The sequence below is a fragment of the Ochotona curzoniae genome, unplaced genomic scaffold (genome assembly GCF_017591425.1).
Source record: "Ochotona curzoniae isolate NIBS_2020 unplaced genomic scaffold, NIBS_Ocur_1.0 scaffold_4505, whole genome shotgun sequence".
Classification (NCBI taxonomy): Eukaryota; Metazoa; Chordata; class Mammalia; order Lagomorpha; family Ochotonidae; genus Ochotona; species Ochotona curzoniae.
The window spans coordinates 7188497-7310392 of NW_024467118.1; the positions used below are offsets into that span (position 1 = coordinate 7188497).

Below are 121896 nucleotides of genomic sequence, written 5' to 3' on the forward strand. Positions count from 1 at the left end.
GCACTCGCTTATCTCTCCTGCAATCACGAGCTCTGTTTCTTGACAGGAAAGTTGAAGTTCAAACAATTCATGAAGATTTCCCAATGCATACAGGTGCAGAAGGCAAAGGTGTGGCTCAAATCCAAAAATCTATGATTCCACTTCAATTCTTTACTTTTAACTTTTTTAATCTAAAGTATACATGCATGACAGATTTGAGTATGTAGTCAAAATAATGCAAAAGCAAGAAAATATTTTTATTAATAGTTGAGTATCTGTCCCTGGATATAGAATGATCATGCCACATGCTTAACATGGTCAAATGACTCAGAAAAGGGAGATGTTATGCTTATGGGGTAACTGGATACTTGAGTTGTTTAAACAGTTGCCACTGACCTGCTTTGCTCCGACTATTGAGCCTGCCTAAAGAAGCGTGAGGTAAAGCTGGGCACTGTCTCCTAGTGCTTGCATCACCTTCTTTGTTCCTTCAAGCACTGGCCACAAACACACCATGTTTTCTTATGTGCTGACCCCCTATTTTATCAAGTCTAAGATCTTGAAGCTGACAATTAAATTGTATCCTTATGTTCCATAAAATAACAGAAGTCGACACCTTTTTATTGTGAAACAATCAATATTTCATCCCCATTTCATACCTGTTAAAAATGTGGATAAAGTTCACATAGCAACTTACACAAGGGCTAGGAAAAGGGGCCTAGAAGTACTAAATATTTCCAGTTTCACTCATAATTAAATAAATGTAAATTGAAGTGGCACAGAGATGCCATTTCTGGCTGATCATCAGAGCATTTGACAGTATACCCGTCGGCAAGGTTATGGAGAAATAGCACTGTGGCACATTGCCTGTGGACAGCAGAAAGGCACAGCCCTCCAGAAAGGATTTTGATGATCCGTAACAAAATTACACAAAGCAGTAATTTAGCAACTCAGCAATCTCAGGTCTAGGAATTTACCACTAACAAACATTTCCAACAATAAAAAAGTATATATATACAAAGCCAGCCATTGATTTACTAATAACTGAAAATCCTGGAAGCAACCGAAATGGCCAAATACAGAATATTGGCCAAAAGGACCTGGGTGTGCACACAGAGCGGAGTACTGTGAAGCTGAGAGAAGAATGAAGAGCTCTGTGAAGTGATATGAACCGATTTACAGAAGATGGTATGAAATTTTCCAGCCAAAGCACAAAAATGTCCATAGAAGGCATGACCTTTTATGTAAAAGGGGGAAGGAAATAAGCAACAAACATAACTGCATATTTTCCAAAAACAAATGCAGGAAACACAAAGTGGAGAATATTGGAATGGAGACACAAGTGGAAGGAATGCAAAGGAGAATAGAACTCGTGTCAGTGCGGGTTTGATGCTGAGAAGTACGGTCACAGGTCCCTCATAGTTTCAGAAATTAAGTTGACAAATGATGAGAGGGATGAGTGGAGAACTCAAGCAGAGAACAGACCAAGACAAACTCAAATGGGCTTAGGATGACAGTCGCAGGAGGTGTGTAAGTAACCAAGGGATGTTCAGAGGATGTGACATCGACCTGAGCTCTGAGTGGGGTTGAGGATTAAAATGTCAGAGGAAGGTGTTTTCCCAATGGTGAAATTGAGGTGTTTGAGGAGACTTCAAAGAATGTCTGGAGATGACATTACCAGCTAAGTTTGTTTGGGTGAAAAAAAAATTGAAATTCATGCATATGGGCTCTTCAAAGAGATTATAGAAAATGTGTATTATACAGAAACTATGTGCGGATTTCAAATTTTCTTACACAAAAATAAACCTGTATTTTAGTTCCATTCTTCACAAACTTTTCAAGCACCCTTAATATGAATAATCAAGAAATAAGCAATGTGTTGTTGACACACCTAGAAGCCAGGGTTCTCTCACTGAGAAAGAAAGAACATCAAAACGTAGAAGAGGCAGGAGTTTCAGTCATCGTAAATTTCCAAAAGCCGTGTGCATTTGTGATGCCATTCAAACTGGGCCAGGAACTCATAGTAAACCATCAGTCACCAGAAACACCAGAAACAAGAGTTGATGCAGAGACATCCTCATCCAAGAGGCCACAAAGGAAGGAAGGAAGTAGACATCGTTGGTCTCAAATGTGCTCTCCTCAATTTTCAAGTGAGTAGGGGGACTTCCAGCAGTAGAAACGGAAGTTGGGGTCTAGAAAAACTTTAGGGGAGTTAATTGGTTAAATTAATCAATCATCAGGCACATTTGTTCACAGTTTGAATAACTGATTAATCAAATAATTAGGGAGAGGTTCCTTTGACATTAAGCTAATGAGCGTAAGTTCCTGACTAGGGTCAATGACAACTAGGCTTAATGGTCACAAATTTCTTACCTGTTCGTGCTCTGATCTTCTGGTATGTCCTTGTGGTCATTCTCTGAAATTGTTAAGCCAGCATCATTCATCTGAGGGCAGTTCTGACTCATCACAAGCTCATCAACCAGCTTTCATTCATTGGAATGTGAAAAGAGATAGATTACTGTGTCATTTGCAGACAAAATTATCCTTGATTAAGACAAAAGATATCACTCAGAGACCCAATCCTGAGCTGAGTACCAAAGCCAAAGCAACAATTCAAGTGATAGTCTGCATTCTGGCTAAACCATCAACTTTTTTCCATGAAAACCGATTCCATAGAGAAGGAAGTTTCATTACACCAGATGTAAGGACACAGGAGACAGAGGACTAAAAAGCAAGAACTCATTAAGAAGAACCAAATACAAACTTTGAGATAAAATATCCAATCAACGAAATAAAAAATATAATTGAGAGTTTTAAAATAGCATAATATACCAAGTGAAGGAAAGAATTTTTTATATCAAAGACAAGAATTTTGAAACAACAAAATCAAATCAAAATAAAGAGAAAAAAATCAAGAACAGTCTACACAAAATATGGGGCATCATTATGCAACCAAATATTTGTATTTTAGGGATTCCTAAAGGGTAAGAGAAGGGAAAAAGGTACTGAGAATTTGCTAACTTGCTAACTGACATAGTAGTTAAAATTTTTCCAAATCTTGAAAGCCACATGGACATCCAGATACAAGAAGCTCAAAGAATTCTGAGCAGACTCCAACAAAAAATATCTTCTCTAAGACATATTGTACTTAAATTGTCAAAGTTAAAGATAAGGAGAGAATCTTAGACATAGTAAAAGAAAAATATCAGGTTACACGTTAAGGAAAACCGATTAGATTAGCATAAGACTTCATAGCAGAAACCTTGCAGGCCAGAAGACAGTTGGATGATATACTCAAGATCTTAAAAGAAAAATCTCCAAACCAAAAATATTGTATGCGGCAAAGCTCTGCTTTAAAATTGAAGGAGAAACATTTTCCAGATGAGCAAAAGCTCAGAGAATTCAGCACAGCCAGACCAGCCTTACAAGAAATTCTCAAGTGTATCCTCCTTTAGAACTCAATGAGGCCCAGTGCGATAGTCTAGTGGCTGGAGTCCTCACCTTGGACACGCTGGGATCCCACATGGGTGCCAGTTCATGTCCCAGCAGTCCCACTTTCCTTCCATCTCCCTGCTTGTGGCCTGAGAAAGTTGTTGAGGACAGCCCAAAGTCTTGAGACCCTGCACTAGCATGGGAAACCTGGAAGACGCTCCTGGTTTTGGATCAGCTGAGCTCCGGCTGTTGTGGCCACCTGAGAGTGAATCATCGGACAGAAGATCTTCCCCTCTGTCTCTCCTCCTCTCTGTATATTTGACTTTCCAATTAAAAAATAAATAAATCTTTAAAAAAAGTCAATATGAAAGCACATGACAGCATCACATTCATAGAAAGACCAGGGAGATTAGCACCTAATCAACAAAACTGTAGGTCTTAGTTCTTATCTATCAACACTAACCTTCATTGTAAATTATTTAAATTCTCCAATCAAAAGGCTCAGATTGACCAAGTGGTTAAAAATCCATGATCTGACTATATACTACCTACATGAAATTCACTTCAAAAATAAAGATAAATATAGACTGCAACTGAAGGACTGCACAAAGATAAAACAGGGAAATGGAAACAAACACACACACAAAACAGTAGGAGCAGTTACCCTGATCGCAGATAATATAGATTTTAAATCAAAAACTGTGAAAAGGGATAAAGAAAGACATTGTATTTTGATGAAAACTTTAATTTAGGGACCAACATTGTGGCATAATTGCTAAACCACTGTTTGCAATGCCAGCATCCCATGTAGATACCAGTTTGTACCCACCTAACCTCCTTCCAATCTAACTTCCTACAAACGCTCCTGGGAAAGAAACGGGGATGGTCCAAACTGTTGGATCCCTGCACCTATATGCAAATCCTGCATGAAACTGCTGGCTCCTTGGCTTCAACCTGGCCCGTCCTGGCTGCAGAGGCCATTTGGGAGGTGAACCAGAAAATGAAAGACCACTGTATCTGTCACTCTCTTTTTCTACAGCTCTCTCTCTCTTTTTTTAGATATCAATTCAACAAGAAAACATAACTGTCATGTATTTATATATATATATATATATATATATAAGTCCATCCATGTAGACCTAAAAAGGTCTAGGTCACATATAATAAGACCACCACTACTATACCTAAAAGGATAAATTTCAGTACAATAATACAGGGAGAATTCAGCACTCTACTCTTAGTAATGGTCAAATAGGCTTACCAGACCTAACAGACCCAATATTTACCCAAACACCACAGAACACATATTCCTATCAACACGTGGAACATTTTCTAGTACATTGGAACATCTTTTACACACCAGACCATAAATGAAGTCTCAGCAAACTTGAAATCATAACATAAATACTCTCAGATCATGAAGCAATAAAACTAGAATAATAGAACACTTATAAATACTTGGAAATCAAACAACATGATACTGAATGATCATTGTATAAAAAAAAAAAAGAGAGAAACTTCCTTGAAATAAATGAACTGAAAACACAGCATAGAAAAACCTGTGGCATACAGTGAAAAAGTGTTGAGAGAGAAGTTCGTAGCATTAAGTACTTACGTTATAAAAAGAAGAGTGTCTTCCCCACATTGGGGTCTCTAAGGCATTACCAAAGGATTGTCCCCCATCCCTGGATGCTAATGTAGTTTGACAGCAAGGGGCAGTCCCCCTCCCCCTCTTCCTTTAGGGACACAGAGAAAAAAAAACAACAACAACATATGTCCCACCTGTCTTCCTCCATACTTGACCTTCCTCACTCTAATCAGAACCCCATAATAGGAATGCATCCCTCTCAACTACATACATAATATTAAAAATAAAAATTTTAAAAATTGTTAAAAAAAGGAATGTCTCAAAAATCTGATGACATGTCTCAAAAGCTTAGAAAAGCAATCAAACACAAAATTAGCAATAGGAGAGAAATAATAGCAATCCGAGGAGAAATAAATAAAACTGAAACTAAGAAAGAATACTGAAAGGCAGCATAAGTTGACTTTTCAGAAGATAAACAAGACAGATAAACTTCTAGCAAGGCTAACAAAAATAAGACCAGCACGATGACCTAGTGGTTAAATCCTTGCCTTACATGTTTCGCGATTCCATGTGGGTGCCTGTTCTCGTCCAGGCTGCTCCACTTCCCATCCAGCTCCCTGCTTGTGGCCTGGGAAAGCTCAAAGCCCTGGGACACTCAAGTAAGTTAAATTAGAGATGATAAAGGAGACATTGGCATCAACACCATCAGAATGCAAAAGATCATATAAAATAGTATGAAGAGCCACCTGAATGATTAATTGGAAAACCTTAAAGAAATGGAGTAATTCCTGGATCAACATGATCTACCAATATTAAAAAAAGAAGATATAGACAAACTATACAGACCAAAAACAAGCAATGAGATTGATGAGGTAATGAAGTCTTTCATCCAGGAAAATGTGGATTCTAAAAAACATCCAAAGAGGAAGTAACTCCAGCACTCTCCAAGCTGCTCCAAAGCATTGAACAGATGGAACCCTGCCCGACTCTTGGCAGACAGAAAAGCATTTCCTCTCAGATCTGGAACAAGAAGAGGATGTTGATATAACACTGGAAGTTTTAGCAAGACTAACTAGAGAGGAGAAAGAAATGAAAGACACCAAATTGAAAAGAGAAAGTTCAATCATCTATGTTTGCAAATGACATGATATTGTACATGGAGAAAAATCAAATAAACACACCACCAAAAAGTGGTTAGAAGTAATAAAACAAGTTAGCAAGGTTCCAAGTGAAACAATCAACATACAAAGAAAAATCAAGAAAAAATCCCATTCACAGATATCGATCAGATGAGTGGATACAGAAAATGTGTTCTAGCTGCATCATATAAAATTATTCAGCTATAGAAAGAATGAAACTCTTCCACTTGCAAAAAATGGATGCAACTAGAAGACATCATGTTCAGTGCAAGCAGCTGTGTCTTCCCACTGAAATGTGGGGGTTAACACTTGAAAAAAACAAAGAAGGAGATGGCTATGGGCATCAGCATTGCTGCTATGTGGTTTTGTGGATCATTGTTTTATACCTATATCAAATCAGTTGTTAAGAATGTTATGCTGCTATAGTTCTAATGATCTGTGATTACTTCAACGTTTATTGTGTATGCTGGAACGATCACTTTTCTGTTCCATTATTGCTTATACACTTTGTTTATAATCCCACTATTGTGTATGCTGGAATGATCACTTTTCTGTTCCATTATTGCTTATACACTTTGTTTATAATCCCACTAACCTATGGTCTTTGTTGTTGCTTTTATTTTTTATTTGCTGAGCCTTTTATTTAGTGAAGCATTAAGTTTCTTATTGTAAATTCAAAGATGTTACCTCAGAAACAAAACAAACAAAGAAAAAAGCCAGGAAAAAGAAAGGAGGGTGGAAGAGAAGTAGAGAGGGAAGGAGGAAGAGAACTAATATCATTACATGTTTAAACTTCAGTCCACAAGCCTTTTTGGATCTGTTATAACTAATTCAAAGTTAAAATTTAAATAAAGGTACATGATTGTAAAGCTAAGTACATACCTAAAGACAATCTATTCCCAAAGTTTCTAACTCCCTAAATATTTTGCTCTTGTGTGTGCTTTGAGATTATCTACGTTTAGTATGCTTGTTCCCAACTCCACATTCAGTGGCATCACATGGCACTTCAAATCTGCTAGAGAAGGAGTATGAATACCAGCAAGTGCTGTGTGTGTACACAAATGTTGCCTGATCGCTAAATATATTCCAGGATCCGTTTTGTATATGGCTAAACAGAACTATGCATGTATTTTCTAACTTATTATTGTTGCAGCTTTTCAGAAAGCTTGAAATTTTTTCCAAATTAAGAGTTTGAAAGATGCTCATCTAAGATTTCGTGAAATACGGTCTTTTTTCAATTTCCCTGTGGCTGGCACCTGTCCTCATGAACAATTCCTCTGGAGGAGTAAGCCCTTGTTTAATTCGTGCTGTTGTCTCACCTAGTGCTTAAATAGAGTGGGTGAGTGGGTGGTAACCTCGCCAAATAGCATTAAAACAAATGAATGACTAGTATTTCTCATTTAAAATCTCAAAGATGGTCCTGATTTATCATAGCTATGTCAGGCTGAGTCAAAATGCTTCTAGCCAAATCGGAGTTTAACAGCATGCTCTCTCCACCACATCAATAGACTGCCACATGCATTCATAGGCTTGAGCACCCGGCTCTGAGTTGTAACCCCTGCCCACCCTGCCAGCACGACCTAGGCAGGAGGGGCAGCTTTGAGCACTGCCAAGTCCTGAGCTCCTCGGATGGTGCTTGGCATGTAGTAGTCTCCTGATTAATGAAAATGGAATTTTTCTGGCAGTTCTTCTCCAGAGAATAAATTTGAGCCTTTTTCCTTTTTTGGATCAATACCCTCGTGTTCCTCATCAACATTTCCACTCACAGCCATCCTCCCTTCATCAGCATTCACATGACCTCATACAATTTGAGGGAAGTTATTTTCAGGGAGGAGATACTGAGGTTCCCAATATTCAGTCCTAATTAATTGCAGTTTTGAAGTTGACCCATTTTTTTTTTTCAATAAAAGTGAGAACGTACGAGAGTCCACCAGATGGGACAACACAGGGCGCTTACGCTCTGGTGCGGTGGTCCACAGTCAGCCGAAGAGTTCAGAGCTCAGCCTTCTGTAGACAAGGGCTCCTTGGCTGAGCTGTAGCTGCAATCACAGTCACTCCCACCATGCAGCCCTTACCTCAGACTTGCTCTATGCTTCCTTTGGGTATCCCTCAGCATCCCCCAAGAGAACTCACCCAGTACATGGACACAAAACTGCTTCCTGCTAGAGAGGGGCCCCTCCTACACGCTCTTTCTCCAGGAGAGAACTTCCTGGCAAAAAAAAAAAAAAAAAAGGAGGCACAAACAGAGGTTCAATGTCAGTTAGCATCAGAGCTCAGAGCAGGCCCACAGGCCCAGCAGAAACTATGCAGGGATTAATTCTTTAGTTACATCTTGGCACAGCTAGATCAGCCCTGATTTTTTTCTGTGGCAGCGGATGGGAGGAAGGAGATGGTTATTTAATAAACTCCCAGTGAAAATGTTGAATGTGTCTTGACAATAGGATGCTGGATTCTCTGCCATTGTCCATACCTACAATGTCAGGATACAGTTAAATATAGGAATGATGGACTTATGACTGATTGTGAAGGACTATACTATTGTGACAATATGGGGGAAATCAGTGTGTGGGGGGGGAGGCGGGTGTTGAATTTAAAAAAGGGGTAAGTGGAACCCCAGAGCCTATGGAATAATAAAATAAAATTAAATTAAATTAAATAATAAAATAAATACTTTTTTTAAAAAAGATAAGATCTGATGCATTGGCCTAGTGACTAAAGTCTTCGCCTTGCACACACCAGGATCTCATACTAGTGCAAGTTTGTATCCTGGCTGCTCCACTTCCCTTCCAGCTCCCTGCTTGTGGCCTGGGAAAACAGTAGAGGATGGTTCAAAGTGTTGGGTGCCAAACACTTGGGACCCTGCATCCATGTGGGAGACCTGGAAGAAGCTCCTGCCTCCTGGCTTTGGATTGACTCAGCTCCATCCTTTGCAGCCACATTGGGGGTAAACCAGCAACAGAAGATCTTTCTCTCTTTCTTTCTCTCTTAAATGTGATTTTCTAATAAAAATAAATAAATCTTGAAAATTTTTTAAATGCTTTAAAAATAATAAAAACAGTCATACATCCATTTTTATAACTGTCCACGTGAACGTCAAGTATTTACCACTTATCATCTATCTTCCATTTATCCATGTAGCTGTCTTTCATCTGAGTACTACCCAGCTATATTCTTTCTATAATCAATCAAACATCTATACCTTTGCTTTGTTCTCCAGGGAATTCCAATATACAGAGTTTTAAAAAGTGATGGCACATTAGAGGTGCCACCAAATGGTCAGTGTAATTTTTGATGAGTGTTTCCCATGCCACAGTAAAGAATGAAAGTACATGTGATAACATTTGTTAGAGATTCGATTCTCACTGTGTTTATTTGGTCACATCTGTTGATGATGTGCATAATTTCTTTTCCTATTCAAATGGAGGGGTGATGTGAATACAGTAATTATAGATGATGGAGATGATTGTCTTTGATATAAGCAGCTAAATTTGACACTGAGTTAAAATCATGCTGTATTGGGAAAAGATTGGCAGGAAGAAAGCACTGCTCCAAACTAGTAACAGACAGCATCAACATGATAATGATCCTGGACATTCCCCTTTGCAATCATTGCTTCTGATTTTCCACAGCTGACTCCCAGTAGGCTTGTTAACAGCTTTGTAAACCAAAGAAAGCAAGGGTTAGTGCGCAGACCTGGCTCTGTGAAGAAGAATCACTTCGTGTAAGAGGCAGCCGGAAATGCATAGATAGGAAAAATAACAGCAGATAGCATGTATATGTACAGTTTGAAGTGTAGAAAGTTATTTCATTTCTCTTATCTTGCCTTACTTTTTTTTTCCAAGAGTAGTGCTGCCTCCATTAATACGTAGGACATGGGGACATTGAGAATTTGGGCTTCTCTGCAAATTTATTCAGCAAGCTAAACATGGACTCTAGATTGAGCCTAGTTCTGCCTGACTTAAGAGACAGTCTCTGCTTTTCAGCAACAGCCATCTCGCTCTGGTCTGAGTACATTCCAGGTCACCAAAATCGCTGGCATCCATGGATAATGGAAATTCTCATTTGATCTCTATATCTGGGATGAGTGAGGAAACATAATGAAGTGGTACATGCTGATTACCTTCTGTGTGCCTTTGGCAAGCCACTATGCTGTAATTTCCCTCACCCCAAAAGGAGGCAATGCTAGGACCTCTGGACAGAACGGTAAGGAAAGGCCAAGCTGTGCCACAACAACTAACCCTGCGGTGAAGCTGGACACCTTATCTTAACACCTTACTAAGTTTCAATTCCTCTGTAAAGCTTAACTGATTAAGGGGCTGCATCTAAATTATACAGACTCAAATTGTCTCTATAGTTAACATAGTTGATATCTTAGTGCTAGCTTAATCTTCTGACAGCTTTGGAGAAATCACAGGCTGTGAACAAAGAAAGCTGGTCCACTCCCCTAATGGCCGCAGCAACTGGAGATGAGCTGATCTGAAGCTGTGAGCCAGGAGCTTTTCTGGATCTTCTGTGTGGGTGCAGGAGCTTGGGCCATCCTACGCTGCTTTTCCGTGGCATAAGCAGAGAGCTTTGGCCTGGGAAAGCAACAGTGGATGGCCCAAAACCTTGGGACCCTGCACCCACATGGGACACCCAGAAGAAACCCCTGGGTCCTGGCTATGGTTCAGCTCAGCTCCGGCTGTTGTGGCCACTTGGGAAGTGAACTAATAGAAGGAAAATCTTTCACTTTCTCTCTCCTTCTCTATGGAATCTGACCTTTCAATAAAATATGAATAAATCTTTAAAAAAAGAAGAAGAAAAAGAAGAAGTGAAGCTACTAGAACATGATCCCGGGACAGAAGATTAGCCTGCACAGAGACTGCCCCTATTTTTAATTATTTTTTTAAACATATATTTATTTATTTGAAAGTCAGAGTTACAGAGAGATCTTCCATCCACTGGTTCACTCTCCAGATGGCCATAGTGGCCTATGCTGGGGTAGGTCAAGACTGGGAACCAGGAACTTCTTCTGAGTCTCCTCCATGGGTAGCAGAGACCCACAAACTTGAACTATCTTCCACTGTTTTACTCAAGCCATTAGTAGGGAGCTGGATCCAAAGTGGAACATCCAGGACTTGAAATGAGGCCCATATGGGATGCCCATGTCACAGAAGTGGCCTAAGCCACTCTGCCACAGTGTTGCCCTGGGTATTGTTTATGCGAGTACGAGGTTGGAATGTCTAAGTTTTGTAAGGCAGGTAAGTAGAATAGAAACTCAGGAAAGCTTTTCCATTGCTCCAGGCTTGAGACAAAACCCTTCCTTTACTTGGAAAATCACAGCTTTTGATTTTGAGATTTTTCATTGACAGATGAGGGCCACACAAGTTAGCAAGACTGGTCTGCTTTACTTAAAGTTAAAAGTTAACTGATTGTGAATGTTAATCCCGTCTACAAAATACCTTTCCAACAACTCCAAGACCAGTGATCAAGAAACTGCCCAACATAGCTGATCAAAAATAGTACATAAAATGGAACATCAGAGCCTGGCACGATAGTGTAGCAATTAAAGTCCTCATCTTGAACACGCCGGGGTCCTGTATGGGCACCGGTTCTAATCCTGGCAGCACTGCTTCCCATAAAGCTCCCTGTTTCTGGCCTGGGAAAGCAGTTAAGGACAGCCCAAAGCTTTGGGACCCTGCACCTGTGTTGGGAGAACCAAAGAGGCTCCTGGTTCCTGGCTTCAGATTGGCTCAGCACCAGACGTTGCAACCGCTTGGGAAGTGAACCATCAGACGGAAGATCTTCCTCTCTGTCTCTTCTCTTCTCTGTATATCTGCCTTTCCAAGAAAAATAAATAAATCTTTTTTTAAAAAATGGAACATCATGCCCTAGAAAGAAGGTTTCATTGGGGGAACTGAAGTATTAGCTGATTTATCTCCCAAAGAGATAGCCAAGGCCTTTGCTATCTCCATTCCACCAATTATTGCATGAAGAAGCATTCAAATTTTTAAAATAGGAAAATTACAAAAATGTTCCTAGGAAAAAAATTGTCAAGAAAAATGTGCCTAACAATTAAGTATCACTTATTATTAAGTGGGGTACATGGTTGGCAACTTGGTTTATCACAGTACTCTGATGTTTGTATTTTTCTTTTCAGTGTCTTTTATCCAAAATTTAACTCCTGGACCATCGGCATTGCCATTACCTTGGCACTTGTAAGGAGCACAGTAACACAGACCCCCTCAGCCCTACTAACTCTTAACCTCTTAGCAAGAGTCCCAGGTGTTTGTTTTCTATTTCTGTGTAATAAATTACCATAAATCCAGCAACTGAAAACAACACTCATTCTTTATTGCACAGTGCAAAAGGTGTAGGTGGGAAGGATCATTGGTGGTTCCTTACTAATAGTCTTAGAAGCCAGAAATCAAAGTGGGCAGATTGGGCCTTTATCTGAAAGCCTAGAGGAAGAATCTGCTTCAGGCACATGGAGGTTACTGCTACAGTTCACTTCTACTATGCTCACAGATCTGAGATCTTGTTTGCTTGCGGACTGTGAGCTGGCCTCCTTCCTGATTCTTAGCAGCAACCTTCATTGCTTCCTACCTACGTTACTCCCTCAGACCTCCAAGAGCAAAGCACTCCTCACATGCCTCACATTGCTCTGACAGCCTGTGCTGCTGTTAGCTGAGGCTTCTAGGACCCACATGACCTAAGAGTAAGCCCAGATTTTCGCCTTCTCTTAAGGTCAACATCACTGCAGTAACAGCTCACAACCATCACAGGCTCCTGGGATTATGGTGGGGCACCTTTGGGAGGATGCATGGTCATCCTGAATTTTCGTGAACATGCTGGTGATTCCTATGTACAATGGTAAACTTGACAAGTATCAGTTTATACTGTTTGGGTTGTGGTTTTATCCCCAATGCTAGTTCTTATAATGTGTGGCACAAAAAAACCCTGTTAAATATCTTGCATTGTCTCATTTAATGGTTCAAACGCTCAAAGCAATAGGAAATATTCCTATTTTAGTCAAAAAGCCATGGAGAGACAAAATCAATAGTCTAAGGATATAGGTGCACGAAGCAGGATTTATTAGGATAATTGGCTTACAGCATTGTGACTCCTAATAAATCCCACGATAGAAGGGTTGCAGGCTAGGGACCCTGCCTTGCCAATAGTGTGGCTTGCATCGAGTCCAAGGGACATGGATCCAGGAAAGTTGAAGGGTTAACTCTCAGCTTGAGAATGAAAGTTTGCTTCCTATCTCACTCTCTTCCTCCAAATGACACCCTTGTATATGTCAGGAGATCAGGGGTTTTTTTCTCTTTTTTTGGTAAATTATTAGAAAACAACTGTGGTATTAAATCTATTCTGACTGAAATATGAGATTGATAGGATGACCCATGAATGGATTTGGTAATTGCTTACAGAGTGGCTTGTTGTTGTGTGCTGGGCTTGCTTATTGATAAACACTACCCATTTCAAGATTGTCTTCTCTGGAGAGGTGCATGAGCAGTCAGACAAGAGCTGGGCATTCCAAGAGAGCATGGTGTCCCATTCAAGAAGTTCAGAAACCTAGCTGTTTTTCATGTGTGAAAGTTCATCCAAACATATGGCATTCCAGTGAGATATTTAAGGAGTTGTTATTGAATTGAACGGCCCTTCCTTTCCTGAAATGTGTTGAACCCAGGGGGCAATGTAGGCAGGTGTTCGATCAGGTACACTGGGGACTCTGGGGACTGTCTGTAAGCATCAGCTTTTGGGAAAACCTCCATCCTGCATTATAGTGAAATAACTCTGTGATATTTATTTTCTAGGATTCTGTCCTAGAGATAGTATTGAGGCAGAAGAGTAACTCAAACAACCAGGGTGCAGATACCTGGAAACCATTAGTTAGAAACCATGCTCACCCCTACCGGCCCCAGGCTCTGTTGTCCATCCACAGGACTGGTTAGAGAGCTGGATCTAATGATTGAACAAAAGCCAGGAAAGTTAATGCCATTAGAGTGGCCAAGAGGAAGTGGCCTAGAGGAACTGGCTGTTGACAACTTTGTACACACATCCCTACCACATGCCCGGGGAAATTGGGCTTAGTACTGATGAGGATCCCTTCCAGACATGGGACTTGAATCCTGCTGAAAACACTGAACCAGACCTCTCAAACTCTACCATCTGCCCTTTATGCTTTGACATTTTAGCAGCTCAAATGGAAAACTCTTGAGGATTCAATTTCTGAAGTTTAGTGAGTCATGTCATCAAGTTAAGTGATGCCACCTGAATACTTTGGTGCATCTGTAAGGCTTTTAAAATCTCTTTTTAAAGACTCTGAGCAGCTGGCCACCAGATGCCAGTCTCCACCCTCTGAATTGTGTTGGCAACTCATAGTTGGGATAACTTAATGACCAATCCTCACTTATGTGAGTGATTCATTACTTGCAGGCTGGACTTTTACTGTTTTGTGACATCTAAACGAGGACAATGACAGTAGGGTGAACACGACCTAGGATTGGATGACCAGAGCCAACAATAATTTTCATAATTCTTACGTTGAAAGTTTGCACCTAGATAACTAAGCACTTACATAAATATACAAAAGGATGACTAGCCTACAGATAATAATTCAAAATAATTACAAAATTATGTACACTGCAAGACTTTCTAACATTTGTAAGACATATATTTGTAATAGTACAGAGAGCTGAGGACAACCTAAAATATGTTTGAGGATCAGCCAGTATCAATAATTTTGGCAGAATACTCCATTTTTTCCAAAGGTAATACATACCTAAAAGGAGCAGTTGAAATTCTGAAGATAATTATAAAAATAATATTCGATATTTTTTCTCTTTCTAAATCAACTTTAGGTGTAATTCACATGCATGGTGCAGCCACTTTACATGTGTTGTGATAACTGCAACTATTGTAACTACAGAATGTCCCCATAAGGTTCTCTGGGAACATTGTACTTTAATCTCCATCTCATCCATAGTTGAGGCAACCACTGATTGCTTTGCCTCCACTGATTGACCTTGAAGCGTTTCAATAAAATGGTGCGATCTTCATGTATTTGCTTTTTTATTGACTTCTTTAGCATATGACAGCTTTTTGAGGTCCATTGATGTAACATGTAGCAGTATCAACTTTTTTCTCTTTTTCATTTCTCATTCATGCTATACATTTACCACAACGTGTTTATTCATTCACCTAATCTGACTTACTTCCAATTTTTATTGCTGCAAAATATTCTATAATGCGACCATGATATGATATTATCACAAACTGTTTATTCACTTATACATGGATATTTTTACTTCCAGGATGTTTGCTATCATAAACTAGACTGCTATGAATATCTTTATTAGCTTCTTATAGACATACTCTTTCATATATCTTGGGTAAATAATCTAAGAAGCAATTTCTGGATTTCATAATAATGACTTAACTAACTTTATCTGAAAATGCCACACAGTCCTACAGAGTCATTGTACCATTTAAACTCATTCCAGCAGAGCATGAGAGCCCTAGGTGCTCCACACATTTGTCAATTTGGGGCACAGTTTTTTGCATTTTGGTCAAGATAGGTGTATATTTTCAGTTTGTATTTTCCTCATGACCTAAACATGTGTGTTGCCTTTTAAAGTAGAGAGAAAAGCTGGAGGGAAACTTAGTGGGTCATTACCACATATCCCAATGTGCCTAGGACAATCCTGATGTACACCCAGTACCCTGCTATAAAGTGTGCTATATAGTCAGCCCAGCCTACCATGCCAAAGTATCGCAGACTGGGGTCTTGAGCAGCAGAAATACATTTCTCAGGGTCCTGGAATCTGGGAAGCCCAAGATCAAGGTGATGGCGTTAGAGATTTCCCAGGAAGAGTGCTCTTCCTGGTTTGCAGGCAGATGTTTCCTATCTGTGTCCTCCTGTATCAAAAACAGTGGTGAGTCCAATAATTGATGCTTTTCATTAGGGCACCACTCCTGTCACAGGGCTCCTACCCTGCTAACTTTGTCTAAACCGAGACCTTATCTCCAAATGCCATCACGGTAGGGTTCACAGGTTTGAAGGAGACACCATTCAGTCCATAGCAGCCCTATGGTGGAAATTTCTCATTAAATATGCCTGCTTCTTATGCAACATAGCATTCACCCATCTCCTCCCCAAAGCTGTGATAAATCTACACCTCCCATCAATATGTCTGAGGATAGATTTGTGTTTATAAGTCAAATTTCAAAAGTCAAAATTTTCCAGTGAAACCACACCACATTAATATTATAATTATTACAAACTCTGATAGTATTTAAAAGCATTTACTACTAATGCTTCATGTTACTGAATCACTGACTTTGTTCCATAGTCTAGTGCTTTTGGCTTGAAGAATGAAGTTGATGCTGCAAAGTGTGATGTAAATTTAAAGAACCTCTATTATCAACAAAAATATATCATTTCAATTCTGGCTAATTCAAAGATTTATTTCCCACAAGTTTCTGTAGTATTTTCATTTTACCCCTTGGGAATTGGAAAAAATTACACTCCATAATCAGGTATAAGTTGATCCAGGAAAGTAGAATAAAAGTTCAGCCAAGAATTCTGACCATTCTGAAACTGAATCCAAGCACAAATGTTTATTTGACATCCTTCCCACTTCCTCTTTCATTCTGGCAATAAGCTACTATCACAACACAATCATTTCAGATTCTCAGTTCATATATTTCCTTGTTAGGATTCAGAATATGATAATAGCCAGTCCAAAGTTTGTATCTCAATGTTCTTCATTAAAAGTCATCCACTTCACCTGGAAGGATGAATTAAAAAGTAGACAACAGGATTTCCCAAACTGGAAGATAGACAGTTCCCCCAGTGTACCATAGAATAGGAAAACTCCACCGGGGAGAACTCAAATAGTCAACACTATGCCATATCCACTAGTCAACTATAGTCCACGAATTTCAGACTTGGAATAAGCTGATTATAACTCCTCTGGTAGGAAAAAACCAACAAGGAAAGTAGGCTGTGAGAAACATAGGTGATTGTATTATCTCTCTCTCCTCTGTCCACTAAAGGTAAAATGGAAGCTAGAAATGTATTTCTCCCTCTTAGTTTCATCGCCTTAAAGCAGTCTCTTCAATATGCTTTGCACAATATGTGTACCTAATGTGCTCATAAAATAAGCATTCTTTGAATCAGCTTTTTAAAATATACACACATACACATGAGATTTTCCCTCTTAGCAGAAGATTGAATACCCTGATGATGGCAATTTTCACACTCTTTGGTAGCCATGTTCCATGGTTTTGATAGGGTTTCCATCTATTCTCCTGTGGTCTATGTGCTGGAAACTTAATCCCCAGAATGATGGTATTGAGGTGGTGGCATCTTTCAAAGTTGGGGCCTAGTGGAAGACAATGATGCCACTGGGGAAGCACCCTCAGAAGAGATTCATGCTGCTCTCACAGAATCCTAGCTGCTTCTCACTCAAATGGTTTGGACAGGTATAACATATCCACCCAGTTAGCTCTCTATTTCTCCTCCACGTTATGAGCCATCTTGGAAGTCTCCTTTCAGGATACTGATGCCATGCTGTTTGGACATCAGGTTCATGAAACCGGCGATCCTGTTCATTTTATTATGAAATATCCAGTCTTAGATATAAAATACCTTGGAGCAACAGAAAATGGGCTGAATCATCACATATCTTGGAAGATTTTTTTGCTGTGACTATAGGCTTGAGTATGAGACTTTACTCAAGCCAGTTGGTCAATATCAAACTAAACAAAAGCAAAGGCTTGAAAAGTATTTGCCAATTTCTACCTCTTAGACTCTTGCAATTTCTGAGGTCAAGTCCAGATCACCCTACTAGATGATAAAACACATGGAACAGAGTCAGCTGCCCGAGTCAAGGCCACAATCTGAACTGGCAGTCCACAGACTACTAGACATATCTCCCTTAGCCAAGACCAGACTGTTTAGCTCAGCCCAGGCAAGACTGGCACAGCTGTCCAAATGACCCACCAATTTATAAAATATAACAAACAAGTGCTGTTTTAAGTCATTAAGTATTAGATTTTAAACCATAGAAATAAATTATTTACATACTCTCAGAAATTTTCAGATGTAACTAGTATCATCCAAACTTATTTTCCATACGCCCCTCTTTCATGGAACATTTCAGAGTCTGACTCCCCAAACAGACCTTGAGGGAAATACCAGGATTTGTTTTTTCAAGTGTAGAAATACCCCCAGGATGCCTTTTGTAGGACTATAGTAAAGAAAGAATATTCAGGATTTGATGATGGATGTGTTGATGTTTGGGGGAAGTAGTGGGGGTAAAACCAAGCCATATGTTTAAAATCCTAAGCACTGGAAAGGATTATGATATTAATGAAAGCATTAGGCAACTCAGGAAGAATGGATTTGAAGGAAAATTGTTTTGTTTGAAATATATTAAACTTGAAAGGTAAGCACTATCTGCAGGCAGTGACAGGCAGCAGGCATCAGATAAGCAAGGGTCATGGTGCAGAGATTGGATTCGTCCTTCTGACTCTCCGGAGAATGATTGACTCATGAAAGGACATCTGATAGAGGTGTGGGAGATAAGGCCTGATGAGGCACCTCAAAATGCTGGGATACTGGAGGCCACATATTCAGAATCCAAAAGAAGAAAAGTCTCACCTCAAGACATGCTTGTGACTGTAACCGAGCATGCTGACTTCTTGGTGTCCTAACCACACTGCCCATGACTTACCACACTTAGTTACTAAAGGTATGCGAGTTCACTGGAGGACAGCCACGCAACGGTAACCCGATAGAAACCATGCTGAAGGACAGAGCAGGAACCACCGAATCTGGAGAAAGGAAGAGGCAGCTGATGGGATGCGGAGAAGGAGTAAGTTGAGAATTGTCTTTGGACATATGAGAAGTATGCGTATGTGGACGAAGCAGCAGCGGTATTTATTGTTCCTCAGAAAATTCTGGCACTGCCTTGTGAAGTTGTAGTTCCCTTTCCCTGAACACAGTAGTCTAGGAATACAAATCATGAGTGAAGTTAGAGTTACTTAGAATGTGCTCAAGTCTTCTCCCTGATATAGGAAGATGTAGTAAATGCTGCATCTTTGCTAGCCTCCTTTTCTAGTTAGACTTCCCAAGCTCACCCAATACTCTAAGTCACCAAGACAGATTTGCTCGCCTGGGTCAAACTTCATGAAAAATGAGTTGAAGACTGTAAACTCCGTGAAATTCTGCCCTTCAGTGTCTACATACTCAACAAGGATGAGCACAGGATAGGCATCCGAATGACATCCAACAGCTTGCAGAAGGCTCCACCCAGCTGTGACTGGGTCATTTCCGGCCTCTCTAAATGAAGGGTGTTTCTGGTCGTCTATAACCTCCAGGCTTTAACAACATCTGCCGAGATGAAGATGGAACTTCTCAAAAAGATTCACTCCTTTGGCTTTCTTCTCAACATTTTCACGTAGAACTCAGTACAGTCTTTATACAAAATGCAGATGAATTCACCTGGGAATTAAGCTATAATGCGAAACTTGGCTGCCACTTACATGCAAAGCCAAAGAAATTAAGTGAATTGTGAGAGCACAGAGCTAACTATATGAGAAACATTCAAGCTTTATAATTACATTCAGGAAATCAATGGATTCCAAGAATAACAACCTGGTGCTTGTGGCAGCTCACGGCTTCTTTCAGAAGTAAAAAAATCTATATCACTTCAGGTATCCATCTTAGCACAAAAAAAGGCTAAGAAATGTGTGTGGATTAGGCATGCTTTAGGCATCTGATATGGAAACGTGTTTTTACCATGTTTAAGAGCTCAGATTGGGGCTGGCATGGTGTAATAGCAAGCTAATCCTCCAGCTGTGATGCTAACATCCCATACAGATGCCTGTTTGTCTTGGCTGCTCCGCTGCTGATCCAGATTCCTACAGATAGTCTGGAAAATCAAGAGATGGCCTAAGTCCTTGACCCCCTGCACCTGTGTAGGAGACCCAGAAGACGCTCCTTGCTTCCAGTTTCAGATCGGTCCATCTCCGTGGCAGCCATTTGGGGAGTGAACCAGCAGATGGAAGACCTATTTATCCTTCTCTCTGTAAAATATGCCTTTCAAATACAAATAAAGAAATATTTAAGTTTAAAAAAGAGAGAGAGAGAGAGAGCACAGATTGCTGGAAACAGACAGTCTGGATTCAAACTCCATATTTGTTCCTTGTCGGTTGTGTGACCATGAGCTACTCTGTACTTCTAATTCCTCATGTGAAAACTTGGAGTAATATAAGCAGCTACTTCACAGATTACTGAGAATGTAAAATGAGTTCTACATCTAGGGGGCATGTAAGACAATGCCTTGTTAACGTTCAGGGATGTTTGTAATTATTGTGACTATTATTTAATGTGGTAGAAATGAAAAGAGTATGGTCCTTTTGCCAGGCTGAAGGAAACCACATTCCCAGAAGTGTTCCAAATCCTGAAGTACATGCAACCAAACACAACAATGGGTTCTTTGGTACCCTTTTGTTCCAAGTAGTTCAGTGCCTACAGTAAAGATTTTAGAAAAAATTAGCCCCCAGTTAGCCTTCCCGCAATATTCACCCAGTGTCCACTGCGAAGTAGAACAAATATTTGGGCAACTGGAATTTACAATAATTAGATGCCAAAAAGAACTTAGTCTATGACTTGGAGTGAAAAAATTCCTTGATCTTTTGCTTTGGGGATTTATTAAGATATCTAACAGTAACTCATTGGATGATTTCCTTAATACATGTATATATTTTTAAAAGATGAGGATTAAGTTTTATTTTCAGAATCTACTTCATTTTTCAATCTTTTCATGTTTCAATTTATTTAGCCATTTGTACATAACTTATAAGCCCTAAAATTATTCATGTAGTCACCACTAGCATTTAATTGGATTAGTTTTGTGAGGAAAAAAAGTGGAGATTTATTGTTAATATAAAAATAGTTACCCACTAGTACAATGTTTTAATTATCCAAGAGAAATAACTCCTAGAGATGTACTCTGCAGCGTATATGATACTTAGAGCTGACAATATTTTTGGAAATATGTTGGAGCCAGCATTGTGACACAGTAGGTTAAGCCATTGATTATGACAATGGTATCCAGTATAGGCGTGGTGATTCAAATCCCAGTTACCCTGCTTCAAGTATAGCTTCTTACCAATGTGCCTGGAAAGGCAGCAGATGAAGGTTCAAGAACTTCGGTGCTTAGCACCCGTGTGGGAGACATGGATGGAGTTGTGGGATACTGTCTCAAGGCTGGACCAGCCTCTGCCCTTGTGGTCATTTGGAGGCGTGAACAGGAATAAATTCTCTCTCTCTTTCTTTGTATTTATGTGTATGAGAGACTTTCTTTTTTGAATAAATAAAAAGTAAAAAGGAGTGTAGAATCAAGCTCTCCTTTTCATTCTGTTTCTGAAAAAGAAAGCCCCAAGTTTTTAAGAGTATAATTTTATATTGAATATTTCATGTTGAAATAATAGTGATACAGATCTTAGCCACAAGACCTAGAAGTGATAAAATAATAGTGATAAATAAATGAAAAGGTCAAGAAGAAACTTTGGGAGGAGAAGGATATGGCCATGGCATAGAACACGGTGACGTTTCACAGGTATATACTCACGCAGTTGTATGCACAACTTTTGGTTCGTCAATCACACCTCAGTAAAGCAATTTTAAAGACAGCTAGTATTTATTGACCACTCAGAACTGTGTGGCTCCTGTTCTCCATTCTTTACATGCATCATCTTATTTACTCTTCCAAGAACTGTTGAAAGTAGCTGCACTAATGGGCACAGTTGATGCTGGCTAACTCTGGCAATTGCAGCACAAACTCAGTGGGAAACACATGATGAGTTGTTCACTCCTCGGTAATGTCTGAAGCAGGTCAGCTGGATTTTCTGGATAGCAGCGCACTGGCAGGACGGCTCCTTCCCCTGAGCGCTTCATCTCCTGCGATGTGGAGCAGGGCTGTGTTGTGGGCACACCAGCTCTTAGCTGCCTCCACCCAGAAGTGCCCTCATGACTCCTGCCCACAGCCTATTGACAAGAAATTGCCCACAGTCAGCCACATGGAAGGGAAGTTGGGAAACGCAGAGAGATATGCAGATTCAATAAATGTTCAGAGTATCTGCCTACTTTAACCTCTGGCCTCCGAGTGTTCATTTCCTTCCCTTCTTGCAAACAGAAAATAAGTCTCCTCCCAACCCTGTCAGAGGCAGAAGCTCAGAGTCCATTTTTCCATTTTGCTCGTCTCAAAGGGCAAGGCTTCTGGAGTTACCTGACGTTGCCTCTCTGCATGTGAGCATCTCTCAACCCAGTGACCTATCAGCTACATAGGCAATAATTGGTCTGTGACTGAAATAGGCAAGTAATTACTTATCATGCCTTTATCTGTATCCTCTTTCTCTCTCTCTAAATGCCATAACTGTACCAGAACACCCACATTAAAAAATTCTCATTAAAAAAACAATGGAGCAATGGAAAACACACAGCGGACCCTCAAGCTGTTGATAAAAACAAATCCTGCCAAGCAGACACAGTGAAGGCCCACCCCTTTTTGGGGAGAAGTTCTTGGTAAGGTTTAAGTTTCCCTTTGAGGGTGAGCAGCAACTCCCTGGTTCACCAGTTTTACAACCAGGAGTCCTTTCAAAGTGGCTGGGTTTGCCCATGCTTCTCCTTGGTGGTGTTGGAGAGCCTGTCCTCTGAGCAGACCAGCAGCCCACCTCCTGCTAGTGGAAGCAGATGTGTTCAGTCTTGAAACACATTTTTTTTTAAAGATTTATTTTTATTATTTTTTCATTGGAAAGGTGGATGTACAGAGAGGAGAGACAGAGAGGAAGATCTTCCGTCCGATGATTCACTCCCCAAGTGAGCGCAACGGGCCGATACTATGCCGATCCGAAGCCAGGAGCCTCTTCCGGGTCTCCCGCGTGGGTGCAGGTTCCCAAAGCTTTGGGCCGTCCTCGACTGCTTTCCCAGGCCACAGGCAGGGAGCTGGAAGGGAAGCGGGGCTGCCGGGATTAGAACCGGCGCCCATATGGGATCCCGGGCGTGCAAGGCAAGGACCTTTAACCACTTGCGCCACCGCGCCGGGCCCTTGAAACACATTTTTAAACATAGGCTTATAGAACTTTTAGCAATGTAAGTCCCTCAAAAAAAAAAAAATCAGTCGGCTCCTGTAAACCTTCAAATGCATGTCCTCTCTCCCCATTTCCCTTTATTTTCATTTGTAATTTAGCCACATCTTCCAAGGGCTCATCTCATCCCTGAAAGGGCTTGGTAAATGCAGCAACAATAGTGAATGCATTCAAAGCACGAGTTACAAATTACATAGCAAATACCACCTTCAACATTGTTAGGGATGTCCGTTCCAACAATTTTTTCCAATGCAACAAAGTGGGAACAACAGGCCCCTCATTGCTCACTCACTCACTACCAGGCCAGTGCCAATAAGTTTAGGTTCTTGTTTTTTAGTACAACACTCCACGTCCATGATCAGACTTGATAGGAGTCAGGAAATCCATCCTAGATGCTGTGTCAAGCACTCCTAAATCCCAACCACTCATAATCAAGCTTTGGTATTTGCCTGCAACACAGTAAGATGTTTAATTTTTATTCATGTAATAAATGCAATATTAAAGGTATATGCACAAATTGGTAGCTTTGACATATTTGTCTGCACTCTTTCACAGTTAAGGAAATTAAAGTTTGATAAAGTCAAATAAAACATCCAAGGTGGAACAGCCAAAATGGGGTAGATCCAGGTCTACAACACTGCGAGCTGGAGTGTTCATTCATGCAGCGTTTAAGGAGGGCTGTTTGCTAGTCAATAATGAGCAGGACTTGAGATACACCATAAAGTATCTTTTAACTCACTATTTTCAGCGATCACACTTTAAGTTGGCTGTCATTTAGAGTCATACATTTTTGCATGCATGTGTGTGGGCAGAGAAAGCTGGCAGAGGGATGACACTAGCAAACCTGTACCACCAGGGAAAGACTGGACCTCGGAAGTTTGTTTACACAAACAACTTTTGCCGAGCAAGTGTTCTTTTTGGAATGTACAATTCACATACAGGATAAAATTTAAGATGAGATCTCTATAAATGACATAATTTCAACCACTTTCCCCTTTTCTGGAAGCATCATGTATGACGACCTTAAATTGCCAAATAGATAAACTGGGGGCCAATTTCCTGGAAATAATTCCACGAGCAGATAGGATATTTAAATACAATTCCAGTAATGCCTCTATTCTTTGCAAAGAATTGATGGTTTTTGGTATCTGGGCATCTTCTTAAAAGGTAATCACAGCCTTTTACATTTTCACAGAAACTCCGCAGTCAGACAAGAAATGGATGAAACAGAATGGCTTCGCTCCCTGACATGCTTCCTTTCTGTTTGCTGAGCTCGGGTTTGCAGGAGGACGCCCCCACTCCCACTCATTCCTAACGAATGTATATATTAAGCCCTTTGAAATGTGAGTATTATGGGAAGGATCGCAGTTGCTTTAAATTATAGCAGTTGGCAAGTGCCTGGGAGAAAGAGTGGGAGGTGATTTAAAGTGAGAAAGACAGTTGCAAAACCTCGTAGAACAGCATGAACTCCAAGCTTCAAACACATCCTCAAGCTCGGACGGGCACTTTGCTTTTCATCAAGTTGTGTTTTTGCGTTGTTTTGGAGCAGCTTTGAGTAATAAACACCTATTTCCACTTTAACTTTTTTTTTTTTAAATGTTTTCCAAATTCATGGGACAACCAAAGCAAGCCAGCCTCATGCTTGGGGAAAAAGTTTGATCCCAACCATGGCCAGAAAAGGTAAGTGACCGTTTTCACTGCAGTTTTTCTCTTTTTCCCTCCTGCCTGGCCTTTGTCAAAATATTTACTGGAAGAACTTATGACAGCTACTTGTAAAGAAAGGAGGAACGTGTAGAAAGTATGTCAACAAATGATAAATCAGAGGGTGCAAAGCCACAGCCGTAACGCGTTCTCCTACTTTCTATTCGGCTTGACGCATGAACCTCCGTGAAATGTCTTTGACTCCACAACATTTCTCTTAGAGAATGCGTGTTGCACAGGGGTCTTCAAAATCTCCAATCTGATGAACACAGCATTTGCCAGCATGGTCATGGCCTAATTCATTGCCAAGGCCATGATATCTGAGTTCTCTTATCCCGTTATATACAACTCCACCTCCGGAGCTGCGATCCTTCTAACTTGGAAATCTGTCCCGTGGAAGATTTTAATATCATTCCCCAAATGCTCTTCGCTGTGGTTACTATGACTTCTTATAAACTTGTTTCACAGGATGTGTTTTTAAAATGTGAACTAAATCACCTGACATTCCCTTTGGAATGACATGTGAAAATGTTACAGACATTGTATATCCTGGAGAAGGAAAAACAGTTTGAGTTAAAACTAAGTTCGAGTTAACTTTCGTTTGATAGTTGTTGTCGCCTGTGTCATTATCAAAGTGGGGGTGCTTGGCCTCCTCCACCAGGCCTCCTGGACAGGTAGGGAACAGAGCGAGGGGGGTGTTTTCTTTTGTCTTCCTAAGCAGCGGTACTGTCAGAAATATCTTGTAATTTGTGGTGTGGGGGTTTGCAGACGTGTGATGCATTGTTTCCATTTCCGTAAGAAAAGTGTCTGTTAATAAAATTCCCGTCTTTTCAAGGCAGAATTCTAGGTGAAAAAGAAAAAATCCAGAGAACTGCAAATTCCTCTAGCAGGCTCAGGTTTTAACAGAGCCTCATAATCATTTCTGCAACACACACATACGCATGCGTGCTCAAGGGCAAAGGTTACAGTATCTTGTGGCTTTGATTGCGCTGAAGTAGATTTGGAACACGTTACCTAGGTAACACACATCACCTCAGTTACCTAGCTCGGGCATGGGTGGACATTGCTTGTGGACACTGCAAGGTTCTACTTCCACGCTGTGCCAGCTGTGGCTGTGTTGTTAGGCTATTTTCTTACTCTGTATCGAATTCTGGTTGTGGAGGAAGATTGCAGACACTTGCCCTGCCCATGTTTTCAGTGGAAGGAAAGCGATTAAGGTCAGAGGAAGCCCTTTATTACAGAAAAGCTGGAAGACAGCACGGTGGGCTGCTTGCAAGGTGCTGCAAAGGCTCAAGTGCCTTCCCTCCACCCAGGGCTGGAAGTGGAGTGGCTACTCGCGGCTGCCTATTCCTTGGCCTTCTTCTACAATCTTCTCCATTCCCTTCTCCCTCCGTTCTTCTCCACACTGGCCCACAGGAAGGAGGGAGCAATGGTTTGGACAGAGCTGACCATTACCTTCGCCTCTCTCCAGTCTACGCCACCCACCCCGGGCCAGTGAGGGAAGCCCCCTCCCTATTTGGAGGGGGTCTCTGGGCCCCACCCATGACCTCATAGCAGACAGCCGGCGAGCTGGGGTGGCTGGCGGTGCATGGCGCCTGAGTTGCACCCTGGGGATGGGTGCGGTCTGGAAACACGCGCTCTGTGCCATGACGCGAGTGCTGGAGCTGCAGCGCCGGGGCTTCCTGCATGGGCTCCCAGAGAGGCTGGCGGCATCTCTGGGGCCCCACCCCCGGAGCAGGACAAAAACAAAAAGGGCTAGGGTTGGTCACTCATGAAGCCTTGAGCCGGCTGACTCATCCGTGGCACGGTAATGAGACCTGGATGATGCCCCAGAAAGGAAAGGATAGGGTTGTCCCAAAAAGGCTCTGGTGACAGACGCCCAATGTGACCAAATGTACCTCCTGGCTGCAGAGAATGGGGAGAGAAAAGCAGCAGGAGGAGACTGTTAACTGCCCAACTGCCGGAGGGTGGGCTTCCACAAGCCTGATCAGCCCAGGTGGTGGGTCATGGTGGGAGGCCTCCACATGAACCTAGACTGGTCAAGCCGCAGGCTCAGGCAGAGAGCTGACAAGGCAACAGCCACGGGGTCAGTTCAACAGAGAGTAACCCAGGGTGTGGACTATACCAGATATTTAACCTAGGCTTTTCGAACTTGGTCCTGGGTGACTGTAGGACAATCATACCAAGAGATGCTTTGCAAAAATCAAAGACTTTCTGTAGAGTTGTGTTTGAATTAAACCTTGGTAGATGTGCCAGATATAGTGAGAAGCCTTGGAGGGACATGGTGTCTAAGGCCGAGGCACACAGATGGAAAGATCATGGCTGTTCCTACTACAATAACTTAGGGGTGACAAGGCTGTGTTCCTAAAGGATGCTCCAACGAACGCTAATGTCATGAATTATTCATAAAAGGAAAATCAAAAGCATTTCCAGATCAAGCAAATTTTGGAATGTGGCAGCTGTATACCACAGTAAACTGGAGTGGCAGCTCCAGGGCCACCAATGTTATACTTCAAATCGGCAATTGTGCCCCAAAGTGGCCCCGTGCCCTTGGGCCCATGCAGACATCGGCCTCCTTATCCACTGAGTGATGATAGTAATCACACCCACCGTTTAGGACATTCTGAGGATTAAGCCAAGGCCCTACTGTAAGCTGAGTGCTTGGGGATGCATAATGGGAGCTTAGTGCAGGTCAGATCTTCCTACTACATGCTGCTTTCTCTCTTGGAGGACTTCTCGCATGTTTTAGTTGGTGAATGTGTGTTCTGATTCTCCGTAAGTGCGTTGTTAGAATCTAATGCTTTCCCAGTTCATTGAACCATGGGACTGAAAGCAGAATGGTTGTGTTGGCCCCGTGAGCTGAGGTCACGTGTTCACCAAGGCCACAAAGTTTCCTGAGATTTTATTGAAAGTGACATGAACCACTTCACAAACGCCTTCCTCAACAAATGGGATGCCCACATCTAAGAAAATGCCTGTTTGCAAAACCTCTGTTCACCTTTAGAAGGGACAGAAAGTGGTAACAATTCTGGTCAGGAATTTCACAGTTAGCTTTCTTCCTCTGCCTAGAGTTTGAGGGCATGCTATGTAGAAATGAGAAGAAAGCATGATTCTACCTTCAAGGAAAATAAAATATGTACATCAGTGTCTAAACTTCAGAATCATGTATTGCAAGACAGAAGGTGAGAACAATTGAGTGAAAAGAATTTCAGAGTTGGCCATGGGTACCTGGATTGATCAGAATAACTTGCTGCTTCCTTTCACATATACTGTGTATGTGGAACTGCACAAACATTTCCCATTAGCGTTAACCCACTCACACCTCACCACAGGCCCTGGGTGGCTGTGGACCTAACCATTTCACATAAGAAGACTGAGTTCCCAGAGCAGCTCAGTCTGGAATTTCTGCCTGGAGTCCTTCAGGAACTAGTTGGCAAAACAGGGGTGTAAAACATGGTCCCCTCTGGTGTTCGCCCTTCTCACACTGGACGACTCCCAGAGGAGGGAATACGCGGTGGTCTTGGAGGATGGATATGGACTGGTCCATTCCAGTCAGAGGGAAGACTGTTAGCAAAAGCCTGGGAAAGGGCAGCACGAGGAGCAGTAACAAAGACCCTGGCAGGGCAATGTGCATCCAGAGAAAGATGAGCTAGGAAGATTTGGTTGGACCCAGATCACAGGAAGCCTTGAATGCCAAACCACAAGGTTTGGGTTTTTTTTTTTATTAGATAATCACTAAAAGTTTGTAAACAAGAAAGCAACATGCTGGGGACAATGAATCAGGGTGTTTGCTCAGTGCGCAGCAGGGGCAGCAGCTCCCCTTGCCATGAGGAGGCTATTGTGTCCAGGCAGGAGCCGGCAGCCAGGCTCGTTCTCACAGCAATGAAGGGGTGGAGACACACATTCAGCTCAGCTATGCTGAGACTTTGACCATCATGATAATCTTTCAAAATAACATCCTCGCTAAATCCACATTCCACATGGGCCTCAATGTCAGCCCTGCGACATGGGAGGGGTGGGAAGGAGGGGTGCGTCGAAGGGGCTAGTGACCTGGGAGTGTCCTGGCAGCTCTCAGCGCTTTGACAGAACTCATTAACCATGTAGTTCCCTTTGTGAACACCAAGTTCCAGCCCTCTCCTTCATATCAAGCAGGCATATTTCCAAAACAACTTGAGGCTCTACAAAAATTTTATGAGTTTACAGCTAAAGCAATTACATATTAATGGGATTGGTCTGTGACTATGAAGGCATGGTGCATTTTAATATATCATTCAAAAGAAGCCTATATCCTGGCTGGCTGCCTTTTGCAAACTTCAGCTGTCTTTCTGTCATGAGAACTCTTATTGCAGTTTGTACCATATCAGAGGCTGTAGCGCTTTGAATGATGGCACCGTTGGACCTTCTGAGGCTCCTACACAGATGGCAAGCTGCTGGAAAGCAGCACCAGTATTCTTTGATTCTCCACTGTCTTCCTACAACACATTTGAATCTTCCTTTATAGACAAAAAGGCACAACATTTATAGGATTGCAAGAGATCCCACGTTTCTGTGTTTCTTCGGTTTATTCAAACTGGAGTCCAACAGATTAAAGCAACAGGAACTTGAGTTGCAGCAAGTGCTGGTGTGCCTGCCTCCACTGTTTCCCACATGTGTCAGACAACGATCTTGGCAGGCCTTCCTTCACATCAGTCGTGCCGACTGTTATAATTTATCTGCCTTTTTAATGTCTGTGATTTCTGGTTTATACCTTCCTTGGGAATCTGGACTGACTGGCAAGGTTGGAGCCTGATGACTGGTGACTGGGCAATGCCTGCTGGCATCACTGCCCTCTTAGAGGCGGCCACGCAAAGTGAGTGCTCTGCTTCTCTCAGACACTCCTGCTCTTGCTTTGCAGGAAAATCTCCCATCAGCACCCCGCCCCTCCTCCCCAACACATGCTTGGAGTAAACTTTCAGAAAAGAAATGTTGTTTCCAAGATACCTCTGCTTCCTGCTTTGCAAATCCTCTGAAACAAAGAAATATCCTTGAAGGAGGCAACATTTCTAAAAGGATACATTGGGAGGGGAGAACAGCATGAATAATTGTTTCCATTAAGTGTTCCTGCCATGCACCTAGCAGGTCTTCGACAATCAGCAGAAAACTAAGTGTCCTAGTAGATGATCAGAGGACTTCTTGAGTCACTCCATTTGTCTCCAGAGGAAACCAACTGTGATCTGATTAAGCCTTTTTGTAAAGAGTCTAGCATGTTCTGAAATTGTATTTATCCTGTCTCCATGTGTTCATCCAAACACTTGCCACACTGCCATGGGGAACCCCATAATAGATTCCTTATTTTCTGTAGAAATCTGGAGCTCTGGTCTGGCCTTGACTAATTCTTCAATAACCACTTCCAGTTAACTTTAAGTGGATAAAATTTCCCCCATAAATGTAGCAAGGCTTCACATGCTGTGTGATAAACCCAAGCAGGAATCTCCTCATCATCGTGTCACTCATCTGCAAGGTGGTAGACAGAGGACAGCAAAGCAAAATACCTTGTGCAAACCACAGTTGAAACAGACCATAAACTTTAACATGAGGGCACTCCACAAAGTGGAAAATGGAGTGAAAAGATGGGGGTTTTGGTGCAAAAAAATCTGTTTTTTCATACACATGAACATTTTGAAGATTTTCCATGAACATTTTGAAGATCCATGAACATTTTGAAGATCCCTCACCCATGTCTGTTTCTGCCTCCAATTTAAAGGAAGAAAGTTGGCCCTACTTAATGGAGTTCTAGTTATGGAACAGTTTAAAATGGTTTTAATTTTATGGTCCTCGCATGTTGCTGATCATATAAAACCAGAGCTAATGCAGTTGCCTCAATATGCAACCTAGAGGTTGATCCCATGGCTTCGTAAGCTTCTGCCTATGGTGCCAGAATCCCATATGGGCTCTAGCCCATGTCAGGCTGCTCTGCTTCCCATCCAGCTCCCTGCTTATGGCTTGGGGAAGTAGCAGAAGAAGTTTCAAGTCTTTGGGACTTGCACCAGTGTGGGAGACCCAGAAGAAACTCCTGACTCCTGCCTTCAGATTGGTTCAGTTTTGGCCTTTGTGGCCATTTGGAGGAATAAATTAGTAAATAGATGATTCTTTCTCTCTGTTCCTTTACTTTCTCTGCAATTCTCCCTTTAAAAATGCATGCTATCAAACATACTGTGACAAGATTTAAGAGGTTTTATTGGCTATCTACAGAAAACAGCTAACTCTCTAAAACTGATGGAGTCATTTGTTTCATGGTATTTCTCATACCATTAATTTATTCAGAAAAGACATTATACAAAGGAATTTTGTCTCATTCCACTCTAAAATCTGACATCAATGGAACTTTAGTTAAGGAATCCTTGAAGTGTATCAGAGCCTGCAACCCAATTTGTCACAGGTATCTATCAACTCCCAGTGTCTCCCCTCTTCCTTCACAGGAAAAACTGCACTTGTTGGCATGATTTCAGAGGTAAGATGGTGTCACTGTATCCTGAAAAAACAGGTGGTGGAAACTTGATCCTCAGCACAGCGGTGTTGGGGAGTTTAGGTCACAAGGGCTCCACCCTCATATGTGGATTGACACTAAGAAGGGGCTTAGGACTTGAGGCTGTGAGTTTGATATTTTGCCTTCTTTCTATTTCTCCCCACCCTTCTGCACACTTCATTGCCCTCTGCCTTCCACCAAGATGTATGTAATACCCAAGCCATTTAATATTGGACTTCCCAGTTTGCAGAACTGGAAAAGCAAACATTTGTTCTTTATTAATTACCCAATGTCAAATATTCATTTTTAAGACAAAAATATTTATTTATTTATTTATTTATTTATTTATTTGAAAGGCAGAATTACAAGGGTGAGTTTAGGAAGATGGGCGTCAAGAGAGAGATTCCAACTGCTGGTTCACGCCCCAAATGCCTACCTTGTCAGGGGCTGCTCCGGGATGAAGACAGGAGACAGGAGCTCCCTCTGGGTCTCCTATTTAGATACAGGAACCCACAGGACTTGGGAAATCTGCCACTGTGTTTCCAGGCATATTATCAGGGAACTGAACCAGAAGTGGAACAGCAGGACTTGAACCGGCACTCATGTAGGATGTTGACGTTACAGGTAGCAGCTTAAACTACTGTACCACAGCGCTGGTTTCTATTCTCAAGTATTCTCTTAGCAACACACAATGTACTAAGACGGGAGCTTTTGGAAATCTGTGTCTAGACTTCCTTCTGTCCACTTCCATCTTGAGCACCTGTACACAATTTTTTGGGTGATCTCTTCACTGCTCTATGTAGATATACAGAATTTGAGTCTATTCCCCTACCTCTGTGAAGTATGTTGACGCATATAAAATTACTGACATCCAGCCATTTGTTACCAACAAAGTCATGACAGCTCCGTATGATTCTAATATAATCTGGAGGCACTAAGAAAAACTTATTTTTGGGGGAATTTTTGTATCAGGCTCTTAAATTGAACAAAAATGTTTTGAGTATCTTCCATTTGCCCCGAGGCTGAGGGAGAATGATATCCAAACAGACCTTAAGAATTTAAACTGTGCATGCCACTTTCAATTTCCATGCCAACAAAGGCAAAACTGCGCACTTCCCAAATATACTCCTTCCATTCAAACACCACCAGAAAATTCTTGCCAGACCTGATCCTTTCTAACGTCTCCCAACTGGTCCTTGTTCTGCTTGAGCAGAAGTAAAGCCTGATGCTTTCTCTGGGGTGTGAGATCCTTGCAAGCTGTCCTCCTCTGCCTTGGACCACAGGGCTCCAAACAACTTTGTCTGGTGAGGTGGAGAATGGCTATCTTACTCCCTGTACGAAGGAAGAAGCTGGGGCTGGTGCTACTGTACAGTGGGTTAAGCAGACACCCATGCTTCTGGCATCCCATATGGGCATGGGTTTGAGTCCCAGTGCTCCATTTCAGATCCAGCTGTTGGCTAATATGCCTGGGAAAGCAGCAGAAGATGGTCCAAGGGCTTGGTTCCTGCACACAGCACTGGGGAACTTGGCAACTCTGACACAACTGCTGCATTTCCTGGTGCCCATGTGCCTTGGCCTTCTTAGTAAGTCCTTCTCAATAAGAAAAGCAACTGAAGCATTCAGGTTATGTCTTAAACTTAGTTGCAGCAGAGCCAAATTTCCTACGTGATATGATGCTGTTTTTCTTCATTGTTAACTTAAAAATTGAAGATCCTGGGACTACAATCTCTTTCTGTGTCAGGTTCTGCCTTAAGTTTCCCTGGTTGTTATTTGTGGGCAAGTTACTGGACCTCTCTGAGCCGCTGTCTGTTCATCTTTGAAAATGAGCATAATGCGGACTGGGCTTTCCAGAGATATAAAGCATGACGTTCTGTAAGAAAGGTCCTTTAGCTAGAAGGTAAAATACAAATGCTGCCAAGGCCAGTGAATCTGTTTTGGTGGACAAATCAGCACCTAGTTGAGGGCGAAAAGCAAAAGCATGGCCGGAAGTATCGAACACACACTAGAAACTTAGCTGATGCATTCTCATGGAGTGTAAACATGTCGAAGAAGAGAGTTTTAGCCGAGTTGAAAGTGCTTCCCTACTGTGATCAAAGCAGCGTGAAGAGCAAACTGCAGACCAGCGCTCCCAGGCTTGCTTTGATAGCAATCGTGGGCCCTACCTGTAGTTTCCCATTCCACAATTTCACTCAGGGCAGACAGAGCAGGCAATACGCACATGTGAATGGCGATGGCAGAGGCAGTGAGCAGGACCCCATGCTCACTTGTGAGGCTGGTCAGCCCAGCTGCACTGGACAGTGGCCCTGGGCCAATGTGACTCAGCAGATCCAGGTCCTCAGATTTTTGTGAAAGTGCATATATTTTCATGCCTTCATGTGGACGTTGTTATTTCAAAATATTTGCAAGGGAATGTATTTGGCCTAGCAGTTACAATGCTGTTTGGAGCACCCATCTACCGGAGTGCCTGGGTTGGAGTCTTTTTAAACCGTGCCCTGGAAGACAGCTAGGTGATGCTCAACTAATTGGGTTTTTGACATCCATGTGGGAGCCCCAGTTGTGTTTCCAGGTCCTTGCTTTGGTCTGGTGCACCCTGATGCTACTGGCAGCTGAAGAGTCGATGGAGATCATTATGTCTCTTGCTACCTTTCAAATAAACAGGTTTAAAATATGTAAAGTAGTTTGCTATATGTATATCAAAGGGGATTTCATATGATTTAATATCATGTCATCTGGAGACACAAAAAAGAGTCACCATTTTCCTGCTGTGTGAGAAACCTCCAGAGTCTTTGCAATTTAATAATAATATTTGAAGATATTTCAAAAAGTTCATGGGGAAATGAATGAACACATTAAAAAATAATCTCTATTCAATTGCAAAAAAAATTAAAACCATGCATTAAGAGTAGGCTTTCTAAAGGTCAGGAAAAATGGGTGTCATGAAAAATCTGTGCGAGGATTTCAAAATTCTTTTACACAAAGATAAGTGTAAAAGTTCATTTCACTTTTCCACAAACTTTGCACAGGTGTGTGGGGAGGCATGTGCCCTTCCCTCTCCCTATGACATGAGATAGTAGAGCACACCTTGACTCGGGAGACAAATCCACATTGACTGGTCCCAACACTCCTGCAAAGTGGATACTATGCCTGTTCCTATTTTACAAGTAAAAGCAAAGACTCAGCCTCCACTGGAAGTGATTTGTGGTGGGTGTACACCTGCTTGCCTATGGAGCCAGGGTCCTCTTGTATCCTACCAACAGATCTGCAAGACACACTGTAAAGTTCAGGTTGCTGCTGTTTCCCAGTGGTGACAAGGGATGGATGGTGCTCATCCTGTCCCTTCTTTGCAGCATTCAGCCTCCTCACCTCCCCCTGTTCTGTGGAGGAGCCACCTGTCCTGCACTGCTTCCTCTTCCAGTCCTTACCTGGGTCCTTTGTCCAGCCCACCTTTTCCATTTTCTGCCTCTTTTCATCCATTCTCTGTGCCATGCATTTCTTCTTTCCACATGATCTCTCTGTTTCCCTACTACCCTTAACTCTCTTGTAGTCACATTCTCTATTTCTCTCTTCTCTGCATGCCCATCTTCTGTTTGATTATAACCAGCACCTTCTCCCAATTCCTTTCCTCTTGCTTCACTACTCCTCCATGTCTTTTCCACACTTTTTCCTCAAAGCCTGGATACTTTCCTAATGTTTGCATATGGGCTTTATCCCCTACGATTTATGGACCCCAGATAACTCATATACCTAGCACAGTGCCCGGTGCATAGAAGAATTTTGCAAGTGTCAGTTGGCCCCTTCCACAAATGATTTCAAGCAAATTGAAAGAAATGTGCAAAACAAAGCAGTTTAAATGGAAACAGAAAGAAAATCAAAACCATAAAGTGGAGAAGGAGCAAAATATGTGAACCACAAGGACCAAGTTGGTGACCATGATTGAGCATAAAATCCCACTTCCTGGCAGCTCTCTCAATTGCTATGACTTGGGCCCCACCTTGGAATACATTTGTCTTCCTCTTATCTAACTTTTTATTTTTAGAAATCCCTTAATTTCTCGCCAACAGCCCGTGCTGTGTTGTGTGACAAGTTCAAATCCTGTTTACAAGGTAGCTGTGTGTGCAGAATCTGAGTCTTCCAGCAAAGGTAGTTTGTGGCTGAAGTCACTGCTGCTGAAGATGATTCCTCATTAACCAGAGAGCTTATTCAATGCAGCTTCAAGCCACATCTGAGTGGTTCCTGGGCCAAAAAAGATCAGATAAAGGAAGGAAAGAAGGAAGGAAAAAGTCAGGCACAGCTTCTTCTGCCTTTCCCTACACTAGCTCATCTTGTTCACCCTTCCTTTCTGAACTCTTCATCTTCCTTCTGGACTCTGTTGGGGTTTGTGCAGCTCTCACTCCCTTCAATTGACTTTCTGAAAAAAAGGTCTCAAGATTTTGTGCTAGCACGTTGGGATTCTAATCCTGAGAGGCAGCAAAGTGTCCCGGAATGATGAGCTTCTCCTTGCTCAATTTCCTTGGGATAAACAAGAGAGGGTACTATTATCCATCTCGCTGCAGTTGTGGAGCGAATTAAGTGAGATAATGTGATGTCATCAATTGCAGCTCATATTAAGAATCCTGTTTTTATGGTAGGAATGGAAGAGATGAAAAAGTGTTAAACATGCAGAGGGCTGGTTGAGTCTCCCTCCCTTCCTTCTTTCTTTCCTTCCATCTGTCTATCCTTCTTTCCTTCCATTTCTCTTCCGGCAGAACGTACTGGCATGAACATGCATTCTGTAAGTATTCTATTTGAAGAAAAATATTTATCTTTTTAACAACCCATAACAGTGACTCCAGCTGTGAAGTGCTTTCACTGTCAGACTTATTTCCTTTATTCCAGAAAGCAAGATTCTAAATAGGATTTGAGTGAGAGCCTGAGAGATTCCGACGCATTAGTGCGTGGGCAGGGAGTATCACCAGGTCATGTAAACAGAAGAAAGCGGCCGCGTTTGCCGTGGTCTTCCACTTTGGCTGCAATATAACCATCAGTGAGGCGACTTGGAGAAAACCCAAAGCCCAGCCTGTACCTAGGACCATTATGTCAGAGTCTCCAGGGCTTGAGATCCAGGCATAAATCATTCTTTAAAGCTCCCACAGGTGATTCTGACATGCGGCCAAGGCAGAACACTGCTGTTTTAGAGAAATCAGCAGCCAGTGGGGTGGAAAGCTGCAAGGCTGATGGAACCGTTGCTCTGTGCACGGTGTGAGGACATCAGCACCTTCTTAGCTCATCAGGGATTTCAGGAGACTAGAGGAACAGGAAGTGGGGCTGTGAGAGGAAGGACCAAGCAATTAGGGAGGATCTACAGTACAAGAGGCTGATCCTGCCACGCTGTGGGGGAGGCAGCAGGCAGAACAGAGCTGCAAGGCTTGGCAAAGGCAATGTAACTTACCTGAAGGTACTGGAGCCAAAGAGGAACCAATCATATCTTGGAAGTTTGCAAGTTTTGGAAAATGTTTTCCTTGACACAATAAGGTTCATCAGAAGCTCTTGACCAAATCTTCCCTTCACTCTACACTATGCATTTCCTTTTAAAAAATGCCATTTCCTACTAACTCCCATTTTTTTCCATTTCCTACTGATATCAAGTATGTTTCTTGATTACCTCCCTTCACCCTCACACAAATCTTGTAAAGTTGCTGCCTCCCCTTCAGCAGAGTAGGAAATGAGACTTGGAGAAGCTCTAGTCACTCAGTGGCAAACCAGGATTCAAGCCTGGGTCTGCATGACCTGGAGCCCCCTGGTCTTTGTACCTTACCGCTCTCTGTTTGATGCACTAATCCAATCCTTGCAAGCCATGTGTTTCCTTCAGCCTGCAAGATAGCGTGCTTGACATCTTGGCCTCTGAATGAAAGCAAATGGAAGTGAGAAGCTGCCTGAGGCTGTGGCTTCATCTTCCAGAAGCAAAGGCCCCACCAAGGTTCCCAGAACTCTGGAGGGGGTGAGTGGGCCTGGAATCTATGGAGGACAGCCAGAGCCAGGATTGTCTGTTGGTGACACTAACTGCTAAGTGCAGCGCCCTGAGCTGCAGGCCACCTGGCTTGGCTGCCCTCAGCACTGCTGGGTGCATTATCTGCCCACTCCTTCCCTGGATGTAGGACTTGCCAACATCTGCCTGCCAGATCATTCCACATGTGCCAGCTCACGTGTCTGCTTCTCCTGTTGAAAGCGAATCTCCACACTCCTTAATTCTACTTGAAACCTAGTGCCTATTTGCAAGTATTATTTCTCTCATATATCTAGGCAAAGATGATCCTGAGGCCTACTTGGATTTCTAGAATATTAACTTAGAGAATAATAAAATTTAATAAAAATATGATATTAGCTCTAAATAGCTGCATAATCTATGTCAATGAGATGATTTCCACTTGCTCTGCAGACTGGAAATATTAAGACTCGTTATTCCTTGCACTGACACAGCAGGGGGAATAAAATAACATTTCTCTGCCAATGAAAAGACCTCCAGCCCTCGAAGTTGCTGACGCAAGGTCCGCTTGAAAGTGTCAGTGACATTTCCTGTTGGCCTTTAAGAAAATCTTAAAAACTTATATTTTAAGAGAAACTGGCCTGCAGGTTCATTCTAGGACAACTGTTAGAATCTTTGAGTGTAAAGTAGAGTAGGCCTGGTACAGAGACTGTTTAGTTTGGAGAGACAAATTGCTAATGTGTGCATAAAAGCAAGGATTGAGTGACATTTTCCTTTGGCCCGTATTTTCGTATTTTCCTCAAAGCTGATCTAACATAAATGAGAGGGAAGCCACATGGCACACTCATGAAACAAGAGCACCTCAAATAAAGCTTATTTCTCGGACCACAGCTGCTCTGGGACCTTGTTGCAGTTTACACAAGGTTGCCATCTGTGACATCCCTGATTGATGACCAAAGCCATCAGCAGGAAGGAAAGACGATCATTTCCTGAGGATCCATTCTGTCTGGCTGATGCTATTGCTCCTATTAAATGATGGATGAAGATGAGTTCATTCAGGTCTGCCAATCCCTGCTGGAGGAAAAGGAGCGGATGGAACCACAGCACATGGTTAGTGCGTGGAGCAGGATACGAGTTGTGGAATGAGACTCCTTTTATTCAAAAGCTTGTGCTTGAATCAGCCAGCAAGTGGAAAAACAGGGGTTTGAGCTGACTCTCTGGGGGTGCCTCTGTGCATGACCTCAGTATCTATGACAATTTGTAAACTGCTAGTCCCTGTTTGCAAACCGGACAACTGAATCTTAGAAGATCACAACAGAAGAAGCATGTTACACAATGGCTCCCTGGGCCTGATGTGTTCTAACCCTGGGATACCATAAGCATGTGTTTTGCTGCATCTGAAGCTTCAAACAAGATGTGTCTCAGCATCCATTCTTCCCTCCCACCTTGGATATGGAAATGAGACCTCACTGAGAGGACAGCTAGGGAGTATCCACACGCATAACAGAGGCAAAGAAGAAAGGATGCATGCACAGAGTCTGTGGTGAACGCCTAGCAGGTGAATGCCTGACTGGGAAAGAAGTTTCTGGAAAGAAAGGAAAAAAAGACAAAAGTTAGATAGGGAGATGGGAATGTCATGCACCACTTGGAATGCCAACATTCCATATCGGAATGCCTGTTCAAGTTTGTGATGTTCTGCTTCCCATCCAGTTCCTTGTTAGTGCACCTTGAAAAGCAATAGGAAGATGCCCCAAGTGCTTGGTACCCTGCCACCCATGTGGGAAAAGAGGATGGAATTAAAGGATCCTGATGTCAGCCAGAGCTGTGGCCATTTGGGAAGTGAATCAACATGGAAGATTCTCTTATCTTGCAAATGAATCAAATGAATACACTAACAAATAAAGAAAATCTTTTTTTGAAAACTTGTAAAAGGTTTCCGACTAAGGAGAAAGCCAGAGGGGGCAATTCTGACTTGATTCTGAAGGAAATAGGACATTAGGAACGATTTTCAATACGTGGATAGCAGAGTTTCAGAAGGATGGAGTGGCCATGGTGTGGCATAGGACTAGGAGCAGGAGACTGGAGGGCAATGTCGTCCAGTTGCTTGCTAGAACACTTGGAGGCTGTGGTGAGTCCTACTCTGCCTCATCCTCAAAGCTGTTTTGCCCCAGTGGCTCCATGGCTGCCCCAGCTCTGCTGCGCTGGCTCACATTGAGTCGTCTGGATTCTCCCAGCTTTTGATGTGGAGAAGCCTTCAGGACATGAAAACATTCCAGGAAATCTTCCAGTGGAGAAACAGCTCTAAAAAAGGCCCCACGTTACACACGTGCTGGCATTGAGAATCACAAACTGCAGTGAGGACAAAAATGAGATTCTTTTCTCAATTGCTGCATAATGTAAATTTGAATTATGAACCCCAGAACAGACAAGACACCACTTGAAGGCTCGCTGGAATGTTGCTAAGCCTTAAAGAATGAAGTTCCATAGGCACAAGGCCTCAGCCCATCCCTGCCCGCATATGCACATGTGGTCACCCTTGATTCCTATACTTTTATTGGCGTTATCTGCACAACCAACATATTGGGACTCTCCTAGCCAGGGTGCATGTTTGGGAATGATGGCTTCATGCTGTTCACAGATTGTAGAAATTCAAGAAGGTCAGGGAACTAGAATTGAATGTGAGTTCACGTCTTAGCATTGTGACCTGGGGTGAGTTCCATCAGCTGCAGAACTCCCAGGATCCAATGGAGCAGCAGCTATGACAGCCTCTTAAGTAAAGAATTGACACTGCAGAAAGCAAGGTCATTAATCAATGCCAGCAGTGCCAACACTGAGTAAAGACCAGAGAAACCAGACTTCATATGGCCCACCCAAAGAGGGTGCCAGCTGCACAACCCCACCCATTCATTTGTTGCCACAAGAGAAATCAGACAGTGGGATTTTTTTTTAATTGTGAAATCCCCCAGTTTTAAAATAATAGCATCTAATTCAGAACATTTGTGAAACCTCAGACTAAGCCACAAACCAAACTTGGCTGCCGGTTTGCAAACAGGGACTAGCAGTTTACAAGTTGTCATAGATATTGAAGTCGAACACAGAGGCACCCCCAGAGAGTCAGCTCAAACCCCTGTTCTTCCACTTGCTAGCTAGGCATGTTTGAACATGGTCTCTAAAGCTTGCATGTCTCACCAGAGAGTTGTGGGTTCTAAACACAGCCCTGCAGGGGATGAGTTCAAGTCCACAGGGCCTACCAATAAGAAAAAGCTGGAGCCACTGGCTGTACCAGACATTAACCCTCCATTGCTGGACTTGGAGAAGACCTGGTGGGTACTGTGTGGGAAACTTCCCCGTCTCCCTCATCTCCCAGCTCTCAATCATGGTCAGCAAATTGTAACAGCCGATTTTAAGGCTCAATCATTTTGTCCCTTTGTGCTCACTTCTCATCATCCAGGATGGTTTTCAGGCCACTTGAAAGCAGACTCTGTGTTAAAGGGGACAAACACTGAGGTGGCAGGATGTGTGACTTCTGAATGACTTGCCAAAGTGTAAGAGCCTTCCGAGAGGTACAGAAGAAACACAAGGGCACAAGACATGTGGAGGAGAAGCAAAGCTAGACTTGAGAGCTAGCAGTGGACAGGATGGGTTTGTGTACCTTCAGCCAGTGCAACCATACGAATGGCCCTAAGCTTGGTCTGTTTTCACTGCCTCGAAATTCCTTGTTAGCTGTACCTTTGTGTTTCAAACAATGGAATATCCACAGTGGACTTGGAAGCTTCTCACCCCTCAGTTCCCTGTTCCTTCCCAGTAAACACCGCTTCCCTCTGTTTCCAGTGGGAGACTTTGGCCCAGGCATAAGTAGAGGCAGGCACCCTAGTGCAGGGTCCTTGGCCAACATCTCCACACCTGAAGGGGTCCCATGGAAGAGTAAACAGCACCACAAGAAGAAAGGACGAGCTTTTGTCTGGCTTTTCAAACAGGGGGTCCTAAGTTTTGTTTGTAGGCTGAAGTTATATATTACATTTCTGGCCCTAGAACTGAGACTGCAGGTGGGAAGAATCTCTGGGTGGAGATGAAAAAAAAATTAATTCATGCTATTGGCATTTTGAGTGACACAGTTCTACCTTGTTTAGAACCATCTAGGCCACCATGGGGCACTTGGCATCCTAGTCTACTTTTTCCCCCAAACAAAATGTCAACCCCAAATCCTCCCAGGAAGTACAATATCATATCTCCAAATTCAAAGAGAGGAAGGGGGACAGAGGATCAAAACAAATGTTAGTTTAAGAGATTGGATTGTAGCATCAGAAAAGTCTTAGCATGGAAGGGATCTCCAAGGCTGACAATCCAACTTTCTCGATCCTCACTCGCCCTTGAGAAGTTCCGGAGGGAGTCTGCTTCCAGTCCAGAGAGACAGCTTGGGTGCACTTCTTTTCCTTCCGAGAATTCTCTTTGCTTGGAGACAAACCTATCTTCATAGTGCACGATAAACATAAGCAAGCATTGGTGCCTACTTCTATCCTTCCTCAACGTAGCACAAAAACCAGGGTAGACTCTCTAACCAGAGAGCGGAAACAAGGTTACAGCTCTTACTTGCCAAGACAGGATTAGCTCAGTGGCATGATTCTCATAGTCTAAGGGCTCCTGATACGTTCTGGTGACCTCACCTGTAAAGGATCTGGCAGGTGGACAGGTGTAGCAGCGGTTGTCTGACCACAGAACTTGCTATCAAGTGCCCCTGCTTGGACAGCCATCCATCCACTGTGTAGTCTGGATTCAGCAGACTGACCAGGCATTTGAGGGTGAAGCTCTATGGTAAAAGGAATTCATCAGTCTTTTAGAAAACATGTAGAGTGACTCTCATTATTTGTGGTCATAGTAGTAGTAGTATTCTATTGAAGTAATAACAGGTATTAGAAAATACTAAGTCATTACTTCTAGGGGCATTTAGGGGCAAGGTTCTTGGGAGCCTCCAATCATGACATTGTCAGCAATCAATCATTACAAAACCTTGCTTTACACATGTCTCTTTTTAAGGACACCTTATTTCACATCTGTTTTTAATTTATTATTATCAAATTTGTGGCCAATATCCCTGGAACTCATGCCTAAAGGAAGCTTATCTGCCACATATTTTCCCTGTAATGCACATCACAGCTTCTTGCACCTAGGAACACTAGAGAGAATTGCTATTCTTGGCAGATGTTCTAAAATCCCCAAGAACAAAAGCTGTAAAGCGGACACTTGCTTACAGAATGAGGCCTGAAAAGAGAAGACAGAACACGCGTCTTTGCTCTCGGCTGTGCATATCTGAAATGATCAGGAAGACGTCATGAATGTTGACTTGGGGTTACAAATACATTTTAGCAAGTAAATGAATTCACAGTTACAAGATCTGTGAATCAGGAGGACTGATTGCGTTTCAAAGTTACTTACATACATATCTACCAGAACTAACATTTGCCCTTGAACACAACCTTGCAGATCTCCAGTGAAGTTCCACTCTGAGACCTGTTAGGCTAAGCTGGAGGACAGAAAGTCCAGGGTCAAAAGAGAACAGATGGCTTTTTTTAACTGATGGGGTATAGACCCCAGATGGGATTATCCCTGGGCTGTCATTCCAGCATATTACATAATCTACTTGCATATGTTAGTCCTGAATGAAGAAAATCTTCTTCCCATAATGCTGACATCTTCTGCAGCTATGTAAGCTGATCCAAGTTGTGTCCTCGGAGCCGCACAGAACAGGGCTCTGCTCCTTCAAACAATGAGCACTCTCCCAAGTGTTTCAAGACATCCCCAGTTGCCTCTTCCAAGATGGCAGCGTCCCATTCCTGACGTCTCCTCCTCCTGACTATTCATAGTTTCCTCAATTTCATCATCTTTGTCACTTTCTTGGGACATGCTGTGATCTTTCAGAAAGTGACTGTCATAGCCTGCTTAAGCTCTAACGCAAAATGAGCAGCCTCACACTCTGCTCTTAGGAAAGTTCATCACCACAAGCTTCCTGGAAAGTAACTGAGCAATATATATGAAACTCATTAAAATAATCATCTCCTTCCTGCCTTAAAATTTCCCCTAAGGAACTATTGGTGGGGTGTGTGTGTTAAACTTTAGTCACAGGGTTTGATTCTTTATCACTCTTTATCATGTAGAAGCAATTTAAAAATCTAAAGAGGCATTATAATGGCACATGCATATAGCCATTATTAAATGCTATGTAGCTATTAAAATGACAATGTAAGAGAATCTATTTACCTCAAATGAATGAGTACAATATGATAGCAGCTTTTTGGTTGGAAACATGCATCTATAATCTATAAGGAAAACATTCCCAAAAGGTCAACAACTTATCGGTAGCTCCTGGCTTCTTTGAGCACCAAGTCCACGTCCCTGGATTGGGACACAACATTTGTCCCAATCTTGCCTCCTGAGCTTCTTCACCCAACAGTCTTCACAAGCACTTTGTACTTCAGCCTCAACGAGCACCCCAGGGTATCAGAATTTGACTTCCTATTTCCCACTTTTGGTTTGACACATGCCCCAAATTAAGGATGTGGCTTGGAGAGATTGTCCAAAATTACTCAACTGATTAAACAATAAAACCAGTCCAAACCCATCTGACTCTGAATCTGCTGCCTTCTCTCGTGAATCAGAATGTCACAGGTGGATGGACAAAGTGTTAATTTCCTAATTATCTTTGTGCTTTAATGGCACATGCATGGTAGCCAGATCCCTGGTTCCCAGTAGGACTGAAGGAAGGAAGGCCATGAACTATAGTCTCTTCCATTGCCACACACCCAAAGGGCCAAAGTCATTGCAAAAACATGCTTTCCTTTTGGAGAAACATTTCCTAGGATAGTCAGAACAATATTGCAGCCAGACATTAAGGCCCAGTGTGCAAACACATGCCCCAGGTTGTCAGATTTCTGTTTCTGACTTCTCTGTCTCTTCCATTGTAAGAATTCAATATTGAATTTCAAAGCCTAAATGCATAAATAAATTCCAGATGTCTTCTCAAATCCCTAAATCTCACAATAGGAGAGAAAAGACTTTGCTCTATGTGAATGAATGATTATGTTAGTTCCCTGGGAATCCAAAAGTATCTGCAGGCGGTTCTTCAGCCTTCTTCCACCCGCCCTATGAGCCTATTAAGCTTAAGATTCATAGTCCAACTGAAATATGTCTGACGTATTTCCTAATTTATTCCTCCCATCAAGGGGCAAAATAGCACCATAGCAAAGTTTAGGTCATAGAAACCAAGCTGTCTGGGTTCTAATTCTACAGGATGACTTTGAGCAAATTACCTAACATTTTTATTCTTCAGTTTTCTTATCTACAAAATGGAAGTAAACTTAGTACCTACACCTCAAGGGGTTGTTATGAAAATTAATGAGCTAATAGTGTATGGTTTTTAGCATAATATTAACCACATAGAAAGTGCTCACATTCATTCTCTCAGAGGGGTGTGTGTATGTGTGTGTGTGTGTATGTGTGTGTGTGAAGAGCTAACATAGAAGGTTTTCAATCGCTAGGAAAGTCTCATTTCTTTTTTTCTATCAGTAAAAAAAGGCCAATTCCCCTTTGATTTTGGTTAATAAGATTGTGGGTTTTATATATAAGAAACTAATCATCTACGCAGATCACAGATACCTCCCAAAGCCTATCCCAGGCCAGGCTTTCTCTGCCCAAATCAGCCTCGCAAAACATTGTGTCTAACTCAAGCTGTCTTACCAACCTTGCTTACAGCAGAGCTCCACTTGGGAAACTGAAATTTCTCCCCGTGGAAGAAAGTCCTGCACCTACTTTCATATTGTGAGGTGATTAGAGACCAAATCTGTGCACTTGTATCAAGGGATCAATAAAAGTTTTCTTCCCTCTTATCTTGCCCTATTAATAATTGACACCTATGTTTGCAAGAAACAATTATAGCCATGAGAGGTCTTCATTACTAATCTTCAACAGGGCATCTATAGTCCATAGATCCTCCAGCATAAAGTTTCACATGTCCAGATGGCAACTGGACAAGCTTGGCAGCATTCACACTTGGCATTATCTTCACCCTGCAATAATGAGAGAAGCTTGCTTAATGTTTTATGGTTTGTAGAGCGCATTCACAGGCCATCACATTGCTTATTCTTCACACCAACTCCACAACTAGCTCTTGTTACCATAATTGATGCTATCGTCATTACGAATTTGCAATGTGGAAACTAAAACCTGAAAAGATGAAAATATGTGTCCCAAATCACTTACCTAGCCATTCAGAGGACTTTGGAACCTGTATTCCTGAACTTTGCTCAACTTGAAATGTTGTAGTTTTCTATCAAACTGCACTGCAACTGTTATAGGATTAAGAATGCAAACCCTAAACGTTGCTTTATGTATTCATCCACTGGATCTCTTCCTTCTGATGTTATGTTTTTGCTTAAAGTGCTACACCTTCTCTGAAGCGACTTTCATGAACAAGAGCAAGCCTGCTGCACGCCCTGCTAAAATGCCTTTTGTAAAAGCTTGGTTCAGAAGCTAGGAGAGAATGTACAAACGAACATGTTTGCCTTTTACCTGGTCTTTCTGAATGTGTTTTTTTCCTTTACTATATCTTTCTGTTCTTATTCGTTCCCTTTATAAACTTTCTTTCTATCCTTTCTATCCTCCTTTGAAGTAATATCATTGGGAATTAAGCAATGTAAACCAGGGAATGCTTCTTGGTTTAAAACTATGCTTTGAAGCCAGGCCTGCATTTGAGTGTCTTCAGTCAAAATCTAAATAAAATTAGGAAGAGGGTGATTTCTAGACTTCAAAGGCAAGCGATCATTGTGGAAAGCAGTTGTTCAAAGTATTCTTGTGAGGGCTGTAAGTTTTGCTGCCTTCATTTATCTTTCTACAAGTTGTCTCTTTTTTTAATTGGACAGATGGAACTAGTGCAGCTGCCTGGGCAGGTGCATGTCAGCATTCAGTGGACCAGGCTGGTCGGTCCTCAGGCTCTGATTCCTAAAGGTCTTTTAATATTTTTTTCTAATTGATAATTTTATTATGCAATTATTGCTATGCAATTTATCATTTAAATTTTCTTTTATTATTTGCAGTTTCATTACATCAATATTGGTAACATTACCTTTTCAATCCGATATCTACACCTTTTTTGTTTCCTACTATTGGGGATGATTAAAATACATTTGAATTATAATCTATTGTGTTAAGTATGACTTTAAGGGTGAAATGACTTAAAGGAAGAGACAGGCAGCTATCTGCTGGTTCACCCCCTAATGGTTGCAGTGGCTGGGACTCAACCAGATTGAAGCCAGGAGCCAAGAACTCCAAGCCGGTCTTCCACATGGATGGTGGGATCTAAATTCTTGGACATCATCCTCTGCTTCTTCACAGACTCATTGACGGGGAGCTGGATCAGAAGGAGAGTAACCAGGACTGAAACCCCCCTCTGATACGGGATACTGATGATACAAGCTTAGTACCACAAAACCAGTCCAAAGAGACAGAACATTTAGGAGAAGATTAAGGTTACATGGAGTCATGAAGATAGGTCAGTAATGCAATAGGACTGTGGCTTTTAAAGCAGAGGAACAGCAAGTCGTCTCTCCTGTATGAGGACCCAACAGGAAGGCAGCCATCTACCATTCAAGAAGTGACCCCCACAAGAACTCCACGTGACAGCACACTGACCTCAGACTTTCAGTGTCCAGAACCATGGGAAAATAAGCTTGATTTTTTAATAGCACTGTGTCATTTTATTAGCCATTCAAGTGCAGTATCATGTGGTAATTTGGGAAACAGAATTGGGATGCAAAAGTGAACAGTCAGCATCTAACAGTTCAAAAGAATTCACTGCATACTGTGCACCAAGCATGGTTTCACAGAGCCAATCCAAACTTAGCCATTAACCTCGTATTCACAAGTACCAAAGTAGAAAAGATGAAGGGGAAAAAGCTACTTGAGAAAAACTAGCACTTTAGAAAGAGAGGAAACCACTCTTCAGTTCCCCCGCCCTTTAGTCACTAAAACATTAGCTTACACTCTGAATCTACCGCTATGGTCCTCCATTACTTCTAGAGTATTTGTCAGGAGGACAAATGAAATGACAAAGGCTAATACAGTCTGGACACTTAGGGTGGAGCGGGAGAGAAAGTTCTCAGAACAGTTAGCTTCAGCATCATCAGCAACACCTTTGAGTTTGTTTCTCATCCATACTTCTTCAGCAAGTTTATCTTTCTCTGGCGAATATTCCCATGGGGCAGCCTACTGCGCCTCTCGGTTCTCTTCATCAACTTCCCTTGGGTGCGTCAGTTTCTCTTCCACCATTTGCCAAAGCTCTCTCCTCGACTGCTTTCTGAAGCACTTGTTTCTTATGCTCTCATTTCTCAACAAGCCACTTGAAAGTGAGAGCCATGACATTCTTCTAATTGTGAATTTTCCCCAGGAAAAGAGTCTTCTCTGGTGGAGGGGAGAGAGGAAGTTGGGGACAGACTCTCTTGACTGAGGGCCGAGAATCAGCTCTAAACCCAAACCCAAGGTTCTTTTTCCTGGTTCTTTCACCTATCGGAGGAAATCAGTGAAGAGAAGGCAGGATACAGTAGTGTATTCCACCACCGTGAGGGAAATCTTATGCTGCTCTGAGCAGGCAGATTACACTGCCCAATTTCTGCTCTTTATGTCAACCCATTTACAGTATTTCCTTATGGCAGCCCAAGTCAGCTAGAACGAAGTTCAATTAGAAAATTTCTCTTGCAAAAGACAGAATGCAAATCTTAACTAAAATAACATCTGAAGAATGGATTCACGAAAGAGCAAAGCAACTGAGCAGAACGATGGAATAGGTTAAATTCTGGACTTTATTTTCAAAAGGAGATTGGTCTTGATTCATTTTGTACTTGTCAGTCACTACTTCAAGAGTGAAGACAGCCCTATTTGTGTCAAGACTCATAGATGCTTTTCAATGTAGTTGGGGAAAAAAATGTCTTTTCTTTTTGTTCCCACTGTTACTGAGAAACAGAAGGATAATCTAAAGAAGAAATACAGTAGGGATGAGCATGAGGAGACATATGAAGGTGTGGATAACAGGGGAAGGAAGGTAAAACACTCTTTTCTTTATTTTTTTTGCAGCCAGGTTCTGCAAAATCATGCTTCAACGCTATAAACTGCTAAATACTAAAATTAAAATAGACATGAGACAGCTGAATAGTAATCTATAGCCATTTTAAGGTGTATAGAACCCAGTTGTATATAAACTAATAATTGAAATGTCAATGTAGAAGTCATAGCATGTGGTTCAGAACTTGCACTCTTTTTTTTTCTCTCTTTTAACATGTTGGTTACTCAATACCATGTCAACTAATTCCATTACATTATAAATTGTTACTGATGTAATGTCGGGGCTTTTAATTGATTGGGATGATACTCTGTCGGCTCTACCTTCAGACCGAGATGGTCTCCCCAAGAAACTATTGAACTTATCTGGACAATAAGATGCTGGACTCTATGCATTGTAGATGCTTGCAATGAAAGAATCTCAACTGAATTTGAACTGTGGTAATGCAACAAGGTGGAGGAATCCACCATGGGGGGAGGGGTTTGGAAAGGGGAGGGGGGATCCCAGTGCCTACAAAACTGTGTCACATAATGCAATGTAATCAATTAAAAAAAAAGATTTTTTATTTATTTTTTATTGGAAAGTCAGATATACAGAGAGGAGGAGAGACAGAGAGGAAGATCCTCTGTCCAATGATTCACTCCCCAAGTGACCACAAAGGCCAGTGCTATGCTGATCCAAAGCCAGGATCTAGGAACTTCCTCCAGGTCTCCCACACGGGTGCAGAGTCCCAAAGCTCTGGGCTGTCCTTGACTGCTTTCCCAGGCCACAAGCTGGGAGCTGGAAGCTGGATGGGAAGTGGAGCTGCCAGGATCAGAACCGGCACCCATATGGGACCCCGGAGCATTCTAGGTGAGGACTTTTAGCCACTAGGCCACGCCACCGGGCCCATTAAACATGCTTTTCAAAGAAGAAGAAAATGGCCAGGGCAGAAGGCAGGAGCCCTGGCACAAAGGAGTGTGATGGAGTGCTCCTGAAGACATGGGGAGTGGAAGTGGTACCATCCGTGAAGTGCACTTTCTGTGCAATGCAGAGATATTGCTGTTAGTCCTTTTGTGCAGCTATAACAAAATACCCCAGCCTGAGTGATTTACAGTAGAAATTTCTCACTTTCAGAAGCTGGGATGTTCAAGATCTTGGCACTGGTAGTTCAGTGGTTGCTAAAGATCCGGTCTCTGCTCCCAAGACAGTGTCTATTGCCTTGGAGGGGTCAACCACTGTGACTTCACCTGAAGGAAAGGTAGAAAGGCCAAAGGAACCCAGTTCTCCATACTCGTTGGGGTTTAGGCTCCAATGTGACTTTCAGGAGGACATACGCATTCAAACCATACTAAGTTACTTTTTATTTGTCAGACTCTAACGCAAATTTAAGAGGTTATCTCAATAAGTAATACATTAAATATTAGAAACAAGAACATAGCAATGACCTCAGAGTGTGAAGGCACAATCTTAATGAAGACCTCGTCTGATTCTAATCAAGACAGAATGAAGTGAGCACGTGGGGCAGGGATTATGTCTCCAGTGAGGAAACCGACTCTGCAGGGTTTCCTAACCTGACAAGTATTTGAGGTTATGGCTGGATGTCAGTTTTCCATTTCCATACCCAATGTTGGTTTGTTTGTTGTTGTAATTATTTTTGGTAACTGATGCAACATACCTTATTCCTATACTGCTGTTCCTGACCTGGTTTTCCAAAGTCAAAAGTTTCCTCCAGGTATTATCTTATTCCTCACCCAATATTCTCCTTTTTCTTCCAATGTCACTCGGTGACCATAGACAACAGCACTGAATGGAAAAAACCAGAGAGGCATGTCAGTGGGATCGCAGTGGTAAAATTCCATCACAGGGTAGTACATGGTTTTCATCATTGATGAAGCTGTTGATAATAATCCCCAGTCAGTATGCTCACGCGCTAGTACCAATGTGTGCATCAGGACACAGACACCTCAGGACATGTCCAGCGGCATGTTTCCCAAAGGTTCTGAGCTAGAGCTCAACCTTGTGCTTCTACCTCGCTCTCCCTAGTCAACAGGGCACTGGTTCCACAGTTAGGAGCCCTAGGTGCTGGTTCTTCCACTAACCAGCAGTGTAATGCTAACCAAGATGTACAAACTCCAGACTCCAGTTCCTTTGTCAACAGAAGGGGCTGAACTGCCTCTCCACAACATTCTCTAAGGAGGCTAGCAAGCACCTCCCCACAGCTCACTTAGAGGTGCCCTGACTTCCCCCTGCAGGAAAGGTGACAAGGCACTCATCTTTGGGATTAGAGGTCCAGAGCAAGTGCTACCCAGACTCTTGATGCTGTCACCCAAACACTATCTGAGGAGCAAGCCAACAGATACAGGATGAAATTTACTTTTTGCAAACAAAGCCAATCATAGGTTTGATCAAACAATTAGGAGGTCCATGTAGGCCAGAGGACATTGCAGGCCCGCACACCCCCTCTTGTCCTGCCACTATTTCTGAAAACGAATCTGGAAATTACTTATCAATCCAAGATCCCAAAGAATTATAAGCACTTGTCACTGCCAATACAAAGGGGGTTTCAAGCAAAAGCTCCACATCTGCATCTCCTAGAGTTCCAACACTCCAGCTGCAGCAAGGTCTTGCAGGCAATGTAAGTAAACAGCCCTCTCTCCCACTCCAATCCCATACCTCCAGGTTTTCTCTCTTCCAGAGACGAGCATTTGGCTCACGTTGGTGTTTCTCTCCCTCTGCTCTTGTCTGATGTTTGCACCTGTTTACGGCCTGAAGCTTAGTCAATAACGCATCTCTTTAAGAGAGAAAGTGAAAGTCATCAGGACTGGCTTTGCTAGGAAAGGGTTCATTGTAGAAACGCTGGACTTGGCAGGCACACTTGTGCGCAGCTGCAGTCTTTGTTGAAGAGTCGTGGGAGGCAGGCACAGCTGCCTGTGAGAGTAAACACAAGTGGCTTTGTGGCCTCACCTTGAGAAATAGAACTGTTGTTGAGTCTGCATCACCATCATTCTGGTTTAAAATCCTGCTTGCATCTAATGTTTGTAGGACTTACATGGAGGGAAAAAAAATTAAGCCAATACTTTTTCTATAACAATTTTCTTGTGGCATAAATCCTGGGCTCAATTTATTTTGGCTTAAGGCTGCTGATTTATTTACTGTTTGTTTTGTTAAACAAATGTGTTCACCACTCTACATAGCTGTGGGAGCATAACAGAGTCATTTGCAATAGTATTGGTAAAACTGTGGGTTTGCTTGCACTAAGCTGTCTTTTTTTCAGATATTTTAAATCAGATTCAAATGCATCACTGGGAAATAGTTTTGTTTGGGTCAACATTTTTTGTGAACCTCACGACTTCATTCTTTAAATTGGTTTTTTCTTCAGGCTCTGTCCAGGTGAGCTCTGGGCTGTCAGGACACTGTGTCCCAAGCTCTTTCACTCCCTCCCATCACCTTAAATGTCCCAATTCAAGATCTGAATTGTCCCCATCCTCTGCCTATGCTGCGCTGCCTGGCTCCTGGGAGAGTTCCCAAAATAACTGGAATGATGGTTCTTAACTGTAGTTGGCAGCATCTGACGTCCTTTCTTGTCTTGGATGATTTTTGGCTCAAACTTTGACTTCTTGTGAGACTAAAACTGATCATACTGGGAGTTAAAAAGATCCCAGCGGAAAATGAATTACTGAGAATTTATCACAATAGATTTCCTATATAGCCATACAGGAATTAAATCTCTAATTAACATGAAATGTTCTCTAACCTCTACCTTTGCCTAATAAATAGATGCAATATGCCTAATGCCATAAAAGCCAAATGTGAAACCATGTTCTTCTCCCAGTATAAATGTGTTTGTACTTTTTATACAGCCTGAGTGAGTATTCATTTTCACAAGCAATAGTTAAGTAAGTTGGATAGTGACTAAAATGTGTGGTGTACTGCATCATAAAATGAAAGCTATATGTTGGAATGTGAAAGGAAATTATTCAAGGGTTGAGAAATTACTTAACATTTACCACATGCCAGGTTGCACATGCCAGGCTCTCCATTGGCCACATTGCACTTGCTCCATGCAGTACAAAGCTCACCGCCAAGGACCAGAAGTTTTGAAAACCCAGATACCTGGGAACACAAACCATATTGTGTGATCCGGGATTGACTGCTCACACCCTATGTGCTTCCGTTTCCTAACTATAAATTACAGTTAACAACAGTGGAGTTTGTGCAAGATTAAGAGTTGAAATTTTTTTTTTACTGTTTTTACCTCTTTTATATACTGGAACCCTAAGGCTAGGGAGCTTAGCTAATCACAACCAGACAGGCAATGACTGGCAAGACTGGCATTTGGAACTCAATAGCAGTACTTACCATAAAGGAGAAAGACTTTGCCTTCAACCACCACTACCTTCTGTGACATGCATTTCTTTACCCAGCCTTCATTAAGCCTTACTAAATAAATATGCACCATGGGGATTTCAGACAAGGAAACTGAACCTCAGAGAGGCAAAAGAACTCACCAATGTCATGCATCGAGAAATGAACAGGACTGGGTCTCTAATGTATGTTTTTCAATTTCAAATCCTGTGTTCAATTCATGACCCCAATTTCTTCCTTTCTCTTAGCAGCAGATGGATTAGCCAGACCCAAACCAGCCCTCTAGGGAAGTATGACATAAGTAATGACGATGCTCATCATCAGGGCCTAAATGTGCTTGGCTCAGGGCCTCATGCATTGCCGCCCTTTGCTGGTAAATCCTCCAGGTGATTCTGATGCGTGTCAGAGTTGGACAGTCAGTATCTTCAGTTGATGCTATGACCTGGGGGGAAACGAGGTTCATGGTACCACGAGGGCTACAACCTAAAGATGGCAGAAGGAGATCTGGCCTTTCCCCAATCTCAACTTTGTGGCTTATCCTGTGGTCAGAAGCAACAATACTACAGGGTCATGTTACCGTCTTGTTTATATTCTAGTTCTTTCTTCATTTTTTTTGGCACATGTCAGCTTCTAAGCCCTGTAACCATCTGAACTTTGTGTCATCAAACCCTTTGATTGCATCAGACTTCAATGGTCACCAGATGGGTGGATTTCTTCTTCTTCTAGGCTATTTTTTGGTTGAAAATTATGGCAACTCAATGGAATTTGTCAACAAAGTATAACAAAATAAGCTACAACACTTATGAGATCTACTTGATAAACTTTGTACAGAAAACCCAGCAAAAGAATAATTACTTTTCTGAATAAAATATGTTCAGATTTATTTATTTATGTGAAGACAATTGGCACAGATGATAATAACCTCAAGGATTGATGCCAAGACATTAACTTGGAGATGAGGCAAATTTAGATGCTGAGAAAGATGTCGTGGAGTTTATTGATATAGGAATTGTAGACTTTGGGAAACAATCTCCTTTAGCAGCAAGCATCAGGGTTTGAAGCAAAATATACCTGGCTTTGAATTTTGGTAGATGTTCTCACCAAGTCCTAGTGGCAGGAAGCTTTCTCGTGAGTTTATGTAACAGATGTATCTTTACACAATGCCTGGCATGATGGTGTCTAATAGACAAGAGTTCCTTTCTCCTTTACTTGTCCATTCAATCCACAAGTACTTCACGAGTCCCTGTTGTATGCACAACACTACTATGGCTAGAACAATGAATGAGAATGGGTTGTTACCATCACTGAGTGTGCTTCTTAGAGGAAGATGAAACAACATAGTCATCACGTAGAATGGTGAGAAAGTGAAGCATGGTCAGGAGGCTCAAGCACTGCTGTAAGTACCGCTAGGAAGGGGTCACTTCTTAGTGAACATCAGGCTGCAACCTCATGGAGGGAGTGACACTAACTACAGATTTGAGTGACAAGAATAATCGACTGGCACAAAGCTATGTCATTAATGATGTGACACCAGACAAGTCATTGAAATATTTTCTAGGCTTCACTTTTAACACCTACAAACTGCAGAAATTGAGTGAGTACAGCCATGAGGCTTCACTGTCCATGAAACTTTGAAATTTTTCCTTTCTTGCTGTTATACGTTATGAGTAATTGTACAAAAAAAAAGAAAGAAAGAATAATCTCTTAACTGCACTATAGGAGTTGGTCCATTCTTTCACTTCGTTATCTGAGCTTTTTCAAAATATTCTGGTTAAATGAGTAGCTTCTAAGTAAATAAAAATGCATTCATGGTTTTTTTAAGGAGCTGGACCCCTCACAATTCCTCGGGACTACAATGCTGGAGTAGGCAAGAAGTGCTGGATGGCGTATTTTTAGGGATGAATGGTACGGCTTCACAGTTACTTCATGTGTGGCTTTGAGTTTGAAATGGTGTGTCTGTGAGTGAAGCCAACACGCAGAGCTGCCAGAAGTCAGCAGTCCAGGACTCCGTGATCGGAGAACCATGTGTACAGAGTTTAAAAACAATCCGTGGCCTGAAATGTGTCTTTTCTGAAACAGTCCAGTAGACCTCCTTTGGGACTGAGACACTCTGCCCCAGTGTAACTTGGGACACAGAACCTGCCCCAGGGGAGTCTTTGTCTTTCAATTAACCACATAATTGCAGCCAGAATATGCTTGCTAGAATAATCCAGATGGCTGTTTTATTACTTCATTTTGTTTTTCACCATGGAGTAAATCTCAATTATAGAACCACAAATAAGAATGAGAATTTTGTGTGCATAGCAACATAAAATGGACAAATCAGGATTTTCCATTTTCAGTTACAGAGTTTTTGGGGCCTACTTTATAAAAACATGCTTTCCCCAAACTGCAAAGCATCTTTTAAGTTGTTACAAGCTGAAATATAAGGATTAAGAAATAAGACCAAACAGAAATCAGGACAGAGAAATTTTGTTTTTTCTCTATCTGCTCTCTCTCTCTGCCATTCAGGTTTTAAAATACAATGAATAAATAAATAAAATTGTGAATGAAATAAAAATAAGAGCAAAGATGATGATGTTTGGACATTGGTGTTAGAATGTGGTAGAGGAAGTGGTGGGCGGGGCCATGATGTTGGTTTCTTAGTGCTGTGACACAGCATTCCTAAGGATGTGCTGCCAAGCAGCTGTTCTGTTGTGGCAGAGGGGGAAGAGGTTTTGAGCACTTATCTTTATGAAAAATCATGTTCTTGCATTTTTCGGGCATTAACTTACTCAGACTCTGGAGAGCATAGGGTAGCTCTGACTGCCTGTTTTACAAACAAGAAACTGAGAGTCAGGCTGGTGCAGAAACAAGGACCCTCACCAGCTAGCACGACAACTTAATCCATGACTGCTTACTGCTGCAACCAGCAACACCAACTGTATGGAAAAGTCAGGATTCTGTTTTGTCATATGCAATGCACATTCTATTATGAGAAGAATTTACTTTGAATCTTTAAATGTGGAATGTCCTCCGGAGGAAAAGAGCTAAGGGATTGTCTTCTTTGGAGGTCTATTAAAACCAGCTCAGTTACCAAATGTGGCTGCTAGGAGTTCAGTGTGGTCTCTCCCCAAGGTGAAAAGATAGACAAACGCCTTCTCAAGTTCCTTCTTAGATTTTCTAACCAAAGGCTGAGTCTACACAGATACACAGCAAAATATTGGGGACATATACGACCCAGTAATCCTGCTCTCACTACTCTATCTCCTTATGGGCTGACGCTGTGTCCAGATTTGTCTGGAAGACCATGTTTCCTGAATCAATTCTGCCAATCGTTTTCACACGGCCGGGGTGGGGGGGACGTCTCCTCTCCCCCACAGTTCTGGTGTGCCCCACAGAATGAACATCATCCCAATGGCTCTGTTGTCTGATGGCTGACTTTCAGTGTTTTGGAACTAAAAATTATGACCAAAGCTGGCATGGAAATGAATCATCATTAGTAAATAGAAATGTCTCCCAAAAATCTGGCTCTTATGTGTATTAATTAAGTTTGAATTTGTCTGTAAATATCAGAAAACCCAGTTGTTTATGGAGGAATTTCCATTTGCCTCCTACTGGCCAAGCTGTGTATGTAACATTGTCACCTTTATCTGCGAGAGCTTCTGGAAGTCTGTATGCTCTGCCTTCCAGCACTGATACAGAAAAAGCCAAGGGAGCGTTGAACTGGAATGGAGTGAAGTCAACCCACACTGCTTATCAAAACATGCTGTACATTTCTATCTCCGAAAAGAAGAAAGTTGACATTTGAGACTCAAATAGCCTCCATTACATAAGCATCAACACTTTCATTTACCATAATGTTTAATAATTATCATGAATAAATTAAAAAACCTTTAAAAAAAAGTAAGTCATAGAAAGCAGGTAGAGATACAATTCTACCCACGGGAGGTAAAAGGAGAAGTGCCTGGTTGGGGTGTCGCACAAGGGTCTAACGTTCAACCTTTTACTTAATTAGAAGTGTGATATCTCTGCTCAGTAGTTTGTTCATGATTTTGTCTGAAAGACAGAGCAACCAGTCAGAGACAAAAGAGGGAGTGGAATAGAAAGAGCTTCCTCTTGCTGGTTCCGTCCCCACATGCCTGCAACAGCCAGGACTGGGCCACATAAAAGCCAGAAGCCAGGAACTCTACCCTGACTCCTCACATGGGTGGCAGGGACGCAGGAAGTGGTTCGTTGCTTACTCTCTGCTAGATGCATTGGTAGGAACCCAGATAAGTAGCAGAGCTGGGACTGGAACAGGCAGCCATCTATTGGATGTTGGCATCTCAAGCTGCAGCAGAGCCCATACCCACAGCACTACCTCATTTCTTTGTATTTAAAAAGGGGACAGTAATTTCTGCATAAAGAGTTGTTTTAGGACGAAGTGAGTGATGTAAGGCGCTTGTGTACTGCATAGAGTCTGGCACATAGTAGGCATCCCTTGAGATGCACCTTTTATTCAGTGAGTGTATGAAACTTCACTAACACTAACACGGAGTTGACAGTTGAAGAGTCAAGTCTTTGATTGCAGGAAATGAGAGCAAACCACGGAATGCTCTGGAGCCTTTCTGTGTCAGTACACACTAAGATGCTTTCATTTGAGGCTTCAGCACATTATCTGAGCAAACCAGACAAAAATGTCTGAGTGATTTTGTTTTCCAAGCTCCATCATATGCTTCAAAGTGCCATCTGCTTATGACTTGTTACAAAATAGCATCAACAGAGCCATTTGGTGACATATTTAAAACTGGCTTCAGTGTTTCTGATCATGGGCTATAATTCCCAGAATTTGTGCATTTTGTTCTGTGCTGTTGGGACGGGAACTAAGGTCTCCAACCAAGCTCTTGGCCTCTTCAGTTCCTTATCTTCATGCTCCACATGACGCCCGATTTTACTTTAGCTTCATTTCCATTTTAATTATCTCCCCATGTCACTCCAGCCAGTTCAGTCACATAGGTGTTTATTTATTTTTAAATTAAATCAATGCTTTATTATTGTTTACATAATTGAGAGGGATGCACAGCCATGTGGGCCTCTGATTAGAGTGAGAAGAGTCGAGGTATGGAGGAAGGTCAGTGAGACAAATGTTTCATTTTTTCCCTCCTTTATCCACATGAGTGGAAGGGAAGGGGGCCACTCCTTGCTGTCAAACTACTTCGGCACCTGGGGATGGGGGACAGTCCTTTGATGGACACCTTAGAGATCCCAGTATAGGGAAGAGTGTTTCGGATATGTTACTTGAATGCTTTTCACAGTTGAGACATCATCCGCTTTTTTGCTCCAGGGTTAAGAACATTTTTCCGAGGTCTATTTGCTGAAAAGTTCTACCTAAGTGCATCCCCAGGCCCAGGAGCATGTTGCAAAGTTTGGCCAGGAGAGTGGTCTGACTTGTCCTGCTTTCTATCCTCTGATGAGGCTCTTAACATATAGGCTCTCATCCTAGATAAGCTGGCAGTCATGTCCCCATGTAATCTAGGCGTGCTGACCACTGCATAGGCATAAGCAACTCAGGAAGCCAAGTCCCAATCCAGGCACTCTAAGATTGTACCACATATACTGTGATTTTTTTCCCCTGTAGCTAAGGTTTGAGTCCAGTCATCTACTTGTGGAGTCTCCCAAGAAACCAGGCTGGGGTGACCTCAGATTTGACCTTTATGTGTACCAGCCAGTGCAGCCTCAGGTTTACTCTGTCACCTGTACCAACCAATGCACACACTGGTGGGTGCAGCCGCCTGGTCAGTTCTGCCCCAGCCCCATTTCTCATGGTGAGTGCTGCAGCCTAGCTCAGCCCAGCCCACCATAGGCCCAGCATTCACGCAAACCAGCAGGTGACCTGGCCTATTCGGGGTGACTCCCAATAGTCCCTAACAGGCCCACCCTCCGCCCTGGTTTTTGCATGTGCTGACATGTTCAGCAGCCTAGCCAGCTCTGTCCCACATCCCATCTGGCTCTCATACACACGCATCAGCTTTGCAGCTTAGCTCAGCCTGACCTGCCCTCAGACTCAGCCCTGGGCCCACAGGCATGCCTGAAAGTACTGCAGCCTTGCCCAGCCTGGTTCCTCTCCTTCTCACCCGTGCCCCTTTGTTGCAACTCTCATACCCAGCAGTGGGAGCTGTAGCCCAGCAACGGATTCCCCCAGAAACCACCTGCCAGAACCATTCCTAGCAGAGGAGCTCCCCAGATTCCCGTACCAGATCTGCTCCCAGCCTCAAACCTCACATGTGCCAGCAGGAGTAATGGCCCTGCTTGGCATTGTATGCTCTCAGTCCCAGCCTTTGCATGCACCAGCAGGTGCTGCTCCCAGTCTCAACCCCTGCAAGCGTCAGGTGGGTTCCTATTAGGTGATAGGATGGCTCAACCCGTCACCCTCCCTGCTTTCCATATAAACCAACTGGGGCTATGGTTCTACAGATGTGAACCCACAAGACCCCTACAGAATCTGCCCCCAGATCAGGTTTTCTGGCATTCTGGTGAGTGCTGTGGCCCAGCCTGACTTGAGCCACCCCCTGCTCTGGCACTTAAGGGCAGGTACTATGCTCTAACCTTACCAGGCATGCTCCCCAGACTCAGTTTTTGCGAACATCAGTGGCAACCCAGTGACACTATCCCAGCCCAGGTCCTCTACATGGGTGGGTGGCTTGATCTGACGTAGACGTAAATGGGAAGAACCCTATTAAACACTATTAAAACACTATTAAACCCAAACACTATTAAAAATATTATTTTCTTCCCCTAATCCTCAACTTTTCCCACCCTAACCAACTGTGTAAACATCATCAAAAATAAAATTTAAAAACAAAGTAAAGATTATTTTCACTTCTTTCCCACCTTTTATTTTTGAATTTTGAGTTTTATGGTACAATTCCATAGAGTCTGGAATTCCCCTCCCCATTCCGGAAAATCATTTGGGGGTGGGAATTTCGGGGGGGGGATCTTTCCCACCTTTGACAGGTTGAAATTTACAGTAAATATTTGTCTACAAATGATCTCATATAAAAAGAGCCCATGACACTGCTCATATATTTTGCGTTTTAAATGAAACAGACAAACCTTCATGAAACTTTTGTTTCAAATCATGAACTACAGTGACCTCTCTAAACTCAGTTTTGAAAATAACTTGATTTAAGTGTACACTTCAGAGATGACACAGGTTTGGGGAGGTGTGTATGTGCGTGTGTGTGTGTGTGCAGAAAAGAAGAAAGCTCCAGAGCTTTTGTGTGCCGGAAGAAAGCTAAATTCCAGAGTTTTAAATTCCAGTGTTGTAAAAATGGTTCCAGACATGACAAACGAGAGAGAGATAATCTAAAACATGGACCATTTGTATGTCTGGCCTTTGAAGATTTTAATATGCCCGAGCTATCTGGAGTAAAATCAGGGTCTGGACTTCCAAATGTTTTGGATTTAGACCGCCTTCTTTTGGTTATTTGAAATAACAAGGGTTGGTTTGGGAAAGCTTCATGCTTAGACTCTAGGGCAGCTAGTGGACAGAGCACAGCAAATACTGACCGTCAGGGAAGTGGGAGGTTTAGGATTCTCCCTCACCTTGTACCACCACCTCTCACCCCTGCCACCATAGGAAGTAGCCGGAATGGGAATGCAGATCCTGCCAGTACTTACTTCACAGATCACAAGAGAATTCTTTTGCAGCTGCAAGGATTTGGAGCTTGGGATTTCTTTGAACACGAGTTCTGTTTATCTATCTATCTACCTATCCATCTATTGTAATTACTACAATTTGTCTCTTGGGCTTGTGTTTTAGGAATGCTAGTCACCAACAATATCAGAGCAACAGTAAAGAGACAGGATTAAATGCTGCAACACACCTTGCCTAATGCTGGCAAATGGGACAGAACTGGGGTCAACGTTCTTCCCTCCAAACCCTTAGATTCCAGTAAAGGAGCTCACAGGGAAACAAGCCACAGCGCTATGTACATCAGAACTGTGTAGAAGGCAGTCGCATCCTGTTGTAGTGGGGCAGCTGTTCTACTTTAGACAGGTGGACCAGAGAAGACTGAGAGCCACTGGAAGTCAGCCATGCTGAAGAGAGGAGGAAATTGGTTGTTGGATTTATGCAGGAAAGTGACTGGCATATTCTGACGTAAATTGTGAATGTCCAGGCTGATGGCTCTTTGGAAAATCGAATGTCAGGTGGACCAGCAAGGTGGAATACAGTATTAGTGTTCTAGCTCTTGGCAGGCCAGCCATGTGGTTTCAACGATAGCAGATGCACTTGGTGAAGAATGCTGGGGCCAAAATAAAATGAATACATAGATAAAATATTAACTAGCTTGTAGCTTAGTAACTTATATTTTACACTTCATTGTTCTTTTTGAGGACAGGAAGAAAATTAACTTGACTAAGACAATTCTGTTTGTAGTCAGATATACAGAGAGGAGGAGAGATAGAGAGGAAGATCTTCTGTCTGATGATTCGCTCCCCAAGTGAGCCACAATGGCCAGTGCTGCACCGATCAGAAGCAAGGAGCCAGGAACTTTCAGCTCTCCCACGTGGGTGCAGGGTCCCAAGGCTTTGGGCTGTCCTCAACTGCTTTCCCAGGCCACAAGCAGGGAGCTGGATGGGAAGTGGAGCTGCCGGGATTAGAACCAGCGCCCATATGGGAACCCAGTGCATTCAAGGAGAGGACTTTAACTGCTAGGCTACAACGCTGGGCCCCAGAAATGTATTCTTAAAATGTGCCAGTACTCTTCCAGATATTCAGAATTCATCAACAAAGTGCACAGATGAAAAGGCCTGCCCTTGTGTAGCTTCCAGTTTTATGTGGGAAGACAGATGATACAAAAAAAACAAAGTAAAGTGCACAGCATATTGATACAGGCATATTGATAATGAAACAGACAATGAAGAAAATAGAGAAATGTAGAATCACTGAGTTTTCCTTTTTTAAGAACAGTGGTCAGAAGAAGTTCTTTTGGAAGGTAAAATTTAACTTTATCTGAAAGAGATAGTTGATATTGATATAAGGTATAGAAACAGAAAAGGTAACCGTAGGCCTAGGCAGCTCCAGACACAGATACAAGCTCAAGCTGAGTGAAAACATTTCCAGTGAGAAAAGCACGGTGTGACAAAGTCTTGTGGCAGAAATGAACTTGGCATGATTGAGAAGCAGCACAGAGATAGTGTGCACAGAGCCAAAGAGAAAACCAGAATATTAGGTAACCTGATAGGAGGGGCAGAAGCTACATGGCCTATTCTAAGCCACCAGACGGTCTGTAGCAGGGTTGCTTGCAGCGAGGTCTCTGCTCGATGGCAGACAAGATCTGATGGGGAAGTGTGTGATATTTCAGGCAGGAGCCAATGGTGAAGAATGAGAGTGGCAGCTACAGTACAGGACATGTTGCAGATGAGAGACCTGAGGAGTTATGGGTTAGAGGGGCCCAGGGAAGAGTTTTCAGGGTTGAGAACGGGTGTGAAACACATCAGGAACATGACCATATGGATTACAGCCCCCAGGATGAGCAAAGACCTGGGAATTTTAGACATTAACTGTAGAAAAAAAGGTGTGTGTGCATGACAGGTTAAGGAACTGTCCTTCATCTGGAAGATTAAGACATCAGTCTGTGACGTGACAGAGACCAAACATAAACAGGAAGAATGCAGACTTTCGTTCATTCCCACTTAGCTCTACACATCTACCCGGGTGCAATTTCAGGAGGATTAGGATTTGCCAGTTGTATGTACTGTTGTTCAACAAGAGAGTTGGCAGTAAATATGCATTAAGAGATGCATTGCAAGGGCTGGGATTATAAGAACATGGGTTCTGGCTAGACGTCTCAAGTGTGTATGGAGGTCTCCAGCAAAAAGTAGGCTTGGCTTGGTCAGGAAGAAGTGGTTGCAACGGGCCACAGGTAGAATTTCTTTCTGAGGAAGCCTCAGCTTTTCTCAGAAGTCCTTTCTGCCACTAATCAGTCAAGTAACTCAGGAAACTTTACTCGAAAGTCAATACATTGTGGGTTTCAGTCACACCTACAAAATGTCATCACAAAAAATCCTAGATGAGTGCTTGGTGAATAGCTGAGGACTGAAATCTAGCCAAGCACATACATAAAAATGACTCCAACACCAGAATGTTCCCAACGTCTACAGATCCTCAGCTGGGGGTCCTCTGGGCAACTTGCCCCTTGTTGTCCACTAATTACAGGGAATGGAGTGAGATGTTCCACCTTGCATTTCAGAAGCACTAGCTCTTCGTGTGTAATTATTTCTTATTAAAGAATTGAACGAGCAGTACAAAAATAAAATATAAGTCTTCTGAAAATCACGTGAATTAGACAATTGATCTCAATGGAAAGTCAAGTTAGGAAGAAAGTCAGGGTAAATTTTCTCCTAATTTCACTGGACACCTTGAGAAAAGAATTATTTGTCCAACATACAGGGATTGTTAAGTAATGAATCAAAATTCCCAATAACCATCAAGTATTCCACCGAAATCATGATTAAAGAATTGGCAAGAATGTACAGGCATCTCATCAGTGCCCAGCACTCTCGTGAAAATAAGAAAAAACAATTGGTCAGAGTTCCTGCCCTTCCCCACCTCAGCATCCCCAAGAGGCAGTCTATCTCGAGACGCCATCGGTTAGCATTCTTCCAACTGAAAGTAACAGAACAAACAGCTCAAAATGTTTTAAAGAAAGTGTATAAACTAAAATTCAAATGTCAATGAAGCAGTCACAGGATGTGGTTAAGAACTTGCATTTTTTTAACATAATGATTACTCAATACCATGTCAATTAACTCCTTAATGTTGTAAGCTGTCGTTGATGTTAATTTGTGGCTTTAAATTGATTGGGATGATATTCTGCCAGCTCTGCCTTCAGACCAGAGATGGTCTCCCCGAAAAACTGTTGAATTTACCCGGACAATAAGATGCTGGACTCTATGCTTGGTATATGTTTCCAAAGAAAGAATCTTGACTGAATTTGAAATGTAATATAGCAACAAAGTGGAGGAATCCACCATGGGGGGAGGGTACGGGGAGGGATTGGGGGAATCCCAGAACCTATGAAATTGTGTCACATAATGCAACGTAATTAATAAAAAAATACATATATATTTAAAAAAAATAGTTTTGTGAGAAAACAAAAAGAAAGTGAAGCAGGAGGAGACAGTGCAAACCCTTTAGGTCTGGAGTAAGTTTGCTTTTGGGTTCTGATGAATCAAGGCGCTCTAAGAATATTGTCTTAACTCTTCATCTCTTAGTTTTGCTCTTTTCTGAGGTGCCTCCACTGTAGGTTAGATGTCTATAAGGAAAGGGAGAGGAGGCTTGGGGAAACTGTTGGGCCAGGAATTCCTTGCATGTTGGATCTGCTTTCTGTGAGCCTGTTGCCCTTATCCATATCCTAGCGATAAATAACAAGGATTCTGGTGATAAAAAGAAACCAAGGCAGGATTCTCAGGAGGATTCTGAGTGGAATGAAAGTGTAATCTAAAGAGCCCCCAGGAAAAGGTAAATTCCAAAACTTGGAATCTGCTGTCCTCTTATGAGAGACATGCTATGACAGCTGCAGTCCAACCTCAGAAACAGGACTAGAGAAGGACAAGAGCCATCCTTCTCCGCACGGACACCATGGGCCCAGCACCACTCCATGCAGGCCATTCTGCAGGACACACCCATGGCTGTTAGCTCCCACCACCACACCCTGGGCAGCTAAAGCTTAGGGGGAGGGCAGGAGCAGCTCCTGCAGGAAAACTAAATCACATTGGAGACCAGAGGTTTTCAATGACGGGAGTACATCCAAACGCAGCCCCCCGGGGCCCCAGGAAGACACAATTCTGAACATACAGATTACACGTAGGTATTTCTTCTCCTTAAAGGCCCACACAATGGCAACATATCAGGTTAAGTCTTCATGCAGTAAGGACATTTCATATGGGCACCAGGCTGAGTCCCAGATGCTCCACCAACTCTCTGCTAATGACCATGGGAAAGCAACAAAGGATGGCCCAAGCCCTCAGCTCCCTGCACCCCTGTGAGCGAACCAAAAGAAGTTCCTGGTTGATGGCTTAGCACCTGCCCCTCTCCAGCCATTGTGGCTATTTGGGGAGTGAACCAGAAGATGAAAGAACTCTGTATCTCTATATATTTAACTTTACCTTTAAACTAAGAATAGATGAATCTTTAAAGAGAAGGAAAGAGAGGAGGAAGGAGAAAGTCCCCTGGAAACTCTGAGTTCTCAAGGGTTTTCAGAGCTGCCCCTGCTGCTGGTTTCCTTGCTGTGTCATCTGGGGTTAGGGACTTCAACTCTGTGAACCTGTTTTTTCAACTGAAAATAAATGCAGAAATATAAGAAATAAGAATAATGAAGACAACAGTTCTCTTCAAAAGAAAACAAAAACTGCTCAGTTTGAAACTGTAAAGAGATTGATGAAATGCCTGAAATGAATTCAAAAGACCGTAACTTACTGAAAAACACAAAAACAAATTAATGAAAAAATTCACATACAAATGTTAGAACATAATATGTCCTATAGAAGATGCATTACCTCTGCATGGTAGCTGTGACAACTACAGGACCAAGCAGTAAGACTGGACTGTTCACTCACAGAGTGCGAAAGAGGAGGGGCAGCAGCCAGGTGAGACTCTGTCTCTTATTGGAGGTAAGGAAAGCTCACAGACACAGGATTCCAGAAGAGGATATTGAAGAAGGTGAATGAGTGAGCCTGGGGAGAGGTGGCTTACGAGTCGTTCAGGCTGACAGGAAGCCCCATACAAAGGCCCTGGAGGTGGAAGTGTGGCTGGAACCCTTGAAGAAAGCAAGAGGAGTCGTGTGGCTGGTGCAGAGGAGAAGGATCAAGCCAAGGGCAGATTGTGCAGGCCTGGTCAGTCACCATAGCCATATGGTGAGATCTCGAAAAATACCAGTCAAACAAGCACAAAATTAGGAACAACCTAGGCACAAATTAGTAGGAACTTGTCTTAATCCATTAATCTACAAAATCTGGGGCAAAGGCAGGCACCCAGTATGAACTGTCACATGTTAAAAGCATGTTATAGGAAAGACATCTGTTTAGATCTTACATTTTTAAAGAAATCAAACTTGGCATGCACATTTTAAAAATGTGGGAAAAGGTGCCAGAGAGAGCCTAACAGTGGGAGTCATCGGGACTGGATGCAAACGAGTAGTGCTGTAGATAGGGACTCTCATATTTTAGCTCATATGCTTCCAAGCTGATATAACATGGAATATACTTTACTAATTAAAAAAATATAAAAAATTATACATTGGATCGAAGTGAAACTGGACTCCACTCATCTCGTTTTGGGAATCACAGGAGAGATGAACTGCAAGACTGGCTATGGTACATTCAGTCCTAAGCGACCCCAAAGTGTCTCCCGTATGCATTCAATGGGATTTCAATATATCAACAGTGGAAGCTCCTATATCCCAACAGGATTTGGACAGGGCTTTTAAAAAGTCTACCTGTGAGATATTAATCCGTGGAGGTGACAGGACTAAATATACAGGCTAACAGTTTTTGGAATTATTTTCATTTTTATTGGAAAGGGAGATTTTACAGAGAGGAGAGACAGAAAGAAAAATCTTCTATCTCCTGGCTCATTCCCAAAGTGGCCTTAATGGCAGGAGCTAAGCCAGTCCAAAGCTAGGGGCCAGGAACGTCTGGGTTTCCCACATGGGTAGAGGGTCCCAGGCCTAGATGGAAATTGGAACAACCGGCACATGAACTGGCACCCAATGGGATCGCAGTGCTTGGAGATGGAGGATTCGTCAGTTAAGTTATCACACTGGGCCCAGTTAAATGTTTCTGAAAGAAAGTTTTTGTGACTTCCCTGTTCTAAGAGGGAAATACCATACCACACAGGGCCACTGATCAGAGCCAGAAACATCTTGTCTATTCAAAGGCCTAAGGAAAAGGAAAAAAAGCCTGGCCCAGAGTCTTTAGGGTGTTTCCAATGGGAAGATGAGACAGCATTTGGCTAGCTGAAATAACTACAGAATTTCTGGAGCCGAGGGACTTTCTCGTGGCTGGTAACTTGCCCTGGGGTCATTTAGAGCAGTGACCTGTTGTGCAAGATGATGAAGGAGGTGATTGGACTGTGAGTTCTGGATTGTTTCAGTGCACAGGGAAGGAATCTCTTAAGGTAAGCCCTTGGATGCTTCTAACAACTGCCCAGCCCTGGGAGGGGCAGACTCTCCCATCAGTTACCAGAGCATCCGGAAAACAGAAAGTAGGAAAAACCCAATTAATACAATTGGCCCTGTGATGAATGGATACCAAAAACACAGATTCAATGAAACATGGTTACTGCAGCAACTCAACTAAAAAATGCTAACATCGTTGCTCTAACTCGGTTTTTTTTTTTGCTGCCAGGAGTGTAATGGGATGCGAGCTGGGGTGAGGAACAAAACAGAGAAAGGCAGGGCCAAAATTCCAAATGAACTGAAAAAAAGAAAGTAGAAACTCATAAGACCAACTGTGGTTGAGCAAATACGGGACACCCTAAATATTATTGAAAACACACATAGCTATCACCATTGTACAGATGGGAGAAATGAGACATACAGGGGACAGCTCATCTGAGGTTATCTGGCCAGTATATAGGAAGGCTAGGATTTAAACCTCAGTTTCCTGAATTCCAAAGACTTTCAGAAATTTGGACCTGAGCCTGGGCAGATGCTGATCTATAAGGAAATTGGGGGCAATGAAGGGAGCTCTCAGCAGTAGTCATTCCTGCTTAATATTTTGCCGCATGAGAGTTCCAAGTGGAGCTACAATGCAGCTGAGACCTTCCCAAGCTGGCCAGGGCAGCAAGATTGGACACAGGAACTATGTTAGAGTGCCCAGATATGAAGACTTCACCCTTACACTGAGCCCTGGGCACTACTGGTTCAGATTCCCACTGAGTTACAAATAGAGATTGAGGTTGAGTTGGAGGTTAAGTTGGAGGTTGGCTCTGACATTGAGGTTGAAAGAGGATTGGTTGTGGATGGGAGGGGCAGGGACAGAGAGCAAGCAGTACAGAGGACCATGAACAACATGTGGTAGGGCAGGAAAATCCCCTTCTGGAAGTCAAGGAAACCAGTGTAACAGTGTGCTACTTTTTCTCACTGCGCCCAATGTTCATCAGCAATTGGGGGGATTTGAGCCAATGTCCTATCATCACCCAGGATTTAATGAGCACCAAGACACAGACTTAAAGATAGATCTTATGTGTGCAAAACCCAGGGAGATGGTAAAGTGAAACAGAAAAAGGATAATTAAGACAAAAGTGAATGCATTATTTAGTGGATCACCCTGTCACAGCTGAGATTCAATCCCTCTGGGGACCTTCTGGATCCAGGCAAAATACAGTTCAGAGTTGCTCCATCAGGGATGGGACATTCATCACTGGCTAGGGCTCCCCATCACCACCAGTTCCTGGCAGTCCTCACTCTGGCAGGACAGGTCCTCTAGTTCCAGAGAAAGATCCAGACAGGGAAGAAAGGGGACACAGGGCCACTTGTGAATTAGCAGTCACCTCCTGGGGACAGGAGGTGGGTCAAGCGCCACAGGTCAAAGCAGCCCTGAGCACCCTCGCCCACTACATTCTTCCACTGCTCATGGAACTGCTCATGGTAACCCATCTACTCTGCAGCCATCTACATCCAGAACGAGGACTTCTGTGACTAGGAGCCCCAAGTTCAAATTCAGGGTTGAATATAGGCAGCATTTTCTCTGAAAAGCCCACTATGATGACTCGAAATGAGGCAGCAGTCAGCTTCCAGCATCTGGAATGTCTCTAGAGGTTCCATAGGCAGTTGTTGAGCACATGTGCTCTGCATTGCTCTGGACTGGAGGATGAGCTCATGACTGATATCTCCAAGGACCTGTACTGTGTGAAGAGCAAGAAGGAGAGTCCCACCACCACCAACTCACCTCTTCCTAAGAGTTCATCCTCAACCAAGTCAACAGATGGCACTCCCAGAATTCTGGTCTTTCTGGTTTTTCTCATCTAGGTTATGGTCATAGATATAGTTCTTTATTAATTTGTTCACTCAGCCAACGATTTCTTCAGTGCTAGTCACAGGTCAAATGCTCAATGTGGTTCCTGCAATACAATCATGAGTGAGTTATGGCCCTAGGTAAAAGAGTTCATAGGCCCTAGAGATATTGAAATTTTATCTGTACATATTCAGCTGAGAAGGTTCAAAGCACCTGGGGTTACTAAAGGTTCTGCTGAACTCAGCTGGAATCCATTTACCAAACCCTAACAGCAAAGCTACTCATATTGTTGTATTTGTACCTAACATCTATCATTGGTGTCCCATTGGTATTCAACCTGTTACTTGACATCTAAGCATCTTGATCAGGTTCCATCCCAGACTCTGTGTTCCCATGGTGACGTGTTTGCAGTTGCATCAGACATCTGTTTAATGACCATCTGAGCCCAGGCTACGACCTCTTCCATCTGGTTGGACATCCCTCCCACCACACACACACACAAACACTAGTCAAACCTTAAAACTGAGCTCAGGCAGATCTTTCTCTGAAGTACCTTTCATGACCTGCTATCCTGAGGCATCATTCTGCATCCAGCAGCAAGGAGTATCTCTGGAGGACCACAGATAGTGGTTAAACACTTGCACTCCGAGCCAGACAGGCTACAGAATCCATCCCAACTCTACTCTCTGGGCCATTACCTTCATATCTCCAAGCCTCAGCCTCCTGCTTTCTATAATAGGGATAGTGATAGTAATGTATCTAGTGCTGTATGAATTAGCTGAAGTGGCCCATGTACAGACTTAGCACAGTATTAAACACATCACAAGCCTTCAAATATTAACTATCGTGTTCTCTGAACATAGATAGCCCTTTAATCATTGGCATAATTTGACCCTCTGCCTTATTTATCTAAATGCAGCTCTTCTAAAGGGTACTTATTGTACTGAAAGTAAGTGCATGAATCAGTGAGCTGAGACTCGTAAAATGCACAAGTTGCTTTTAGGAAGTAAGTACCAAGTGCTCACATGAGTAAGCACTGCCCCAGAGTCGTTCTTGTATGGTGGCCCTTGCCAATATCACCGTGGGCCTCACATTTTCACTTGTGAGATTGTAAGTTCATAGCACTTATGTATTTGTGCCGTTATTGAACATTGAGGAAGGACTAAGCCTGAAAACTCTGTTTCTGGGACATGACCATGGCTCCACAAGACAACTGGGTGAGGAAATGGAAATGAGACTAGAGTCAAGCTGCTCCCTTCCATTGCTGCTGATCCCCCTCAGGATTTAAAGACATTACGTTTTGCACTTCAAAAGCATCTTGGATTATACACATTTTTTTTTAATTTCAGAGACAAAAAAAAAAATAACTTGACTGAAAAAGAGGATAAAACATGTATAGACTATAATTTGCAAGAAGACCTGAAGGCAGCAGCTCCCTTGGCTCTGAGAGGGAGTTAAATGATCAGTAGAATTGATCATAAATCAGCTGAGTTTGTTCAAGGGTAGTTCATAACACTGTCAACAGCATTCAGCTCAGTGCTCGAGAAGATGCTATTAATAGAAAGGAAGCAGAGAGAAGCAGAAAAGGGTAGAGTGTTTGTTTTTTCTGGCAAATATCAGATACCTGAAACTGTAATAAAAGACCCTAACTTTAGAGAATCTATATTTCTTGTCTGAAATGTAAGAAAATTACTGTTCTGATGGTATCATTGATGCGTGATTCATGGTCTACCCTGATCTCCCCCCTCCCGTCCTGGCTTCCAGGCAGCCCTCAGGCTCTGCTCAATTGCAAGGTTTCCTAACATTTTCTACAGAAATTATTAGCTTCCTTTCTCCATACTAAAGGAGGCCAAATTGGGCAGCAGTAATCAACAAAACCCAAACCTCAGTGGCTTCAAACAACACAGGTTTATATATTCATGATTCCGTACGCTTACTGTGCACCGGCTAAAGCTTCTGGCCATCATGGGCATGCAAGCTTCACCCACCTGAGCTGTCTTCTCACGCTGTCCTTACAGCAGGAGCTCAGAGCTCCTGGGGTAGGGGTGGGACATGGAGGAGACAACGTGGGTCATTTCTGTTACTGTCCACCTCGCTCTCCTGCTCCAACAATTCGTAAGGCTATCATCTATCCTAACTTGACTGCAAGGATAGATGACTCTGCCACGTGGCTCAGAAAAGATCTAGCCAGAAATACTGATGAGCACGTGCACTAATGCTGCACACTGAAAATGAGAGAGAAAGGAAATGGCAGATAAACAAAGAGAAACTAGGAAAACACTATCTTTGTGATTAGGTTTAAGTCTCTGGTGAAGAGAATCCGCTTGGGACGAAAGGAATGAAGAAGGCGCAGGTAGGATTGGTTCTGGGTTCACTACATAATCTGTAACTTCCAGAGCTTCCTTACACGCCACGTGGAAGACAAGATCTAAGGGAGACAATAGCACCAAGGGACAAGTGGGAACCACAAACCTAACGTGGAGTCTGAACCACGTCCTCTAAGCCCCTTCTGCACTATTATTGGTCCCATTTGACTAACACTGAGGAAGAAATCAGGAAAGGTCCCCCATATGATATCAAAAGGTGGAGATACAAAAAGAAACAACACATACAGAAAGAAGGTAGTATTAAGATATTATATACATCACAGCTGATTAGTGTCTTCAGTCTTAAATGATTTCACAGCATGGTCCCTAGGACAAAAGTTCAGAGAAGAAATCAAAGTGATCAAAAAAGAAGTAAGATGAAGGGCAGTTGAAAGGAGCACAAACAAAGCTCAAGAAATCAATGTGAGATAAAATTGAAACAATTACAGAGATGAAAGACAACTGGGAAGCAATAGAAAATGGATAAATGCTGCTGAAATCACACGACAAGCTTAAGAAATCACAAAATGAAAGCGGAACTGAGATAAAATGATCAAAAACAATAAGAATGGAAGAATGAAGGAAACTGACAATGCACAAATTGGTGCTGTGAAGAGAAAACAATGAAAACAGGAAAAATTTTAAAACCAATTTTAGAAATATTTAATGTAAAGAAAGTGAGGTATTTAAAGGATGGACATGTTCCAGGAAAATAAGCAAACTAGACAACATCAAGATAATACATAGTCCTCCCAAAAAGTTCATGAAAAAACCAAATTATGAAAAAAAAATCTGTACATGGATGGTGAAATTTTACAGCCAAACAAACATTATCATTTGATTCGAGTTTTCCATGAAGTCTTGAAGCATCTTTATACTGCGAAGACACTGAAATGCAAGGGAAATATACTGTATTCATTGTTCAGACAAATGGAGTCATCATGAAAGCATGTCAGATTCTCCCAGTCTCCACTGAACCCCAATGCCAGCAAACCACAGAGCAACATCCACCGAATTCTAAGAAATACAGTGACTCAGGAGGTTGTTGCTCAGCCAAGACATGGTAAGGCTTAAAACAACAGCAAGCATTCTTAAACACACAAGAATTTAAGGACACTATTAACAAATCCCTTCTTGAAAAATATTTAATGATAAAATCTGGCATAGCAAGACATGAGTCCAGCTTAAATACTTGGCCACAGAAAGGCCTCTGTAAAAAGATGAGAATATGTGTTGGATCCATTGAGACAAAGAATCAAGACTAAACAACAATCGGAATTAGTTGACAGAACTGAACAGAAATGTTATCATCCTAGAAAATCCAAAAGTGATAATGTAGCTAGCAAAAATTGAGAGATGAGCATAAGTGAAAACAATGTGTAAGTAAATAAACATTACAGGAAGTTGAAATACACAAAGATTTTTTTAAAAATAAAAGTTGTTTTTCGAAACTCTTGCATTTTTGTTGTTCTTGTATTTTAAACCAAGAAATCTCTTTCAGGAACTAGCACCTCTTGTTTGGAATGAATTTGTATCTGAAGTTAGCAATTCCTTCAGTTTGATTCTGAAGGTTCATTTTTCTTTAGGAAAATATAAATAGACTAATGTCTAATAATTTCTATAAAAATAGAAGAAGAAGTATGCATCTATTTTTGTAAAAATTATATCCCCCAAGACTTCAGCTAAATACATGCCTACAGAGAACCTGGGATGATGTCTGTCCAATGTTGGCAAAACGATTTCTGAGAGATGGGGATTTGTTTTTGCTTTGTTTTCTTCTTTGCTGTTTTCTGAAACTGAAATTTTCCTAATCAGCAGCTACAGCCCCACATGCATAATTACGAGTCTGGTGATTACATCACAGACAGTATCAGCTCCTGAAAACGCACCTGTCTTTGACTTTCATACGACCCAGAAGCCCGGGACAAGCCGAGCAGACTTCTCTTCTTGGGGAGACTGTAACAGCTTTCTCACTTCAGTGCGTGGGACACTTCTCTAGCTGTCTCTCTCCTTTACGCTAGCTTGTAATGCTCTATTCATGCCTTAGGAGTGTGACAACGAGTGCCCACAAACTGGGTTTCTTGCAGCAGAAATCGATTCTCCGAAAGCTCCAGAGGTCTAAGGTTCAGGAGGCTGGTTCCTCCTGGAGCACTGGGAAGGACTACGTCTCTTACCTCTGTCTCAGCCCCTGGCAGTGCTAGGCAATGCCTCGGGCTCCTCAGACTTGGCTGCCTCCATCCTCATCACCTCATGTTCTGCATTGATTCCCCTTCTCTTCTAAGGACACTGCATTTGAGATTTTCTAATCTAAAGATCTTTATAGACACTTTTCTAAATACCATTGCAACATACAAATGCATTCATAGGTTTGTGGAGGGCATTTCTTGATGTGGAAGCTACCATTGAGCCCACTAAAATGCTTTCTAAAAGGTATTAAAAAAAAAAAGACTGAACTGTTCTTTCCATGCTGTTCATGGAACTGGTGAGCAAACCGCTAGATAAGGGCTTCCCCAGCACACAGGGCTCACAAATCCAAGAAAAGCACAAATAGTTTAAGAGCCAGGCATGTCTGGCTGCCTTTTCTTCCTCCTTACTTTTATAACTTGGGAACAGTTATTTGAATTTTCTTAGACTTTTGCCAGGAAATTATCTCCAGTATGCCAATCATAGAAAAGATTTAACGAAGGATGAGAGCTAATGCATACAAAGCACCTCATGAGGTGTCTGGAATGTAGTATTCATTACACTCCTGCTATAAATTATAATTCAAAAGATTATGCCAGGGTAACCCACTACAGAAAGTTCTCCACAGGGAAGGAGAAGGGCCAAAGCCAAAGGCATTTGTGAGGGTCATGGACCAAGAGCACTGAGACCCTGGATTCTTGTCTTGGATGTACATTTGGGACACATCATGGTCAGTGTAGAATCTCCTGGTGCAGGACTGGCATTCCATGCTCAGTAGATGCTGAGATCATTAAAACTAATAGCGGAGTCCCCACATGCTTGCTCCAAATCCTTCAGTGTGGCTCACCTCTCAGGTCAAGGGCAGCTGCACAAATCTATGGCAATCACTGGCATACTAAGTGGCATCCCAACAGCATATCCCCGGAACACCTAGAATAGGAACTCTAACCATGGAGCACCTGGACTTTACCATCTGGGTTTAGTGACTGCTTCATTTTAAAACACACCGAAATATCTACAACTCCACATATGAACCTAATAGGCCATACCATTACAAACAGGATCAGTTCCCACTTTTATGCAATGGGAATTACATTCATAAATAGTACTTTGTCAACAAGCCACAGAGTATCCAAGGAACAGTGGCTTAAATTAGCAGAAGCTTGTATTTCTTCACATAATGAGAAGCCATGGGGCCTCTGGCATTGATGCAGCTGCTCATCAAAGCCACGAAGGTCCTGCACTGCTACTCTCGTCTCACTGTGTTTCCGTTACCAGTTTATCTTCCATTCTCAGACTTGTCGTGGAATGAGACCAAGGTGTCTGTACTTCTGACATGACGTATGTCCGAGAGGCAGGTGGAGAGGAAGTATGGATGTGCTGACTGGGTGTTTGTCCTTTCAATGAGAAAGTAAAAGCTTTCTGGAATGGTTTACGAAGAGTCCACACATACCTCATTAGCTGGACTTGTGTCCAACACCTCCGAAGCGTCCCCTACAACAGAGGCAAGGAAGAGAGGGCACAGCTGTACAGAGGCTGCCCCCCAACAAAGTCAAGGTTCTGGTTGTAAGCATAGAGGGAGAGATGTATATCCATTTTATAACCTCTCTACTGAAGAAAAAAACTGGAAAGCACAGAAAATTCGTTTTCAGGAAACCCTGTGATTTTCTGTTAGCTGGTGCTGCTACAAGATTTTCATCTCCCCTGCTGAGTGTTTAGAATTGGGGTGATTTAGTTGACACTATCTGAGCAGAATGATCTCTGAAAATTAAAACCAGACAATGTCCCTCCCCTGCTTCCTTCAAGACTTTCCTGTTGACCTTCAAATAAGATTTCAATTTCTCCCCAGGGCGTTCAAGACCCTGCAGACCTTGGCCCCTGTCCAGAACCCTCGCCTCAGCTCTGATATGCTCCTGCTTTCTCTTTCCCCTGCTGCTTCACCCTCCCTGCTCTGATTGCCCTTGCTGTGTACCCCTCTTTTGTAAACACTCAACAGTCCCCATAATCATGGCCCTCTTAATTGCTTGTCATACATGAACACAATTGAATGTTTTTGCAAAGGTTTCTTCATCAAAACACCTCCTCTGGGCCCAGCACAGTAGTCTAGCGGTTAAGGTCAAAGCCTTACACGCTCCAGGATCTTATATGAATGCTGATTCTAATCCCTGCAGCCCCACTTCCTATCCAGCTTTCTGCTTGTAGCCTTGGAAAGCAGTTAAGGATGTGCCAAAGCCTTGGAGCCCTGCACCTGTGTGGAAGACCCAGAAGAGGCTCCAGGTTCTGACTTCAGATCGGCACAGCTCTGGCCATTGCAGCCACTTGGGGAGTGAATCAACAGACAGAAGATCTTCCTCTCTGTCTCTCCTTCTCTCTGTATATCTGACTTTACAATAAAAATAAAATAATAATAATAATAATGAACACCTTCTCTGAGCTCCTTGTAGATTAGTCACTCATCCATTGTCCAGGATTCAGCATCATCCTAAGCGCTTCATAGTCTTTGCAGTACTTAACACCACTTGAAATGATCACTGCACTTGCTCACACCACTCTGCAACCTGTTTCCAAAACCAGGAACTCTACGTTATTGGCTGCTGTTGACCCCGTGCCTTGATACGTGCCTTTCACATAAGAGATGCCGGTAACTCTCCGTTGAGGGAATAAGGGCAGGTGTTAGACTTAGAACACAGACATCAAAGATCCAAGAAGAACTACCCTTGGGAACAGAAGTTTAAGGGAACGGTCATAGGGTGGAAACAGGTGGAGGTCTCTCCCCAGTCCTGAGTCTTAGAGAGGAGAAATGGACATGACACTACACCTGATGCCCCTAAGAAGTCACACACACACCAACAGTGCAAGAGATTTGTAAATAGGAGAGGAAACAGGGGTGGAGTTGAATGTAGCAACTGCCAGCTTCATGTATCCTGACTGAAGAATGATGCACAAAGATTTCACCAGAGCAAGGTTCCTTGCCATCTTATGATGAAAACAAAACTTAAAAGCAAGCATACCATCAAACAAAGGGGAATTAGTGAGGACAGCCTCAATGTGTCCACATTGTATAATGCAAAATTACATGCGAAGTTCTCAAAATGCCCAGGAAATGTGCAAGTCACAGAAAAAAGAAAGAAAAAAACTACTTCTGGACTTCAAATGTTTTGTGTCCCTAAATAAACTTATGGCTTGATTCAATTTTCTATGGACTTTTCACGTATTCAATTGTTTTGTTATATGACAATTGATCACAAGTAGTAAGAAAAATAAGATTCACAGAATTCAATAATCTGTTTTAAAGAACCAAAGAGCTAGAAAGGCTTGGACTAGGTCTCATTCCAGATGTAAATCCAAAAATGATATCAGGGTTATTTCTGGGTGGTCTGATTACAACCGATTTCTATTCCCTTCCTTTTTTATCCATTTTCTTTAATTTTTCTGTCACTAGCTTAACTAATTGTGTAAGTTTTTGCCAATTTAGAATAACTAACTCAGAGTGCATGTTTTAAATACTATTTCAGCAGGGCAATCAAAACCCTAAATATCAGAATGTCTTCCCTTGGAGAGGATTACATGCTGATATTAACCATTACTCAAGGTATATGCAAATCTTCAGGAAACTCAGCAGGACACAGACAGAAAGTGCCAGGTGGGGTAGCGCCGATGCATTCGCCATGATGAGGCCAAGCCCGCTTGGTGACTTGAGGGACAGTAGCAACACATGGACCTTGGAAAGAGCTGCAATGGCTGACACTCACAGGTTTACCCCATGCTAGCCTCAACTTAGACTGGGGTGATATTGAGAGAAGACTAAGAGCATTAGTGGGAAACAGTGAAATCTAAGTGGTCTCATGTCAACTAATATGTGGCTGCTTCAAAATTTTATGGAAAATAGACTTAAAGGGTAAATTTATTTTGGTGCAAAAAATGTTTGAAATGCATATATAGTTTTATTCATAAAACACGTCTTCCACGAATCTTTCGAGAACTCATGATAGGCATAAATTTCTGAATTTTTGCACCAGGATAAAGTTATCTCTTTCAAAAGAAAGTTGTTTAGACACATGGAAAAAAAAATGCTCTGCATCACCAGTCATCAGAGAAACACAAATAAGGATTCATCTCACTCCCACTGGAATAGCTATCATTAGAAAATCAAAAAATAATAAATGCTGTTGAGGATATGGCGGGAAATGACACCCTCATAATGGCTGGTAGGAGTGAAAACTAGTTCAACCACATGAAACACAACATAGACTCTCAGAGATCTGAAATAAATCTAGTACTGATCTAGCCATCTTATTCCTGTGAATTTACTCAAATGAGATAAAATAAGCTTATGAAAGAGGTATGTGTTCCTCCCCATGTTATTGCAGCTTAATTCATAATGGCTGAGATACGGAACTGACTCATAGGTCCACCAGCTGATGACTGGGTAGAGAAAATATGGTACATTTACACTATGGAGTACTACTCAGCCACAACAAAGGGAAATCCTGTCTAAAGTGGATGGAACTAGAAACCATTATGCCTAGTGAAAGAATCCAACCCCAAAAGCACAAATACCAGTGTTTTCTCTGACGTGTGTTAATCGATATAAAAAAATGCATAGGAATGAACTGTACATCATGTGATTTGCTTCGTCTTGTTCCTTTTTTATACTCGTATGGAATAGTCTGTTGGACATTATGGTTAGTAATGCATTAAGCCAGTGATGGTAAACTGAACTGAATTCATATTTTATGCAAAAATCGAAGAGAAAAAAAAGGGAAGAATGAGGGGATCGCTCGTGGAGGGAAAAGAGAGGAGGAAAGTATGGTTATCTTCTTAGAATTGTACCTGTAAAACACATGAAATCTATTCTGAGATAACAATAACCAAAATTGTCTCAGAGACTGGGAGACAGATGCTGATGAGCAGAAAGAGTTCTATCTGCTGATTCTGTCCTCAAGCCTCCTCGTCAGCTTTGGCTGACCTGGGATGGAGTTGATTGTCTCGAGCACTAATTAAAAGTCCCACATGGGTGGCAGGAACCTGTTACACAGGCCATCACTCACTGTCTCCCCAAATCCACATTAGCAGAAAGCTAAAGTCAGAATCAACCCAGGTCTTCTGATATGGACAGGGTACCCTAGCTGCCATCTTTTTTTAATATATTTTTATTTTGAAGTTTGAGCTATGTGGTACAATTTCATATAGGCTGGTATTCCCCACCCCCAAACTCCCACCCCTGACAAATTTTCCCCATTTTACTACAATGATAGAGTCCTTCATGAGGAATCACAATTCTATCAGTCTCTTATTTAAGTGTACCCCAACATTGTTGGTACAATGTCAGACAGTCCAGCATCCCATTGTCTACACATGTCCAAACATTTCATTGGGAATCCATCTTTTGTCTGAAAGCAGGGATGCTTGTTCTGTTATTCCCCCACATCTGTATATGATCGACCCCAGTACTCCATCACTATACATCTAGCTGACATCTCAATCCTTAGGCCAAACATCCACCCCTGAATTTATGTTTGAATTTCATTTTTCATGAGCTATTTGTACATACTTCTCCATGAATACTTGTAGACACACACACGGAGAGAAAGAGAGAGAAAGAAAGAAAGAGAAAAATTAAAAGATTAAGAAGAGCTGCCCTTACAGAGATAGGATGATGATGGTGGAAAGGGGGATGAACTATGGAGCTAGCAAGCAATCTCTCTGTTCATTTACCAGCAAATCCTTCTGTCTCAGCCCCAAGAAGACTCTAAATCACCCAAGGGACCACTTTGAAATGCTTGTTCTGGTCCAATCAGTCTACCTTATAGTTCTGGAGGAGGGACAGTTTGCCCAAGAACACTCAGCAGGTCTCTGGCAGAGCACACTAGAAGCCTGGTATTAAGGATTGTATGTTTTGCCCTTACCAAAATCCATGTCCTGAAGCCCTAAAACCTAATGTAACGGTATTTCAAGGTAGGGTCTTTGGGGTGATTAGACAAGGTTGTTAACAGTGAATTCTCATGAAGGCATCATCATCCTCAAAAGAAAAGAAAGAAATCAGAGTTTCTTCTCTCTCTCTCTCTCTCTCTCTCTCTCTCTCTCTCTCTCTCTCTCTCTCTCTCACACACACACACACACACACACACACACACAACACACACGAGGACTCAAGGAGCACACCACCTACAGGCTGAGAAGGAGGAAGCCCAGAACTCTATCGGCCAGAACCTTGGTCTTGGACTCTGCAGGCTCCTGAACTGTGAAACTGTGTCTTCATACCACTTTTTCTGTGGTACCTGGTTAGGGGGCCTGAGCTCACCAGGGCACCCGTCTCCCCCAGAACAGTGCTCCTTCCAGCATAGTATTTAGAACTCAAGGACAGTGAACAGAAGTGTCAGATCACTTCCCAGCTCTACTTTTGTACAGAAACATCTCCAACTTAAATGTACCATGCTCTAAAATTGTTGGATTTGGCAAACCAAGGAAAAAATAAATTCTCTTTGTTAGACACCTAATCTTCCTGGAATGCTGTTGACATGAAGGGAAGATAATGCTAATTTTTTCTAATCAACTGGGCATCCCTGCTAGAAGAATGGCCTCAGCTCTGGCTTTGCATCAAAATCATCAGAGGAGCATGTTGAAAATTTAGATTTCTGGACAGACCAAGGAGTTTCTAAGGCACCAGACCTTGGACTGGGTCCCTGGTATCTGTGTTTGTGTAGTGTTGCTTGTTTATAACTATTTTTTTTTTCAGGGAAGATACTCTGGAGGATGGGAAATTACACAAATGAAAGGATGACTTTCACTAGATGACAGTAGTTTTTAAATTTGAACCCAAAAAATGAAGTAAAAGATAAGTTTATTTGGGTGCAAATTGTTTTGAAATTCTTGCATTTTCATGGTCTTCAGAAAATCCATGGAAATGCATCTTATGATGGAATTATGCATGAATTCCAAACAAACTTGTGCCAAAATAAAATTATTTTTAATTCTATTCATCCATGGATGCATTCAACATGATATTTATTGTAAAAATAAATGTTCAAAAACCATAGTGTATTGTGATATGCACAGCCATGAATCTGATGACATGCCATCAGATCTCTTTACGTTAGAGCAGGGTGCACAATTAACTCAGAGGTGGCTAAAAGTTCCCTGCTGAAACAGTGAGCTGAGAGCCAGCAGCCCAGCTTCTGACTGTGCTTTTGCCTGAGCCAGTGTCATACCCACTACACATTTTGCTCACCTGTGAGAGTGTCTGGTCCATAAAACCTGTGCCGCAGTCCCTGCCTGAGTTGCGAGGCTGAGTCAAGAAGGTTTAGGTGAACCATTCCACACAGAGCTTGGCACACTGCAACCATCCCCAAACTGTAAATATGATTCCTGTTTTCCTCCAGAGATCTAGCACCAGAATGGAGATTATTGAAACAGTCGGAATGGAATGCTGTCGGCAAGCATGGAACTAAATCACTTGACTCAGAGCCAGAAAGTGCCAGTGCTGTGACAGTTTTCACATGCCCTTCCTAACTGCTAATGCCCCAGATTTCTCAGCATCATCATCGATCTAAGCACTTTAGCTAAAGTTATAGATGTGTACATGCGTGGTTTTCTTGGACATCTTTCATGCTGTTTTGAAACTGGCTTATTGCTTCCTGTTTTCACATAACTGAGTTTTTCCACAGAGATGTAAGTAACTATTTTGCTAAATGTTTGAAAAATAAAAGAAAAATAGAATTCAAAATTCTGTCTCCCAAACATTGTGGAGGTCAATATTTTTTGAATACTGATGCAAAAAAAATTGCATCTAGGCTGTTACTGTGTGAGCTATAGTGTTTACAAATATATTGAGTGTAACTTTATATCCAATGTCTTCCTCTTAACATATTTAATAATTCCAGTATTGTCTAACATTCATTTATTCCAATTTTCCTGCTTTTAATGCTACAATGAAAGTCTTTGCAAACTGATACTTTTAACTGAATTTAAGTTATTTCCTTGGGCTAAATTAATGTAAGTGGCAAGTTTTCTAATATAAAATCACTTCATAGACCAGCATCACTCTAACTAGATAAACATGTGAACGTGCTTTCTCCCTGATCTTCAGGATCGCTGTGGGAGTAATTTTCTGCAAAGTAGCAATCAGGCAGATCTATCAAAGCAAACAGAACTGCAGAAGGATCTAAGGGCACCGTTGGAGCTGCTCAAAGCTTCGATATCAATCATGAATTACCACCACGAGACAAACAAAGTTTTGAACCTGCCACCCAAATCACACCCCTCGTTCTACTTGTGAACAATAAGGAAAAGGATCTGCCATTGGTCTCCTCTGAAAGGAATTCTCACTTGGACATGAACTTGAGATCATGCACTGACACCATTCAGCAACTCCCTGGTCAGTTCCTAGCAGTGCCTTCATGGCAAAGATTCGTTCATCTTCCATTAATCCAGAGAGACAGAAAGCTTATTTCCATAAGCACACCTCTAGACTGAAGACCACCTTCATCTACTGAGCACTTACAAAGTGCCAATGTTTTTATACAAAGGGATTTCGAAACATTTGTGGAAACATGCAGTTAAATGTATGGGGTTAATTTTGGAACAAAAGTGATTTTGAAGTCCATGAATTGGTTGCTTTCCTTTTCTTTTCTTTCTTTTTTTTCTGTAAAACACATTTCCCAGCTATTCTGAAAAAAAAGTTTGTACCAAAAAAAAAAATCACATCGAAATAAACTTAGACATTAAATTTTATTTATCCAGGAACATTTTCAAGTACCCTGAACATCCTAAATGTGTTCTGACTTCCATCCTGTCCTATACAAGTCACACTGTGAAACAAGAGAGCGTGTTAGTTTTCCAAGATCACAGGGTTAGCAAGTGGCAGAGTTGGGCGAAAAAGGCAGGCTCATTGGTCCCAGAAAACTTCATTGTCTTACCCAGCCCGAGACACATCCGTCTTCTTCTTCTGGAATATCAGTCTCCCGTTATCGTGACAAAGTTCTACACCCTCTTTTCTCAGAATTCTGAAGGCCAGAGTTCTGGAACAAGCTGGTGCGGCCCTGTTGTTTTTGAGAGTTTCAGAGCCAAAAATGTGTTTGCTTCCTGCCTTCTTGACTCAGGGTCCTTCTGTCCATCTTCAAAGTCATCAGCATGCCAGCCCGTCTTTCCCATGCTCTCCTTTGCTCCTGCCCTCACATTGCCTTCTCTCTAATTCTGACCCTTGTGTTTCCATCCCTTGGCCCATCTTCTCTAGCCCTCTGAGTTCACCGAGGCACATGTTCGCAGGAGCTAGGGATTAGGACATGGGTGGCTTGCAGGGCCAGAATTCATCTGACTGCATCTAGAAAGTCTGTGAAGGTAAAAGATGGCTTCCAGAGATTAAGTGTAACTGCATGGTTGTTTTTCTGAAAATTATGCTCTACAGAAAAATTGCTGGGTGTAGAATTCCAGCAACCCCAACACAGTCAGAATTATAAGGCAGAGCTGGCATTAAGTATATATATCAACCTCCCTTCATTTGTGAGCCCATAAGTCTAATGTATGCTGTTTACCTTGACTCATATCATTGTCCCAACAGTCCTTACAGGGAGCAGCCTCGTCTCCCACACAGCTTTCTTGAGGTCACATCTGTCTTATGATTAGGGCTCAAGTGGCTCTGACTCCCAAACCCAGGTGGGCATTGTTCATTGCAGAAGACAGCTGGCAGCCAACTCCATCCAGGGAGATGCCTTTTCTAGACATTAAACAATGGGGATCCACAGCCCTCTTGCAGGGATCCCCCAGCACCCCGTTTTCCACGGCTCACGCTGCTGGCACCCACCCCCTTCCATACCTACCTGTATGTCTCTGTGTGTTTTATCTCTCTCCATGGAAATAGTAAACCGAAGCTTCTGTGAAAAACAAAGGGATATTGAGCCTTTACAAGGTAGCAGCTAAGGAAAAGGACCAGGTCTGATAACAAGTTCCTCAGCTGCCAGCAGCAAGTCTAGAGAGCAGTACAAGTGTGTCCATAGAGTCTTTCCATAATAAAGATGCAGGCTAGGAAAGCATAAATTGTTTACCTTGAACTTAATGCTGTCAATAGCTCAAAAAGCAGGATAATGTGAAACAGACAGACTTTCCAAATGGGGAAATAGTTTACACCATGCAGCATTTCTGCTTTCTTCTGGATCAGCTGGGGTTAATAGTCCAAAAAGTTGTAGATAAACAGTGGGTCACTGGCACCTGGGGGTTGGCCGCCAGGATTTTTAAGTCAAGATTTAAGCATTGATTGAGGAATAAGAAATAAGCTTTTACTGGTTTAACCACAATTGCTAACTGGTTCATTCCCTTATCTCTCTCCAATCCTTATTCCAGTCTCCAACCCAGATAATTAAATTAGAACATCTTACAATTATTCTTTTATCAAAGGCAAGGATCTTGTTTGTCGCTGACTGCTGCTGCACCAGCTCTGAATATAGACCAGGCATATAGGGGGCAGTAAATAGACATCACTATAGCAAAAGAATAGCATTCGTTAACCAGGAGACAGCGATGTGAGCTGGCCTAATCCCTGCAACATGGATGGCAAGCTAAAAATTAAGAAACATTCCAGAAAGACTTGGCAGTGGGCAATCTCTTTGGAAAACCCTTCAGGCCTAATTCAGAGACTGTATTCTCTTCCTAAAATGTGATTACAAACCAATCTTACTGAGCTCTTCATGATTCTGTTTCTGCTGCAATTGATAGATGTCCATTAAACTTCAGTTAAAACGGAAGATTACCTGGAATAAACCAAGGAGGAAAAGTTAGTTGTGAAGGATGTGACAGAGTCCGGGAGGCACATCAGTGGCACACAGTGGCTTCTGCACACAGAGGCGGGGCTCCAGATTCTTCACGTTCCTCAAGCTGACAGGTTGCAAAGCCACAACCCAATTTCTTTCCCATTTATTTCATTCCCACGCTTCTTGCTCAGGCCTGGCAAGATGCGTCACCAGTTCTCAGAGCCCACCCACTCACATGCTCATTTAGAGAGAACACTGTATAGTGAATGTTCTTCCTGGGAAATGTTAGCATTACAGTACAAGGCATTTCACTGTTTTTAAAGTGACTTTCTGCTCACCAACAAAAAGGCCACTGCTTTTTTGATCTGTGTTTGAACTTCAACTCTTCCTGTTTTGTAACTGCCAGGTGTCCATTTGCCTCTCATAGAATCTATAAACTTCTTCAGGAGACATAAGTGCTTTAATCATCTTTAAGTTTCTTCTTTTCTTGGAAGATTTATTTATTTTTATTACAAAGTCAGATATACGGAGAGGAGGAGAGACAGAAAGGAAGATCTTCCATCCAATGATTCACTCCCCAAGTGACTGCAACTGTCGGTGCTGAGCCAATCCGAAGCCAGGTGCCAGGAACTTCCTCCAGGTCTACCACGCAGGTGCAGGGTCCCATGGCTTTGGGCCATTCTCGACTGCTTTCCCAGGCCACAAACAGGGAGCTTGATGGGAAATACAGTTGCCAGGATACAAACCAGCACCCATATGGGATCCCGGCGTGTTCAAGGCGAGGACTTTAGCCACCAGGCCATGCCACTGGACTTTCATCTTTAAATTTCTGAACTTAACAATTGGTACATGAATGCTAATGAATGAAGAATTCTTGTTAAACAAATAAGCATGATTATTAAGACTATCAAAAACTAGAGAAAGAAAACAGCAAACACAGCTCCAGACCATTCTTTTTCTGTCAGAACTTTGGTGTGAAACATTGCCCCTTGACATCACATAGTTCTCAAGTTTAATTAAAGTTAAAGCATATTCTAATATGGCTTTGGGGGATGTCATTGAATACATTACTCCAATTCTGGTGTAATCAAAAGAAAATTCTACCTGTAATTCTGACACTATAAACCAGGCTGTTTTCTAATGGAACTTAGAAAAATCTCTTTGGCATCTGCTACATTTTAGAATCTGTGACTTAAATTTAGAATCAACCTTCCAGAGCTGTCACTAAAACTTTCCACTAAGAGTCCTTTGGCATAACATGGTGTAAGTCCCTCTAATTCTAGTGCTGCTCAACCTTTTTTCTATTAAAATAAATGTTTTCATGAACTCACCAAATGTTTTAGTCATAGCCATTATAGAGTTCCAGTTGATGATTAAAAAACAAATGAGGTTTGGGATAGAACTCAAGATGCCTTCCATATTCCAAATTTGTTCCTGGTCAACAGAGAATGAGGTCCAATGCCTTAAAATGAAAACAATTTTATGAAACCAAACATCATAAAACAAGACTGAGCATACCCTTACATCACTCCGGCCATGAAGATTAATTGACATGTTGAAAGCATTTATTTCACACTTGCTCAACTGAACAAATACATCTTTTCATAAAATAAGTCCAAAATCTTGGCCATTCCCACATGTCTAAAATCCAAGATGGTTTGCCTCCAAATTCCTCAAATGAGAAAGTGTAGGAGAAGATAATTTGAGACCTTAGACAAATGTTTTAAGTCTGGCACCATGGTGAGAAAGAGATAGGAGTGTGCATTGAAGAATTAAAAGAAAAAGAGAACGAGAGAAGAAACACAAAATATATAACAAGTCTCTTAAATTATCAGTTGTTGGGCCGGGCGCTATAGCCTAGCGGTTAAAGTCCTCACCTTGAACGCACCCTCCAGGATCCCAAACGGATGCCAGTTCAGATCCCGGCAGCCCCACTTCCCATCCAGCTCCCTGCTTGTGGCCTGGGAAAGCAGATGAGGACAGCCCACAGCTTTGGGACCCTGCACCCGCGTGGGAGACCTGAAAGAGGTTCCTGGCTCCTGGCTTTGGATCGGCGCAGCACTGGCTGTTGTAGTCACTTGGGGAGTGAATCATCGGACGGAAGATCTTCCTCTCTGTCTCTCCTCCTCTCTGTGTATCTGCCCTTCCAATAAAAATAAATAGATCTTCCAAGAAAATTATCAGTTGTTTATAACTTTGAGAAAGTGGATATTTTCTTCTCTATCATACCAGATGTTCCATTGGGTGGGGGGAGAGAGTTCGTTTTTTTTGAAGCAAAAAACAAAGCAAAATGCTCCATTCATAATGTTTGTTGCATACATGATTTTTAAATTAGAATGAATGTTTCAAATTAGAAAAACAATCGGTAGCTATATTTTTCCTTACACAATATATCACAAACATTTGCCTTCATCCTTAAGAGTTTCTGGAAAACAGCATTTTAATGGGTGTGAGATAGTCTTTCTGTTGATGTGCCACTGACTTAACCAACCTCTAAATCAGGAAAAAGCATGCTGTCATGTTTTTAAAATGGTGTCTTACTTGCATTCAGCATCCTTACATGTATAGCTTTAACTGCATTTTGTTATTTTCAGCAAATTCTGAGTGAAAATATTGTGACTTGCACCGTTTTTATGCTCCTTAAAATCTTGTACCACTTTCTCTTGGTGTAAGGTATAAGTGTGCCTGCCACGTGGTTGGTTTTTATTCTATGCAGCTTTACCAAACCAAAAGGCACTGGAAATTACTTTATATTACCATTTCTCATTTACTCATTGAACTAATGCATGTCCAGCACTTTCTGCAAGCCAGCCTCAATCCTAGGCGTGGAGACACACGGGCACCGGGCAGACAAGGTTGGAAATGCACCTCGGTCTCTCTCCTCTGTGACCTTGGACATGCTACTGCTCATTGGATTCCCCATTTCCCCAGCTGGGTTATGGAGGCAAACCCACCCAAGGGGAGAGCCTTGACTCTAACAGTACTGTGACGTGTCTGTCACTGGTCCAGGGTGCGGCTTGGCCAGCTGCTCGCTCTCCCCAGGATTTTTGACTCTGCGTTGACTATCTGGTCTCAGCCCCCCACCCTTTGTGCCCTGTGTTTTGGACAACTCCTTTTCCATCCAAGCAAAGAGAGAAGGATGGAAGGAAGCCGGTTTCTGCAGCTGACTGCATCTCAGGCTGCTCTGCATTCATTCTGAACAGAGCAACCAGATTCCGGAGTTACAACTCCACAGTCCCTCCTCTTACAAGTGAGAAGCTGCTGTGACAAGACAATTCAGCAGAGATCCTACCAACCCCAAAGCCACGCTTGTCTATGGCACTTTGCCCACTCAACTCCACTCCCCTCTACCAACGAATCCCCAGCAATAATTCAAGTCATGGTGGTTTTCTGGCTTGGTTTTACTTCTCATATTTTATGTTATAAAGAAGTAAAAACATGCAGGCTTGGATAAAGCCCCATCTTTCCATCTTTTATCCTTCAGTGATGCTGCTCAGTTAGCATTATCCTCAAGTCTGTGCATTTGTTTACTCTGTATTCTTTTTAAATTTTTTTTTTAGGTGAAAGTCCTATAAAATGCATTAGTCACCTTGAGATGTACAATTCAGCAGTGTCTAACACATTAAGATTGTTGTAAATTCACTGCCTGCTCATATCAGTTCTGAAACATTTTTACCAATCCAACAGAAAATGCTAGGTCTGTTAAGCAGTTGCTCTCTATTCCTTCCCCTCCCCACCTTTGGCAATTACAGGCCTGCTCTCTGTTCCCCTCCTGTTATTCTTCCCCGATATTTCACAAACAGTCATTTCATCATTGACCAATGGATCTTCATTCTAAGACGTGCATCATCAGGTTATGGTCATTGTGCCAACATCATACGATTACTTACATAAATTCAGATGGACGCATTGTTAGGCAGCGTAATCTTATAGCATTGACATTGTATATGTGATACCTCATTGACTGAAATCCTACTGTAAATGGAGTCATATAATGTATGGCCTGTTTATCTAGTTTCTATATGGTTTTTTTTTTTTGAGGTTCACCCACATTTTAATACAAAGCATGGCATTCCTTTTTAATGGTTAGATAGTATTCTACCACCTATGCATACTAAAGTGAATGACACAGCTCATCTCCTTGAGGTTACTGCCTCGTGCTTAGGTTTCTATTTTGGTGATGATGCAAGCAAGGACTTGTTTCTCCCAATATGCAAACCTGTAGGAGGCAAAGCTATCACAGAATCAACCAGGCACTCTTGCCAAGGCTCGAGTACAAGTCACCTGAGCAGATCAGCCAATAAGCCCCATTCCTTGACAACAAAACAGGAGTGGAAGGCGAGGTATGTTACATGGGGTTGGAATTACAGTATACCAGGTGGTATACATTTTTTCTTTAATACAACTACTGGCTACAGTAAGGGATCAACACATTTTAAAAACATTTGTTAGGTCCCTACTAAGTGACAATCACTGGTCTAGTGGGAGGGACACAGAAGGGAACAAAACAGTCAACAAAATAGAGAGCCCACAGTCCGGGGAGGAAACAGACAAAATCCAGGGACCTCTTTTTCCCACTCCTATGATAGCAGGGCTGGGCTTGAGTGAAAGTAGAAGTAAGGGGCTATGGGGTTAGCTAGCATGGACAAGCAGCATTGAGGCTTCCCACAGAATGTTACACCTGACCCACTAGGACTTAATTTAAAAAATGCCCCTAGAATCACATCTTTATCCTTCACTGTTGCTGTAGCCAACCCTGGTCTTCTGTGCTCTCCCAATTACATCGGTCACCCAATCCCATCGCTGCCTCCCCCTGCACAAGGCAGCAGCTGAGGCATGATGAAGACAACATCTTGCTAGAAGCCCCCTGCCCCACCTTTAAGTCCTAGGTGGACTTGTTCCTGCCCTTGTCTCTGACTTTTTCTCTGATGGGCTACTTTCCTAAGAGCCTCAATGCACTATCCTTTTGGCTGCTAGAATTCCCAAAGTCCTGTCTTGTCTGAGGATCCTCTTATGCCTCCTGTTCTCCCCTAAGTATTCCATCTTGTCCTCCCCTTATTCACCCTCGGGGGTCCCTTAAATATTTCTTCCTTAGAGTGACCTTCCTGACCCCCAAACTAACCTTGCCCTCCCTTTTAAGACTATCTCACACCCTTATATTTTTATTTCTCTATATTCATCTGAAAGGCAGACACACAGAGACCCTCCAATCCCTGGTTCACTTCCCAAATGCCCACAACAGCCATGGCCAGGCCAGATCAAAGCTTGGAGCAAAGGATCCACAGGTCTCCCACAAATGTGGCATGGAGCTGAGTACTTGATTCATCATCCGCTGTCTTCCAGAGTGTGCCTTAGCAGGAAGGCTCAGGAGAGGAGCAGCAGGAAGTTAAACTAGGCAACTCCAATATGGAATACAAGCATTCTAAGTAGCAAAATGACCACTGTGCCACCCACCCACTCTTTAAGGCTCTCTTTAGCTCATGCACTTACTGAAAAAAAAAAAAAAAGAATAGTTTGCTGTTACCACACAGCCTTAGACAAGTGACTCGTCTTGTGTGCCTGTGTTTCCATCTAAAGGATGAAAACAATAATAGGAGTAATTCCCTTATGTATGTAGAGGAAGATTGAGTCCACATGTGGAACAATCGGCATGGAGCCCAGGCCATAGAAGATTCAGATTCTTTTCTGCTGTCCAGTCCCTAACCCATGGCAGACCCGAAGCTGTCCCAGGTCTACTCAACAGCATGGGCCAATGCCTAATGCACACAGAAAATTAATAGCAATTATTTTGAATGGGTTTGGGGTTGAAGTGGATAAACAAATGTCATAGAGGAACTTACAGTTTGACAGCAATGCCAAGTCCTAGAGCTGTTTCTGCTCAAGGACAGAACTCAGTGTCTCCATCACTGTCAGAGCCAGGCCACGGACATAGAAAATTCTGGACAAATCCCAGTGGGGTGGACACACTTCCTGGAGTTATGAAAGAAAATGATAGGTACTAGATAACCTGAGAAACAAAAGAAGGCCAGAGGGTAGCAGATGGCCGAGATAAGTTTACAGTTCAGCCTGTCAGTGTAGAAACATGAGAAGAGAGCCAGGAGAACTTGACACCTTGGATTCTATCTCCCAGGTTATGTGATGACTCCCTGGCTGAGCTCTGGGAGCATTTTTAGAGCAGCACATGCTTTAAAAAACTAAAAGTAAGTGGAACCCTTGGAGCAAGGGTGTGTTCAGGACCCTAGAGCCATGGCCACACCCAGAACAGTTTCTCTGTCCCAATACAAAGCTGCCTGTAGTAACCTCCCCTAGCTGGCTGCCTAGGAACATCAGAGGGAATGACTTCACACAGTCACTCTTGCCACCTGTGTCTGGAGCTGCAGATTTAGACCAAGCATCTTCCATACACCTGGCACAGGACTAGTTCTGTAACATTACAAGTGGACAAGGCCGAGCCCCAGCTGAGGTCATGTTAGGAATGCAGAACATTTGTGCAATGTGATCTTTGAGATGCCACCCAACTCGGAGATGGGCCAATTGCCAATGCTGCATGAAAGCAGCATAAGCTGGAGACTGCATAAGCTTGGAGACTGAGCCTTGAGACCTGAGTTTCTTCCGAATCTGAGAATCTGTGGCTCCATCTATGTTCCAGGAACAATAGGTGCCTGACTGTTGAGGACCTACAGCCCCTGGATTTTGTTTTCATACAGGGATGGGCAGTATAAATTCACACAACATTTTGGAAAGCTGTTTGACAGTGAGTACCAAGAGAGACATAAAACATGCAAACCTCTTGACCTAGTAATTCCATTTCTGGGAGTCAATCCTAAGAAAATAATCCTAAATAGGGATAAAGGCATAACCATGCAAACTTTTGATATAATCACAATTATCACAGGGAAATTCGGAAACCAGTTAATTGTCCTGTGATAGGAAGGAGTCGTATTAAACAAACTATAGTGTCACTCCTTGGTGTGTACTCTTTGACCATTCATGATCCCAAAGAGTAACCGAGCAGAAGCTTGTGCTATAGCATTAGGTCAAAGCAAAATCAAGAAGCAACAGTATTTGGGGAACATTATAAATCTTAAGAAGATGTTTGCCCACACACACAGGACAGAAATCAGAGAAGTAGACTCAAATGATGACAATGACTAGCTGCGAGGTGAGGCCAGAATGCTTCATTGTTCTCCTTGACACTTTCTCTCCATGCTGATTTGCTTCAGTGACATTCTCGTTAATATAAAAATGCATGGTGTTTTTTTTTTAACTTGGCAGCTATACAAGGCATGAAGAGTATTGAAAACAGTGTTAAGACCAAAGGCAACATAAATGTTTTTCTCAAACAATTTTTTCTTAAACAGTGATGGGTCATCCTCAACAACTAGCTATACCTTTGACAAAGACTCTTTGCTTGGCCCTTTTTTAAAAATTTATTTTTATTGGAAATTCAGATATACAAAGAGAAGGAAAGACAGAGAGGAAGATCTTCCATTGGTTGATTCACTCACCAAGCGACCACAACAGCTGGAGCTGTGCCGATCCAAAGCCAGGAACATGAAGCCTCTTCCAGGCTTCTAGGAGGATCCCAAGGCTTTGGGCCATCTTCAATTGCTTTCCCAGGCTACAAGCAGGGAGCTGGATGGGAAGCAGGGGTTGCTGGGATTAGAACCAGCACCATATTGGATCTTGGTGTGTGCAAGGCAACAACCTTAACCGCTAGGGTACCATGCCAGGCCCATCCTCAAACAATTTCTAAACTATGAATAGGAAAAAAAAAAATAGGATAAAAGTCACACATACACACACATACACAGAGTTAATCAAACAAACCAAAACTGGGTGTTTCCTATTGGAATCCTGTCATGAAACCCCTTCCCAGCCAAGGTCCCATTTCTGTGGTTTCAGTGACATACAGTCAATTATAACTCAAAAACAGTAATGGAAATTTCCAGAAAGAAACAATTCCTAAGTTTCAAATCACATGCCATGTTAACTAGCAAGATGAAATTGCATCTTGTCCTTCTTCATCCTACTCAGGACACAAATGCCCCCTTTGACCACCATATTCATGTTGTAAAACCCTGGCCACTCATTAGCCAGTCAGTAGCCACCTCACTTATCATATCACCTGGCATGGTATCACGGCACCTCTGCTCAAGGGACCCTTACATACTTAGCAATGGCCTTGAAGTGCTAGTGGTACTTCAAGTGCTAGAGCAAGTATGCCAAAGAGAAAACATTAAGTTCTTCCTGTGAATTAGAAACTGACAGTTTATCATAGGTTTGTCTGTATAGGAAAGAAGCTAGTATATATGGCATTTGTACTGTCTGGGGTGGTGAGAATCTGCTAGGTGCTTTGGAACATAACACTGATGGACAAGGGAGACCACTGTGCTTTAAAATCATTGCTGGCAGGCCCAGAACAGTAGCCTAGTGGCTAACATCCTCACCTTGCATGTGCTGGGATCCCATATGGGTGCCAGTTCATGTGCCGGCTGCTCCACTTCCCATTCAGCTTCCTACTTATGGCCTGGGAAAGCAGTCAAGGAGATAACCTACACCCACATCGGAGACCTGGAAGAAGCTCCTGACTCCTGGCTTCAGCACAGCTCCAGCCACAAAGGCCACTTGGGGAGTGAATCTATAGACAGAATCTTTCTTGTCTCTTCTTCTCTCTATAAATCTGACTTTCCAATAAAAGTAAATAACTCTTAAGCATATATATATGTATATGTATATTGTGTATGTGTATATATATACACATATACAGCATTATATATACATATATACATATATACATATATACAGCATTTCTGGCATGGCAGTTAAGAGGTTGCCCAGATTAGCTGCCGCCCCACTCAGTATCTGGGTTCAATTCCCAGCTCCACTCCGATGCTCCTAACTATAGCTTCTTGCTGCTGTCCACACCTGAAGGCAGCAGGTGATAGCTCAAGTATATGGGTCCCTGTAACCCCATGGAACTCGAACTGAGTCCCCAGCTTTTGTTTTGACCTGGCCCAGTTCTGCCTAGCGTGGGCACTGGAGACGTGGACCAGTGAATTGTATCTCTAGTGTGTCCCTCTGCTTTTCAGATACACAGTAGTCTTTAAAAGTTTATTTAATTAAAAAGTAATATAATTCTCAACATTTGGGTTGTTCTCTTCCCCATCTGTGTACCATTGGCTCTTTACACTTGCTTCTGCCAATCCCTACTCTTAATGGTACTCCAAGAAGTCTTTTACAACACGTGATGGTGTCCTGACTCGCCATCTTCTTCCTCATCATCCCCTTCTTCCCCATTGCACACGTCTCACTTTCTCCAAGGAGCCTTGCTCTCTCTCCGTGATAGGCTTTAACTCTTGCCTGAAAACCTCTTCTGTCTTATCTCAGTTCCTGCTTTTCTAGAGTCTTCGTTGTCATTCTGCAGGTCTCCAGAAACTGCTTGCATGTTATCTTCTTAGGGAGAATTTCTCCAGTCTCATCCATAAATGGGATTAACCTGAAATTACAGATCTAGACATCAAAGGAGTGTCTCCAGAGTCACGCATCTCCTGGTCCTAGCAAGGGCATGCATTCTAAATAGTACCTTTACTTCCAAAGATTTATTTATCTATTTGTTTATTTGAAAAGTGGGGTAACAAAGCAGAGGGTGGGAGATAGGAAGATAGAAGAAGAAGGGAGGGTTCTTCCACTGACTAGTTCACTCCCCAAACACCTGGGGCCAGGTTGAGGGCAGGAGCCAGAACTCCATTTGTGTTTCCCACATCAAGGACAAGGCCCCAAGTCCTGAAGCCCTCATCTGCTGCCTCCCAGGAATTGTACAGAGGAAGCTGAATCTGAAGTAGAGGCTTGTTTTAAAAGGAATGCCTGTGACTCAAAGCTGTTCTTCTTTCCACCAAAATGAATCGATGTTTCTTGAATAGCCCACATATCCCAGCCAATCTGAAGCATGTCTATACCAACCTTTATAACAGCATCATTTGGGTAATGTTGAAATTTCAGTCTATGGGACACAACCCTAAGATTCCAGACAAAAATGGCCAGAGCAAAGCAATGCTCTCAAAACCAGATGGTTAGACAACACTGATTTAGACCTTCAATCTGAGAGATCTTTTTCAAAGTTTACTAATGTTTATGTAATTGAAAAGCCAAGTAATAGGGTGGCAGGACTGTGTGGAGGAAATAGAGAATGGGAGAGAGAGAGCGTGCGCAATCATCTGCTGCCTTTGGGATGTGAACTGGCAGGATGGCGCATCAGAAGCAGAATAACCGGTACTCAATTCCAGGCATCCAACAGAGGACTGAGTATCTCAAGCGGCAGCCTAACCCACTGTGCCACAGTGTTCACACTGGCATCTTAACTCCACTAACAGCTGCGAAGAACTGGCAGCAGAAAAGGTTATCATTGAATCCTTCTGATTTAGACTCCAGGACAATAGCACTTTTGCATCCTCTCCCCATTTTTTTCCCAACTGTGGTGCTCAGCTCTCTCTCTTCTCAGCACAATCAGTGATTATTGGATTCCCCAGCTCTCTCTCCACTGTGAGGGAGTCCGCTGAGGACATTGTTTTGGCTGGAAGCGACAGATGTGCAGGAAATGCCACCTGCTGCTAGGCCATTGCCTTCAGATCATCTGTTCTAGCTCTTGACCCTGCTCTTAACATGTGTCTACCACCAGCCCCCTAATCTGAATATATCACAAATCCTCAGCAAGAAGGAAAATAAAGAATATGAAACCATCCACTGTCTGGGCAGTTATTCAGAAGCAGTAAAAAAAAAAAAAAAATTTTTTTTTACTAGGTTTGAGGTGACTGGAAAGAAGTGAATTTAAGTGATTTTCCTAGTAAACAAGAAATGCCAGCTATTACAGTTCTTACCATTTGAATCCCAACATTCTATCAGAGACTTCAAAAGTCAAAATCAAGAGATTTGGATCACTGAATGGTCATTTGCCCACAGTCCTTCTAGCGTCTCTGCACCAAGCAGAGTCCTCAGGGTAGTTTCCAGGCACAAACATGAGAAGCCAGGGGAACGCAGGACACACACAGCTGCAGCAGCCACTGTGACTGCACTAGTAACCCAGTCACGAATTGCAGGCAACGTGTCACTCACTTCTCATGGATTATTTCAATATATATTTACAATAACCCAAAGAGATAAGCACCATCTCTGACCTCAGTTCAAACTGAGCATTTGTTGTTGGAGTCAAACACATCTGGGTTTATATACTCAATCTGCGACTTGGTAGCTGTAGGACCTCAGGCTAATTTGTTCATTTTGGAAGTCTTAATTTCAACACAATTAAGAAAAAGATTATAATAATGATTTCATTAAATGCTCTGGATTCACTGTGGCTAACATACAATGAACACTTAATACATGAATGTCACCAAACTTAGACACTCCGAACTTAAAGTTCTAATGATGTTCATGATTACTCCCAGGAAGATTTCTACTCTACCAGGTGCAATCCCCCAGATCCCTGCCCCAACCGACTGGCAACTATATTGGAAGGCTGGATGTGGGTATGACAACTGCCATGCTCTCCCAGCAGAGAACCAGCGTCTCACAGCCAGCTGGAAGTGCAAGGAGGCTGTGATTGCCAAGGTGCTTGGAGAATGAAGAGCGAGATGGGTTTCACCAGCCAACCAATGCCACCCTGAGTGCTGGCAAATGATTCCTCTTTCCATTTGCACCTTCTACTATTTCCCCTTGTATTTTCCCTAGGCCAAATTCTGTGTAATGGGATGCCCTTGAGCCAATTCCTTATTCTTGACAAACTGAAGGTTACTTTTAGCTGGCTGCCAGGAGCTGCCTACTTCCTCTCCATGGTAAAGAAATGCACTTGCAGCTTCCTCTTCCATGGTAGCTTCTTTCTGCGTGCAGCTCACTAGTCAATGTCACTACTCCAAACCAGAGTCAACCTGCTGGCCTAAGAGGCCATCCTCCCTCCTTTTCTACTTCACATCAAGCCAGCTCACTGGGATCCCGCCAGAGTAAAATCCCAGCAGGATTCCTTGGCTACTCATGTCCCACCCACAGTCTAGCTGTACATTTTAGGAGACGTGATTATTATGGAAACTTGGGACCTCAGAACACTGAAACCAAACACTTCATTTCTTTGTTCCTACTAGGATCAACTGTGTGTATTGGGACATGTTCCTCATCAACCTGAAGCTGTGGTTTATAGGCGTGCAATGGGTTAGCAGTAGTCACTCCTGTGAGGGACAAGTCCTGCCTGCCGCTGGTCCTCAGGGAGCTTGAGATGTGACCTTCCAGCCTTGCACAATGCTTAGGAAAACAAAATAAATGGCAGGTGCTAGCACAGTGCCTGCAATCATGAAATGCAAATTAGCTGTTATCAACATTATTATGATTGCCGTTACCATGGGGCATGACTATATTAGTTTACAATCCTGTTCACAAGTAAAAGTCAAAATGTTTTGAAAGTAGGCATGTGCTCATCTGAAATCAACACTTGAACACGGGAGCTGCCCAGGAACGGGGCGTCCAGATTCAGTAGGTGCAGGAGCCTCTCTGTTTATGCAAACATTTCAAGTGTGTGGCAAGCTCTCAGTTTGTGCTCATTCTCTGCATTCTTTGCCGTCATTGATTCTCTCTTTGATTCCAATGAAAGCAAAATGTATGGAATCATTAGAATGGACTTAATAGGGGAATTTTTTTAAGAATTCAGCTTTTATTGTACATGTTAACAAGAGATTTAACAAACAAACAAACAAACAAAGAAACAATTTCCTTGTCTTCATTAGCTCCTCTGATTCTTCAGTTGTGCTTTTGTTTTCTGAGCTCGGGCAGCTCCGGCCACGAGGGTAAGGGGCAGATTCTCCCCCTGGTGAGGCTCTGGCTGCTAGATCAGGTTCACCAACCCCTTACAGAGAAAGTGGTCTCCCTGATGTTAACCTTTCCCAAGGACTTTGCAAACAAGCCAGGACAAAAAAAGTTCACTATCACGCCTACTGCTCTAAAGAGGATATTGATCTGATCTTCCATGATGGTCACCTCATGCAGGTGAGAAGCCGGCATGGGGGAATGGCCAGTTAAGCTTCTACTTCTGATGCCAGCATCCCATATCAAAGCAGCAATTGGAGGGCCCAGCTATCCTGCTTCTGACCCAGCTTCCTGCTTATGCGCCCAGGAAGGCAGTAGATAACAACACAAGTGCTTAGGTCCCAGCCACCCAGGGAGGAGACACAGAAGGAGTTCCTGGCTTCAGGCTGACCAAGTCCTGGATGTTATAGCCATCTGGGGAGCAGAGCAGTAGATGGAAGATCTCTCCCTGCCAGGATTTATACAAAAAGAGATGCAAAAATATGTTGACATCTCTGTAGTGGCAATGAAGATCATGCAACTGAGACAAAGAAAAATTTCTTTATTCAGAGCTTGCTTTAGCAAGGGAATCATCCACCATCATTTGCATTTTGCATAAACTCAAAGGCTGACAGGAGAGTGGGGCAGCTGCCTAACGAAAAAAGGGAACCGTTCCAGTGCAGGCTGCTGGGCTGGGGACACCAGAGGTGGCCACACAGAAGCAGAACAGCCCAGGTGCCTGGTTTGGGTACATATCCTCTGGTTATACCTAAATTGGAAGCAGGAGCAGAAGTGAGGGGGCCTGTCAGTAACCCAGCCCTGGCGACTCGGGCTGATGGTTACGAAAGACTGCTTTACTCCTGGGATGTCACTTGAGATAGCAGTTTCAGTTGCTGCAAATTTGACACAGAGCAGGCCAGTTTCCTGGGATGATCCTTGTAGATAAGGTGTTTGTCTTCTGGACATGTGGCTAAAAACTGCAGGCCAGGACTCTAATTTTATATTGCTGGCTATTGCTCCTGTTTTTATTCACTCTCAAAACAATTCAACCCTTTTGTCATCCCTAGACACAGGAATGAACTTCAAATGGTTCATAGATCCAACATAAAACCTAGAACTGGGAACTTTGCAAAATAAAACATTTGTGGCTTTGAGTTGGTAAAAATTCCTTAAACTACAAGAATACCAACAACAAAGAAGAAAAGTTAATATAGTATAGTCAAAATTAAACATAATTAGCCTTATATTCCTCAGTTGTGCATTCATAGATTGAAGCAACTACAGTTTTAAAAGTTCAGGGAGAAAAAAGCCTCTATACTGAATGTGTGATAGAAACAGAATCCTGTAGGATAAAACATTTGTGTGTATACACACATATATGATTGTATATGTACAACATTAAGTAAAGACTCAGATTGCTGTGGAAACAGAGAAGTCTCATGCTTTGCCACTTGCCAACTAGAGATCCAGGAAACCCAGTGGCATGATTCAAAACAGAAAGCTAGTAGCATCCACCCCAATCTGGGTCAGAAGTTCTAAAAACCAGGAGCACCCACGGCCACAGAAAATGGGTGTTCAAGTCCCATTGGTCAGTCAGAAGGCAAATTCTCTCCTCCTCTACCTTTTGTTCATTCAGGTTCTCAAGCGATTGCCTGATGCCCAGCCACATTGGAGAGCCATCTGCTTTCCTCAGTGTGCAAACCCAAATGCTTATCTCATCTAAAACCACTCTTAGAGACACAATCAGAAAAAAAAAATGTCTTAGCAGATATCTGGGTCTACTGTGTGTCAGTTGAGTTGACAGATGGAATTGAATATTACAACCCTGCCTTACCACAATAAAACAGTAACTACTTTTTCTTCTATCATTCAAAGCCTTGGCAACTTTCAAAACCAAATCTTGGTCAGGAAAGCATACACACTGAAGTCAGCACAAATGGAAGGCACAATGGAGAGGAAGCCACGTCATCAGGGATTTTATTTCTGGTTGTTATTCTACACAAAGTTTCACTTGATCCCTACTATTTGCACCTGTGCAGTGGCAAGGAAGCCAGTTTAAGATCCACTCAAGGTTGTCCTTGTCCACTCACTGTTAAGTCAACTCAAATCACAGTTACCATTGCATTCCAACCTCAGATTTACCTCACATTATAAAAACAGTGCCAGTTCACTAGTTTTTTCTTTAAAAAAAATCTTAAGATAGCATCACAGGTATTATTAACGAAAATCAAAAATTGAAAGGCCTGACACCAGCATCATTCATTCTAAAAAGAGACATTTTAGACAACTGCACGTCATAAGCTTTCCTAGAGTCCATGATTCACAGACAGCCTGTTGCCAACCCACAGCTTCCTGGAACTTCAATACCAACTTGTCATTCAGCTCCCACTGCACTAGGAAAATTTCCCTGAAGACTCTTATCAGCAATAGAAAATCACATTTCAGAATTTCTGATGCACATTATGAGTAGTTTATAAACAAACAACTTTTAGGATATATTTTTTTTAACTTGAGTAAAGTAAGCTCATTTTTGGTTGAAAAGTCTCAAGAGCCAAGGAAACTACATGATGTCAACCATTCCATTTTCCAAGATGATAAAATTCTGGGGTTTCACAGAAAAAGCTGTGGGCTAAATGACATGATGTCTCTTTTTTCCATCAAAATACACAGTGCAAGGGTAGAGGAAAGGGAAGTGAGAGAAAGGAGGCAGGCAAGTTAGCAAGAAGCAAAATCACGAGCTTGAGTTTGTGGAAGCTGTAAGGTGGGTGCCTAGCACCTCATTTTCTGCGTGTCTATTTTTAAGTGTGTTTGGATGGATGGATAGATGGATGGATGGATGGATGGATGGATGGATGGATGGATGGATGGATGACTGGGTGGAAGGATAGATGGAGGGAGAGGAGTAGCAATGACATTGGCAGTCACAGAAGGTTTAAAAGCAAAGCATGGAGGCTAAGAGGAAATTTTGTTTCTAACATCATTGAATGCACCTGTTGAGGAGGAGAAGGCAGGTGTGCAACCCACCAATCACAAGCTGTCCACCTGCTGAAATCCTGTCCTGTCAAGTTTTGAAGTCCCCAGGAAGGAACAATGGTTTAATGGTGAGATGGATTGACTATAGATAAGACTACCTGGTTGAATTACCCAGAAGAGCTAGAAGCACAATTACTAATCTTGGAAAGTTAAATGATGAAGATGAAACGAAGCAAAGCCTACAATGTCTTTACACATTGTATGTACTCATTTTATAGATGCTAAAGCCATCTGCTTTGAAATAAATCCAGTAGCTTGCAAAACAACTTGGTGTGTACCTGTATGTTTGTGTATGTACATAGACGTGTGTATATGTGTGTGCATGTGTGTGCATGGATGTGTGTGCATGTGTTTGTTTGCATGTACATGTGTGTGCGTGTCTGTGTAACAAGTCGGATGCTGAAATTCTGCACAGTTTCTCAACTTTGTGTTCGGTGAAGGTCCAATTGGCAGATTCAAAATGGAACGGTGATACTAAAACACTTATGAAATCTCCAAATAAGAACTTTTTTGCTTTCTCATTTGTCGTGCTTTTTCTTGGGAGTTGGTTTAGTTGAACATTGTTAGATGTTCTGGTAACACTGATTGGATTGGGCGGGTTGAATGGAATGTGTTGGGAAAGTACATAAAGACTACAGGGAAACAAAGGCACACGAATCTAAGAGAGGAAAAAAAAATGTTCCTCCTGTGAAGGACCGAACTGAGGACCTGGGTGGGGGTTGGATGGAGCTGGAAGAGAATCTGTTTACTCGCAGCCAATGTGCTTTAGCACAATTTTCCACCCATCACTTCTCACTACTGCTGCTAATATAAGTGTGAAAACAACAGAATGGAATAGTCGCCAACAAGTTATATCCACATCTAAGGCCTGAAGGTCTGCAAGAAAACCCCAAAGTTTCCCTCTCTGGGAAGGAAAATCAGTCCATGAATAAATACATGGACAATCTGATATGAGCTGGGAAATAAATTTTAAAAATTAAATATTATAGGACAGATAAAATTGTTATATTTTAATGATATATTTTAAAATTTATTATCTAAAGTGTGGTAACCAGTATTCCCAGGAATCAGGGAAGCTGTGTTTCACACACACACAGACACATACACTCAAAAATGAATGCCCATGATTTGAATCAATGTTTGATCAAATGAAGGCAGAAAAATAAAAATACAACTACCCTGTCACCGCCCAACAAATGAACCCGTGTCTTCACTTGTCAGAAATCTGGCCATTCCAAAGAAGAATGAATGAAAGGCCTGTTTAAATTTTTTTTAATCTTTTTTCTCAATTGTATTTTTTTAAGGTTTATTTATTTTTATTGCAAAGTCAGATATTTAAAGAGGAGAAGAGACAGAGAGGAAGATCTTCCATCCAATGACTCACTGCCCAAGTGACCGCAACGGCCGGTGCTATGCCGATCTGAAGAAGGATCCAGGAACTTCTTCCGGGTCTCCCACGCGGGTGCAGGGTCCCAAGGCTTTGGGCGGTCCTCGACTGCTTTCCCAGGCCACAAGCAGGGAGCTGGAAGGGAAGCGGAGCTACCAGGATTAGAACCAGCGCCCATATGGGAACCCGGTGCATTCAAGGCGAGGACTTTCGCCGTTAGGCCACCACGCCGGGCCCTCAGTTGTATTTTTAATGGTACTATTTACATGTGTCCTGACATTGCTGGTACAGACAATGGCAGACAGTCCAGCATCCCGTTGTCAAGATATATCCAACAATTTCATTTCATTCATCTTTGATTTGGAAGCAAAGATGCATACTGCATTGTATTTTCACATCTGGAAATGGAAGTCTCTATTACACCATTACTACACATTCCTTTAAATGAGAATTCATGGAACAAAATCAACAATAGGAATCAAATTAAGACCAAAAAATTACAGTACTGTGGAGGTAAATAACGTGCTACTGAATAACAAATGTGTCAGTGATGAAATGAAAAACAAAACACAAAAGCTTCTTGGAGAAAAGGATGCTACTGCATGATCTATGAGTCAGTGAAGAATTTAATAACAAGAAACTATTCCAGAGAAAGAAACACTAAAAACTCATGGGTTGCAGCAAAAACAATATTGAAAGGGCTATTGATCTTGTGTTTTGCATTAAGGTTGTCATATCAGAAAGAACATACGATATTTGTTCTTTTGGGATTGACTTATCTCACTGAGCATAGTGGTCTCTAGTTGGAAATATTTGATTGCAAGTGGTGGAATTTCATTCTTTTTAATGGCTGAGTAGTACTCCATGGAGTAGATTTACCACAGTTTCTTTATCCACTCCTCTTTGGATGGGCATCTGAGTTGTTTCCTTGTCTTTGCTATTGCAAATTGTGCAGCTGTAAATATAGGATTAGATTCCTTTCTCATACACAATTTTCATTTCCTTTGGATATATTCCTAGGAACGGGATAGCTGGGACATGTGGCAGGTTTAGTTGCCGTTCTCTAAGCACTCTCCATACTGATTTCCTTAGTGGTTGTGCTAGCATACGTTCCCACCAGAAGCGAAAGAAGGTACCTTTTCTCCACATCTGTAAAAGCAGGTGTTGTTAGTTGAGTTCTGAATGTAGGCCAACCTCACTGAAGTTTGGTGGAACCTCAATGTGGTTTTCATTTGTGTCTCCCTGACAACTTGGGAGCCTGAGCATCTTTTCATATGTCTGTTAACCATTCCAATTTTTTTTTTTTGAAAAAATGTCTGCTCATTTCCTTTGCCCATTTCTACATACAGTTGTTCTTTTTACTGCAGCTGAGTTTCTGAAGCGCTTTGTAAATCCTGGATATTAGTTCCCTATCACTTGTGTAGTGTGCAATGATTTTTCTCGCATTCTGTTGGTTGCTTCTTCACTTTGTTAATTACTTCCTTTTCTGTATAGAAGCTTTTTACTTTGATGTAGTCCCATTTGTTTATTTTGGCTTTGTCTGCCTATACTTTTGGTGTCTTTTCCAAGAAGTCTTTCCCCATTCCTATTTCTTAGAGACTGCTTCCTATGCTTTCCTGAAATACTTTGGTGGTTTCTAGGGGCAGATTTAGGTCCTTGATCCACTCAGAGCTGATTTTTGTATAAGGCGACAGGTGTGGGTCTTGCTTCTTACCTCTGCAGATTGCTATCCAATTGTCCCAACAACAATTGTTGAAGAAACCAGGCAAAAAGCCCATTTTAAAATCACCACTGGTAAAGACAGAAATTAACTACTAAAGACTAAAGCACTTAAACTTAATCTTTGAACCGGATGATCTCATTTTTTAAGTTATACTTGTTAGTAACTAACATCAGACACCAGAATCATGTTAGGGAGTATTAAGAACTTTGGAAATAACTAAGGGCAACTATTTTATGGTAGGGGTAAGAATGCAAGGCCAGCAAGTATGCCTGGGTACGATACTGCTCCAGAGACAAGTGTCTGGCAGAGTGGTTAGGACACTGCCTGGAACAGCTGCATTGCTCATGCTGCATGCTTGGTTCTAGTCTCGTCCTGCTCGTGATTCTTACTTCTTCATGTATACTCTGAGAAGCAGAAGATGACTCCAGAACCTGGACTTCTATCATCCATGTGGGAGAACCAGCTTGAGTCTTGAGCTCCTAGCTTTGGCCCAGTCCAGTTCTGACAATTCTGGGCCTTTGGCGAATGAACCAAAGGATGACAAACGTGTGTGTGTGTCTGTATGTCTGCCTGTCTTACAAATTAATTAACTATTTTAAAAAATTAAAATATTCTACTCAAAATTAGCAAGAAATTGAAATGATCTTCTATGCTTAAGACACTATTTTTACCAAATCATTATGGCATTCAAATTTTGAACAAACAAGAAAATAAAAAGTCTGCCCTCCTGGATACCTATAACAAAGTAACATGGCACCTGCTACTCTTCCTGGCAAGATTTGTGGCACACAGTCCTTTCTGGAACACCAGACATGTTTCTCTCAATTAGCATTCTCACTGCTTGAGAAGAATGAGGGGAATGTGAGACTAAAATAAGATTTTTTTTCCCAACCTCTTAATTTCCATAAATGACATCATGAAATATATACTGCTGTTGCCACGGAGATATAAAAAAAAATGCACATCAGAAGGAAACAAAGACATTGATTGCAGCAGAGATTACTAGTCATAGATTTCAGAGAATCATTCTGCCTTTTGAGTCATTCTGACCATTTCTCGGTTGAAACAGACATATTAGTCTTCTAAAAATATGCAATCATTTATCCTTTTAGCAAAAAGACAAACCTCCTTTCCTCAGCACATAGAAGGAAGAGCCATTTTCCTGCCGTATTCATTAAAAGTAGGTGTCCCAGTGCTCCTGGCTATTTCATAAAACATAAGAATCTAAAGCTTGCTGAGCTTACTTGTGGCACTGGCATCTCATATGGGCATTGGTTTGAGTCTCGGCTTACTTGAGTCTCGGCTGTTTCATTTCTCATCCAGCTTCCTGTTTATACCCTAGGAAAGCAGCAGAGGCTAGCCCAAAACTCTGGGTCCCTGCACCCACATGGATGACCTGGAAGAAACCCTTGGGCCCTTGGCTTTTGAAAAGCTCATCTCTAAGCCATTGTGGTCATTTGGGGAATAAGCCAGCTGATGGAAATCTCTGTCTCTCTTTATATACAGAGAGAGAGGCTATACGTGTATATATATATACATATACATACATATGTTCTTTCTGTGACTCTGCCTTTCAAATAATAAAATCAGTCTTAAAAAAAAAAAAGAATCTAAAGGTTCTACCTCAAAAACTCTCAAATACAAAAAATGACTTTTCTCCAGGCTAACAGCTAATTTCCAGTCAGCGAGTTACTTTTTTCCTGAAACTCCCTCTCAATGGAAAACAAATGCAGAAAGAGAAAACTTAAGTAAACAAATCTGGAAAAGAAGCCACAACACGGAGATGGAGGAGCCTTTAAATGTACCAGTCAGAAAAAAGCAGGCACTCAAAGTTGATCCCAAACAAAACCATAATTCTAACTGGTCCCCGAGTTGAGCTCCACGCGATGAATGACTTCCAGGGCCTCTGGCTCTTTGGGACTAAGCGAGAAAAATATTTTTAGCCCAACTATTTGGAACTCCTTGAGAACTTGGAGCTGTTATTCTATCTGGTACCAAAGCGAGTTTCTCACCGAACTCTGATGACGCCGCCTCAGTCTCCTGTGGCTTTAGAACCCGGCGGCCACCACCAGCCAAACCAGGTAAGGTGTTTACTCTTATTTGTTTCAGAATTTTGGTAAATATAGGTAGCTACCACAGCTTCTTTTCCATAATGGTAGAGTTTTAGTTTATAAAACTGATGATTCTGTAGAAATAATCTGTGAAACTGATGACCCAGGTTCAAATCTTAGACCTGGTGTGAGCTTTTCGCAGGACCCCTCTGAGCCTTGGTTCTCTATCCAGCAAAAGCCTGCTTGGGAGGATGAAGCAGGCTTGGTGTTGTTCTGGGGACTGGCTAATTGTTTTCCAGGGCTCAGGGTCTTTTCATCACTGTGCCATCGCAGCACTTTACCTACAACAGCCGAAAGGTTAGACATCAAGAATTGCTGGTAATAATCAGTGTGAACAAGAGTGGAGTCTTCCTTCTTTCCGGCTTTGCTGAACCAGCACTGTAGACTAGTCTCTGTCCTGCACATCGGTGATGTGGAGTTCACATCTGGGTGGGGAAAGAGGCAAGCAAATAAACAGCTGGAACACAGTGTAATTGGGCGGCCTCACAGGACCATGTGATGGTGCCAGCAGCAGAAACCGGGGGGTGGAAGGGGGGCAGGCAAAGCAGCTCTGCCAAGAAATACCAAGGCCAGCAGCCTGGGAATTGGGGAGCCATCACACAGCGTGACCCGGGGCATGAAGAGCTCAGAGTCCCATCCTCAGACACTCCCACTGTGGCCTGAGAGTGACAAGGCCCACTATTGGGAAATCTCCCACCTTGGAGGCCAAGGAAATGTTCTGTTTTGGCCCTCATCAGTTACCTATCATCTGCCTAATGATTTCCAGGCAAAGTACATTTTCAGTTTGAATGAATCATCAAGTCCAGCCCTTTGTCATTAAGTAATATCTTATCATTTCCCTCACATGATACAAAGGCAAACTCCAGTGTGGACGACGGAGAAAGCTCAGTTCAAATCTCGGCCAGATCCTCTTATGACTGCGCTCATGAGCCCACATGAAAGTTGCAAAATTGCTTTCTGTACGACTGTGACTCTAGGCATTTCCGAGGAACTCTGCAAGGCTTGTCTTGTTTGCACAGTGGCTGTGTTTATGGGCAGAGCATCTTCGAGCTTCACCCCAGTGGTCAGAATGTCCTTGCTTTCTAATGCTGAGTGCTAATGCGGAATCCCACTTCTCATGGATGCTTTGTTCAGCCCTTCCTTTGTGGATAGACACTGGGGTGGCTTCCACCTTTTGGTTACTGTGAATAACACAGGTGTACAGATGGCCACTTGAGTCCCTGATTTTAGTTCCAGAAGTAGACTTGCTGGATCCTGTAGAAATTCCGTTTTTAACATTTTTGAGAAGTTTGTACGCTGTTTTCACAGAGCTGCATCATTGTACACTCCCAACAACATCTTCTATTCCTAAAAGAAAGAAAAAAACTGTGCTATGCAGCAAGTGCTCTCCCTCTAAGAACAAAATTTTTAGGAGTTCATTTTCAGCCTGGTTGAATCGGTGTTTCTCCAAGAGTTTCTCATGGCTAGTTTCGCAAGAACAGAGGGTTCAATCACTAAAAATATTTCCAAAACAACACATACTGCATTCTTTCCTTGTGTATTCAAAACATGTGAACTATGCAGCCTTGAGAATCTAAAGCAGTACAAATTAATTTTTAGTAGCTGTTATAAAAGCTAAAAGCTATATTTAAATAATCCATACATGAAAAACAGGGTAAAGCCTCACTTCTGGTTAACATTCAAGACAAAGCTACGCAAGGTCAGCAATGTTCCCAGAGCTTTAATTGTCTAACTCCAAAAAGAGCATAATGCTGAATAAAATATGTCACATATTATACATAAACTTACATGATTCAGCTCAATGCTTTAAAGCACATTGTATGAGGAGTAACTGGCAATGGGTAGAAGGTTTCTTTTGGAGATTTTGAAGTATTCTAATGTCAGATTACAGTGCACATCTACTGTGATGAATTACAACAGGTCCACTTTATATCTTTATAAAGTTGTTAAAATTAGGGCTTGGCATGATAGCCCAATGGCTAAATCCTCACTTTGCAAATAGCAGGATCCCAAATGGGTGTGGATTCATGCCCCAGCTACTCCATTTCCCATCCAGCTTCCTACTTATGGACTGGGAAAGCAGTAGAGAATGGTCCAAAGTCTTGGGACCCTGCACCCTTGTGGGAGACCTGGAAGCAGCTCCTGGATTCTGGCTTCGGCTCAGCTCCGAGCGCAAAGGCCACTTGGGGCCACTGGATGAAAGATATTTTTCTGTGTCTCCTTCTCTCCGTAAATTTCCCTTTCCTATCAAAATAAAAGTTGTTACAATTAGTACACAGTTTATAAAGTCAGGAACCACATGAGTCATTGTCAGTCAAAATAGCCAAATGGTACTGGAAGTCAGAGTAATAATGGGGGAATGATGGATTATCTAATACAAGGTGTTGACGATGTAAATTGGTAACCCTACCTCAGATTTTTTACCAGAAATTTTCTAATACATTTTTCAATTGTGAAAAAACAAAAGATTTTAAGAAAATAAGATGATCTTTCCTATTATCTTTTTTAAAAGATTTATTTTATTTTTATTGGAAAGTCAGATACACAGAGAGGATGAGAGACAAAGATGAAGATCCTCTGTCTGCTGATTCACTTGATGATATTCAAATCATAAAACATATGCAATCAAGTAGATGATGGAATTACATATGAATTGTGTTATTATTAATAATAACAAAACAATAAAATATCCCAAATGTTCACCATAGGAAAGCTAGTTAAAGGTAACTCTTCCTTGGGCCAGTGTGGTGGCACAGCAGGTTAAGCCACTGCCTTTGATGTTGCCATAAAATATGAGTGTAGGTGCATGTGTCATCCGTTTCAGTTCCCATCCAGCTCCCTCCTAAAGCACCTGGGAAAGTGGCAGAAGACAGGCTGTGTGTGTGGGTTCTTGCCATCCATGCAGGCGACCCAGATGGAATTCAGAGCTCCTGGCATTGGCCCAGTCCAGCCCCTACTGTTGTGACCATTTGGATAGTGAACTGGGGCCTGGAAGATCTCTTTCTCTCTTTTCTATAATTCTGCCTTTCAAATAAATAAAGCCTTTAAAAAGGAGAGATAATTGTCCCTATCCATGCTAGGGTCATCTTTTAGAAAACAGGAAGAGACTAAATACAGCTCTTCCCAACTATTCGCAATTTTCTCATAGTGAGGCACTATTGTCTAACCACCTTCTCTCAACGATGACTTCAGCTCTTATACCCAGCTTCCGCTCCACTAGTCTTGTATCCCATCAGCAGCTAAAGGCCTCCTTACTAGCATTTCTCATGAGGACGTGCTCCATTTTCACATCCCTTCTCATAGTCTCTTCTAATTAGCACTTATTGGGGAGACAAACCGGCAGTGTAGACATTTTTAAAACCATTTTCTTTATCTGAATAGCCTTTAGAAAGGTTAATGTCTGTATCACAGACTCACGAAGCTTGTCTCAATTGGACAACTGGATGAGTAATTTTGATTTTTTGCTGTGATTCATAAACGGTGTGAGTGCAATCCCAAGGATTAATATATTATAAACCTGATCCATGATGTGGTGGTATTCAGTGGTGGTGACACCTATAAGAGATCTCTCCTTCCTCCTCCTCTCTCTCTCTCTCCTTATCTCTCTCTCTCTCTTTCCCCCTTCCTTCTTCCCTCTTTTGCAAGTGCCCTCATCATGATGCCATTCCTCATGAGGTAATGCAGCCAAGGGCAACTGCACTGGCAGGGGAAGGGCCTTCACCAGAACCAGCCCATCTGAACTTTCAACCTCCAAAACTGTGAGCTCATTTGCTTCTTTTCCTATCTACCCTCAGGTATTTCATTATAGTAACAGAACAAGACTAATACAACGTGCTATGCCAAGTCTAGCAGAGATGCCAAAAGATGTTCAAGTGTTGTGTGCAGTTAAAACTCAGTTTAAAACACTGAGGTTGTGTCAGAGATATAAAGCCTGTATTGCAATAAATGCTATTGCTTTTCACTGATAAGACTTCTAGGACTCAGACTTGTCTCAAAATTATGTGTATATTCTGTGTTTTCCTTCACTTGTCTTTTCTGTGCTCTCTCAAAATTCCTAGGGCTAATTCAAAAATGTTGCGGTTTCCCTGGTTAATTTTCTGAGCCACTGTCAAAATACACACACACACACACACACACACACACACACACACACACACACACACACCACACACAAATACAAAACCATCTAGTTGTCTTTCCCATGCTTTATAATTTTTTGTTTGAGAGATTCATACCAGGTCAAGCAGTATACATACTTTTCAAATTAAAACACAAGCCCAGCCATCCCCAAATTATTCATTTGTATAGCTCCAGAACCACCTATCCATGTTCTCCTATTCAAGTAACTGACAATTCTAAAAAATATTCAGCCTAAAATCTCAGGTCTCCCCATCTAATGCTGCCCACTCAGTGTGCCTGGACATCATGCTAATAAATGGCCTATTGTTTCCAACTGCCAGGCTTGGTGGAGGAAAAACCCAAGCACTAAAGAGCTAAAGAGACTGGTTAGCTTCCTCATAGAAACACGTGGTGCCATGCTCAGTGTAATCTCACACAGCCCTTAACTGAGCCCCAGTGTTCAGGGCTCAATGGGACACCACGACATTGCATCCTGCAGAGTTTAAATTAAAGTTAGAGTCTCCCTTAGGACATGCACAGTGCTCCAATGAACACTAATTGCCATTATAATTGACTATCAAGTGGAAAAAAACATGGTTTTCCTTAAAATGTCTATTTCTCAGGCTTTAAAATGTCCATTAATTCTAAGAAAGCAACTGTGGATGTGTGCAAATATTAATTAGGATGTGTAATGTGATATTTATATTAGTAGGACACTGGAAATAGCTTAAATTTCTATACTACGGGATTGTGTTCTTAGAGGATAGTAATGACAAAAGCAATGATGATATGATGTTATGGATAACGTTGGCTGTGAAGGGTTCATGGTAATTATTGAGAAAACTTAGGAGGAATTGTAGCAAGAAGATCCTACCTTTTCTGCACAGCACAAGCAGAAAACATTGGAAAGGTGTAAATATTAATGTGCAATGGACGATTATTTCTGGGTGGTCAGAATAGCATTGGTATTTGTCTTATTCAATTGCTTCTCTACGTTTCCATGTTTAAAAAAGCATTGCTTTCACAAAAGAAAATGTCACTTTTCAGAAGGCATCACTGATTTCTGTAAAGAAAGTGTAAAACCACAATCTACTTTCAAATTTGTCAATCAATCATGTATCTGCACTAACTTCTGTGTAAATAACTGAGAACTTTTAGGGATAATATGGGAACCGTATCTGAGGGCATCATGAGGGTGAAAAAGGTTTCACACGTGGACGAAGGCAAGCATGGGAGTGGTTACTAACACCCGCTCTCCTACGCGAGCCGAGAGAGAATGCATTTATTCTCCTGTGTTTCTCTTCCAGAGCCAAAGATGTTTGTCTTGCTCTATGTTACAAGTTTTGCCATTTGTGCGAGTGGACAACCTCGAGGTAATCAATTCAAAGGAGAAAGCTACACCCCAAGATATATCTGCAGCATTCCTGGCTTACCTGGACCTCCGGGTCCCCAGGGAGCCAACGGGTCACCTGGGCACCACGGCCGCATCGGCCTTCCAGGCAGAGATGGTCGAGACGGCAGGAAAGGAGAAAAGGGAGAGAAGGGAGCTGCAGGTAATGATGACGAAGTTGCACAAAGCACTCCTCCCTCGTCCCCACTTTATGGCTGCTCCCTCTCTGCTGCTTTGTCTGGCAAGAAGTCCTCCTTTGGTACCGTCTGGATTCTGCCTTCACAGATCATTGCAATTTACTGAAACCTTACTGTGTGCTTCAGATACTGCTCTGACCCTACCTGAATCCTCACACAACTATGATAACAGTGTCTGTGGGTGTCCATTGTCCCCTTGCTCTGATGAGACAGCTAAGCTAGAGTGTTAGGAAATGAGTTGCTGAAGATGGAGAGATGGGTGTGTGCAGCTTGTAGCTACTGGAGCCACTGAGAGACTCTGCCACTCAGGCAGTGGCTGAATGTGTGAGTGTGTGGACAAGCAGACAGACAGATGAACAGGAGGGGTGACAGACCAACTAAACAGAAGCAGGAATTAGGTAGACACCAGACACACAACCTGTGTGGCCCCAATACCCTATACAAGGATACCTTACATGCCTTGAGATGCTGTTTTTTACAGATGGAATGGCAACCACAGTGTGTGTGCTGCCTTTCCTGGCACATCACATTTTTGCCTGTCTGGTAGCAGCTACAACATAGATTTATTTGTAGCTCTGTACAAGTACAAGTGTCCCCTAGTCCTTCGATAATGTTCGCTCTTGCTCTCCACAGATAAGTTGGCCCAGGAAGCTTGCCAGGCTCTGCAATTCTTCACAGTGAACCACATTGAAATTCTTGAAGGGCTGTGTTGGCTCTGAAAGAGGAAGGGATTTGAAAACAAGTTTCTGTGTAAAACCTGGGACAAAGGAGTGGGACAAAGCAATCAAGAGATCTAAGAAAGTGCCTCTGTCTAATCATCATACCTGATTTACATGCATGCTGTGAGACAATATTGTAATGTATATCCAGATTACTGGGCAAGAATTCATTTCTGAATTTGCCATGCAGAAAATATTTGGCAAATCAGTAACTAGCAAACCTGTGGACATTGCTCCACATAAGAAAAAGAATCTTTGATGTGGACCATGCATGGAGACTGTGAATATAATTTACCACATAGTCATTTTTAGGAGTATTCTAGAGATCCTATATTAACACCAGAATTATATATTACAGAATTATATATTACTGTCTCTCCTGATTCACTGTGTCTAGGAGCAATATTGTAGTAAGAGATAAGCAAGCATTGGAGGCAGAGATGAGGCTCACATCTTGGCTCAGCTGCTGACTTGCTATCCCTGGGCAAGCAGCCCCTCTGAACTTCAGTTTTCCTCATTTGTAAATTGGCAATAGTAAGGGTGATTATGAAGTTTAAGTGAAATAATCTGTGAAAAACACCCCAAAGATAACTCCCATATGGTAAGCACTCAGCCAACAATAGCTATTATTACATACTGCATTTTAATATGCAAATATAGGTCACGGGTAAATCTATGACTATCCAATGGTGTATAGCATATATACATATACATAAATATATAGAACAAACATATATTCAAGTAACATACATTCAGGTTGTATATATATTTGTATAACAAGTATATTTATATTGTGTACCTGTTACTCTCCATTATTATCCTAGACCAGTGTTTCTTAGCTTTCACACAAATGACACGTGAGTCATTTTTTACCTTGAGGAAACTTCCTGTTATTGCAGGCTGTTGGGAATCATCCCATGAGAAGCTTCTAACTGTGCCAGCAGCCAAGGCCTGCAGACGCTGCCAACTGCCCTGAGGATAGAAATGATACAGAATCATACCTGGGTGAGAACATTGTTCTAGGCACTGGCAACACAAACTTTGCTAAGACATTGTCTTTGCATTCATAAGCAGACATTTGAGTTGGCGATGCCAATGTATAATGCATAATTACAATATATCATAATAATAACAGCCATTCATCCACAAAACACTGTGCTAAAAACATTAATTTAGTATTTAATGCCCACCAGAATCCTACTAGCTATAATAGTATCTCCAATGAAAAATTCAATTTCAAAAATGAAATGACTTTTAATCTAATGTACACCTACACACGCATGAGGATAGATAACAACTCAGAAAGTTAAGGTAGGAGTGACAATATGGTCAACGAAGAGATGCATACATCCTTTAGAAGCTACCAGAACGGAGTCATTGGTGGAACCTGATGGGAATGGTGTGGTTATGGGAATGTGCTTTGGCACTTCCTCTCCATGTTTCTCTTTAACACCACAGGGTCCCCTCTTTCTTGTATCCTTGGTGAATAGTTCCATTATATCTGGCTCATTTAAGCCCATGCAGAATCAAGTGAACTTTTTTTATTTTACTTCCCTATTCTGAACTAGACATTCAGAATTTATTATATTGAATTAAAATTTTCTACAAAAATATTTGCCCCATCATAATATGTAAAAACCATTACTATAGTACATTATTAACACTTGACCTAATCTGAATATGTATTCATATAAGTATCTTCATATACCATTAAAATTACCTCATGGAATAGTTGATTCCAGTTTGTGATATTAATTTAGGTATTCTGTGACATATTGCAAGTCATAGGTAATAAGGAATCACAGCTGGGGAAGGTGCCATTCATGCCAATGTCCCACTCAGCCCCAAGTACAGTAAGTGGCATGCAGTAGATGGTTAAGCGGTATTAGATCATGGATGGATGGATGGATGGAGAATGGATAAATGAAAGAAAGATATGTTACTTTAATAAATACAGGCACACCTGTTTTATGCAGAACTAGGACTGAAGTCTTGCTGTCCAATATGCAGTATCAGAGCAAACACTAGTACTTATTTCATAACTCTCCTCTCTACCCAAGCCCATATCTGACATAGCACGAAAGTGAAAAATGAGTCATTCTTGTTCTACTCTTGTTGTGTAATGTCTTAGCACACAGGAAAATTCTCCATGTAAACAGGACAAATTACTGTAGCCACCTCACGATTACCTCTCTTGCAGCACTTTGGTGGACTGAAAAAGTATTACTATAAAACGTGTGAGGTTGAGGTTGTGAAGAGCGTTTCATGAATGGCTTTGTGAAATTGTATTCTAGTATTTGGTCTCAGAAATCTTTGAAGAGGATCGCTTCTCAGCCCTTTAGCTAAGATCAAGTGTAAAAATTTTTCAAGAGGACAAGATACCTTACAATATAGCACAACAACTTCATTTCAAAGACTGAGAGACTAAGGCATGAGAAAGCCAACCCCTTCCTCAAGTTCCAAGGAATAATGCATGGTTGATGGGGGCTTGATTCTCAGGTCTGCTAAGTCTATATTGATTGCTTGGATGTAAGTCCTGTTTCTCTGTGTTCTAAGATAGAATATTTGAACTCCTGACAAAGTGTGGCTCATCCAGAATAGGCATACAAGAGAATTTGTGCATGTGATGAGATTTTTGTGGTCAAAATTGTTACTACCACCAAAATGGTCAAAACAAATTAAATCCCCTTGAATATAAAGTAGCAATTTAAAGGTTGTAGTCTTTGATTCCAAAATGAATTTAAAACAAAATAGTCCTCGAATTTCATTTCTACTATACAGAAACAACATTAAAAGATCAAACTACAATGACTTTTTTTCAAGAAATAAACATGAGAAGGTGTTTTGGCTGGGAATAGCATTATTTGAACACAGCAGCAAAAGTCACATTGTTAGCATTTTCTGTGCATTATAAATCATCCAATGGTTGCTTATCAAAATTACTGAACTATTTGATATTTTAAAATGAAAGCTCTAATTCCCAAATTTACATTACTCAGGACACTTCATTTCTAACTTTGCCAATTGAAAACAGTTGAACTAATAAGCTAATACATTCATGCACGTGTAATATTCAGAGATATTATATCAAGGCACCAAGAAGATAAAAAGGCTCAACTTAACAACTTTTTTGAGAACAAATGGATCTTAAAATGAAACTACACAATCCATCAACAGTATATTTTCCCTGAAAACAGGAGCATATTACAGATTACCAATAAATTCAATACTTCTTGAGAAAACGTCATTAAACAAGCACAATTTATGAGCTGCATTTGGCGATTAAATTGAGTGACATAGTTTTATAGTATTAAGTCCCTGCTATTACATTTATGGTTTGGGGATTATAGAGATTTTGCTTATTACTTCCAACAAAGATTTCCATTTCTCTGTGTTAAGCCTATAGTTGATCTGCAGAAATAAAGATGAACACACAGAAAATACTCCTGTATGATTATTTTCAATGTGTTGAAATTCTTTCACATCTATTATTTTCTGTGTAGACTACCCAGAGAACTTAAGGAACTTGACTAAGTAGATACAAGCATTTAAGGGTACAGACCCTACAGTGTTTAGGATTCTTGAATCTTCCCCCCAAATTAAGAGGTATTTTAATAAAGTGAACACCCAAGGAGACTAAGAAAGTATGATTTCAGTCCTAGTCTTATTCCAGAAGCAAGTTTTCTAACTTCTATAGGATTCCATTTTCTGCTCCAAAAAGGAGCTGCATGGCATTAGCAGTCATTATTTTATGGCTATTTTATGCTAAGGAGCACTTGCCATGTTCCAGGTACAATTTATGTTGTATGGTCCAGCCACTCATTCCAGTGGATGTCAGTCAGGCATTAGTTTCCATCTCAAATTTCATCAGCACTTGCTTTGTTCCTTTGAGAAAAGCAACTTGTCTGTAGCTGAGTTTCTTCATCTGCAACTGAAATAATGACAATGCCTATTTCATGAAGTCATTGTGAAATTTAAATAAGACAATCTAGGCAAATGCAGCACCTCACACATCCCTGGTTCATAGTAACTTTTAATTTTAATTCTTTTATTATTAGCACTAAATGAAGCAGCATGGAATGTGAGACTGAAGAGTCTCTAAAGATTTGTGACAACTCTGCCTCTGTGATCTCATTAAAAGGAATGATAATATCATATTCATTGAACAATTCCTGTAGTAACCAGTACCTGAATATTAAATAACCTATCATTGAAATAATCATTAATTTTTTTAGTTGGTCCTTAAATTATTTTTCATATACTCAAGGAAATATCCTTAAATTTCTGAGTATATGTCTTCTATTCCACTTTTTGTTGCATCAATGATTTGTTAAAAATGTATGCTTTAATATTATACTACAGAAAACTGGCTTGAAAAGGCAAAATTTTGGCGTAACAAGGACTGTGTAGCATGCTGTTTGCAACCTTATATTTAGAGGAATTATTAATGGAACTATCTACTCTTTTTGAAGGTTTGAGAGGAAAGACTGGACCACTGGGTCTTGCTGGTGAGAAAGGAGACCAAGGAGAGACCGGGAAGAAAGGACCCATGGGACCAGAGGGAGAGAAGGGAGAAGTGGGGCCACCTGGGCCTCCTGGACCAAAAGGAGACCGAGGAGACCAAGGGGACCCAGGGCTGCCTGGAGTTTGCAGATGTGGAAGCATCGTGCTCAAATCTGCCTTTTCTGTTGGCATCACAACCAGCTACCCAGAAGAAAGGCTACCTATTATATTTAACAAGGTTCTGTTCAATGAGGGGGAGCACTACAACCCTGCAACAGGAAAGTTCATCTGTGCCTTTCCAGGGATCTATTACTTTTCCTATGATATCACATTGGCTAACAAGCATTTGGCAATTGGACTGGTACACAATGGGCAGTACCGAATAAAGACCTTCGATGCTAACACAGGGAACCATGATGTGGCTTCAGGGTCCACGGTCATCTACCTGCAGCCAGAAGATGAGGTCTGGCTGGAGATCTTCTTCACAGACCAGAACGGCCTCTTCTCAGACCCAGGCTGGGCAGACAGCTTGTTCTCTGGCTTTCTCCTGTATGTTGACACAGATTACCTAGATTCCATTTCAGAAGATGATGATCTGTGATCAGGATGCAGACCTGATGTTTCCAAGTTTGCCGTAGCACACATTCAGATTTAATCAGGATTCTAAAAGACTGAGCAACCAGGAATGGGCTCCAAACAGACTCCCACTCAGATTCCAAAGCATTCACAGACAGTTCTAGAAGAATTTTGTCAAAATGAGATAAACCACCAAACAGCTGAAACCAATCCAAATGGAACTAAGTCAAACAACCCCAGATATGTATGTTTTTGAAATTGATGTTCCAAAATATTTAAGCAAATGAAAGACAATGTTAACAGATTTTGTATCAAATGACCTGAGTGGTAAAACCAACAGGCAAGACATTGCCTCATTAAATTGTCATAAAATTACATTTTTGTCCATAGTATCCCAGGAAAAATCTTCAGTGGTTCTTGAAGGCTACAGTAAGTTAAAACCCAAGGTAAAAGATAATGAGCATTTTCAAGAAGGTTAAAGTGACGCAATAAACTTCTGGTTTATTTTTCATTTATTCATGTTTTTGTATATGCTCACACAATTCCTTACTGAGCTTTATGAACCAAACACTATGAGGCTGATTCAGATTTAATAAGGAGTTAAGACAAAATTCTACCTACCTACAGACTAGGGTGTGATGAGCATGCTCTGACAACATTATGAGCACCAAGCAAGAAGATTGATTCCAGGCTAGAAGCACACAGCACCTGCCTTTCTTGGGGCTAGGATCTAGAGAAGATTTTATTCAGGGAGAAACATTGAATTGTCAGGGTAGATGTGTTTAAATGGAGAGCAATGATTGCAAAGCGAATGGGGCCATAGCATCTGCATTGCTCTCATCCCATCCTCAATACATCACTGGTATTGTCTGTGTTGGAGGGGTAAACAGCCCAACAGCCAGAAAAGGCCTACAGGGGGGAGATGGAAACAGAGAGAAAAAGGCAATAGGTCAGTCCCTCAAATCCTTTGATATGATCATTTTCCAGGACAAACATTTATCCTGAACGCCTTCTAACAGATAAGCACACTACTTTACATTGTGGTAAGACCTTGTTTCTTATGAATTTCCTAGGTCTTAAGTTCAAATAAACCAAAGCACATGTACACCAATGTATGAGTGAGCTGGTGGGAAGATAATCAGGCAGAGGAGGGAGAATGCCGGTGTCGATGGATGTGCTCTGCCAGCCTCAAGCTCCCTCTGTTCACTCATTGTTCCGTGTCCACTTCCTGTTCCAACTGACCTACAATGTCCATCTCACCCTTGATTTTGTCCCATCTATAACTCTCATTGTAATAGAATTCCTTTAGTCTATCCATTTTGGTATCTTCTAAACCTTCCTCACTGCAGTCTTCTCTTCACTCATTCATTTTTAACTATTTTTATTGCCCCCTATGTTGGAATGACATGATTGATTTATGGCAACGCCAAAGAACGCGAGGTAGAAATGGCACCACACCTGCCACCAAATTGTTGGAGAAAGGAAATGATTTGTACACATGTAGAAATACCTTTTCATTCTGGAAAATAATGTGCTAAAATGTGATGAACGTTGAATTGGGGATGCAGATAACAATATCAAGAAAGAGAAGGACATACTAACTTTTAAATTGGAAAGTGAGAGAGAAGAGCTCAGGAGCCCACTAGTTCTTGAGTAACAGATAAGACTTGGAGCAGTCCAAGAGCAGGCAGGGACACTGGAGACAGAGGTCATGATGGAGACAAGGCATGCAAGTGAGAACAGAGATCCAGAAGAAGAACAAAAATGGACCTTATTGTGCAAAGAGCCTGAAAGTGCCAGCCTGGAGTGTGAGAACTATATTCAGAAGAAAGTGTGGAGGCCCTGTGTGGTCCAGGCCTAAGTGCTGCCATCACCAGAGGAGAAACTTACAGTGCTCGAGTAGCTGTACATCAGGGCAATGGCTCATTCTCCTGCTTTTAGATGTAGCTTACTTCCACTGACGCTCAGAACTTTAGACATGTTCTCCCTGTGTCCAAGAGACTATGAGCAATGAGGACCAGGCAAAGAAGAGAGAGAAATTCTGATTCAGACTGGCTATTTGCCTAGAAGCAACAGCTAGAAGTCCAGGATACAAATTAGGAAACTGTCAACAGAATTAATTGCTCTTGGAAACAAGAAAAGCACGGACTTATTAAAGACCAGTTTGTTGGAAAAGTTGGAAGTGACCCTCCCAAAAATAATTATGTAATCAAAAGTTTTTTCTGATTATGATCAATCCACAAATGCATTCATACTTTAAACATTGTTTACTTATAAGCATTCTTTACAAATTCTGTTTGAGTTGCCCCTTCAACTGAAGTTCCTTTAGTTCTTAGAAATGGATTTTTATTTCATAATATCTGGAGAAGTGATGATGAGTAACACAGACTTGAGACAGGAAAGACTATTTTGGTATTCAAAAGACAGAATTTTCAGCAAATCCAGGTGTCTATTATTCCTTCAAAAACCACAGATATACTTTACTCATATTTGGGGATATTTGTGTAGAAAAGTGATTTGAGTTTTACAAAAATTTCAAGTCCCATTGCAATCATTCTTTGCGAGTACTGGCTTGCAAGGATTATGTATCCAGCAGTATTTATTGACTATAATACAATCTTGCTCCAGAACTGGGTAAGCCATTTGCAAGTGGGTAATATACAGAAAGAAAACAGCAGTAAGACAGAGACTGCGGGTGAAAAGAGCAAAGCAAACCAGTAAAGAATGAGGCTAACACAATACTGCACGCATAAGCATGCAACGCTGGGGCACACACTGATGGGGCACATGCTTCCTTGTTTCCATACGTGTGCAGGGATGTCACCCATGGCATTTATTACTGTGAATAATGCAGCCTCTGATGGAAAACAGATACAACGAATTCTGGCTATACTTTTTGTATCACTCCATGAAAAAGATTGCAGACATACATAAATTGTAGATATCAGCTTCTTTGGACTGTCTCTCTTTCCTTCCCCATCACCCCACATGTCCAATAGAGAGCGTCATGACCATCACTGTCACTAGGGCACAAAGCACACAGTGTGTTATGTACATTTTCCGTCTTTTCCCATTGAGCTTTGCTGAACATAGACTCCTTTTGCTTCTAGTCCTTCAGTGCACAATTGATTTATTGCACTGATCCACTCTCAATGTCAAGGTTTCAATCATACATTCATCATCACTTTTCCTAGATTGTTCTTTTAAATTTTGTAACTAACCTCTTTCCTCCATTCACAATTCTATATTAGTCTGTCTTCCACACTACACCACACACTACACCTACTAAAGTGCAAATCTCATCATGTCTCTCCCCATCTGAAAAGTCAGTGATGGTTTTCCTGATGCCTTCATTATAGACGTCATCTTGAACTTGTAAAGCTTATCTTTTTGCTGTCAGGCATGTCTTTTTTTTCTCTTTTCTGGAATCCATGCCCATTTCAAGTGTGAAAGACCATCCTCTCTTCCATGATAAATCTATAGGTATCTCATTGGGATTGGTCCTTCCAGTATGCAAATCTCCAACCTGATCAATCAGAGAACAGCATTGCATTCACCAAAAATAATTGTTTCAGATGATTCAAAAAGAACCAATGAGATTTATCTGGGACTTCCACAGAAAATAATCTTATTTTTCCACAGTGGACTTAATCTGACAAGACTCTAGCAGCCATTTTACCCTCATAAGCCATGATTCCATTGGATAAAGGACTTATCCATAAATGAAGAAGCAGAGAGACAGAATTAAAGAAAGGAAAGAGGGTCTTGGGGTCATCATTTGAACTGTCATTTCAACATACCGCTAGATCTTTCCTTCAACCTTCCAATTAGGTTAACCATTAAATGATGTTCTGCCTTGAGCCCTTTGAGACTTTAGTCAAGACAAAAGACGTTATCTTACCTAATATCAATACTAGCCTGTCACATTGGATCCTTTGGGATCTGGCCTCTGTTTTCTTTTATAGTCAAATAACTCACAATATAGAAAACTGATGGAGAAAATGGCAATTCTAGGATGTCTTGCACTTGTAATGCCTTGGAACCTTCACATATTGCGTCATTGCTGCCTTTGCCTGGCTCACTTCTCAAGGTTCAGCTTCAAAGTTACGTAGTTTCCTCTAAGTCTCCATTTCCCTTTGCCCCAGGAGAAACACAGTGACTTCATGTGCCTGCATTACCATCTAGGAACCAGTGTGTAGTCATGGCAGCAATAGTGAAGACTTGCTCGCCACTATTAGAATGCTTTTCATGTATCAGTCCACCGAGTTCTTGCTATTGTCTGCCTGTTTGTATTTCTCCTAAATTCATATGCTGCTACACACTCACCACATGTAATGGGTGTTAGAAACCTTTGAGAAGAAACAAGATCAGAGGACTCAGCTTTCATGAAAAAGACTACTATTCTTACAGAAGCAGCCTCTTCCAGCACCTTGGTCTTGGCCTCCCCAGCCCCCATAGATCCTATTGTCCATTATCTAACCACGGTCTGATATTTCGTTTTAGCAGCCCAAAGAGACATTCTTCACAATAATTCTCCTTCCCATTTTCGAAGTAGAAAAGCTGAAGAGACAAAGGGGTTAAGAAACGTGAAATTTGTCTTTAAAAATGTCTGGTTTTAGAAAAACAAAGATCAAGTATTGACAAGGATGTAGAAAGAAGGGAACCATTACAAACTGTTGATAGATGCATAGATTAATGAATTCCATTATGGAAAGTAATATGAAGGTTCTTTGAAGAATTGAGAATTGAACCACCACATGAGGCAGCAATCCCACTGCTAGGTGTACAAATAACAAAGAAATGAAGTCAGATGTTAAAGAGACCTCTGCACTCCCACGTTTACTGCAGCATCAACCTAGATGTCTGTCTGATAAAATGGATAAGAAAAATGTGATGTACATAAAATGGAATATTGTTCAGCCATAAAATGTGGAGAAATCTTGCTAATTGCTATGAAATTGATGAACTTGGGAGACTTTAAAATAAGCAAAATGATCCAAGAAAAAGAAATCAAATAATGTATGATCTTCTTGTAAGTCGAATCTAAAACAATTGGTCTTAGAAGCAGAGAGTTAAATGGTGTGTTAAGGGGCTACAGTGATTAGTGCTGGAAATGAGACAAAGGTGGGTTT

General features: G+C 42.0%; 1 protein-coding gene across 1 annotated transcript; it reads left to right on the forward strand.

Annotated features, from left to right (window-relative positions):
* The first annotated feature begins 24732 nt into the window (after positions 1–24732).
* On the forward strand, positions 24733–117126 carry C1QTNF7 (C1q and TNF related 7). Its single transcript, XM_040966085.1, has 3 exons — positions 24733–24960; positions 110687–110932; positions 116158–117126. Exons 1-3 carry the CDS (start codon positions 24948–24950, stop codon positions 116787–116789), a joined length of 891 nt encoding a protein of 296 aa, XP_040822019.1. The 5' UTR covers positions 24733–24947; the 3' UTR covers positions 116790–117126.
* Positions 117127–121896: the final 4770 nt, after the last annotated feature.

Coding starts and splice junctions, on each gene's coding strand:
- C1QTNF7 (XM_040966085.1), top strand. Junction 110,933..116,157: donor GGGAGAGAAGGGAGCTGCAG/GTAATGATGACG, acceptor CTCTTTTTGAAG/GTTTGAGAGGAAAGACTGGA.